The 117,529-nt window shown below is 50.6% G+C and overlaps 7 protein-coding genes across 12 annotated transcripts; 3 read left to right on the top strand and 4 right to left on the bottom strand.

The window, feature by feature from the left end:
- The first annotated feature begins 4,788 nt into the window (after positions 1-4,788).
- ZNF48 (zinc finger protein 48) lies at positions 4,789-8,933 on the top strand. Of its 3 annotated transcripts, none has more exons than XM_080830466.1 (3): positions 4,789-4,918; positions 5,086-5,179; positions 6,315-8,933. In XM_080830466.1, the coding sequence occupies exons 2-3, from the start codon at positions 5,101-5,103 to the stop codon at positions 8,114-8,116; spliced, it is 1,881 nt and encodes a 626-aa protein (XP_080686592.1). In that variant the 5' UTR covers positions 4,789-4,918; positions 5,086-5,100; the 3' UTR covers positions 8,117-8,933. The 3 variants fall into 3 exon arrangements, with proteins under 3 accessions (XP_080686592.1, XP_080686591.1, XP_080686593.1); XM_080830465.1 differs by having other exon boundaries at positions 5,086-5,212; XM_080830467.1 differs by lacking the exon at positions 4,789-4,918 and having other exon boundaries at positions 5,074-5,179.
- Positions 8,934-14,012: 5,079 nt separating this feature from the next.
- Positions 14,013-22,621, top strand: ZNF771 (zinc finger protein 771). Of its 2 annotated transcripts, none has more exons than XM_080831096.1 (3): positions 14,013-14,527; positions 14,869-15,018; positions 21,536-22,621. In XM_080831096.1, exons 1-3 carry the CDS (start codon positions 14,267-14,269, stop codon positions 22,349-22,351), a joined length of 1,227 nt encoding a protein of 408 aa, XP_080687222.1. In that variant the 5' UTR covers positions 14,013-14,266; the 3' UTR covers positions 22,352-22,621. The 2 variants fall into 2 exon arrangements, with proteins under 2 accessions (XP_080687222.1, XP_080687223.1); XM_080831097.1 differs by having other exon boundaries at positions 14,161-14,227; positions 14,856-15,018; positions 21,536-22,619.
- Positions 22,622-24,303: 1,682 nt separating this feature from the next.
- DCTPP1 (dCTP pyrophosphatase 1) lies at positions 24,304-28,360 on the bottom strand. Of its 2 annotated transcripts, none has more exons than XM_080830942.1 (3): positions 28,002-28,360; positions 27,367-27,477; positions 24,304-24,803 (listed from the first exon to the last, which is right to left on the bottom strand). In XM_080830942.1, the coding sequence occupies exons 1-3, from the start codon at positions 28,034-28,036 to the stop codon at positions 24,503-24,505; spliced, it is 447 nt and encodes a 148-aa protein (XP_080687068.1). In that variant the 5' UTR covers positions 28,037-28,360; the 3' UTR covers positions 24,304-24,502. The 2 variants fall into 2 exon arrangements, with proteins under 2 accessions (XP_080687068.1, XP_080687067.1); XM_080830941.1 differs by having other exon boundaries at positions 28,206-28,354.
- Positions 28,361-36,717: 8,357 nt separating this feature from the next.
- On the bottom strand, positions 36,718-38,965 carry SEPHS2 (selenophosphate synthetase 2). Its single transcript, XM_080829902.1, has one exon. It carries the CDS (start codon positions 38,814-38,816, stop codon positions 37,467-37,469), a length of 1,350 nt encoding a protein of 449 aa, XP_080686028.1. The 5' UTR covers positions 38,817-38,965; the 3' UTR covers positions 36,718-37,466.
- Positions 38,966-58,098: 19,133 nt separating this feature from the next.
- On the top strand, positions 58,099-96,176 carry ITGAL (integrin subunit alpha L). 2 transcript variants are annotated; one of them, XM_080831130.1, is made up of 31 exons: positions 58,099-58,225; positions 59,289-59,391; positions 60,262-60,356; positions 60,469-60,536; positions 61,751-61,868; positions 61,994-62,124; positions 63,039-63,184; positions 67,834-67,966; positions 68,125-68,275; positions 70,984-71,057; positions 71,144-71,276; positions 74,779-74,930; positions 75,053-75,190; positions 75,673-75,870; positions 76,016-76,146; positions 76,837-76,997; positions 77,090-77,241; positions 78,956-79,045; positions 81,658-81,711; positions 81,803-81,873; positions 82,216-82,357; positions 84,143-84,253; positions 84,594-84,673; positions 84,768-84,854; positions 86,310-86,385; positions 90,862-90,975; positions 91,242-91,298; positions 91,395-91,493; positions 91,897-91,992; positions 92,719-92,829; positions 94,771-96,176. In XM_080831130.1, the coding sequence occupies exons 1-31, from the start codon at positions 58,171-58,173 to the stop codon at positions 94,942-94,944; spliced, it is 3,501 nt and encodes a 1,166-aa protein (XP_080687256.1). In that variant the 5' UTR covers positions 58,099-58,170; the 3' UTR covers positions 94,945-96,176. The 2 variants fall into 2 exon arrangements, with proteins under 2 accessions (XP_080687256.1, XP_080687255.1); XM_080831129.1 differs by having other exon boundaries at positions 91,242-91,493.
- Positions 96,177-100,786: 4,610 nt separating this feature from the next.
- ZNF768 (zinc finger protein 768) lies at positions 100,787-103,432 on the bottom strand. The gene is made up of 2 exons (XM_080831019.1): positions 103,183-103,432; positions 100,787-102,885 (listed from the first exon to the last, which is right to left on the bottom strand). The coding sequence occupies exons 1-2, from the start codon at positions 103,268-103,270 to the stop codon at positions 101,309-101,311; spliced, it is 1,665 nt and encodes a 554-aa protein (XP_080687145.1). The 5' UTR covers positions 103,271-103,432; the 3' UTR covers positions 100,787-101,308.
- A 4,000-nt stretch (positions 103,433-107,432) lies between these two features.
- LOC308359730 (zinc finger protein 764-like) lies at positions 107,433-112,803 on the bottom strand. The gene is made up of 3 exons (XM_080831018.1): positions 111,633-112,803; positions 111,367-111,480; positions 107,433-110,560 (listed from the first exon to the last, which is right to left on the bottom strand). Exons 1-3 carry the CDS (start codon positions 111,946-111,948, stop codon positions 109,644-109,646), a joined length of 1,347 nt encoding a protein of 448 aa, XP_080687144.1. The 5' UTR covers positions 111,949-112,803; the 3' UTR covers positions 107,433-109,643.
- Between the last annotated feature and the right edge of the window lie 4,726 nt (positions 112,804-117,529).

The raw sequence follows: 117,529 nt of genomic DNA, 5'->3' as shown, positions 1-117,529 counted from the left end.
CTTGAGCGGAGGGCTATGACAGTGTCACCATCCCAAACCTAGTGACTGCTCCTTGCCGAGGATCCAAACAGGGACTCAGGGTATTGGCTTTCTGGGGAGACGGAGACAGCCACCCGTAAGTGTGCCACAAAGCACGGGTGCTAAAAATGTCGTGCAACAAGGAGATAAACAGAGGACTTGGAGAAGCCAAGGGAAGGGATAATTATAACCCTCCTCACTCCACCGCAGCCCTTCCTCCTGCATTTCTTATCAAGCTGAGTAGGCCTAAGGTCTTAATTAAAACTCAGAGCTCCTCCCCTTTGGGGGGCACAAGTATGATGGACCCTTGACCAGCACTGGTTTAAACTGTGCAGGCGGGGGCACTTATATGAAGATTTTTTTTCCCCATAAATATGTCCCTATAAAGATATTTTCTCTTACGGTTTTCTTTCTTTCTTCCTTTCTTTATTTAAAGAGCTTATTTATTTATTTGACAGAGAGACACAGTGAGAGAGGGAACACAAGCAGGGGGAGTGGGAGAGGGAGAAGCAGACTCCCCGGGGAGCAGGGAGCCAGACACGGGGCTCCATCCCAGAACCCCAGGACCATCACCCGAGCCAAAGTATAACCAACTGTACCACCCAGGTGCCCCATTATTAATTTATTTTTAAAGAGATTTCATTTACAGGGGCGCCTGGGTGGCTCAGTCATTAAGTATCTGCCTTTGGCTCAGGTTATGATCCCGGGATCCAGCTGGGACAGGGCTGCTTCCATAATTTAGCTATTGTAGATAATGCTGCTATGAAAGTCAGGGTGCATGTATCCCTTTGAACTAATGTTGTTGTATTCTTTGGGTAAATACCTGGTAATGCGATTGCTGGGTTGTAGGGTAGCTCTATTTTTAACCTCTTGAGGAACCTCCATACTGTTTTCCACAGTGGTGGCACCAGTTTGCCTTCCTACCAACAGTGCATGAGGGTTCCCTCTTCTCTACATCCTCGTCAAGACCTGTTTCTTGTATAGTTGATTTCAGCCATTCTGACAGGTGTGAGGGGAAATCTCGTTGTAGTCTGTTTGTTTTAGATTTTATTTATTTGACAGACAGATATCACAAGTAGGCAGAGAGAGAAAGGGGGAAGCAGGCTCCCTGCTGAGCAGAGAGCCTGATCAAGCCCTGGGGCTCGATCCCAGGACCCTGGGATCATGGACCTTAGATCCCAGGGTCCTGAGATCATGACCTGCGCTGAAGGCAGAGGCTTTAACCCACTGAGCCACCCAGGCACCCCTCATTGTAGTTTTGATTTGCATTTCCCTGATGATCAGGGATGTTGAGCATCTTTTCATGTATCTGTTGGTCACCTGCATTATCATTTCTATACGTGTTAGTACTTGGATTGACTCCGGTTTTTGTCAGTTGACAAACAATACTGGGCTGGGCTGGTCATGTTTGTGGAGCCATCATTGTGTACTTGTCCAACAGTTTCCTTAGGCCTTTCTGTAAGGGGAATTACTGAGTCAAAGGAAGTCATATATTTGAGGCATTTGTGCCTGTTAACAAATTGCCCTACAGAAAAGGCTCTTGGCGGCACCTGGGTGGCTCATTGGGTTAAAGCCTCTGCCTTCGGCTCAGGTCATGATCCCAGGGTCCTGGGATCGAGCCCCGAGTCGGGCTCTCTGCTCAGCGGGGAGCCTGTTTCCTCCTCTCTCTCTGCCTGCCTGTCTGCCTACTTGCAATCTCTGTCTGTCAAATAAATAAATTTTAAAAAATCTTAAAAAATCTTAAAAATCTTAAATCTTAAAATCTTAAATCTTAAAAAAAAAAAAGAAAAAGAAAAGTTTCTTGGCTTGTAGAGATAACATGAATTATGGGTGGCACAATATTCCATTTACACACTTATTACTCCAGTGAATTATGTCCATTCATTCATGCAGTAAGTTTTGGGGCCTGTTCAGAGAAAAATCCTACCTTGAGAGTCCTTTGGGGTAATATATAATAGATAGACATCTTCACATTTAATCATCTGGATTAGTTCTTTTTCATCTTGCCACTAACCTTATATTCCCAGCAGGCATCTCTAGAGGGGCTTCTTTCTGCACCTTTGGACCCAAATTCGGGTTCAGACCCAATAACTCCACGCTTTCTCTTCCCAAAGTCAAAGGTAGCTCTGTGATGAGAATGGCATGCCGGCTGGCCACCCTTCAGGGGAAGGGGCTAGCTCTCTTTCGTTTGGTACCCTCTTACCTCTGTTTTCCAGCTCAAGTGCCTGGCACCTGCTGGGGCTCCAGGAAATGTTTGTAGAACAAATGAATAAACGTACTGTTTTATCTTCAGTTTCCACTGCTTTCCAATTATGTGAACTCATGACACATTAAAACACAACTATTCTGTCTTCCTCTCGGAGAATAGGTCTTAATCATCTTTGGATCTCAAACTTCTAGCACATAGTAGGTTTTCAGTTAGTGTGAAGGCAGGTGTTCATTTCATTCCGTCTGCCTGGAGTTCTTCATTCATCCCCCACTTCAACATGCTCTGGACTTTGCAGAAATCTGAGCTGTTCTGAAAGGTTTAGCTCAAAAATGCCAGTTTCTTTCTTGGTTGCTCCAGCCAAAAGAGTAAAAGCTAATATTTTTGACTAAGCACTTTATACATATAACACATGTGAATTCTTAACCCCTCAAATTAGCTATTATCATCCCCATTTTACAGGTTAGGAAACAGAAGAAATCTCCCCAGGGTCAAACAATAGTAAAGGTCAGGAATCAGACTGCAGGAACGGCCTTAAAGACAGAGTCCAGGGCGCCTGCGTGGCTCAGTGGGTTAAGCCTCTGCCTTCAGCTCAGGTCATGATCTCAGGGTCCTGGGATAGAGCCCTGCATTGGGCTCTCTGCTCAGCAGGGAGCCTGCTTCCTCCCCACCCCTCTCCGCCTACTTGTGATCTCTCTGTCAAATAAATAAATAAAATCTTAAAAAAAAAAAAAAAGACAGAGTCCACAGCCACCAACTCGACAGATCTCTCTGTGCTCCACTCCCATCATATTTTTCTCATTAGGTTGGTAGAGAATCTGGCTCATCACCTGCACATCTCCATATTCTACTGGACCAAAAGCTTCCTGAGTTCCTTAGTATTTTCAGCGCTTAGACAGTGTCTAGATATTGGTTGGTGATCCCTAAGTATGTGCTGATTGATTTGTGGTCCTGGTTTCTGTCAGTGTCTAACATCCACGCACACCAGGCACCCAGAACCATGCAGACTCATTCCCACAGCTTAGAATTCTTCCTGCTCTCCCACACTATCTTGTACCAGTACATGGAACTCTCTCTCATGCCCTCACAATTCTTTTTTTTATTATTCATTTGAGAGAGATAGAGAGACACAGATGGAGAGAGAGAGAGCACAAGCAGGGGGAGAGGCAGAGGGAGAAGGAGAAGCAGACTCCCCACTGAGCTGGAAACCCAACATGAGGCTTGATCCCAGGACCTGGAGATCATGACCTGAGCCCAAGGCAGACGCTTCACCATCTGAGCCCCTCACAATTCTTTTTTTAATGATTGGTGTGCTTACCACACCCAACCATCCAAGGACAAATCTTACATGTGTTTCATCTCTTTATCCCAAACTCTTGGCTTAGCATTAAGGTGCTAATTAAATGTGAATTAATATACAAATCTCAGTCACCCCTCTCTATCATCAGATCAACAAGGGACACTTCCAGGCACTCCCCTCTTCCCCAAAGGCAAGCTTGCTCAGAGCACAGATACCTGGGAACACAGACCCAGCCATGGCAGCCGGCAACCGGCGGCTGCACCAAGCAGGGAATCAGGGTTTAATGTTTTTAGGTTCTCCCTGGGTTTGGCCTTTGTAGGTCTGTTGACCTGTCCCCTAGTCTCCCGGTGGGCTCTTTCTTTGTGTCTCTATCTCTTTGTCTCTGCCTGTTTCACTGTCTTTTGTTCCTCTGCCTCTTGGCCTGCTTCTCTCTGGATTCCCTTCCTTTTCTTACAGTTCCTCCGACTGGGCTTCATAACTATCTCTTATGTTTCTACATCTCTTTGTCTCTGGTGGCCAGTCTCTTGCTCCTGTATTTTTAGGCCGTCGCAGGCTCTCGGTCTCTCTCTCTCTCTGCCTTTGTGTCCTCTCTGACTCGGGGCTCTTAGGTTACGACTTTATGAGTCTCTGGCTCAGGGTCTCCGCTCGGCGACCCTCTCCCCATTATTTCTCTGGAGTCCGCCTCCATCCTCTAGCTGCTGCTCGGGCCTCGGTCTCCCCCAGCCCACCCCCCTCCCCACTCCACCCCCGGCCCTAGGCCTCTCGGACCGGCCCCGCTTTGTTTCCTGTGTCTCGGCGCCCCGCCCCCGCCCCGTCTGGGGTCTCCGCCGCCCTCCGCCGCCCTTTGTTTGGCGTGGTCTCTCCCCCACCCCTTTCCCTGGGTCAGTCTTCGGATCTCTCTTTGTCTCTCCGGGCCGGGGTGGCTGGCGCAGTCGGCGAGCCCCGGAGGTCGGCGCCGGTGGCCCGACACAGCGATAATTAGAAGCGTCTTCGGCCCTCAACACCCGGCTCCAGCCCAGGAGGTACACAGTTAATACCACCGAGTTCGGGGCACTGTCCTCGGCTTAGAGTAGCCCTGTCCGCGGCTCGCGGCCTCCCGCTGGCCACCGAGCTCCAGGAGGACGCGGGCGGCCCCCACAGGCGCGCAGCTCCTCCCAGGTCCTAGAGCGGCTCGGTGAGGACCAGCGCTTCCGCTTCCCGTCCCCGCCCCCGGCGGACGCCCCCGGGACGCCTGGGTCCGAGCCCCCTCCCCATTTGGCGCGGAGCCCGCATCCCGGGGCCGCGGGCGGCTCGGGCAGCGGAGCCCGGCCGGGGAATCCGCGAGGCTCCCGGGGTGACATAGCCGGAGGCGGCCAGGAGGAGAAGGGGGCGCTGCGGGCCGGAAGGAGCAGCAGGTGCAGGGGCGGCCGGCGGCGCGGGCGGGGGTCACTGGGAACCGCGCCCCGCACCTCGGACCCGGCCGCTGCCCGGTGCTCACGCTGGCCGGCAGAGGGCAGCGGCAGGGCGCCGCGGGCCGCACATGGCTGTGTGACCGTGGGATTGTGTCTGTCCCCTTGCTCAGGGCGGTGTGCGGGCGATGGAGCGCGCGGTGGAGCCCTGGGGCCCGGATCTCCAGGGCGCAGAGGAGAGGGAGCAGCTGAGAGGCGCCCGCACAGGTGAGGGCCGGGGCGGTGCGCCGACAGCGGCAGGTAAAGGCCGGGTGGGGACTCCGGTGCTGGGCTGTGTCTGGCCGAGACCCAGAAAAATCGGACTTGAACTGTGCTTCCAGGGGGAGGGGGAGGGGAGCAAAAACCGAGGTTAAGGAGCCAACGTTTCTGAGCACCTACTGTGCGTCAGACCGTGAGGGGCTCCATCTCAAGGACTCTCCCGGCTCCACGACAATCATCACCAGCCTCACTGCCTCTGCCCTACTTCAGGCCTCGTTTTATCTCATCCTGACAATTGCAACAGCCTCCCCACATCCCTGTTCTCTTCAGTGATGCACTCAGCGGCCACATTGATCCAAGTCCAGATTTAATCCTGTTTCCCTTCTCAAAAACCTTCCCTAGCTCCCTTCTGCCTACTAATCAAAAGCCTAGTGTTCGATCTAGGCCTTACATGCTTAATCTAGTCCCAACTTCCCTTTCCAGCTTTATCTTCCATTCCTCTCCATGGTTTACTCTTTTCTTTTGTTGTGAAAGCGCGGCCCTGTCTCCTTATTTCCTCTCTTTTCTGTGACAGCATTTATTCTGAGCCCACAATTATAATTATTTGTGCTTGATCGTCTCTCTCCTACAAACCCTATGCATTTTGAGGGACAGGTGTGTGTCTGGGTCCTCTCAGGTACACGCAAGATGATTGAAGTAATAAGTTACAGGATGGGCTAATATAAGAAGATATAATAGAAATAGCAAATACTAGGTTTTCCAAATAGAGACAGTATAACGTGGTTAATACAGGCTTGGAAATTAGACAGAACTGAGTTAGAAACGTGGCTTTGCTACTTTTTAACCTTTATAACCTTGAGCAAGTAACTTAAATTCTCTGAGTCTTCCTGTCTATAAAAACAGAGTAGTAACCATATTATCTCATAGCATTGTTTGCAAGGATTCAGTGATGCCTAGTTCGGTGACTGGCACACGTTAAGATTACCATTGTTAATGAGAGGCAGCAATAATGTTTCAGAAGTTCAGAGGAGAGAGAGGGAGAGCATCCTTGTGACTGCAGATTGTCATCAGATTGTTATCAAAGATAGGGGCTGAGCCAAAGGGCAGGGTCTATTGGGTCTATTGCTCCCTTTTCTTTCCCCAGGTATAGGGAGTGAGAATGTGGAGATTTCTCAGCCGGATGAGTTTGAACATACCCCACAGGAGGATGACTTGGGGTTCAAGGAAGAGGAAGATTTGGCCCCAGGTCATGAAGTAGGAAGTGCCTCTCTCAAACCTGAAGGCATCCAGACCTGGGATGACTTGTGGGTCCAGAGAGAGGGACCAGGAAAACCTCAGGCTCGGGACAGAGGTCCCCGGCTCCTGGGAGAGCCACGTTGGGGCCAGGCTAGTGATCGGGCTGCTGTGTGTGGTGAGTGTGGCAAGAGTTTTCGGCAGATGTCAGATCTGGTGAAACACCAGCGGACCCATACAGGGGAGAAGCCCTACAAGTGTGGGGTCTGTGGCAAGGGCTTTGGGGATAGCTCTGCCCGTATAAAACATCAGCGAACTCATAGTGGTGAGAAGTCCTACAGAGCCCGACCGCCAGCCCAAGGCCCCCCAAAGATTCCTCGGTCCAGGATCCCGGCTGGGGAACGCCCCACTATCTGCGGCGAGTGTGGCAAGAGCTTCCGGCAGAGTTCTGACCTGGTGAAACACCAGCGGACACATACGGGTGAGAAGCCCTACAAGTGTGGCATCTGTGGCAAGGGCTTTGGTGACAGTTCTGCTCGCATAAAGCACCAGCGGACACACCGGGGAGAGCAGCCTCCCCGGCCCGTGGTGCCCAGACGGCAGCCTTCTCGAGCAGCCACGGCAGCCACCCAGGGACCCAGGGCCCAGGACAAGCCATATATCTGCACCGATTGTGGCAAAAGATTTGTGCTCAGCTGCAGCCTTCTGAGCCACCAGCGCAGTCACTTGGGGCCCAAACCCTTTGGCTGTGACGTGTGTGGAAAGGAGTTTGCCCGGGGCTCAGACCTGGTGAAGCACCTGCGGGTGCACACAGGAGAGAAGCCCTACCTGTGCCCTGAGTGTGGCAAGGGCTTCGCTGACAGCTCTGCCCGGGTCAAACACCTCCGCACCCACAGTGGGGAGAGGCCTCACGCCTGCCCAGAATGTGACCGCACCTTCAGCCTCAGTTCCACCCTTCTCCGCCACCGCCTCACTCACATGGAGCCCCAGGAATTCAGCTTCCCGGGCTACCCCCTGGCCCCCCTGATCCCCAGCCCACCCCCCAGCTCAAGCCCACCCCCACCTCCCCTTGGCACGAGCCCCCCGCTGACACCTCGAAGCCCTTCACACTCAGGTGATGGGCCGTTTGGCCTGCCTGGCTTGGAGCCAGAGCCCGGGGGCCCCCAAGCCGGGGAGCCCCCCCCACCACTGGCAGGGGACAAGCCCCACAAGTGCCCTGAGTGTGGCAAGGGCTTCCGCCGAAGCTCGGACCTAGTGAAACACCATCGCGTGCACACAGGGGAGAAACCCTACCTCTGTCCCGAGTGCGGCAAGGGTTTTGCTGACAGCTCAGCCCGAGTCAAGCACCTCCGTACCCACCGTGGTGAACGGGCTCGGCCACACCCACCATCCACTCTCCTGAGGCCACATAACCCCCCTGGCCCGGCCCCCACAGCCCCTCGACCCCGAGCCCGAGCCCAGCCCTCCGGACCCAGCCAGCCCCATGTGTGTGGCTTCTGTGGGAAGGAATTCCCCCGGAGCTCAGATCTGGTCAAACACAGGCGAACACACACTGGGGAGAAGCCATATAAGTGCGCAGAGTGTGGCAAAGGTTTTGGGGACAGTTCTGCCCGCATCAAGCACCAGCGTGGGCACTTGGTTCTGAGGCCCTTTGGGACAGGGGATGGTCGGGCAAGGCCCCTCAAGGAGGAGCCACCAACAGGACTGGAATGATGGGGTCCAGGGAAGATGGAAGCCCAGGAGACCAAAGGGAGGGTGTCTGCTGCTTAAGCAGAGACTAAAGGGCCGGGGAGGTGGTGGGAGGGAGAAGGAGGGGAAGAAGTGGGAGAAAGGAGTGAATAGATAGAAATAGAGATTGGAGACAATGACCTTGAAGCTCAGGAAACTGTCCTGGCTGGGCTCAGTCAGGACCTTGACGGTATGGTCTATACCCCCAGCTTCTAGAACACTGCCTCATATTCTGAATAGTGTAGGCACTCAATACTTATTGAATGAATAAACTGGCCTTAGCCTGAGGGCCCTAAAAAACTCTAAATTCTGCTGCCTCTTAACCTGTTAAGAATTGATCCCACCCAACTTTGCCTCTAGGAGACCAGCACCCTGGCCAGCACCAAACAGGGTTGTTTTGACTTTATGAGCCACAGCAGTGAGACTTCAGGAGTTTGGGGGTGGTAGAGAGGCAGGGGGCATCTTGAACCTTCTGATGGGAAGAGGATTGCTATGTGGATTGCAGTATGCAGTTTCAGGCCATTAGACATGGTCTTAGCCAGGAAGGGTGCTGTTGGACAGCCCAGACCTTCCTGCCCTGGAGAACCCCAACCAGCCCTAACACCTGGACGCTGGCCGAATAAGACCAGAAACAGCAGGAGAAGCAGTCATATACTCCATGCCAAGCCCAGGTCCTGGTGGACGGCAGCAGAGACAAAGTGGCTGGGTGAGGACAGGACTGGAGTGAGGAGAGGCCAGGGAAGCTCCAAGGCAGGACAGCCACATCTCCGTGTGTCTCCTCACCAATAAACTTTCTTGTCTGAAGCTTGGACTCTGCTTATGTATGTGTACAGGGAGTGGGTAGGGGATGGTGTCAAAGCCTCACCACGCGTGAAGCCATGGGTAAACTTGTGAGGGTCCCCTGTCCTCTTCGAGCCGGTCAAATGAAGTTGGAATAGTCGGCCGCTTTCCAGCTGGTTGGAAAAAACGGCCATCAGGTCTGTCAGCTGATGCCCCAGACCTGAGTTCTGGCTGTCCACAGGCGCCACCTACGTCACAACGTCGAGCGCGACCCCTAAAAGGAAAAACACTCGGCGCCCCGGGGGTGGGGGTGGGGGGAGGAGTAGATCCGGGAGCGCCGTTGCTATGGCGACAGGTGGGGGAGGGAGAAATGTGGCCGTCTGTCTAGTTCAGGCGCGGAGGTCCCCCACACTAAGGCTCTGCCTATTGGAAAACCCCGCCTCCCTGAGACCCTTTTTTTTTTTTTTTTTTTTTGCGAGAAGCAGGTCGTTTGACTGCTTAGTCCAAAGGGAGGGCAAAGGGGATGCCTCTTTATCTCCCGGAAAAAGCAACCATATTTTCCCAGCGACCCATGCGTCATCAAGAGCAAGACTCCCAATTCCTAGCTTTTTCCGAGGAGGGCGCCGGTAGGGAAGAAGGGAAAGAGGAACCGACCTGATTGGCCAGTGACAAAAAAAAAGACAGGGCAGTTCACCCATCTAAGAAATGAAGTGCAAGACCGCTCCGCAACTTCGCGGGTTGGGCGTCTGGGCTGGTTTCCGTAGGGTATCGGTCCCTGGACAGAGGCTCTCGCGAGATCTTAACCACGGGCCCGGCTTCCCTAGAAACCAGTGGAAGCCGCCTACTGCGCCCTTCCTCCCGAGCTTCCCACCCCTGCCAGGTTGTTCTACACACTCGAAATGCTGCGCTCAGGCCTGGGGTCCCTGGCGGCTTCGGTCCTTAGGGGCACACGCACCCATAGGCCTGAACGGAGGCCTTTGGGGGCGTCTGGAAGATCGCCCCTGCTGGTTTCCGTGTTTCCCCACCCTACCAGTCTCCTGCAGTGATCTTTGTAAAATTACATCTGTTTGTGTCGCTCCCTATTAAAAACCCTGCCGTAGCTCCATATGTCTCCTCTGGAAAATGTAACTCCTTGGCATTCAGGTTGGCCAATTCAAGGTCTTCCATTTGTGTGGTTTCAGCCCTGTACTTGTTAAATATTGCTTCCTTTACTTGGAATGCTCATTCCCTCCGCCACCCCACCCCCGACCTGTTCAGCTCTCCAAGTCAGACCACTTCAAGCATTGCTTTCTCCCCGAAGCCTTCCCTGAACCTCCAGCCTGAGTTAGAATCTACTTCTGAGCTCTTGAAACATGGAGAACTTCTTGAGGATGATTACCAACTATGTGGTGGGTGTGAGGCCTCCGAGGATGAGTAACAGTCTCTGGCCTCAGTTTCTATGCAGAAGACAGACGTTGGCCAAATAATTACAAGTGTAGAAAGGACTATGCAGGAAAAACAGCTACGGAAGAGAGTCCTACCTGATTCCAAGGGCCTCTCCAAAGAAGTGGCAGCTATGTTTAGCCCTACGGATTGACTTGGAGTAAGCTAAGAAAGGAGGAATGAGGGATGGTATAGGAGCTGGAGTCTTCTAGGCAGAGAGAAGAGGTTGCTCCCAAGTCTCTGGGCATTCAAGAACTGAAGCAAAGTTCTAACGGATCTGAACTCAAACAGTGAAATGTCCCAGCAGGAGCCTGGAACACAATAGGCCTCACTAAATACTTTGGTATGCAGTGTCCTTGGAACATGATATGGTCTTCACAAGAGTTTACAGTCCCACAAGCTGCTACTTCCTTGTCAATATGGCAAACTCCCACTCATCTTTGAAGGTCCTTCACATTTATCTCCTCAGAGAAACCGCCCCCGATAACCACTCCCTCCCAAGGGGTTATTGTTACTCACTTATCTTAATATCTGCCAGAACATTTATAGACCTACTGCTTCTCCTTTCATACATATATATTTATATTTATTCATATAAAAATATATATTTTAATTACAGTCTTTTTTGCTAGACTATGAGATTCTCAAGAACAGAAACTGAATCTGAGTTCAGGTATATCCTTGTACATTTTTGTAGAACAAGTGGACAGAAGTCCTTTTCTTCTTTTCCAAGCATCTATTCCAAAGCCCTCCTCTGGCAGGACACCTTTCCAGGGGTGACTTTTCACTGTTCCCAGCTGTCTTCTCACTGATTGAATCAGGGCAAGCAGGTCTTGCCTTTTGCTAGAACTGGGGTTCCAGGCATAACCTGGCCCCTTCCCACATCTCCTCCATCTCTCATGTTACATTTCCCCTTGCTAACTCACTTGGCTCCAGCCACACAAACCTTCTTTCTGTTCCTCAAATACGCCAAGCTTATTCTCACCTTAGGCCTTTGCAGGTTTTATTTATTTATTTATTTATTTATTTATTTTTTAAACATTTCATTCATTTATTTGACAGACAGAGATCACAAATAGGCACAGAGGCAGGCAGAGAGAGAGAGGGAAGGAAGCAGGCTCCCTGCTGAGCAGAGAGCCCGATGTGGGACTGGATCCCAGGACCCTGGGATCATGACCTGAGCCGAAAGCAGAGGCTTTAACCCACTGAGCCACCCAGGCGCCCCTTATTTTTTATTTTTAAAGACTTTATTTATTTATTTGGCAGAGAGAGAGAGAGATCACAAGTAGGCAGAGAGGCAGGCAGAGAGAGAGGAGGAAGCAGGCTCCCCACTGAGCAGAGAGCTCAGTGTGGGGCTCGATCCCAGGACTCTGAGACCATCACCTGAGCGGAAGGCAGAGGCCTAACCCACTGAGCCACCCAGGCGCCCCATGGCCTTTGCAGTTTTGTCTAGAACACTTTTCCTCCAGATTTTCAAATGCCTAATCCTTTCTCATCATTCAAGATTCATCTCAAGTATTATTTCCTGAGATGCCTTCCCTACCCACATGAAAGAAGCCCCCAAGGGGAGCCTGGGTGGCTCAGTTGGTTAAGCGTCTGACTCCTGATTTCAGTTCAGATCATGATCTCACAGTCTTGAGATCAAGCCCAGCATCGGGCTCCACGCTCAGCAGAGGGTTTGCTTCAGCTTCTCTCCTTTTCCCTCTGTCCCTCCTTCCCCTGCCCCTCTCTCTCTCCTTCTCCTAAATAAATAAATAAATAAATAAGAAAGCCCGCAACCATACCCACTCTATCCTATCAACTTGCTCTATTAATTACATTATCTGCAATTATCTTGTTGATTTACTTGTTTACATTTTTACACTCTTAAAAGTGCTGTAGCAGCCAAGCTTTTTGTCTGTTTTGTTCACTACTCCTTCTAGGCATCTCCAATACCTAGGATGGTAGCAGGCACATAGCAGGGCCCACACAACCAGAGTGGAGATCTTGAGGGTGAGTATCCAAGCATCTGTCCCTTTTTCCTTGCTCTGAGGAAGAGCAAAAGTCTGACCAGATGTAATCCCAACATCCAAATTATGCCTTGGCCTCTGAAGACTGAGACTCAGGTTTGAGAACTTCTTCATGTAATTTCATGTCTGAAAGATAATTTGGTGCAATAGAAAGATCATGAGCTTTGGAATCTGCTACTTACCAGCTTTGTGACTTCAAGCAAATTACTTAAGTTCTCTAAGCTTTGGTTCATTTGTCAGAGGGAGACAATATTATTATTATTATTATTATTTTTTAAAGATTCCATTTAGGGGCACCTGGGCAGCTCAGTGGGTTAAGGCTTCTGCCTTCGGCTCAGGTCATGATCCCAGGGTCCTGGAATCAAGCCCCGCATCGGGATCTCTGCTCGGCGGGGAGCCTTCCTCTCTCTCTGCCTGCTTGTGATCTCTGTCTGTCAAATAAATAAATAAAATCTTAAAAAAAAAGATTCCATTTATTTACTTGACAGAGACAGAGAGAGCACAAGCAGGGGGAATAGCAGAGGGAGAGGGAGAAGCAGACTCCCCACTGAGCAGGGAGCCGGATGCAGGACTCTATCTCAGAACCCTGGGATCACGACCCGAGCTGAAGGCAGAGGCATAACCATCTGAGCCACCCAGGGGCCCCGGGAGACAATATTATTGATCTCCACAGGGCTGTTATAAATAGACATAAGGATCGCAAGCACTTACTGAATGTTATTCCTCTTTCCTTTCTGAATCTTAGGTGCCCCATTCATAAAATGGGAGAATTGGGTATCTTTTGCAAGAGAAGTGGAAAATACAGATCTTTATACAAAATATTCCAATTTTTAAGTGTGGGAAATTAAAAGGCGTAAAAGACCACTATGTTTTAAAAATGAAACTTAAAATATTTACAAAACTCCTGATTTTATTTGTTTATTTATTATTATTATTTTTTTTTTTTGTCAGAGATAGTGAGCACAGGCAGACATGGTGGCAGGCAGAGGCAGAGGGAGAAGCAGGCTCCCTGCTGAAAGGAGCCGGATGTGGGACTCGATCCTAGGACGCTGGGATCATGACCTGAGCCCAAGGCAGCCGCTTAACCAACTGAGCCACCCAGGCGTCCCTCCTGATCTCTTTTTTTTTTTTTTTAAGATTTTATTTATTTATCTGACATAGAGATCACAAGTAGGCAGAGAGGCAGGCAGAGAGAGAGGGAGAAGCAGGCTCCCTGCTGAGCAGAGAGCCTGATGCGGGGCTCGATCCCAGGACCCTGGGATCATGACCTGAGCGGAAGGCAGAGGCTTAACCCACTGAGCCACCTAGGCGCCCCTAAAACGAATTTTTAAAAGTAAAAATAACCTTAAGGCCAAACAAGATACGTCTGTGGACTGGATCTGAGCTACTGGATTTGGGCTAATTTTCCACTTTGCCTATCAGTTGTCAGGAATGCTATGACAACCCTTCCTGTGTAACTTAAGCAAATCCGTTTTATCTCCCTCAAGTTCTATTAGCTCACCTGTAAAATGGACCCACCCTTACGAGGATCAAAGATCAGGTGTGTAAAACGTTTATCATAATGCTGGCGCGTAGTAGGCACACCACCCAGTAAGTAGCAGCGGTACCTTGGGTGGCTGTTGATTTGGGAAGTACATATTCAAAAGGGGCAAAACATCCCATAGGCAAGGAGACTGGGAAAGCGACGCCGGGAAAGGAGAAAAAATGGGAGAGGAAAAAAGAGGGAAGGGAAGAGGTGAGCAGGCAACAGGGTCCGCCCTCCAGGCGGGGCGCCAGCGAGAGGCCCAGGCCGGGGCGGGAGCGCACGTGGCCTATTTTGGGCGGAGCAGAAGCTCCTGGCCGCAGCGGAGACCTCCGAGGCGGCCACAGGAGACGAGCCTTGAAGGTAGGTCACATCTGGTCTGCGAGGATCTTGGACGCCGGGATGGGGCGGCCCGGGGGTTCCTGGGAGTTGGGGTACAGCGGGGGACGCCAGATCTGGGCTCGCCACCCTCTTGGGGCAGTTCTGGCCGGACGCCTGGGTCCTCTGGGCCCCTCCCCCTGGGGGGCGGGGTTAGGCGACCTGGCCAATGAGTGGCCGTTCGCGAGGCCCCGCCCCGCCCCGCCCCCGGAGCCGCGGCCTCGCAGAGTGCCCAACCGCCCGGCGCCCTGGCCAGGGGCTGTGCGAGCGCGGAATCTGCGGCTGGTGAGTGCGCACCCCCCAGGGTCTCCGCCCCGATCCCGCCCCCAGCCCGTGCCCTGGAGCTCTGGACCGCTGGCCGGGGCGCCGGGGAGTGACTCAGCGCGGGGAGGGTGGCGACTTGCTGGGGCTGGAGATTCGAACTATTCAGGGCCTTGAATGCCGGGATGAGTGGGGAGAACGAGTGTCTTCGGAGCTGGTCCTGGGGTGGAGGGAAGAGGGCAGTGCAGGGCGGGCGAAGCCAAGGCTCCACCGCCTTGCTGGGGTCAGGGCCATGGGGCGGGGGGCAGGGTGGTGGTGAAGGGGGGGTGCAAGTCCTGAGCTTTTGACCCAGCGCCTCCCCCCAGGACGCCAAGATGCCTGGTGAACAGCAGACAGAGGAAGAGGAAGAGGAAGAGATGCAAGAGGAGATGGTGCTGCTGGTGAAGGGTGAGGAAGATGAGGGTGAGGAGAAGTATGAGGTGGTGAAACTCAAGATCCCCATGGACAACAAGGAGGTACGTGTCCCAGCTCTGGGGGCTTGGTCCCCCTTAAATCTGGTCAGGCGCAGCCTTCCTCAGAGAAACCAGCGATCCAGCCCCTACTTTCCTCTGAGTCTAAGACGAAGAATCTCAGGGTTGGTGGCCCATCCTTCTCCCCTACGGTCCATAATGCCATCATACAGATGTCACACGTACTGTGCTAGCTGGCCCTCGTTCCCCGTGGAGCTTGATTTGATGTCTAGCGGGATGGGACTGATGAATAACCACGCAGCTACAATCCCGTGTGATGGGTGCAGGCACAGCAGGCATGGAAGCCCAGAGCTGGGAACTGCACGCTTCGGGGTTGGGGGGAGTGGTGGTTAGGTAGGCAACAACAACAGTACCAAGTGGCCCTCAGTAGCATTTGCTGTGCACCAGACACTGTTCTAAGTACTGCAAATCTGGAACGTAGGTAGTATTTGTTCCCTTTTACAGGTGAGGAAACTGAGGCCCTGGAAACTGGACCGTTTGGTGACTGGCCCAAGGTCTCAAAGTCAGTAAAGGGGTGGCTTAGCTGAGACCAGTGGGGATCTGAGATTTAGAAGGAATGGCCCTATTCATCGCTCAGGGAAGTGGGTGGGGCACTGGGAGAAGTGAAGGTGGGTGGTTCAGTCATGCGGAGCATGGATGAGAGTAAGGTGGTTGGCAGGCTGGGTGGGACCTTTCCTCTGGGTTTTATCCTGAAGTTTAAAGAGAGTTTTAAGGAGATCTGAATATGAGTTAGATTTCCCTGTGGGAGATCCTAAATGCTACCAGGCACGTTTTCACCTCCCAGAACCTTGTAAGACTCACCCCCCTGCCGGAGGAGCCCTGTGTCCATCTGGAGGACTCCTGTTGGGCGGGGTATCTGGGCCCAGGCTCCCTCCGATTTCTTCCTGCAAGGGGCCAGTTCTCTGGGAAAGACGGTTCTGCTGCCCCCTAGTGGGTATGGTGGGCCCTAGGGGAAGGGGGCTGGCTGCTTTGGCAACCAGTTCCAGTCAATAACTGTTGAATTCCGTTTTCCTGAGGCCTCCTTGGCCTGTCATCCTAGCGCATCCTGCCTCTTCTGGCTCTGTGGATTCCCTGATCTCACCTTTGGCCTTTAAGTTAAGAACCCAGACTCCAGGGGCACGTGGCCGGCTCGGTCAGTAGAACATGTGACTTTTAATCTTGGGGTTGTGGGTTTGAGCCCCATGGTGGGTGTGAAGATTACTTAAAAAAATAAAATGTTAAAAAAAAAAAAAAAAAAAAGAACCCAGACTCCAGAGCTTAGGTAGACTTCCAACTCCATCACCTCCCAGCTGTGTGGCCTTGTATAAGTTTCTTCCCCTCTTTGTGGCTCAGTTTCCTCTTTGTAAAAGGGAAATCATGACAGCATCTACTCCTTGAGGTGGTGAGGACTAAATGAGTTAGTACTTGAGAAGAGTTAGAACCGTGTCTGGTGCATAATAAACTCTATGTAAAAATTTGCTGCTGATAGTCCTTCTCCCTGCGGTTCAGGACCTTGCACGAGGTCATCCTTCTGGAGATTTTTCAACTTGTTTTTATCAAAGAACCTTCTGGGCTGAACCCCAGGGCTGGCAGTGAACAGAGAAACCAGACTAAAGGCCTAGACAGAGGACTGGGGTCAGACAATGGGGGAGGCTTCATGGAGGTGACTTTTGACTTGGTGTTTGAAGACACCGTGGTGATCTGGCAAATGCAGAAGGAGAAAGGGCATTCCAGGAGAAGGAATAGCAAACGCAGAGGTTCAGCGGAGATGAGGCCAGAGAAGTCGGGGGGAGCCAGTGAGTAAAATGGCGTTGGAAGCCAGCATAGGAATTTAGAGCATCAAATCGGGGGAGGGACATGACTGGATTTTCTATTTAGAAGAATCACTGGCTGCTATGGGGAAGACCAGGCCAGGGAACGCTGACAGCCTGCTCTAAGGTTGTGATAGCAGTGGAGAAAAGATGGAGAGAAGGGGATATTTGGGAACCCTGACTGGACTGGCTGGAGGTGAGGAGGAGGATGTGGGGAGTAGGCATGTCTAGTCATCAAAGGTATGGAGGGCTAGACTCCAAAGGATATCATGTAGCAATGAAAAGCATTGGTTCAAATCCTAATTCTGTCATTTACCAGCTTGGCCTTAGCTTTCTCCTCTGTAAAGAGGGATAATGAAAGTTAAGGTCCTTGAATACCAGCCTGAGAAGTATCATCTGGGTTACTGGGTTTGGGGAAGGAGGTTGGAATTGAGGATGGCACACAGACATCCGACCAGTATTTAGCACTGTGCCCACAGCATAGCTCATTAACTTGCTGTGTGGTCTCCCTGAGACTCAGTTTCCAAAAATGGTGATCTCAAAAGCTCTTTCCAAGGCTGACATTCTGTGACTTCTTGCTATCATACAGTCCCGTGGCCACTCATTGTCCAAAATAGACCTTAATTATGCCGCACTCAGGGCCTGGAGAACCCTCTCGCTGCCTATCAAAATCTAGTCTATCTTTAATGAGTAGAAGAGATTTTCTCAGAGGGCCCTAAGCACATCCAATCCTGCCTCTTTTTGCTTAAACCCTTGAGTGGTTTCCGGTTTCCTTCAGGCTAAAGTCTCAGCTCCTAAGCCTGGCATTCAAAGCTCCTCACCCTTTGACCCCCCATCCTGGCTATCTCTAATCACTCAGTCCTCATCCCATGCCCTGACTTCAAACACACCCAACCCTTTCTCATCTCTAAGACTTTGCCCATGTGGTCTTTCAGCCTGTAAAGCCCTCTTCCCCTTTTCCACCTGCTTTCTCCAGCAGTAGCCCTTGTCTCTTCTAGATCAGGTTTCTTCACTTTTAACATGCATACAAATCACCTGGTGATTTTGTTAAAAATGAAGGTTTTGATTCTACAGGTTTGGGGTCGGCCTTGAGATTCTGCATTTCTAGCAAGTTCCTAGGTGATGCTGATGTTGCTGACCTGTGGACCACAATTCCTGTAGCTAGGAGCAAGAGAATAGGGTCATTATTTTATGCTTTGTACCAAGAAGGGGAGATGAGATCCTGACTGCTAAAAGAGCCTAGGGCAGGGAGACAAGCTGTGTAGGTGATCTCCAACTTGTCAGTGAGAGAGAACTGCATCATGGCTAAGAGAATAGGTATTTTGGACAAGGACAGACTCTCAGTGCCAACCCTGGCTCTGCCATTGATGAGTGGTAGGACCTTGGGTAATCGCTTATTGGTGGGTCTTATTTCCTTGTTCAAAAATGGAGCAGATAGTACCTAACCCAAAGGGTTGTGAGAGTTTAAAATGAGAACATGGATGAAAAGCCCTTAGCACAATTTGTGGCACATAGTGAATCATCAGTGATGGCAGCTGTTGTTCTTAATTTAGGAAAGTAATGGCAAGGGGAAACAGACATATTTGCCCTGATTTAAAGAACAAACAAACAAAAAAACCCTAAGCAAACAAACAAATAAAAACATAAGCAGGAAGACAAAATCACAAACTTCAAATACTTGGATTTTCCTATTATGATATAACATTGATTGTATACTCATAGTACCTCTCATTATAGTGCAAATACCATCCTAATGTTGAAGTCTACTAGCTGTAGAATTTAAGACACAGAAGGGCCTTTAATGATCCCCTAGCCAGATATTTGCCAAGCTTCAGTGACGTGTACATTGCCCACCTGTTGTGCTCCTTTATTTAATGCTTTTCGTCAGATAGATTCACATCGTTTTGTTAAATAAACCTGCCTTCGTCTACACAATAACATCGATGGCATATGTGGATTTCATGTGATCTATTGTTTTTCTAATGTCCATGAAAATAGACACATTATGATTATAAGAAGATAGTTTCCCTACGTAACATCTAGAGTCCTCTTGCCTCTTGAGGTTTGCATGCTTCAAGTTGGGAAATTTTTATCTCCCTTAGCCTACCTTGCCTTCCTTGGGACACTGAGGCAGGGGAAGGGAGTGACTTGCCTGGAGTCTTAATGAGCTCGACCCTGCCTGTCTCACCAAGATTCTTCCTGGAGGGTTCCTGGCTGGCTCAGTTGGTAGAGCATGTGACTCTTGATCTCATGTGTTTGAGGGTCATGTGTTAGAGCCCCACGTTGAGTGTAGAGATCACTTAAAAAAAAAAAAAAATCTCCCTGGAGGCATCCGAGGCCCCTCTTCTTGAAGCTAGAGATACAAAGGCTACTCATGTGAAGAATTCCTTTCTCATAAGGCGGTGAAGGAAGCCCAGCATAAGGAAGCCCGCAGGCTCGTCAAAGTCATCTTACGGAAGAGTGCCAAAGAAAAATGGGCCAGAAAAATGTAAATATAATAAGAAAAATCCTCGCCACAGTGGCTGATATGTTGAAATAAAGCCAATAGATGTCAAAACCAGGGCAAGATTGGAAAGTATGACCTTGAATTCAGACTGTGCCAAACCTGCTGTGGGGAGTTTCTTGATTTAAAGTATCAAGTTGTATTTTAACCTTGAATCCCTCTTGGAGAGCACCAGGGACTTGGAGTCCAGCCTCTGTCTCATCTTGGCTGTTCTAGGTGGGGAAGTAGTGTAGCCTACAGGGTAAGGGTGATTGCTCTAGAGTCAGGCAGGACTCCCCCTGGCTTTTGAATCTCACCTCAATGAGCCTTTGTTTTCTCAACTATCAGAAGATAACACCCTATTCAAGGGGGTGACAGGAAGCTCTAATACGATAATGTACATAAAATAGCATTGTCAAAGCCTTACGAGGTAATGTTATCACTGTTATCATTATGTATACTGTTTAAATGAGAGTTCCCATGGCTGGTCACTAATTTCCCAAACTGCCTTATTTTCCAGTTTCTGAGTTGGTTACAGAAAAGCTGCCTTTTTACAAAGGATCTTGAAAGACTTGAAGTTGCCCTCCTTGCAACTTCAGAAAGAAAAGAGCCTTACTGTTCCTTGTCACTCACCCTCTCTTAACAATTTCCTTATTTATAAAATGAGAACAGTACTAACTGCTTTGTGGAGACTGAATATGGGGAGAAGCGAACACTTTCTTGTCCTTAATCTGTGCCAGGCATTTCATTTGGTTTTGAATTAATGTGCCTGTCTGGTTCACGGTAGGTGTTCAGTATATCACTTTTGCTGGGACGAGCATTCTCTTTTCTGAGAAGGGAGCAACGTGCCCCCAATATTCCTCTTCACTCTGCTGTTGGTACACAATGTTTTCTCTTCCCCTGCCTCTTACAAAGCATTTCTTTTCTTTTTTTTGATTTTATCTCTGAAGGCTCAGACCTCATGAAACCGGCTCATTTTCAAAATTTTCCATTTCAGGCCTTGCTTTCTTCACCACTTAAAAAATGATAGGTGCTTGTTCTGAAAAGTTTATTAAAGAGCCTGGACTCTGTCCCGGCCTGGCTTCTAAGACACTATGCCCTCCTGGCTCTCCTGCCTCACTGACTGCTGGCTGCCCATCTTGTTCCCCGAGGTTCTCTCTGCCCATTCCTGGGGTGATCTCATCCAGACTCAGCTTTAAAGACTATTGATAGGTTGACAGCTTCTCAATTAACATCCCTAAGCACAGGCCTCTTTCAGTTCCAGATGTATCCAGAACTGCAGATATGCTCCGAAGTAAATTTCATCTACCACCTTGCTTCTCCCACTGCCCTCATCTCTGAAGGCGGCCATTTTATCTTTGCAGTGGCCAAACTCAAAATCCTTGGAGTCATTTTGACTCCTCTCATTACACTACCTACCCAATCTATTATCCAATTTGTTGTCTCAAACTGCGAAATATATCCAGAAGCAGACCACCTACCTTCACTTTCCACCTGTCACCTTGGTCTGAGCCACTGTCTTTTCTGCAGAGATGGCTGCCGTACAGGTAGCCTCCTCACTGGGCTCCTGCTTCTGCCCTCTCCCCTCTCTGTTCTCAACTCCAGCAACCTGAGGGTGACTTTTAAAATGAGTTTGGTGTGTTCAGATCCCTGTTCCAAACCACCTGACATCTCTATTGGCTCCCCATCTCATTCATATTACTTGGCCCTAAGCTAAGAGATCCCTTCCAAGACCACCTCTTCCATCACTCTCCCCCTCAAGCATTCTGCCTTAGGCACTTTTTCATGCCATTCCTGGAATTCGACAGGCAGACTCCCCGCAGGGCCTTGCTGGTCCCTCTGTACGGTAAAGTTTCTTAACAATCCTATTTAAATGTGCAGCACCCTCCTCTCTGCCCCAATACCAGCACTCTGTCCATTTTTCCTGAAGCAGATTTTTTAAATTTAATGTTGAATCCCCATTGCCTAAACAGAGCCTGGCACGTTGTACGCGGTCAATAAATATATGTCGAATTAATAACGAATTAGAATGACACTAGGCCTTGTGTACGTGTGTTAACGTACTGTCTCATTTAAAGTGCACAACCGCCCCGAGGCGGGCGCCGCCGCTTTTTCTATTTTACAAACGGGAACTGAGAGGCTGCAGCTCGCGGACACCCCGGCCTCCGGTTCCCGCGCCCGGAGCCCGGCAGTCGGGGCTGACATGTCCCCCCTCCCCTTCTCCCCGCAGGTCCGGACGAGCGAGGCGCCAGCGCCGTCGGCCGACCCGGCGCGCCCACACGCGTGCCCGGACTGCGGCCGCGCCTTCGCGCGCCGCTCCACGCTGGCCAAGCACGCACGCACGCACACGGGCGAGCGGCCCTTCGCGTGCACCGAGTGCGGCCGGCGCTTCTCGCAGAAGTCGGCGCTGACCAAACACGGCCGCACGCACACGGGCGAGCGGCCCTACGAGTGCCCCGAGTGCGACAAGCGCTTTTCGGCTGCCTCGAACCTGCGGCAGCACCGGCGGCGCCACACGGGCGAGAAGCCGTACGCATGCGCGCACTGCGGCCGCCGCTTCGCGCAGAGCTCCAACTACGCACAGCACCTGCGCGTGCACACGGGCGAGAAGCCGTACGCGTGCCCGGACTGCGGACGCGCCTTCGGTGGCAGCTCGTGCCTGGCGCGCCACCGACGCACGCACACGGGCGAGAGGCCGTACGCATGCGCCGACTGCGGCACGCGCTTCGCGCAGAGTTCCGCGCTGGCCAAGCACCGCCGCGTGCACACGGGCGAGAAGCCGCACCGCTGCGCCGTGTGCGGCCGCCGCTTCGGCCACCGCTCCAACCTGGCGGAGCATGCGCGCACGCATACGGGCGAGCGGCCCTACCCGTGCGCGGAGTGCGGCCGGCGCTTCCGTCTCAGTTCGCACTTCATCCGCCACCGTCGCGCGCACATGCGGCGCCGTCTCTATATCTGCGCCGGCTGCGGCCGGGACTTCAAGCTTCCCCCTGGCGCCACGGCCGCCACGGCCACCGAGCGCTGCCCAGAGTGCGAGGGCAGCTGAGCCGCCGTTCTTGTTGCCGCAGGGCTGCGAGCATCCGGCTTGGGGGAGGGGGCGGACACGCGGGGACCCCTACCTGGAGCTGCATTAAGCAGGACTTCCCCAGCTCACCACCCAGAAGCTGGGAAAGGGTGGGATGGCAGGCCTGGCTGCCTTGCAACTGGGAGGCAGGGAGAATCCCCTCACTGGGACCCCTGGAAACAGTGCCCACTCCCCGCTCACTACAACCCCTTGACCCTTGTTAGTGAATAAAGTATTATATCCTTGCCCCACCGTGCCTGTGAGTGAGGTGGGGGGTGAGGGAGGAGGAAAGCTGGCGTTTTACCCAGGCTTAAGTGACTTAGGGAGCTAAGTGGGGCTATAGGCCCAAAGGGGTTCCCTGACTTTATGTGGGGTGTCCTCATAACTTCAGATCTGGAAAGCTCCACAAATACAGCGCATTCTGGTCAAACAGCCGCTGCATTGTTTGGTGAGCAGTAATGAACTTCAGTCTAGGAGAGAGAGGACAGGAATAGAAGTCTGTGACAGAACAGCCAGAGCTAGAAAGACAACAGAAGTGTCCTGTCTGAGAAATCTGGAGGAAAGTGTTTCACTGAGGGAGTGGTCAGCTCTGTTACATGCTGTATCTATAGTTCAGGGAAAGTGGTGAGAGGAGGAGGAGGGGGTGAAAGCCATCTTTGAGTGGGCTAGAGTATAAATAGGAGAATGAGGAAGCCCGGTGGATGGGTGGAGACAACCCATTTCAAGAGGCTTGGCTGTGAAAAGCAAGAGGGAAATGGTTGGAGGTTTGTTGGGTTTGTTTTGTCAAGAGGGAGGAAACTCAAGTCTGCTTTACATATATGCTGTTGGCCAACCTGGTAGAAGGGACGAGAAGTTGGTTATATAGAAGAGAGGGGAAATAACTCATGGAAAGTATACACGATAAGAGACCAGTAAGGATAAGCTTCCTGCTGTCACTAGTAGGGAGAGGAAAGGTGGGTTTGGGAATACAGAACTGAAGCAGTTCTAATTCGGACTGTGTTTTACCTGGGAAATAAGAGGTCACTGGTTAAAAGGGAGTGAGGTCGTTAGTAATAGCAATGAGACCAGTAAAGAGGAATGCCTCATTTTACTGATGTGGAAATAGACTCATAGGGGTGGCAAAAGTAGTTTGAGGGTTTTTTTCCCAGCATCACTCCACAGTGGAGGGGAGGCCATGGGTATCCCCAAAAGGGAAGTGATGTGCCTGAGATCTCACATGGGGTAAATCATACACACCCCACACTATCTTTGTCCAAGTGGAAATTGGCCTTGAGAGGACAGGGGAGGAGGCAAGAGGCCCTTTCCAAGATGAGAGGAATCTCTTCTCCACATCAGACACCTGACCCCAATTTGTGATGAGGGCATTAGGCTCTCACAGCGTTGGGGTCCTGATAGACAAGGATGGGTTTTAGGCTCAGGCCCCTCTTAACTGTTGACATTTCCTGCTCAGGGCCCCTGAAAGTTTTGAGTTGAAAAAGCAAACAGAGAACCACAAACTTAGAAAGTCCCTCCTATGTGCCAGGCACTATCCTAAGCGCTACATTTAAAAATAACTTAGACCTTACAACCCTATAAGGAGATACCATGATTTCCATTTTAGATGAGGAAACCAAGGCGCAGAAAGATGAAGTAATTTGATGAACACCATCCAGCTCGTAAGTATCAAAGGACAGCATTTGAACCCAGACAGCCTGGCTCCAGAATCTGGGCCCTTACCCAACACTACACACAGATTCCAGTCCCCCGTAGAGGTCCAGAAGGGGTAAGGGAACTGCATGACACCACACCAGGATCTTGCTGGAAATCAGATCTCTCTGCCCTGTAGGTGGGAGGTACCCTAGAGAAACATGACAGCTGGGCTCAGAGGCATCCCTGGTGTCCCTCTCCGAGTACCTGCTGAGATAGAGCCTCCCCAGTCACGCCAGGAAGAATCTAGAAGTTGCTAACCAAAACTTTTAATGAGAGTGAAAAAAAATAACAGGAGGCTGTCTTCTGGAGGTTTTTGGGCTGCAGGCCTTAGGAAGTCCGCAGACCCCTGATCCATTAGGAAAGGACTAGAACAAAGTTCCATGGCCAGGCCACACTCTGCTTCTCAGATGCCATGCTGGGTTGCAAAGTCCTGTGCCCATGTTTCTAGGTTGAGGCCTGGCCTGTGGACTCACGGTCACGGTCTGCAGGCCCCACAGCTTGGTCTTCAGAGGTGGCCCCATGGGGCAAGTCTGTATACTTGAGGGCAGAGCCTCGGGACAGATGTGCTGGGTAGCGCCGGCGGTTGAGGTCCATCTTGGAGAGCACCGCTCGGGGCAGATCCACATGGCAGCGGGCTGCTAATGCTACCAGGTAGATGAGGACATCACTAAGCTCCTCCTGAAGGGCTGCCCGTTCCCTGGGGGGCCAGGCTTGGGGGCCAGGCTCTTCATCGGGCTTCCACTGACTGGGGGCAGAAAACAGAGATAGGCACAAACACAGATGCTAGCTAAGATGATGGGCTCCACCTCTCTTAGGAGCACCCCAGTCCTTGCAGCAATGCATTCCTACTTCTTAGGAAGTTCTTCCAACTCAACCCACCTGGGCCCTAGGCAGAGTCAGGGTGGGAAGAAGACCCCCGCAGGTAATTCATCCAGACCTCTGTGTCCCAACCTGAGCCAAGGACCGGCCAAGAGAACATTTCACTTGTTAAGACCCAATTCTCCTTCTCCCCAGCCCTAGCCACTGTGACTCCAGACTAAGCCCCAGACCTGGACCACTGTGAAAGCTGCCTAACTCACCTTCTACTCTTGCCCAGTACCACCTTTTAAACCCACAAATTACATTTTGTCCCTCCAGTGCTATAATTCCCCCAACCGTACTTAGAATAAAATCCAACCCCCCGACCATGCTGTACAGGTCCACATGAGCTATCTCTTCCAAAGTCATTATCTACTCCCTCCCCCTTTCTCCCCACCGAAAGCCACTCTGGCTTGTTCTGTCTGGCAAACGGGTCAAACTGTCACAGGGCCTTTGCATGTAACTGCTCCCTCTGCTTTAAATGCTCTTCTCCCTGCTCCCCCCAGATCCTTCCCATGGCTGTTACTTCCCGTTCTTCAGGTCTCAGCACAGATGTCCCCTCCTCAGAAGAGCCTTCTCCTTCTGTTACTTTCTTTCTCATCACCTTGTGTTATTTTCCTCATAGAATTTATCACAATTGTAATCTTTTAAAATTAGTTGAGGGGTGCCTGGGTGGCTTAGTCAGTTAAGTCTGGAGTCTTGATTTCAGCTCAGGTCACGATCTCAGGGTTGGGAGATCAAGCCCTGTGTTAAGCTCTGTATTGGTTGTGAAGCCTGCTTCAGATTCTCTCTCCCATGGGGCGCCTGGGTGGTTCAGTGGGTTAAAGCCTCTACCTTTGGCCCAGGTCATGATCCCAGGGTCCTGGGATCAAGCCCCACATCGGGCTCTCTGCTCAGTTGGGAGTCTGCTTCCCCCTCTCTCTGCCTGCCTCTCTGCCTACTTGTGATCTTTGTCTGTCAAATAAATAAATAAAATCTTTATAAAAAAAAGATTCTCTCTCCCCCTCTCCCTCTGCCCCTCCCCCGCTCGCTTTCTCTAACAAATAAATCTTAAAAAAAAAAAAAGCCAAAAATTAGTTTACTTATTGTTAGTCTCCTTGTACTGTGAAGGCAAGAACCATGCCTTTTTTTTCCCCCTGAAGATTTTATTTTTATTTATTTATTTATTTTTAGATTTTATTTATTTGACAGACAGAGATCACAAGTAGTCACAGAGGCAGGCACAGAGGGAGGGGGAAGCAGGCTCCCCACTGAGCAGAGAACCCGACATGGGGCTTGATCCCAGGACCCTGGTGGGATCACGACCCGAGCTGAAAGCAAAGGATTTAACCCACTGAGCCACTGAGGCGCCCCCGAAGATTTTATTTTATTTTATTTTTTTTAAGATTTTATTTATTCACTTGACAGAGAGAGATCACAAGTAGACAGAGAGGCAGGCAGAGAGAGAGAGAGGGGGAAGCAGGCTCCCTGCTGAGCAGAGAGCTCGATGCGGGACTCGATCCCAGGACCCTGAGACCATGACCTGAGCCGAAGGCAGCGGCTTAACCCACTGAGCCACCCAGGTGCCCCCTGAAATTTTATTTTTAAGTCATCTCTACACCCACAGTGGGGCTCGAACTCACAACCCTGGGATCAAGAGTTGCATATTCCACTGACTGGGCCAGCCACGTGCCCCAGGAACCATGTCCATCTTGTTCAGGGCTTCATTCTAGACGCCCTGACACATCGCTGATGCTCATTCATCTGTAACGAATGAATGGCTTGCCCTCACACATATCTCTGTGCTCTCATGTCTCCATCCCCAAAGCGAATGCCTTGGTTTAGGCCTGCCTTACCACCTCTTGCCTCCTCATGGGTTTCCCCTGCCCCAATTCTCTTGGTGACCCAATTCACCCTACAGAAAGGGATCTTTCTACCAGTCAAATCTGGTCAAATCTTCTGTCCAAACTCCATCACTTCCTAACTCCAGCTCTGTCACTCTGAGTTTGTATTGGCTCCCCTCTCTTCCACCGTCCCATCACTCGTTCCGTAGATATCTACTGTGGTACCCCAGGCATGTGGGACATCGCAGGCAACAAAACAGATACAATATCCTTGCCCTTCCTTGAAAAGCTTACCCCGAAGGACTTTCAGAATCTCCCTGAATTTAACTTGCCCTTTTCCACTTCACTACCTTTGCCAATGATTCTCAAGGCTGGAATGCACTGGGAGGTTTTCCAAAAAATACCCTCCTTTCCACCCCAGAGGCCGCCACCATCCTTTATGACCTGGACCTGCCTTGCTGTTTTCACACCTTTCTTTCCCAGAAGATTGGATGCCCCAAGAGGGCAGGGGCAGATGAGTCATCCCTATCCCCAGGTACAGAGCCCAGCATGGATATTTAAGGATCAGATAAATGCTCCCCTCCCCCATAACACACAGACTATTCCAAGAAGACTTCATCTACTCACAAGAGTTCTGCCAGCTCCCCCACTTCCCCGACCAAGGCCAGTAGGAGGTTCCGGGGCTGGTGGAACTGGCCCCAGTCTCGTTCAGCAGCAAACTCAGCATGGAGGCGGCGGCTGGAATAGAAGAAAGAAGTGGAAATCCTGGTCTTGGGTTAGAGAACCCAAGAGAAGACGCAGAGCCCAGGCGGGCATCTCAGTGATATGTAATGGGGGCATAAGTATCAGGGGTTCTGCAATGAATTCCTTGGATGGCCTTAAGCAATCATTCTTCTCTTTGGGACCTGGACTTCTCATCTATAAAGAGGGTGTGCACTACGCAGGCCCTCAACTCTACTGAAAACTAACAATACCCTCTCTTCCATTTTTCCACCTTCTACTGCTGCTTCTGCAGTTTTCTCCACCTGGAATACTCCTCTCCCTGCATATCGAAATCCTACCGATTTTACAAAGTGCAGCTCCAGGGACACTTCCCCTAAGAAGCCCTCCTTGACTTCCTCCAGCAAAAATAATATCACCCACCTTTCAGCACTGACATTTGCCCTCGTCCTACCACCCACTCCTGGAGGGCAGAGGCCAGGCAGAAGCAGCATCGGAAGCAGCAGCCCAATTTCCCCAGGGCTGGTTCTAATATTACTCACCGGGCGTCACCATTTCCCCTGCCTCTGGTGTGCATCACTATGTCCAATTTGCAGATAAGAAGGTTACATGACTCTCCAGAGATCAGCCGGCCGAGCCGGGACCCCAGCAGAGCCGCTAGCCTTCTTCCAGACCACGTGGAGAGACCCTCCCCAATAGGCGGGAGAAAAGGGGCGACCTCCCCAGGCTGGGTAGGGACAGCTTACATGTCCTCGAGCGTGGGCTCCGGACTGAAGCTGAAGGGGCAGGTACAAGCAGTACGGTCTCCCTCCGTGCCCCCACGCGCGTCCCCATTCGCCCGAGACATACCGCCCACCACGCAGCTCTCGGGATGCACACTGAACAACACCGCGCCAAGCTCGAACCCCGCCTCCAGGGCTCCTGACCAATCACAGGGGTTCACGACTGCTTCCGGGGCGGAGCCGCACTGAAGGCCAATTAATTAAGTGGACTTTACTCCAGCCCGCCCTTTACGCCCACGGCCTTGGATTCCTCGGTCTTGGCCGAGCATCTTAAAGGTATAGAGACCAGATTCGGCCACCAAGAGACAATGGACACAGGCGAAGACGGCGCGGGCGCGTCCCTTCTCTTGTGGGCGCCAGATGGCGCCAAAGAGAAATGACGGAGCAGGGAAGAGAGCGGGGGCACTCTGAAACCCCAGAAATGGAGAGTTCAAGCAAGAAAGGGAAATTTATTATAAGGATACAAAAATGTCTCCAGGGTTTGGGAGCTAGGGTGACCATTCTTTTTTTTTTTTTTTTATTTGACAGAGATCACAAGTAGAGAGGCAGGCGGAGAGAGAGGAGGAAGCAGGCTCCCTGCAGAGCAGAGAGCCCGATGCGGGGCTCGATATCAGGACTCTGGGATCATGACCAGATCGGAAGGCAGAGGCTTTAACCTACTGAGCCACCCAGGCACCCCTAGGGTGACCATTCTAACCATTTTACCTATTTAATTCTTACAACAGTGATGATAGGTAGTATCGTCGTCTTCCTCATTTTACAGGTAAGGAAACGGAGAGATTGACTAATTTAACTCAACGGCTAATAAGGCGGTAGCCAGGTTTCCATTCTAGGTAATTTGGTTTCAGAGTCTGTGTTACCCCTACATCATAATGCCTCAGATGATGATAAATACTATGGGAAAAAATTATTTAAACACTGAAAATTGGGGGCAACGTTAGATTGCATGGTACAGGGAAGATCAAGCATTGTTGGTTACCAGCTCAACTGCCTTTTCCCCTCCTGCATTCTTGCACAAGAGTGATTTTATTCTGGTGTTCACCCTCCTCTCCTTGATTGATCATGTGGCCCCATTGCCTGGCCTGATCAGTCTATGGGTGAGTATATGGCCTAGTTCTTGACAATGAGAAGTTGGGAAGTCTGTTGGAGACTTCTGGGAAAGATTTTAGCTCTTTTGTTAAAAAAGCACAGGATGTTTCTACCTTTCGCTATCAGTATGTGACGGAATCTTTGTGGGGAGGGCTAGCCCACAAACTGGGATTGGTTGATAGGAAGTTAGAAAGGACCTGGATCCTTGATAACATCGTTGGGACGCTTATTTTCCAGAAAGGTCCTAATTTAAGACTTTGGTTATGTAAGAAAATAAATCTCTTTATTGGTCAAACCACTTTTAGTTGGGTTTTCTGTTACTTGGCTTTGAGAAAGCGACATTTAATCTGAGCAAAAATCAAGGGGTATAGAGATCTAGGTAGAGGGAGCACCAGTGCTTAAAGCAGGAAAGTCTTGGCAGGTTCTAAAGACAAAAAGAATTCCAGTGTGTCGGGAATGTAGTGAGCAAGGGGGAGAGTGGTTGGATGTGATATTAGGGAAGTGACAAGAGGCAAGATCAGATTGATCAACCATGGATTTTATTTCATATTTTATTTTATTTTGGATTTATTTTGGATTTTAAGTATTATGGAAACCCTTTGGAGGGCTTTGGCAGGGGAGTTATATGATCATATTTTGTGTTTATGAGCCCTCTGGCTGATGTGTTAAGAATGAATTGGAGGAGGACCAGGGTAGAAGCAAGGAAAGGAGTTACTGCAGTTGTCCAAGGAAAAGATGATGTTGACTCTGGGCCAGACTGATGGTGAATGAAGATGGAGAGAAGTGGATGTATTGGGGAGATATTTTTGGAGGTAAATCTATAGGCTTTGTTGATTTTGAATTAGAGGTGTGGGAGAAAGGATAGAATCAAGTATGGCTTACAGGTTGGTTTTTTGTTTGTTTTTTGGCTTACAAGTTTTGAGTGTTGAGCAACATGGTGAATGGGGGTGACACATATGGGATGAGAAAAGTGAGGTTCAGGGTTGAACACACATGGCATCAGGAGTTTGGTTTAGTACAAAGCTAATTGAAGCTACATATCAATTTGGCAGGTGGATTTATGAGACGAAGGTTTAGAGGAAAGGTGAGAGCTAGAGATTCACAATGGGTAGTTTCAGTCATCAGACAGTACTTAAAGTCGTGGACTTGGAGAAGAATGACTACTACAAGAATCTAGATAGACAAGACTAAGACTAAGATTAGATTAATGTTTAGTAGTTGAGCAAAAGAGAAGAGGCAGGTGAGATGACACGAAAATTGAGAGTGTGGTTTCATAGAGGCTGAGAGGAAAGTGTTGCAAAATGAGTGGACATCTGATTTGGATGCTACTGAGCTGCAGGATAAGAAGAAGGCACAGAAGTTGCTGCTGGATTAGGCAACATGGAAGTTGGATATGGGAGTTTGGAGAAAAGAGGGAGTCCTGGGTAACTCCTGGGTTTCTGGCTTGAGTAAATGGATGGATAATTTTGTCATTTGGTGAAATGAAGACGCAGAAGACCAAAGAGTTGGGGTGGAAGGGAAGATAATGAATTCAGTTCAGGGTCTGTTGAGTCTAAGATGGCTCTATAACATCTAGATGATGTCTTGCAGGCAGATGGACATCCAGGTCTGAAGTTCACAACATTGAGCTGCCTTTCAATCTGGGAACTCAAAGTACTTTCCATAGTACCTACCCTGATGTTTGCTAAACTTCTCCAGACAAGAATCCAGGGTCTTTTATTAGAATGCAAAACACAGCTTTCTCAGGAGTCCTCTGCAACTCAGATTTTTGAAGTCAGGAACCAGGACTTGTAGAGCTCACAGGTCAGGTGGTCCTTGGTGATTGACAGGAAGGAGGAGACACACTCTGTGGGCCTGCCTCTGCCTTCCTCCTTGGGGCTCCTGACCGGTTTGTTAAGCTTTTGTCAAGCATCCCGCAGAACATCCCAGTTTTTTGCTCCATGGCATTGTCCTTGGAAGACCAAGCAAACCCAGCTCCAGCACAGCAAATTGTTGGAGGGGTGGGGAAGACCCTCATGTGGGAGAGGGAACAGACCTGAACTTACAATTGGCCCCATGATCTGGACCCTTCATGCAGTCTTTTTCTGTACCCTCATCCCCACATCCGTTCACTTTTCTGCATTCTCCTCAGACACATTTTAGCAACCCAACCTCCCTGCGTTAGTAAGGGCCTCAATGTGCTTGGTCTTGGCTTTTGGTTCACATTTGTGATTAGCCTTTACAAGCGTATCCCTTTAGGGACTGGGTGCCCTAGTCTTTTCAACCAAAGGTGCTTTCCTAGTTATTTCCCAACTATTATTCCCTAATAAATGTTTAATGACAGGATGGGCAGGCTGGGACAAGCAAACATAAGCATGTACACACTGTCCTTCTGCTACGCAAGAGTTTGGCTACCTTCACCACTGGAGCCAACCATGAGCAACTGATCCCAGGACAGCTTTTGAGAAACCCTAGAGTGGGGGAGGTTGCGGTGATTGGAGAACAAAGTAGCAGAGACCCAGCAGAGCTGGGTGGGTGGTGTTGGGGTAGGGGAACCTGGCAAACTAAAGGTCAGGTGATTGGGAACCCAAGCACAAATGTCCTTGGGAAGATTGTTTCTTTTCTCTGAGTCACAGTTTCCCTATCTATGTAATGGGGCTCTGGCCTAGGCTGCCTCCAACGACCCTTCAGGTGTGTGCTAGGAGGTCTGGGACCATGTGTATTTAGTTTGTATCACAGTGCTGTTCTTATTGGAGGTAGAGCCATTGACCTTGTTGGTTTTGAACTGGGGGATGGCAGAAATGATGTGCTGTAATTTAAAATATTTGTTCTTACTAAGTTTTTCAGGGGGAGTCATGACAGAGGCTTTGAGAAATCTCTAGATTAGCCCATTCAGGCTGGAGAGTCCCTAACACCTTTTAGGAGCCCTTCTTAGGGCACCTGGCTGGCTCAGTCAGTAGAGCATGTGACTCCCGATCTCAGGGTCGTAAGTTCAAGCCCCACTTTGTGTGTAGAGCTTACTTAAGAAAAAGAGAGAAAGAGAGAAGTTCTTCCCCAGTCTATGTATCCAGTCTTATTTTCCTAAACCCATGCTGAAATCCAACCAGATGATCCCCACTCTCCTCCCTAATTTTGCTCATATATGGAATGCCCACTCCCCCTTCTCTGCATATCCAAACCCAAATTCTACTCATTCTGCAGAGGCCTGCTTTGAAGCTACCTCCTCTGGGAAGCTTTCCTAAACTTCCTCCAAAAAGGAAATCTTTGACCTTCTATAGTACTTAATCCACTCTAGTCCATATGGCACTTACCATTCTTGGTCCTGATTTTGGGATGATGGGTGTTTCCTTTTAGACTGAGTCTCCTGAGGAACAGAAGCAGTGTCAGGCTTTTGTTTCTCCAGGGCCTGATACTTGAATTGATCTAATAAATACTGATTTATAACAGCGTGACTCATGGGATCCCCTCCAGGACTTCTCTGCGGTAGTTGGGTATGGCTGTGCCTATTTTACAGATGAAGAAACTGAAGCCCAGAGACTTATCTGAGATCACCCAGAAAGGTGAATGCTGAAGCTCACCAGCACCCCCAGTGCTCCTCAACAAGTGAAAGAAATCTCCCTACCCCCACAAGAGTGTAAAAGAGGCAGCTCAATATTTTGGGTATGTGCTTAGGTAACCTTGCTACTGCCTTTTCTTCTGTTCTTCTGTCCTGTCTCTTCATCTTCTTTCTCTTCCTTTATCTTCAATGTCCTCTCCTTTTTCTTTTCTGCCTTTGGCTTCCTTTTCCTTTTCTTTCTCTTTTCTTCCATCACCTTCCTTACTTCTATCTGTGATTCTGTTCTGATTTCTACCTGAGGTCCTGTCCCCTCCACCACCTGCTCCCTCTGTTTTGCTGCCCAGCTTCTCCCCAAGGAAAAGATGGATGCCTATCTTGCTGTCAACCCCTAACCCTTTCTAGGTTAACTAAGAGGACGCAGGCCAGGGAAGCTTCCCTCATTTTCCTCCCCTTTTGTACGGTCCACTCCAACAAGTTAGAGAGCTGTATATGTGGACAAACAGAACTGAGGCCTAAATTTCTTCTCCAAAGCCTTGAGAGATTGGTGATACCAGCCTCCACCGCTAGGAGACATCAAGAGCAAGTAAAGTGTGGACATTGAGGGTGCTAGGGTCCCCAATGTGTATCCTACTCACTCACTCTCTCACTCATTTATTCAATATATCCTGAGTACTAACTATGGACCAGATAGTGTTCTAGGTACTGGGGGTAGGGAACATCCCCTGCCATCTTGGAGGTTACATACTAGCAGAAAGGGACACTTAGAAAGTAAACTAACACATTCTCAAGGTAATTACAGATTAGGGTTAGAGCTGTGAAGCCAATAAATGATTTGAAGAGTTGGAGATTTGGTAGGTGTTGGCTGATGTCAGAGAAGGTTTTATGAGATTTAATTTTAGCTGAGACGGGATTGAGGGTGAGCCTGCCAGGTAGAGAGCCTGAGGTGAGACTCCAGATAAAGGGAACTGCCGAGTACAAAGGATATCTATTTGTTTGGCGCTCCACAGGAAGGCTAATGGGCTAGAGTTTAGTGAGAGAGGGAAGGCAAGTGCCATGAAATGAAGTTGGACATACGTAGCAGGGATTGTATGGAAAGTGATTTCAGAGCTTTGTAGGAGAAAAGCTGATTGAATTTTTAAAATTGATTTATTGTTGTAGTTAGATAGTATTTACAACTATGTCAATATTCATTGCTGAATACTATATATGATTACATTTCATTTGTCACACAAGGTTTTATTTTTTGTTGGAGTTGATAACTGCCTCATTTTTTTTTTCATTTGCTAGTTTTCTATTTAACTGTCACTAATTCTTTTTACATCTTCCATTAACCTTCCCATGTAATTTTTCACAAAATCAAAAGTATCAGTGCTCAAACAGGCCCATTTTCCTTTCCTGGGAGCCTTCAGGCTCCTCTTCCTGAGTGATGTGCCTGTTCCAGGCTGCTCGCTCTCTAGACATGCTGTAGAGCTGTTACCTTGAAACCTCCCTTCACCTTCTCCTGTTCCGGCTTGGGTTTCCTGAATCTCATTTTCTTCTTTCCCAGTTTGCCCCCTTCTTTTCCTAGAGCTCATTGTCTGGTAGTTTCTTGAGAAAGAGTGTGTGGGATGAAACCACTTATACTTTGCATGTCTAAAAATATCTTTATTCTGCTTATTTGTAAGATGTGGCTGGGTATGGAATTATACAGAGAAAATAATTTACCCTCAGGATTTTGAAGGGATTACCTCATTGTCTTTTAGCTTCCCTTTCCCTGTTGAGAAATCTGATACCATTCTTATTGCCAGACCTTTCTACATGCTCTTTTCCTCCCCCAGATGGTTTGAGGAGAGCATAATGGGGGCATCTGGCTGGCTCAGTCACTGGAGCATGCAACTCTTTTTTTTTTTTTTTTAAGATTTTATTTATTCATTTGAGAGAGAGATCACAAGTAGGCAGAGAGGCAGGCAGAGAGAGAGGAGGAAGCGAGCTCTCCGCTGAGAGCCCGATGCGGAGCTCGATCCCAGGACCCTGAGATCATGACCCGAGCTTAAGGCAGAGGCTTAACCCACTGAGCCACCCAGGCGCCCAAGGAGCATGCAACTCTTGATCTCGCCATTGTAAATATGAGTCCCACACTGGGTGTGGAGTTTATTTAAAAATAAAATCTTAAAAAAAAAGGAGAAGAAGAAGAATGGACTCTGGACTCACACTGCATAGCAGTTGGCCTGTGCAATTTTGGATAAATTTCTTAATCTCTTTGCACCTCAGCTTCCTCATTTGCAAAATGGGGTTGTTGGCAGTTCAAATGAATATATATATATATATATATATATATATATATATAAACACTTCTCTTTATCACTGGTATTTTATAATTTAATAAAAATTAATGTACATCATTTTTCATTCACTATGCTGGGAAGTCAGGAGATATGTGGTATTTACAACTTTTTAAATTTTAGAAATTTTTCTTGTATCATTTCATGTATTTTTTCCTTCCATTTCCTTTATTATCTCTTTGGAATTCCTCCTAGATGTTGAACCTCCGGGCTTTCCTCTAATTTCCATACATTTTTTTTCTTCTATTGCTCGTCTTTTTGTTGTTCTACTTTCTGATAAAATTCTTCAACTTTGTCTTCTAAGTATTGTATTGAAAACTTTAGCTAAGTTTTATATTCTAAATGCTTCGTTCTCATTATCTTTTTATGAACAGTTTATCTTCTTTACCTCTTTTTTTCTTCTTCTACTCCCTGTTTTATCTCTTTACTGAGTTTTTTTGTTTTCTTTGACTTCTTTTCAAGTTAGAGGCTTACCTCAAATGTCTGGTGATCCTTGACTGCTTATATTTAAGAATGGGGCATGGAGGGGTGCCTGGGTGGCTCAGTGGGTTGAAGCCTCTGCCTTTGGCTCAGGTCATGATCCCAGGGTCCTGGGATCGAGCCCTGCTTCGGGCTCTCTGCTCAGCAGGGAACCCACTTCCCCCTCTCTCTATCTGCTTGCCTCTCTGCCTACTTGTGATCTCTGTCAAATAAATATAATGTAAAAAAAAAAAAATGAGGCATTGAAAAGAATGTGCCTGAGTGAAACTTTTCAACTGGGAGGCTTCCTGGTACAGGGATTTTCGCTGGGGGATCACCAAATGTTTATATAGGTCTTTTTTTCTGTGCACATTCTTTTTCTCCAGAGGAGCAAAGGCAGTATAAGCTTCCTAGACAGTGTTTTTAAGGGGGGGAAGAGGGCTGGGGCCGGCTCTTTCAGCCTTTATTCTTATTTTTGGTCAGGCCCCCTGTCCTTTACTGTGGTGTCCCCAGCTTTGTAGTATTTTTAAAATTCATTTTCCAGAAAGTAAACCTTCCTTTACCTACAGAGGTAAGAGGCAGTCATCTGGTTATGTGACATGGGGGAGAGGTTTATAAACTTCAAAGATCTAATTATAATTACCCTGTATAGAAGCTTTCAAACAGTATCTGTCTTTATCCCCACCCTTGACCCGTTAGTACCTCCAAAGCACATCTCCTTGCTTCCTGTTAGTATTCCTCAACTCTGAAGGTATTTACTTTGGCTTCCCCTATTCTGCTAAGTCAGTTACCCTTCTTCCACCACTTTAAATCTTCCAGGAAGCGTTGGGCCCTTTCTTTTCCTCTCCCATCCGCTAGCCCTTGGGTTTTATGCCTGTTTTGAGTCCTTTGCTATCAACACAGGGAGAGGGGTGCAAACCTAAATCTAGGTGTTAAATCCTCTGGTCCAGAATCCAGGAAAACATTTGTGCTTTCCACTTGCCAGACTCTAAAGGTATCAAATGGTTCATTTTATAAGACTGTAAAAGAGTCAGAATTCCAAGAATCCAAACATTAGCCACAAGAATTTTTCCACAAAGTCCTTTTTATTTATTTCGCTAGAAATTACTTTATTGATTAAATCACCAGGAATTTTCAACACAAGATTGAACATCTTAATGACCACGAAGGTTTGGGCTCTGGGACTTGTTCTGCCTCTCCCAGTCCTTAAAGGGGTTTAGAGAGAGAGACGTCATTAACAGAGACCAAATGAGATGGTCGCAGGTCGTCCTTTCCCAGTCATTGGACAAGCTGCTCAATTCTTGTCCAGAGCAGGAAAGAGCCAGTACTTCAGAAAAATCTAATAAAGAATTTGACAATGCAACGTAAGATCTCTCTTAACAATTTAGATTTATCAACAGTATTGGTCCAAACTTATTTGCTTCTGATCTAAATCATTTTGCAATTTACCTTTTTTTTGGTGTGTATGTAATTCTAACAAATAACCTCACTCCCTGTGCAGACATGAATCAACCCAGTGCCAAGAAAAAAAATCCCTCAAACCAGAATAGCTTTATCTTGCTCTTGGAAAGAAGTAACAGAGGTTTTTCTGCTTTTCTTCCACATATGAGATGAACAAACCTCTCCCTGAAGTCCAAAATGTTACTTCTGGCCTTGGAATGTGCAGCTTATGATGGGCTGATTCAAATCACCTCGAAAGGGCCACTGGAACTACTACGCAGGCGGCCTTCTTTGGAAATTTCTTCTTAAAATAAAGTTCTGAGAATCGTTCATGATTGTGTACAAAGGCTCTAAGGTCCAAACAACTTCTGCTATTCCATCTCATGAACTAGGCTCAGAGGAGGCATTGGAATTGTCAGGAGCAAGAGCAGTAGCAGTGGCCCCACGAGGTAGGACCTCAATAACTCGAGGCTTGTCAATGATCCGGGCTGTCCGGTTTCCCTTTTCCACAATACCGACGATCCATGCTTGGTGACCCTCTCCATACTTGGAAGATTTGATTTCAGAACAAAAGCGAGCTGCCTGTTCTCTTGGCAGACAAATCAGTAATCCCCCAGAGGTTTCCGCTGAGGTTCCTTGAAGGAGCCCAAAGCGCCCACTGGCCTTGCTGATGGCGGCCATCTTGGCAATAATTGGCAGATTATGAATTACAAATGACACCTCATTTCTCTGTTGTTTTGCAAGGTTCTGAGAGTGTCCTAGAATGCCAAAGCCTGTGATATCTGTGGCTGCGTGTGCATTAAACGTATGCATTAAGCCAGCAGCAGTTCTGTTTAGGGTCGCCATATTGAACATGGCTTCCTGATAAGCCAGCTCTACCTCTTCTCTGGAGACCACCATATTTATTTTATTCCATCTCTCAGGATTATCTAGCCATTGGTGGGCATTGACAGCAACTTGGGTTCCTAAGGGTTTGGTTAACACCAGCACATCCCCCACAACTGCACTGTCGGGCATGATGAATTCATTGGGCTGACATACCACAGTGGCAACCCCACCGACGATAATCCAAGGGTTTACCACCGTTTGTCCACCAGTCACTGCAGTCCCTCCTTCCTCAGCAGCATCGCGAAAGCCTTTGATCATGAGTGGTGTTATCTTTTCTCGTTCCTCCTCGGTCATACTCTGGCTGACGCTGAGTAACATCAACATGTTGTCACATTCGGTGATGCCCATGGCGTAGAGGTCACTCAGCACATTGGCACACGCTATGCGCCCCATCATGTAGGGATCTTCCACCAAGGGGTAAAAGAAGTCCGTGGTCTGCACCAGCGACAGGCCCCCGTGCCTCAGCGGTATGACGCACGAGTCCATCCCAATGCCCAGGGCTGGAAAGGTGGGGTTGGGTTCGGCCCCGGCCGCCAGGCCGCCTTCCTGGGCCGGCTCTTCATGGCCTCCCACCAGGCCCAGGCCCAGCGCGGGCCGCACGTCGGGCCGCGTCAGTCCCGCCAGGAGTTTGAGCAGTGTCTCCTGGGGGACCTTGCAGCCTCAGCCCTTCATGCCGGAGAAGCCCGTCAGCCGCCAGCTCGGGCTGAGGCCCAGCGCCTGGGGCTCGAAGGGCCGGTAGCTCGAGAAGCCCCGGCCCAGGGACAAGCCCGCGGGGCCCGAGCCTTCCGCGGCCGCCGCCACCACCACCTCTCCGCCGGCTCCCGTCACCGCGGCTTCCGCCATTGCGCCTGCCGGTCAGGGAGGGAAAAGAGGAGAGGAGACCTCCCTTCTATTTTCTACTCCAGTTACCACCGACTAACAGATATTACCGCAGAGAGTCCCCCCGGCACGACTCGCGCCGCCGCACTCACGCCGCGCCGCGAGCTCCTGGCCTTCCTGAGGGAGGGGCCTCCGGCTCCCATACTTATAGTCCTAGTGATTGACAGCCGTGCCATCCAATGATGGCTCCGCTCCCGAGAGGCGGGCTTCCTTCCGTCTAGCAGATAAATTACAAATCAACCAGCCGCTTGCGAAATCGGTCCCGGTGACATTACCCGCCAGCGCTGCGGTTCGCTCCCCCAGTTGTAATTTAAACGCTCTCCTTGGAGTGGCTGACGGAACTTTGCTCCCCTAGAGACAGTTTACCAAGGGCAGCATTTTCGAAGATGGGGAAGATCGGTCACTTGGCAGATCTCACGCAGGTCGGAATGGTCCGAGGGTCATTTGACAGCGCTCGTGACCAGTCCAGGATAGGAAAACAGCCCAGGGAAAAATTCGGAAAGAATAATGAGAAATTAGATAGGAAGTTACTACCATTAAGCAAGCTAACACTAGCAACAAAATAATGAAATGTTAAAATGGGCTTCAAAGAATTTTGAGATTCAGGGGCGCCTGGCCGGTTCATTCGGAAGAACATGTGACTCTTGATCTCGGGGTCTGAGTTCCAGCCCCACATTGGGGGGTCGAAATTACACTTATTCAAAGAATAAGATCTTAAAGTCTTCTAAGACTCTTAAGTCCACCACTAACTGTGAGTCACTTTCCCTCTCTGGCATCAGTTGACTTCTGGACAACAAAGTAGCTTATCTTGTTCTGTTCTAAAGTTTCTATATATCTTTAAGTTAGTATATATGGTAATCTGTAATGTATCCATTAAGAGCAATTTGCCACAACTTTACATAATACCTTTGACTCAGCAGTTCCAATTCTAGGACTTTATCCTACAGATGTACTCAGGAGCTGTGAGTGGGAAATGATAGAGTTCTTTTATTTTGTTTTGTTATTTCTGTGCTGCTTGTAATATTAACATACTGGAAAGAACTTAAATGTTTATCAGTTGTGATTAAAATAAATCGTGGTACATTTGTATAATAGACTACCCAAGCAACTCTAAAACAGGATGAGAAAACATTGATGTAATTATATTGATAATAATTACAATTCTAAGAGGTATCTTTCTTAAATGCTTTAGTATATTAACTAACTTAGTTCTTACAAAAACCTTTGAGTTAGGATTCTTTCCACGTTTTACAAATAAGGAATATAATGCACAGAGAGATTAAATGACCCACTCAAGGTCATAGCCAGTTTAGAATGGAGCTGGATATGAATCCAAGCAAACCTGTTCCAAAGACCACCAGGTTATATTGTCTATGATGTTTGTTAAGAGAAACAAGCAAACTTCTGAGCAGTATTTATAGGATTCTATTATTTGTTGTAAAAGGGGGAAATGTATGCAATGGCATATTTCTGGGAGGAGAATCACCAGAAACTGGTGAATTGATTGCCTCTGGGGAGAGAATGAGGTGGTTTCGGATGGGAGATTCTTCACTAAATTATCTTCTTGTTCCTTTAACATTTGGACCTTAAATTTTTTTAAATTTTTTAAAAAAGATTTTACTTATGTATTTGTCAGAGAGAGAGCGAGAGAGCACAAGCAGGGGGAGCAGCAGGCAGAGGGAGATGCAGGCTCCCTGCTGAGCAAGGAGCCCGATGCGGGACTTGATCTTAGGACTCAGGGATTATGCCCTAAGCCAAAAACAGATGCTTAACCAATTTAGCCACCCAGACGTCCCTTAAAGTTGTTGTTGTTTTTTTTTAAATATTTAAGTGTATTACATACTTAAAACAACAACAACAACAACAACAACAAACTGCCTATGAGACTACAAATTCGTACAACCATTTTGTAGAAGAGTTTGGCTTTAACTGATTAAATCAGACATGTGCAAACCCACTCCCCGTCAGTTCTAGCCATAAAAAATGCCCTAGAGAAATTCCTGCAAAGGTGCCCCAGTAGACACGTGCAAGAATGTAGGAGCTCTGGAGATTGATTACACAACAATGTGAAGAATGAACACTACTGATCTATACACTTTAAAAAGATAAGACGGTAAATTTTACGTTATGTGTATTTTACCGCAATTAAAAATGTAAAAACATAGGAGATACTTATAGCTCTTCTCCTAAGTCATTACATTTAGCTTTTATTATTCTTCAGTACAGTGTGAAGGCATGGGTTAAACTGGAAGAAACTCAAACATTAAAATTAGACTGAGTTGCAGTCTTGGCTCTACTAATGACATTGGGCAAATTGTCTAACCTCTAGGAACCCCACTTTCACTACCTATAAAACAGTCCTTTCACCTGAAGATAATTATAGACACCAGATGGAGTGTTTATGAGAATTAAATTTTTAAAATATGTGTGAATCTCCTAACATGGTTCCTGGCTTAACATAAATGACAGAACCTAGTATTGTACACCACTGTTAATGTGGATGTAGTAGGGGCTGGAATTTAAGTTCACAAAACTTATAACATCTTGGAATTTTTTAAAAAATAAAAACAAGTCCCTTTGTCTTCCTAAAGGAAAAGAAGACTGGAAGACCAGAACACTGGAAGCAACCGTGTGTCTGTTAACAGGGAACGCATAAACAAATCGTCATATAACTACCCAATGGGATATTGTTTATCTGTGAAAATGAATGATAGGTCTAGACATCATCAATATGGATAATCTCAAAGATAAAATGTTGGGAGCAAGAAGCCCATTGCAGAAGAATCCATAAACTAAGATGCCGTTTATACAAAGTTTAACACCAGGCAAAGCAGTAATATATTGATAAGAGATGCAAAATGATTTAAGAAAAAATGTTTTTAAGAGTAAGAGAGTTGGGATCGGGAGGGAGACAAACCATAAGAGACTCTTAATCTCACAAAACAAACTGAGGGTTGCCGGGGTGGGTGGTAGGGAGAGGGTGGTTAGGTTATGGAAGGTATGTGCTATGGTGAATGCTGTGAAGTGTGTAAACCTGGCGATTCACAGACCTGTAGCCCTGGGGCTAATACTACATTATATGTTAAAAAAAATTAAAAATTAAAAAAAAAAGGAGTAAGAGAGTGGATGATTAACAAAATTTAGCATAGGGATTATCTCTGGGTAAGGGGGCCTAGGGTTCCGTTTTCTGTTCTTGGTCTGGGGTGGAGTTACATGATGTTCTTTAAACCATGCACATCTATTTTTCCCATGCTCTTTTTGTAAACTGCATGTCAACATTAAAAAAAAAAGGAAAAGGTGCTGTATTTCAGAATTAAAAATACTAAACGGAAAACGAAATAATGAAAAAACAAGATATATGGAAGCAAGAGACCTCTGGATTTTTTTTTTGAACACTGGATTAGCTGTCAGTGAGCTGCCTGCCCTTGAAGAAGAGATACAACCTTTGTACATCTTAGTTTCCCCTTCTGTAAAATGAGGGTCATCTCTGCTTAGGGTCCGATATAAGGATCATATGAAAATCTCCACTATGAAAACTTCTTTGTAAAATGTTCAGTATAGGGGACGCCTGTGTGGCTCAGTGAGTTAAAGCCTCTGCCTTCGGCTCAGGTCATGATCTCAGGGTCCTGGGATCAAGCCCCACATCGGGCTCTTTGCTTGGCGGGGAGCCTGCTTCCCCCTCTCTCTGCCTGCCTCTCTGCCTACTTGTGATCTCTCTCTCTGTGTCAAATAAATAAAATCTTTAAAAAAAAATAAAATGTGGGGCGCCTGGGTGGCTCAGTGGGTTAAAGCCTCTGCCTTCGGCTCAGGTCATGATCCCAGAGTCCTGGGATCGAGCCCCACATCGGGCTCTCTGCTCAGCAGGAAGCCTGCTTCCTCCTCTCTCTCTGCCTGCCTCTCTGCCTACTTGTGATCTCTCTCTGTCAAATAAATAAAATCTTTAAAAAAAAATAAAAATAAAATGTTCAGTATATTGTACCTGTGACGGATCTTCCTATCACTAAGGGAAAAATGAAAACGCTCTGCTTACATCTGCAGTCACCTCACCTGAGTTAAAAAGTGATTAGATCAGGTGCCCCTGTTTATATGCTCTCTTTGTTCTTTGGACTTTCTACTCTTGGCATTTATGACAGTTTGGAATTTTTTTTTCAAGATTTTATTTATTTATTTGACAGAGAGGAAGAGGGAGCAAGCAAGAGAGCACAAGCAGGGAGAGCTGCAGAGGGAGAAGGAGAAGCAGACTCCCTGCTAGCAGGGAGCCCGATTCTGGGCTCAGTCCCAGGACCCTGAGATCATGACCTGAGCCGAAGGCAGACACTTAACCAACTAAGCCACCCAGGTGCCCCTCTTTTTTTTTTTTTTTTTTAAGATTTATTTATTTATTTGAGAGAGAGAGAGAGAGCAGAAGTAGAGGGGAGGGGCTGAGGGAGAGAGAGAAGCAAACTCCCCACTGAGAGGGAGCCCTATGGGCTGGATCCCAGGACCCTGAGATCATGACCTAAGGCAGCCACTTAACTAACTGGGCCACCCAGGCGCCCCTGAAATTCTGTATTCATGTGATTACACCACGACTGTCTGCCCCACTGGTCTGCAAGCTGCATGGGGCTGGGGCTGCCCTGTTGCATCCACCCTGGCTGCCTTGGCACTTTACATGGCAATGACATTTGATGAACAAATACATCATTTCATGCAACACAATGTGCTGAGCTCATATGAAGAGCTTGCACTTCATCTCCTCATTAATGCTCATAGCAGCCCCAGGGAACTGGCATTATTAGCTCCATTTTAGAGATGAGGAAACTGAGGTTTCCTCATAGGTCAGGAGTCTTGCCCAGGGTCACCTAGTGAAAATACAAACCTAGGTCTGTTTGACCTGAAGGCTTGTGCACTATCCCTCGTCCTGGGCACTCCCCACCTTGAGAATACTAACAGTCCCCATCTGTGCACCTCAAGGAACCAGGACTCTTTGGAGGGAAGGTGTCTTTTCTTTTCTTTTTAAGATTTTATTTATTTATCAGAGAGCGAGTGAGCACAAGCAGGGAGAGCAGCAGGCAGAGGGAGAAGCAGGCTCCCCGCAGAGCAAGGAGCCTGATTCAGGGCTCAAGCCCAGAACCCTGGGATCATGACCTGAGCTGCAGGCAGATGCTTAACTAACTGAGCCACCCAGGCGCCCCTGGAGGGAAGGTTTCATCCCTATAGTTCCCTAATGCTTCTATTTGGAAGCAATGTTCACTCAGGCCAAGAAAGTTAGGAATCTGCCTTGGTCAGGGACCAACCCACTAGGCTCAGAACAAGTTCATGTGCCATTGTGCAAGTGATCCACATGAGGCCTCTCAAGGTTGATCCTTGTGACTGTATCATGAGCATTTGAAAGCATTCCTTTTATCTTGTTCTTGTTTTTCACTGAGAGAGCCACTGAACCACGTTTATGGCTTGGGTTAAAACTTATGGGTCAGAGATTGCAAGAGTACAAACCTGGAGGTGGGAAAGCAGACAAAGGAGAGAGAGGTTTTAAAGAATAAGAGGGTTTGAATACGAGCCTTTCGTTTGGTTTTCACATACAACAAAAGCAATGGGGCTAATGCTAGTTAGTTTTTTTTCTCATTATAATTTCCAGTTATAACACTACACTTTAAGGTTCAGTACACTTTAGTTTTTATTTTTTTAAGATTTTATTTTTAAGTCATCTCTACATCCAATGTGGAGCTCAAACTCACAACCCCAAGGTCAGGAGCTGTATGCTCTATTGACTGAGCCAATCAGGTGCCCCAGGTTCAGCACACTTTAAAGAATTTTTAAACTGTGGTAAACTATACACTCAGTGTTTTTCTAGTATACCTAAAATACTTCAATGGGTTTAGTAGACTTTTTCTTTCTTCTTCTTCTTCTTCTTCTTCTTCTTCTTCTTCTTCTTCTTCTTCTTCTTTTTTGGTTTAGTGCACTTAAAAAACATTTTATTTTATTTTTATTTTTTAATTTTTCTAAAGTCTTTATTTTTAAGTAATCTCTACATTCAAGGTGGGGCTCGAACTTACAATCCTGAAATCAAGAGTAGCATACTCTGTTGACTAAGCCAAAAAACTTATTACACAATCATTATGCTGTCATTGGAGAAAAATCACAAAATGCAGCTTAGTAAAAAGGAATTAAGTTAAATAACTCGAAATTCCTCCTCTCAGAGAGAAGTGTTCGCAACACTTAGTAGAGTGAATTTTAGACATTTTCCTTCAAGGTGTGAGGGGCCTCACACTGAACTCCAGGGGGCGCCCTGTCACCCCTCCAGATCAAGTGGAGCTGTGTGCTGTCTTCTTGCTTATACTTCTTAACTTTTAAAACAAAAACGGGATCATTCCTAGTATTTCTAGTAAGAAATAATATAATGGATGAAAATAATCCGTCATTAATAGATATCAACACTCCTGCTGGGATCACTCATAAATACTTATTGAAAACTTTTTTAAAAAAGATTTTAGGGGCGCCTGGGTGGCTCAGTGGGTTAAAGCCTCTGCCTTCGGCTCAGGTCATGATCCCAGGGTCATGATCCTGGGATCGAGCCCGGCATCGGGCTCTTGGCTCCGTGGAGAGCCTGCTTTCTCCTCTCTCTCTGCCTGCCTCTCTGCCTACTTGCAATCTCTGTCTGTCAAATAAATAAATAAAATCTTAAAAAAAAAAAAAGATTTTATGTATTTGACAAAGAGCACAGCAGGGAGGGGCAGAGGAGGAGGGAGAAAGAATCTGAAGCAGACTCTGTGCTGAATGTGGAGCCTGACGTGGGGATTGATCGCATGACCCTGAGATCATGACCTGAGCTGAAACCAGGAGTTGGACATTTTATGGACTGAACCACCCAGGTGCCCCCTATTTATTGAAAACTTTGGTGCACTAGATATTGAAGCTATAACAGTGAATTCCAGGCAGAAGTCCATAAGAAAGATCAATTATTAGTTAGGAATAGATATTGAGGAGGGAAAAATGAAGTCTGAAGAGAGGGAGGATAGGAAATCTGGCATGTGAATGTGACTTTGAAGTAAAGATCTGAATAAAGGGAAGAATAGCATGCAGATATCTGGGAAAGAGTGTTTCAGGCAGAGAATGGCAAGTGCAAAGGCCCTGAGGCAGGAATATACCTTGGGGCATTCTAGGAGCAACAAGGCAGCCAGGATGACTGGTACACATTGAGTGGAGAGAGCTGAAGGGAATGAGGTCATACAGGTGTGTCACAAGATTGGTGAAGATGGCATAGGACATAGCACCTTACATGTCTTTGTAGGACTGATGTAATCTGACTTTTACTCTGCAGTAAAACCCCAGAGGTCAAAATATTCCCCATTGGTCTCAGCCCCCACCACCCTGGCCCAACATCCAGGTCAGTGTGCCCATCACCGGCCCCTGACCCTGAGCCTGACCCAGGCCAGGCACAGCCTCAGTCCCCAATCCCACCTTCCCTGGGCTTGTCCTTTGGGGCTGCCAGCAATAGGCTGTACCTTGGGAAACTTCAGAACTGACACCTATGTTCACAGCCCCTCACACTATTAACCATCTTCCATCACCTTATGGGGCAGGAAGTTTCATCTTTGCCTTTGGGGTAAATGTGAGAAGCCATACTAAGTTACTGCTTGCCATAATAACAAGAGAGACGCAGGACAGAAAGAGACTCAGAGTGATGGCAGAACTCAGAGAAGGGAAGGTTTGGAGAGGGAGATAAAGAGCGAGAAGGTGATTTGGAAGGTGCTGAGGAAGGGACTCATGGGATAACCTGGCAAAACAGCATTCTTGGCAGAAAAGCACCCATGGCAAAGGCCCCAAGATGAGCAAGCCTCGTGCATTGGGTGGAGGCCAAGTGTGGCTGGTGACAAGTGGGTGAGGGAGAGAGGAGGAGGAGGTGATGTCACAGTGGCAAAGAAGGGCCGGATGTGCAGGGCCCCCGGACTATGGTATGGCCTTTGGCTTTGGCTCTGGGTAAGATGGGAGCCATGGGATGGTTTAGACCAGAAGGGTGACATGGTCACTCTGGCTGGGGTGAGAGTGGACTGGGTTGGCAAAGTGGATGCAGAGAGACAGTGAGGAGGCTCCTGCAAAAACCCAGGGGAGAGACGATGGTGACTTGGTTACATCAGAGATAATGATAAGTGGTCGTATTTTGGGAATTCTGGAACCAACAGATTTCCTGAAGGATTAGATGGAAGGTCTGATCCCCCAAGGTTGGGATGCCTGGGTGGCTCAGTCAGTAAAGCATCTGCCTTCAGCTCAGGTCATGATCCCAGAGTCCTAGGCTCGAGCCCCCCATTGGGCTCCCTGCCTAGCAGGGAACCTGCTTCTCCTCTGCCTCCCCTGCTTGTCTACACACACACACAAACACACACACACACACTCTCTCTCTCTCTCTCTTTCTCTCTCTTGCATGTACTCGTTCTCTCAAATAAGTAAAGTATTTTTTTAAAAAGATCCAATGGGCCATGTGAAGGAATTTTGTAACTTTTTTCCTAAGAGAAAGGGGAAGTCACAGGATTGGTTTTAAACAGGGAGGTGGCATGGTTGTATTTGTGATTTTGAAAGATCACTCTGGCTGCTACATCAAGAACAGGCAGGAAGGGAATGCTGTGGCAGAGGATGGTGCGACTTGGACTAGGGTAGAGTAGGGTATGGGATGGACAGAACACAGCACAGTTCTCTCTGCCTCAGGGCCTTTGCACTAGTCACTGTTAATTACCCAACAACAATTCATGCCCAACAAACCCTATTATCTTCAAGACTTCAGGAAATCCCTCCCCTGTGACCCCATAACCCTGAAATTTCCTTGTTTTAGCCATTATCACACCAGATTTTCTCTGACATCTGTGAGGTCCTCATACCTAGGACCAGACCTCACTGGATTCCAGGAGCTCAATGCCCAGCATGGGCTCTGGTGCAGAGAAGGCCTTATGGAACTTTGTTGAATGAATAAATGGAAAGAATGTGAATAAAGTGAGAGATTGACGCCCCGATATTTGGAGCTCACCTCTGTGCTCTCTCTCTCAAATAAATAAATAAAATCTTAATAAAAAAAAAAAAGATGTAACACACACCAGTAATTTGCTTTTCTTTTCCTTACATCAGCATGACAATCTTTCTGTGCTAGTACATGTCAATCTACCATATTTTGCTAAAGGCTGAGTAGTGTTTCATAAAACGGGTTTACTTAACTGGTATAACCAACTTCTTATTATTGTTAGATATTCAATTTATTTTTTCCTCTTCTATTCTTTAAGAGATTTTATTTGGGCCTCTGGGTGGCTCAGCTGTTGGGCGTCTGCCTTTGGCTCAGGTCATGATCCCAGGGTCCTGGGTTCCAGCCCCACGTTGGGCTCCCTGCTCAGCGGGAAGCCTGCTTCTCCCACTCCCCCGCTTCTGTTCCCTCTCTCGCTGTGTCTCTCTGTGTCAAAATAAATAAAACCTTTAAAAAAAAGATTTTATGTATTTATTTGACACCGAGAGAGACAGAACAAGCAGGGGGAGTAGCAGGCAGAGGGAGAGGGAGAAGCAGGCTCTCCAGTGAGCAGGGAGCCCTATGTGGCGCTCAATCCCAGGATCCTGGGATCATAACTTGAGCCGAAGGTAGACGCTTAACCGACTGAGCCACCCACATGTCCCTATTTTTCCCTTTTTTAATTAAAGTATTTCCTTGAAGGGCGCCTGGGTGGCTCAGTGGGTTAAGCTTCTGCCTTCAACTCAAGTCATGATCTCAGGGTCCTGGGATCGACCTCCACATCGGGCATTCTGCTCAGCAGGGAGTCTACTTCCCCCTCTCTGTCTGCCTGCTTCTCTGCCTAGTTGTGGTCTCTGTCTGTCAAATAAATAAATAAAATCTTTTTTAAAAAAGTATTTCCTTGAATATCCTTGTTGCACTTATTTCAAGGCACCAGATTTTAGGAAGATCGCTTTAACAGGTGTTCCTCCTGGGGTGGTCAGAGGACTTGAGACTTTGTCTTAAGGGGAATATTAGATATAATTGTTCAGCCTGGAAGAGAGACTGATAAGTCGTGTCCACACTTCTGAAGGGGCTTCCAGATGGGAAAGAGAATGGATTTGTCCCGGGCATTTCAGCCAGAGAGAACCAGGTCTAAAGCATGGAAGTCACAGAGAGGCAAGCTCACATGTAATACAAGAAAGCATTTTCCTATGAGCAGAGCCACAGGAGATGCAGTGGACCTCCTTGGGAAGTCGTGAGCATCCTGTCTCTGGAGGGCTGGCAGGAGAACCTGGTTGAAGATTTACTAGGAAGTATGATATAAGGGACTTTTGTCCAGTAGGCCAAAGTTGAATTAGGTGATATTTGAGAGTCTTTCAAATCTGAAATTTTGTTACTATTTTTTTCAAAAGATTTTTACTTATTTATTTATTTATTTACGAGAGAGAGAGAGAGAGAGAGAGAGAGAGAGAAAGAAAGAAAGGAGGGAGGGAAGAGGGAGGGGGAGAGAGAGATTCCCAAGCAGACTCCCTGCTCAGTGCGGAGCCTGACACAAGGCTCCATCTCACGACCCCAAGATCACCAATCCCAAGATCATGACTCCAAAATCATGACCGGGGCTGAAACCGAGAGTCGGAACTTACCTGACTGAGCCCCCCAGGTCCCCTATTACAACACTTCTAACCCTAGGTATCCTAAAGGATGGCACAAAGAAGTTGGCAGGATGCCTCAGGGCTGGGAAGGTTTCGATAAGAGCTGATGGGGATGCGCATTCCAGGCAAAGGCTGATGAAAGATTGAGGGGAGAAAAGTAGGGCATGAAGCTAAAGAAAGTTATGGAGTAAGATTTGAGCTTACCCCAGGTAACAAAGAACTTCAAAGGTTGGGGGTGAGGTGGCCAGATGCTGGTTTGTGTTTAGGACCCTGTTTCCTTGGCAGTAGCTGGTTCCCGTAGGGTGAACATTTCACCCCAGCTCGGCCAGGTTCTCTTTGCTGAGAAATTCAGAGTATGTGGAAAGTTGGGCTGAGGTTGGCACTGAAGGACAACCTTCTTCTGCCTTTGTTGAAGAGGTGGAGAAGGGGGCCCTCTTCTAGCCACCTGGAAGACCTGGTGGTATTTGGGTTTTTCTAAGGGCTTTGCAATACCCTTTAGACAAATGTATTCTTTGGCTTTCCGTCAGCTCAGATGGGTTCCTGGGACTTGCCACAACGTGACAATTGGCCAAGACCCTCCAAATTAAGAGGGAGTCATCCACCACCTTGAAGGAGCTTCGGGAACATTCAGCTGGAGCAGCAGTGGAAGAAAGGGTTGAGAAGAGTCTGATAGGTGGCGAGACCAGGGAGGAGGCCTTCCTAATCACTTAGATAATCAAAGGAGCCGCTGCTTCCCCCTCTAAACACTCCACCTCATTATACAGTACAAACACGTTCCGCCATGACAAGTCTTCTGGGTTCTGTCTGACTTGTTTTCTAGATGGACTCAAGCTACCTAGTCAGAAGACAGGGAAGGTTTTCCTTTTTTCCCCACAGAAGTGGCGTGATGGCAGGGAGTTCACTTTCCTTGACGTAGCAAATAAGATAGGCTGGGGTTACCAGTATCCCCACTGTAGGCCAAATGTGAAGCTTGGTCATTTTGGAAGTTCAAGAACAACGGGGCACGTCTGGAGAACTAGAAGGGTGACCCAGCAGAAGACCTATTCGAGAGGGAGCCTTGATAGACGTGTCCTGAGGTTGGGGAGGCTCCGACTACTAGAATGACCTTGAGCCTGGAGTGACATTCTGGTTGGCCGCAGGTCAGAAGGGAGGCTCTTCCTGACTTCACCACAGCTCTGGTGTTTTAAGGTCTTGGGGCAAATAGCCAAGAACTGTTTTATCTACGGTTTTGGTTATAGAACTACAGCCAAGATGTGAAGCCTAGAGCAGCTCACATACAAGGGAGTGAAGCACAAGGGAAATATCTCTGAAGATTTTCTGAACTAGCAGAGGATCTGCAGGAAGCTGGAGATCTTGAACTAGCCCCTGGGGATAATGAGGCACAATGGCGGGTGTATTCACATTCATAGGATTCTACTGGAACTCACAGTCCTCCAGAAGCCTGAATTGTAGAGGGAGGAGGGAACCAAGGCCCGGAGGGTGAAGAGGGCAGTGGCACCACAGAGCAAGACAGTACTGCTTGGAACTAGCTCCCAGGCTTCTGGCCCAGAACAATAGGCTCTTTCGGACACCATCAACCATGTGCCGAGAGGCTGGAAAGTGAAGCCCCCGGAGTGAGGTCACCCAGTGACAATGGGGCTCCATGGCCTGCCCATGAATACTCAAGAGAGCCATCTGCAGAAAATCCCTACCTGTGGTGCATTCAGCTCAGCCCTCCCTCAGAAAATCCCAAGTAGAGTTTCTAGAACTTTAGAATGCCCTGGTGCCCCTAGCCATGAGATCATAAGAGCCATGGAATAGGGGGGTGGCCTCCCAGCCCCACCCACTCTGGGGCCCTCCGGGCCTTTGTGACCTCCCCTCCCCCACGAGGCCCAGCCTCCTTCCCCAGGTAGTTTTTCCGTCTAACTTCCTGGCAGGTGGGAAGCAGGGGAAAGGGCACTGTGATGAGCCAGATGTTTCTGCTAGAACCATCCTGACCAAAGTGGCCTATATTATTCTACCCAGGAGGAAGTGGTGGGTGGGGAGCCCCGGCTAGCAGGCAGCTGTGGACGGCAACCAGCTGCCTTTGCACCAGCAAATCTTCGGGGTGAATCTGAAAAGAGAACTTTGTCTTGGTTTGTCCTGGGTTTGTAGGCAGTCAGGCCTGGTGGATTGGGGGGAGAGGTGGTGGGGGAGGGGTGGCGGAGAAGGCCCCGGCTTGCTTTTCCTGCTGCCATCTACATCAGCCAGGAGCCCACTGGTCCCCAAACAAGCTCAGAGGCTCCCCGCTGCCACGCCCTTACTTAATGCAACCTTGTATTCATTTAAGCACCACAAGGAAAAGGGCTCAGCATGGCCGTACTGGAACTAAGGAGGCCATCAGGAATGGAGGCAGCCCTCCAAGCCGTCACCACTCCTTGTTCATAGACCTCACGATTAGCTCTCATGACATCCATTTCTCTGTATGTCTGCACCATTCTCCCCTCCCTTGTGAACTGGCCCGTCCCCTCTGCGTCCTCCAGGTTCTGTTCTGAAGGGAGCTAACTGATTGCTAACCTGCCACCAACTTATTATTTAATTTCATATATTAAGTTAAATCTATTATTTAATTTGGGCCTCCACTTTCAAATCCCCAACCTCTCTTTCTTGGACTGTACAGCTTTTTGCTCCTAAGAGCTCCCTGGAAAGCAAAAGCCTCTTCATTATCCTTAGAAGCAAGAGGAGCCCCAAGCATTCACTCATCAGTAAATATTTGCTGACTACATATTTATCTACTAGGCTCCATGCACTGTTTTAGGTACTGGGGATACAGCAGTGAATAGCGACGATAAATAATAAAGCTGTCCTGGAGGAGTTTATATTGTAATAGGGAAGATGGACAATAACCCGGGAGGATAAGTAAATTGGATAGTATAAGTAGAAGCCCACAAGTGCTAAGGAGCAAAATTCAAAGGAGATGATGCAGGAATGAGCCATGAGGCTTTCTTGGGAAAGCCAAGCAAAAGAATGGCAAGTGCAAAGGCCCTGAGGCAGAGGTATGCTGGAATGAGCAAAGAGCCAGGACAGCAGTGTAGTTGAAAAGGAGTGAGCAAGATGGGGACTGGGTTTCAGAGAGATAGTGAGATGACTGATAAATTAAAGCTTTTTGGGCTACAGTGAGAACTCTGGCTTGTATTTTGAGTGAAATGGAGAAGCACTGGAGGGTTTTGAGCAAGAGAATAAAATGATCTGATCTATATTTTTAAAGGATCTCTCTGGCTGCTGTGTGGAGAACAGACTATAGAAGAGACAAGGTTAGAAGCAGAGGGACCATTTAGGAGACTGCCACAAAGTCTAGGCACAAGGGGATGGTAGCTCGGGTCAGGAAATGAGTAGTGATGAAGATGAGAAATGGCTGGACACAAAGTCTTGTTTACTGTCTTGAATGGAGCAAGAGAAAATTCTCATTGTTTTCAGATGAACCCTTAGGAAAATAAGACATAACTGAAATCATTTTACCTGACAAAGGACACAGAAGACCTGAGCCATCCAGGCTGCTGAGAGCATCTTAGATGCACAGATTCTGGGTACCCCAGAACTTCCCAGTTGAGAGTCTCATTTGTCACTCCCCCATGAGATGATATGTTTGAGTCCACTTCCATGGAACACTGGAACAATTAGGTAATTGGAACAACCAAGCCATCCCGGAGAGAGCTGGCATCTGTTGGGTTAAGTCTATCTGAGGCGACCTTCACTCTGAGTACTGACCTTGGGTATGGCCAACCGTCACCATGCCAAGCACCATCAGTTTCTTTTCTTTTCTTTTTTTTTTTTTTTAAGATTTTATTTTTAAGTAATCTCTACACCCAACATGGGTCTCAAACTCACAACCCCAAGGTCAAAAGTCGCACACACTCCACCAACTGAGCCAGCCAGGCGCCCCAGCACGATCAGTTTCGTACTGTTCCTTTGATGCAGGCAAGATAACATCAAGCAGAAAGCACCTAATGAAGCCCATTTCCTCAGGACGGGGTGGCAATATGGCCGACACTCTGAGTTTCATAGACTCCTCTCTAGATACTTGGTCTGTTTAAACCCTGATGAGTCATTAGCTAGCTAAGTTAGAGCACAGAGTATGGAGAGACAACGAGGCCCTTGAAAGCCATGCCGTTAAACTTGGATGTGATCTTGTGTATGCAAAAGGGGGACTCCTCAGAGTTTTGAAAGCCTAAGAGAGACATGCTCAGGTTTCTTGAGGTTAATTTGGAATTCCCCAGGAGGTAGAACCTTCTCTAGAGGCAGGAGAGTGAAGGAAGAAAGAGCCATAGTGGTTGTATACTGTTCCCATGGGAACTGGTGGGGATTTGAACAAATGAAATGGAATAGAGAGACCCGAGTGGGTCCTCAGAGAAGTGAGAGATGATGAAGGCCCAGGACTAATGAAGTGTGTGTGTGTGTGTGTGTGTGTGTGTGTGTGTGTGTGTAAGGAAAATCGTGCCTCAGCACTTCCCCACCTGGTCCCAGACTGAGATCTCTGCACCCCAGCTCTTCGAGGAAGTCACCTTCTCTCTCCAACATGGAGCCGTGATACCCTAGAATCCTTGGGGCCTCCTTATGCTTTTATAGCTTCCTCAACCTTACAGTCCTCAAGCAGAAGGGGAAAAAAACCATTCTTTTGTCCTTTTAAACCGAAAACCAGAATCTGATAAATATGTAAATGAGTACGTTTGCCTACTGAAGCATAAGCTAAGCTACAACCCAAGCAGTGGTGACCTTGAGATCATTTCCTGAATCCCCTCTTTTTTAAAAATATTTTTTATATTTTTAAAAGATTTCTTTTTATTTATTTGACAAGAGATCACAAGTAGGCAGAGAGGCAGGCAGAGAGACAGAGGGGGAAGCAGGTTCCCAGAGAGCCTGATGCAGGGCTCCATCCCAGGACCCCGGGATCATGACCTGAGCCGAAGGCAGAGGCTTTAACCCATTGAGCCACCCAGGCGCCCCTAAATAAAAATCTTAAAAAAAAAAAAAAAGAATTTAAATTTTGAAGGTGGTCCAAACGAAAACCTTCACTTTAGAAGGGGCCAATTTGACTATTAATTCTGGTTAGATGTTCTGTGGCGAGATAATTAACAGTTTTTCCAAACAGGTCCAACCTGTATGGTTGATTACTAGGACTAACCATTTTTTTCTGTCACGAAGAAGGTGCAGCTCTAAATTGTTGCCAATGGTTATTTTTGAGATTTAGGTGTATGTGTGTGTGTGGGGGGGGGTGGATATTAAAAGAGAGTGTTCATCCTTTTACTTTACACGCTCCTGTGGTGTCTGAATTTTTTTTTTTAAGATTTTATTTATTTATTTGACAGACAAGGATCACAAATAGGCAGAGAGGCAGGCAGAGAGAGAGAAGCAGGCTCCCCACTGAGCAGAGAGCCTGATGTGGGGCTCGATCCCAGGACCCTGGGATCACAACCTGAGCCAAAGGCAGAGGCTTTAACCCACTGAGCCACCCAGGCGCCCCTGTGTCTGAATTTTTAAATGTGTATTCTTTTTTTGTAATTTCAGAAGGGCACAAGAGAATTTGATTAGATACAAACCGTAACTGCCATACAGAGGATCAAAGGAGTCAGCCTGAATTATCTGATTTTAGCTGAATTTGAAAAAGACTACCTGATACTATCTAAGTATCAGGAGGCAACTTCTCACATTGCAGCTGCCTACCAGCAGATGAAAGATAATGTGTCTGCAAAAACAGCCCATGGGCCATGACACGGGAAGGGGCCTTGCAAGCTAGACAGGATTTCCTCACAACATGGGGAGAATCTGAAGGGCCTTCCCACTTTCCCAGAAACAAATACAAGTTCCTCTATTCTGTTGTGTTTTTAATTATTTCTATTTTCTAAAATTACATAAGTTATACATCCTCATTGTAAAAAAAATTTCAGACAATACAGAAACATGAAAACCTTATTCTTTTAGAAGTAACCACTGTTCGGAGTTGGGTTGTGTGTCCTTTCGGATTTTACACACACAAGCACACACACACACACACACACACACACACACACACACACAATTTCAACTCCTATTATTCTTTTCTTTTTTTTTCTTTCTTTTTTTTAAGTAGGTTCCATACCCAGTGTGGAGGCCAGCGTGGGGCTTGAACTCACAACCTTGAGATCAAGACCTGAGCCCAGACCAAGCTTCGGATGCCTAAGGGACTGAGCCACTTCCTTTTTGATTTTTTTTCTTTCTTTCTTTTTTTTTCAAAGATTTTATTTATTTATTTAACAGACAGCCTAAAAGTAGGCAGAGAGGCAGGCAGAGAGAGAGGGAGGAAGCAGGCTCCCCACTGAGCAGAGAGCCTGATGCGGAGCTTGATCCCAGGACACTGAGATCATGACCTGAGTCGAAGGCGGAGGCTTAACCCACTGAGCCACCCAGGCTCCCCTTAAGATAGAATTCACATACCATAAACTTTGCCATTTTAAAGATTTTATTTATTTATTTATTAGAGAGAGCGAAAGCAAGAGAGATCACAGAGGCAGAGGAAGAAGCGGACTCACCACTGAGTGGAGAGCCTGATGCGGGGCTCAATCCCAGGACCCTGAGATCATGACCTGAGCTGAAGGCAGCCGCTCAACTGACTGAGCCACCCAGGTGCCCCAAACTTTGCCATTTTAAAATAAGTGTACCATTCAGTGGTTTTTAAAGATTTTTTAAAAAAAATTTTAAGTAATCTCTACCCCCCACATGGGGCTCAAAATCACAAACCCAAGATCAAGAGTCATATGCTCTTCCGACTGAGCCAGCCAGGCGCCCCATTCAGTGGTTTTTAATATATTCATAAAGTTGCACAATCATCACCACTAATTACAGAACATTTCACCGCCCCAAAAAGGAACCTTATACCCATTAGCAGTCATTCCTCATTCCCCACTCCCCCCACCCATCTTGGCAACCATTAATCTATTTTTTTTAAAGATTTTATTTATTTATTTGACAGACAGAGATCACAAGTAGGCAGAGAGGCAGACAAAGAGAGAGGGGGAAGGAGGCTCCCAGCTGAGCAGGGAGCCGGATTCGGGGCTCGATCCCAGGACTCTGGGATCATGACCTGCCAAAGGCAGAGGCCTAACCCACTGATCTCAGATCTCAGGGCTTTAACCCACTGAGCCACCCAGGTGCCCCTAGAGCCCGTTTTCTTGATCTGTTCATCGGTTGATAGACATTTGCATTGTTTCCAATTTGGGGCTAATAGGAATAAGGCTGCTATGAGTATTCACGGATACATTTTTGTACGAACATCCATTTTCCATTCTTTTAGAATTGCTAGGTTGTACGGTAACTCTATGTTTAACTTTTTTTGAGAAACTGTCAGACCATTTCCCACAGCAGCAGCACCATTTTACATCCCTCCGGCAACGTACAGGGGCTCCAATTTCTCTACACCCTCATCGATCTGTGTTCTTTTCTTTCTTTCTTATTCTAGCTATGTAGTATCTTATTTTGGTTTTAATTTGCATTTCCCTAAGGACTGATGATACAGAACATCTTTTCTCTGTGAGTGGCTGTTTATCTTTTCATCCTGTTTACCTACCTATCACCACCCAGGGGCACCTGGGCAGCTCAGTCAGCTAAGCATCCGACTCTTGGTTTTTGCTTAGGTCATGATCTCAGTGTCCCTGGGATAGAGGAGCTCTGTGCTGAGCCCCATGTCAGGCTCCGCACTCAGTGGAGAGTCTGCTTGTCCCTCAGCCCCTCCCCCAACTTGCGGGCTCGCTCTCTCTCTAAAATAAATAAAATAAAATCTTATATATCATCCTCGGGGAAAATGTGTATTTAAATTCTTTGCCCATTTGAAACGCTGGGTCATTTGTCTTTTTACTATTGAGTTACGAGAGTTCTTTGTATATTCTAGATACAAGTCCCATAGCAGATATAGGATTTGCAAATATTTTCTCCCTTTCTGTGGATATTCTTTTTCTTTTTTTTCGAATAGAAATAAGTTAGTAAATGTACCATCTGTAACTTGCTCTTTTTCCTTTGTCGGTGTATTACGGGCATCCTTCAATGTCAAAAGAAAACTATGTCATTCTTCCCTTTTCCTACCTTATATATTTTTTCTTCCTTTCACTCTCATTTTTTTAAAAGATTTTATTTATTTATTTGACACACAAAGAAAGATCACAAGTAGGCAGAGAGGCAGGCAGAGAGAGAGGAGGAAGCAGGCTCCCCACTGAGCAGAGAGCCCAGTGCGGGACTCGATCCCAGGACCCTGAGATCACGACCTGAGCCAAAGGCAGAGGCCTTAACCCACTGAGCCACCCAGGCGCCCCCCCCCCTTTTTTGGTGGCATTCATTTATGATTGTACCACAGCTTCTTCGACGAGTCTTCTGCTGAGCTTTATAGAGTCTTCAGTTTGTGTGGTGGTGAAAGACAAGGCATCAGCAGCTCCTGGGCAGGACAAGCAGACATCTACCTACTGTGTTGTCTGCTCCTGGATGCTGTGAAAACTCAGGCGGGCACAGGAAGTGTCTCTAACCTGCTTATACTTCCTCTCAACCCATGTGGTTTCACAACCCCTGCAGGCTCACCCCCACCCAGTGTCACCAGCCTGTGGCCTGTGTGAGAAAGTCCCACTGTAAGAGGCCCTGGGGCATTATCATTTCCTTCTTTCACCCTGTCTGGGTTGCCAGCAAATCCCCAGGACTCTCTGAAACTGGAGTGTTGGATTAGGTCCCTTCAGCCGCTGGAAAGATGGACTCCCGCGCCACCGTCATGAGGCTACTGCTGTGCGGACCTTTTCTCTTTGGTAGGCAAGGGGAAAGGGGCCGGGAAGGGAAGGGACATGTATATGTGGCCAGAAACAGCAGGGCTTTGTGGAACTGGAGTAAATGAGCAGCTGCGGTGGGGTGGGATGGGCCATAGGTGACGGTGAGACTCAGGAATCTTGGAGGGATGGGGGAAAGGAAAGAAAGTCAAGAGTCCAAAGTTGAGGCACATTCTGGGGGGAGACAGAGAAGGGAGACACAGGTGGCAACAGAGAAGCGGAGTGGTGTCTTAAAAGGAGGCAGATGGCTAATGGGTACCTGCAGCTGTCGCTGGGGTCTGGTCCTGCTCGGGGTACGACGGTGGACCACCATCTCAGCCCTTTCCCCTTTCTGCGCCTCAGTCTGTTTGATGGAACAAATGGCGGGGCAGCTTCTCTGCCATCCCAGGATGCCGCGGAAAGAAGCCCGATGCCTGGAAGGAAAGCAGAGCCCAAAGGGACAGTTGGGGACCTGTAGAGGATGCTTAGGCTGCTTCAGGTGGGGTCTGACATGGGGGAATCTGAGAGCTGATGGAAGGAAGAGACTGGTGCATGGTGGCGTGGGCAGTAAGGGAGCATTAGATGAGAAGCAGTTCCACAGAGATTGGGGATCCTGAAACCGCGAGTCTGTGGCAGAAGCCTGAGGCTAATATCTCGGGTCTCAGGCCCAAAGGAGAAGTGGGTGTGTAGGGAGATGCACCCTGCCAGGGGGCAACCCCATCGCCTGAGGGGCCCCTTCCATCTGCCTCTGTCTCACGGACCTCCGCCTCCTCATCCTTCCTTCTTTGCTGGGAGGTCAAGCGGGCTCTGGGTGGTAAAGGCGTCGCTGCTTCCAGATTTCTCCCCCGGAGTCAAGTTCCTGAAAGGGGAAGCCCAAGGGGGAAGGTCCGGCTCTGCCTCCAGAGCTCGTGGCTTGAGCACCCGGGAGGAAGGAGCCGGGTCTTCATGGGTGGGCCGCCCCCTGGCGGCACGTGGGCGACGGCCAATCAGCGCTCGCGGCTCTGGGGGCACGTGCGGGGGACTGACCAGCCGGAAGTGGCTGACCGCACCCCCTGGTCTCCCTCAGCCAGGGCCTCCGGCTACAACCTGGAAGTGCGGCACGTGCAAAACTTCTCCTTCCCACACGCCGGGAGGCATTTCGGGTACCGAGTCCTGCAGGTTGGAGACGGGTGAGCTGTGGCCCCAGGCCCTCCCTGGCCCCGCAGAGCCAGGACAGGGGACCAGGACACCAGCACCCGGGGTGGGCCAGATCCGGGGAACTGGTAGGGCCCCAGGGTCTTCCTGTGTGGAAGAGTCACGGTGGGATTTCTCAGAAACAGGAGCGAGGCCCTCCGATACAAGGACGAGGACCGTCTGTCGTTAAATTCCCACACAAGTGCCTGATAAAAGGGGAGATATAACAGCCCCTAAAAGGCTTCGCAACACTTCCAGATTCCCCATGGGGGCTCTGACTAGACAGAGAGCGCCTTGATGGCGGGGATTTTGTGTCTTTCTTTTTCTCCCTCATCCCTAGTACATGCCCCAGCCTAGCAAGTAGTAGATACGACATAAATGATTTTTTAGAAAGATTTTACGTATTTATTTGAGAGAGACAGTGAGATCACTGGCGAGAGGAGGGGCAGAGGGAGAGGGAGAAGCAGACTCCCCAATGAGCAAGGAGCCCAACGCAGGGCTTGACCCAGGACCCTGGGACCATGACCTGAGCTGAAGGCAAATGCTTAACCACTTAACGGGCTAAGCCACCCAGGCGCCCCCCATAAATGACTTTTGAATTGATGACTCATTGAATGAACTCATAATTTGACCTTCTGGCACATCAGGCTCCAGACCTCAGTTTTTCTAGACTATGAATGGAAAAGAGTCTTAACTTTCTAGAAGTTTGATGTATTCAATAGGGAAGAGGTAGGGGCTGAGGAGCCTCCCTGAAAGGTACTGGCTGCATTGTTCTGAGATATTTGTGGATCTGAAACCCCTAATGGGTAGGAGTGGGTGGGTGAAGACGGGACAATTCCCATCTCACCAGTGAGATTTCTCATCAGGGTTGTCGTGGGAGCTCCAGGTGAGGGGAACAGCACAGGAAACCTCTATCAGTGCCATCCAGACCCTGGCCACTGCCTACCAGTAAGCCTGAGTGGTGAGTAACTGGTGAGGGGCCTGGGAGGAATGGTGTCCCAGTGAAGTTGAGGCTGATCCCACCACACCTGGATTACCTAAGCTCCTCCAGACCCATCTCCCACTGCCTACAGGTTCCAGCTATACCTCCAAGTACTTGGGAATGACCTTGGCAACAGACTTCACAAGCGGAAAGCTTTTGGTAAGAATTTTGTGTAGTATGATACCAGTCAATGCTAAGAAAGACAGATGAAAAGAAGGAAGGAAAAGTTGAGTAAAGATCCTATAGAAGATTATAGGCATCAGAGAAATACTGATTCAATCAGCATCTATTAAAAACCCAAGTATGAGCCAGCTATTTTTGAGATCTTATGTATGTCGTTTTTTTTTTTCCAAATATGAACGGTGGCCATTGACATACAGAGATGAATTTTGGTGGCACACAGACTTTTCACATTTTATAATTATATTTTTATTTAATAGTTTGTTGGGAAAAATATACAACACATCAAATAAATGATGTCTTGGATCGTATTTCTTGAGATAAGGCTAAGATTTAAATAAAAAATAAATTTGAAGTAAATAAAACATTAAATAAACACTAGTCTGCATAATATGCCCAGAAATTGGGAAGTGATGCACAAATGCCTGAAGTTCTCTTTTTTAACCTTCAGTACACTCGGGAAGGATCAGGGATCCTTATACACATTTTACACAAAAGGAAACAAGACCCAAGGGCTTAAGAGGCTTGACCAAGATCACATGGTTTTAAAGAGGTAGAGCCAGGATGTGAATCAAATTCCCCTTTGGTTCCAAGCCCGCTGGTCTTTACAGTTCATCCCAACAGCATCTTCTGACACAGGTGTATGTGGCTGAGTGAAGCATTTAGCTAGTATTGACTGAGACTTGTTTACTTAGCTACTTTTACATGCCAGCCAACGTGCTAGGCTCCTACGGGGTCAGACAAGTGAGTGATAAAGATAACATGAGCCCGGACTTTTGAGAAATTGCAGTCTGGAAGGAAAGATGGTCATAAATGAAAGAAATAATATTGTATATTCTGGGAATAGTGGGTGATTTGCCTTAAAAACAAGATGTGATTGGGAATGGAAGGGGATAGGCCTGGAAATGTAGGAGAGGGCCCAACTGTAAACAGCATGAATGCCCAGCTCAGGAGCTTAGACTCTATCCTGTAGGCAGTGAGCCTCCCCTGGCACACACCTTTGGTAGTAGGGATGGAGAGGCAGCTATAAGACCTGGAGGCAGAATTACCTTGCCTTGGTCACTAGTTGGTTGTAGGGAGTGAGGTCAGAGGATGGTGACTCTGAAGGTTCTTGTTCTTGGCTGAGGGGGCCCCAAAGACACAGAGGAGGAAGACCCACCCCACCCCCCTTTTTGAAACTTTGCTTCCTTCAGGCATGTGATCCTGGGCTATCTCGGACGTGCGACCAGAATGTCTACCTAAGTGGCTTGTGTTACATTTTCCACCAGAATCTGAAGGGTCCTGTGCTGCAAGGGCGCCCTGGTTATCAGGGTAAGGAGCTGGGGATCCAGTGGATAAAAATCTCTCCCACGTAGCTGCCCATATAAGGGAAACATCATGGGCCCGTCAACCCATGGAGACACTTCACCAAGTCCCTTTGTGTCTGGCTTCTCTAGAATGTATAAAGGGCAACGTGGACTTGGTATTCCTGTTTGATGGTTCAATGAGCTTGCAGACAGATGAATTTCAGAAAATTGTGGACTTCATGAAGGATGTGATGAAGAAACTCAGCAACTCTTCCTACCAGGTAAATATATTAATTAGTTCTCCTGATCATAGGCAATAGATGCCTGCTTGAGCTAACGTAAGGCATAAAAGAAAAAATTTACTGTGAGGTGTCTTCAGAACCTAAAGGCGTAGCTGGACTGGACCTCTGGAAGAGACAAGAAACTAGGAAGTAGAAAGCGTCTGGGATTCTCGTTAGTTCTCATTTCTGTTTCTTTTTGGCTTTTGCTTCCCTCTTTTCTCTCCACACACTGACTCCCTCAGCTTCTTTGGATCACATGGGCCTGTGGAAAGCTCCTAAGCTCACAAGTTAAAGTTTCGGGAGGGTTTCTCGTCCTCTCCACCAAGCCCTCCCTTTGCAGATTTCAAACTCTTGGAGAATAGATCCTCACTGGCCTAGCCTCAGCTGAGCGGCATGTGTGGCCCGACCAGCTGTATCCAGCTTAGCGGGGTCCCTCAGCAGAACCATCCCCAGAGGATAGGAGTTCAGCAGATGGCACTGCTGAACATAAGGGATCAGGGGTTTATTTAACTTTATTTCTGTGTTTGTATATATATCACTTCATTTTCAAAAGAATGCTCTGAGGCAGGGATGTGGGTTGGTTTGCGTTGGGTTGGGTTACCCAGGTCCTAAAGAGATTACTTAAAAATAAAGTGAGGGGCTCCTGGGTGGCTCAGTGGGTTAAGCCTCTGCCTTTGGCTCAGGTCATGATCTCCGGGTCCTGGGATTGAGCCCCCTGTCGGGCTGTCTGCTCAGCAGGCAGCCTGCTTCCCTCTCTCTCTGTTTCTGCCTGCCTCTCTGCCTACTTGTGATCTCTGCCTGTCAAATAAATAAATAAAATCTTTTTAAGAAGTTAAAAAAAAAAAGAAATAGACTGGAGCAGACAAATAGGAAGGGATATGAAGTGATATTTCATTTCTTCATTCTTTTTCTAGTTTGCTGCCGTTCAGTTTTCCACGGACCACAAAACAGAATTTAATTTCTTGGATTATGTTAAGACAAAGAACCCTGATGTTCTGCTGGGTAAAGTAGAACACATGCGCCAACTGACCAACACCTTTGGTGCCATCAACTATGTCGCGTGAGTCCCCATTTGTGGGAGACAGCCCACATGTCAGTTGCACTGACCCCTTCAGGTTGCAGGGTACAGGAACTCAACAGATGGGCTTAGCAAGGGGCAGGCTATTGTAGGAATTCAAGTGGAGCAATTTTAGTCCAGGTTCTTTCATTTTTTAAAAGGATTTTATTTATTTACTTAAGAGAGGGAGAAAGCATGAGCAGGGGGATGGGCAGGGGGCGTGGGGAGAAGCAGGCTTCCCACTGGGCAGGGAGCCTGATTGTGGGACTCAATCCCAGAACCCTGGGATCATGACCTGATGCTTAACTGACTGAGTCTCCCAGGATCCCCTAGTCCAGGAATCTACTTCATACTAACTAAATCCCCAAGGGCAATTCTTGGGAGGATGCAGGGGTAGATCATGAGCCTTTGGGACAGGGAGTAATGCCAAACCTCACGAGGATCTAGTGCTAAGAACTTGGAAAGTGATCGTGAACATGACAGCCATGGTTGGGTCACATATGAGTTGGGGATCAGCTTTGGAAGTCATCGGGTGAACAAAAATCTCTGCTAGTGAAAATTCTCCTTGAGGAATTCCTTGAATTATTCATAAAATTCTATATACTCGAGTCCCTCATTGGAAGTTAGCATATCCTGATTTCCTAAATCTACTCTAGAAGGTCTCCCCCCGCCGGAGGTAGACCAGGTGGCTGTGTTTCAATTGAGGCCTGGATGAATGCAGTTGGACTGTGCTGAAGGGCCATTTTGTATATTTTATTTGATTTTTTTTTTTTTTTGGTTAATGATTATAAACAAGACATTTACTTTTCATACTCATTTGGGGGAAAGGAGAAAAATCAGTTTGCCCAACTCAAGGATGGTCTTTCTGAAAGAGTCTCCATTCATTCTGTAGAATTGGATAGGTTGCTTGATCTGAGGATTTTGTACTTTTCATTCTTAAAGAGAACCTCCTTTGAAGAGAGTGGTCGAAGAGTGAGTCTTTTGAGCAGCTTTGCTGGTGCATAGCCAAACTCCCTCTCTGAGTGAAGCTTTTCCCACATGGGACACACCGCTGGGGTGTCTCTCTTGTGTGGATTTTGCCTCGCAGGAGACAGATGCTCCCTGGTGTGGAAACTCTCTTTATGCTTCGTACAGGCATAGAGTTTCAGGCCTGTGTGGACTCTGATGTGACCAATTCACCTTCCTTTCTGACTGAAGGCTTTTCCACCCTGGCCATATCTATAGGGCTTTTCACCACTATGGACTCTTCTATGAACAGCACGGTTTGATTCCTGAAGCTTCTCTGACAAATAGCCTACTCATAGGGTTTCTGTCCAGCGTGGGTTCTCTCACTAATGGCCAGACTTCCTCGTTGACTAGAGTTTTTCTAGCACTCCTTGCACTGCTTGGCTTCTCTCCTGTGTGTATTCGCTGATGTGTAACAAGATTGCCCTTGGCCCTGAAGCTGTTTCCCCATACACTCAAAAGGCTTCAGACTAGTGTGGATTCTCTTGTGCAAGGTTAGACTGCCTTTTTGCCCTGAAGGATTTTGCACATTCCTGACACTCATAGACCCTCTGTCTCCAGGTGAATCTTCCTGTAGTGTCTTAGAATCTGGGGATTTTTTTTTAAAGATTTTATTTATTTATTTGTCAGAGAGAGTGAACACAGGCAGACAGAGAGGCAGACAGAGGCAGAGGGAGAAGCAGGCTTCCTGCTGAGCAAGGCGCCCGATGTGGGACTCAATCCCAGGACACTGGGATCATGACCTGAGCCGAAGGCAGCCGCTTAACCAACTGAGCCACCCAGGCATCTGGGTGGATGCCAGGAATCTGGGGATTTTTGTTCCAGTTTCTCCCTTCAAAGGAATTCTGGAAATCCCAGCTGGAGGATCCCATGGCCTCAGAGTGATCATATTTGCAGTGGGCTTCTGTCATCACGGTCACTGAAAAATACTACACTCTGGGCCTATCTTCCATGAGAGTCCAGCAGAGTGGCTGTTGGAAATCCAAACACGGTCACACCTGCCGTATGACCCTAATCCCCACCTCTTCATAGGATTTGTCCATGGGCTGTTCTTGAGCCCCACAGTGGCATGTGTCACAGACGGAGGCCAGCGTCAAGCTACAGCAGTGCCAGTGGTCTGAACTACAACTTCCAGGAGCCCGTATTATATATTTTTTAAAAATACCTATGGGGCAGGGCGCCTGGGTGACTCAGTGGGTTGGGCCACTGCCTTCGGCTCGGGTCATGATCTCAGGGTCCTGGGATCGGGTTCCACATCGGGCTCTCTGCTCAGTGGGGAGCCTGCTTCCCTCTCACTCTCTCTGCCTGCCTCTCTGCCTACTTGTGATCTCTCTCTGTCAAATAAATAAATAAAATCTTTAAAAAAAAAAAAAAAAAACCTATGGGGCACCTGGGTGGCTCAGTAGGTTAAGTGTCTGACTCTTGATCTCAGCTCAGGTCTCCAAGCCCCACTCTGGGCTCCGTGCTGGGCAAGGAGCCTACTTAAAATAATAATAATAATAATAATAATAGTAACAACAATTTTAAAAATAGAAATACCTATCTTTACACATTAAAGTGGCGAGGGAACCTGAAAACGATTTGGGAAATAAGAGAAGTGTATCTTTCCTTCTCATACTGCCCCTGGGCATACATGAAAATTGAGTCAAAGAGCAGGAAGGATTTCCCGGGCCATGACACTTATTTTTCTGATTCTTATTTCTTCGCCAAGCATGTACAGCTGGATTTGCATAAGTTCAATATGCATGGGATGAATCTTTTCAAGGCTCTACAGAAGTATTCCCAGCCTTTTTCTTCTGAGGCTCACTTGACCTGCCATGTCCACTTCATTCTTCTCTCTGTAGACAGCTTTGGTGGGTACATAGCAAGCCATGTCCACCGGAAAAAAAAAAATGACGGCCTCGGCTCCTTGGTCCAGGTGAACAACCTGAATTCCAGCTTCCAGGAGAGAAAATCTGATTGGCCGAGGCTGGGTGTCTACAGGTCCACTCAGCTCTGCCTTAGGCATCAAGTCACATGGCAGAGACATGGATTCTGGGATCCCAGAAATGTAAATACCATTTTTAGCTCATGGGCCATACACAGAAGCAAGCTGTGGGCTGGCTTTGGCCTGTGGGTTGTTGTTTGCCATGTTCTGGGTTCTGGGAATATAGCAGAGAATGAAACAAAAATCTCTACTCTCTTGACGGTTTAACATTATATTAGGGGAGAGAAATGCAATAGATAGGATCAGTGTGTAAATTAGATAATATAGTAGAAGATGGAAGTTTTTTTTTAATATATATATATTATATTTTTATTTATTTATTTGACAGAGAGAGATCACAAGTAGGCAGAGAGGCAGGCAGAGAGAGAGAGGAGGAAGCAGGCTCCCCGCTGAGCAGAGAGCCTGATGGCAGGGTTCGATGCCAGGATCCTGAGATCATGACCTGAGCCGAAGGCAGAGGCTTAACCCACTGAGCCACCCAGGCGCCCCTAAAATATGTATTTTTAAAGAAGTATCCCTCTGGTTGCAGGGCTGTTAAGCTGTGGAGGGGGCGGGGGTGGAGCAGGAAGGCCAGGCAGCAGGCTATTGAAAAATAGAGAGGAGAGGTGATGGCGGTTTAAACCAGGGTGGAAATCCATGAGCAGGAGCCATGAGAGGCCGTATCCGTGTGGACGGAGGCTGGGGAAACCATTTGCCCCCAAGATGGAACAGAGGCCTTGGCTCTGCCCCATCAGAGCTTCTCCACCTGCCACTCCCCACCCCCCAACCCCCCGCTGTGTGACTTTCAGCTTCTGCTCCCAAGTCAGGTCATGTCATAAGTCAAGGGCTGTAGTCTGTGTAGACTGGCTGCTCTTGGATTAATTGTCCATCTCTAGTGAGCTGTGGGGTGGGGAAGGAAGGATCAGATGGCACAGGGAGAGCTGCTATCCCAACAGAAACTGTGAGCACCTTGTCTTGCTCCAGAAGGAAGCCGTGGGCAGGTGCGACTTTGGATCATGGGCCTGTCCTGTGTTCAGGACTCCCTTCTCCTTTTTATGTCATATGCCCTGAGCACCTGCCCTGTGTCAGGACCCAGAGACACAGGAGCAAATCAGACATGTTCCTCCCCTGGGGGAACTCATGATCTGGGGAAAACTGAAACGAAGCAGGTGACTTCCATTCCCTGGGAGACTTGCTGTAGCAGAGACACCTACAGGGAGCCTGGCCATCGATGGTGGGGCGTTGCCAGATGAGCTCATTCTGGAAGCATGACTTCCCAGTTTTCTCTAGCCGTGGAGCCCGTTTTCCGTATTGAAATTGCACCTGGATCCCCAACATGTCTACCCAATAAAAGGGTAGTTGTTGTGTGGTTGAACTGGAGAGTAGGAAGCCCAGGGTCTCTCCTTACAAAGCCTCCCAGTCACTGCCCATGGGCTCCAGGACAACCTCTGGCAACCCAGAGTTCCATCGAAGACTACTGGTCTGGAAGGAGGGGGGTGGTAGCCGGGGTGAGGTAGGAAGTTCAAAAGAGAACTTGGAAGTCTGGGAACACCTGCCTGCCTGGGGGATGGGAGAAGGGCTTTTGCATAACCAACAGGACAGTGACTTAATGAGCTGAGTGAGTGGGGGGAGCCCTCATGATGTGGGGGAGTCTTTCACATATACCTCTTCCGGGACACAGGACAGAGGTGTTCCGGCAAGACCTGGGGGCCCGGCCAGATGCCACCAAAGTGCTTATCATCATCACTGATGGGGAAGCCACTGACCACGCCAACATTGACTCAGCCAAAGACATCACCCGCTATATCATCGGGGTATGGCCGGGTGCTGGCCGCTTCCCAAGTCCTATCCTGCCTCTCCTGTTCCCGATCCCCACTCCCCTTTCTCCTGGGGGCGGGGGTGGGGGGGTGGGGGGCAGGGCCTTATTAGCGAATCTGGGGACACCAACTCTCCAGTCTTCACTCTCTCACAGATCGGGAAGCATTTTGCCACCAAGGAAAGTCAGGAAAGGCTCCATGAATTTGCCTCAAAACCGGCAAAGGATTTTGTAAAGATCCTTGACAAGTTTGAGAAGCTTAAAGATCTGTTCACTGAGCTGCAAAAGAAGATCTATGTCATTGAGGGTGAGTGGCAAACTCAGGGGGAGAGAGAGCAGGGAAGTCCCTTACGGAAGTTATTCTGGGACAATCAGACTAGCGACAGGCTGGGAGATGGTAATGGGAGCTTACAGAGTGTCTGAGGCTGTGAGAAGGGCTCTCCTGGAAAAGGGCCTCAGGGGGCAATATGGGGGAGGGCCCCTTGAGGAGCAGTCTCTGTTTCCCCCTGAAATTCCATCTTCCTCATAAAACTCAGCTGGGGCCCTGGTGAGGCCCAGAACTGACCTCTAGCTTGCTGTTGGAAGAAGTAGAATTTCCCACCCTTCCCACCCCGACTCGGCTCCCTCATTTTCCCTTGTCTCCGCTTACTTAAGGCGGACTAGTGGGCTGGGGACCAAGTGCAGGGAGCCCACAGGCCCTCTTGGTCTGCAATAAGAGAAGGTTTGGACTGCAGTCGCGGTCTGCTGAAAGCTACGGGATTCCCTCTGGGAAGGCCCCTGTACTAGGACACGGGCTTTGTGTTTGGTTCAGTTGAAGAAGCAAGTGGTGTATATAGTGGGACTGGGCAGACCGCTCAGGAAGCCACTCTGCCTGTGCTGTGTGACCTCAGCCAGGTTACTTTCTCTCTCTGAGGCTTGCTGAGTTCTCCACTAACTGGGGCTAATAATACCAATCTCACAGCTTTGGGAGGTTTGACTCTTGTATTAGTTTCCTAGGGCTGCTGTAACAAAGTGCCAAAAACCTAGCAGCTTAAAGCAATAGGAATTTATTGTCTTGTACTTCGGGAGGCCAGAAGTTGGAGGTCAGGGGGTGGGCGGGGGCAGGCTCTTTCTGACGGGTCTCGGAGGGGGAACACTTCTTGCCTCTTCTAACTTCTGGCGTCCGCAGCAGTCCCTGGCATCCCTTGGCTTGTGGCTGCATCACTTCTGTCATCTGCGTGTCTACAAGTCCCTGCATGTCTGTCCTCACGTCCTCTTCTCTCTGTGGGTGTCTGTCTCTCTGTGTCCACACTTCCCTCTTTCATAGGGACACTATAAAATATTGGATCCTGTTGGATCGAGGCCTACCCCAGTGACCTCATTTTAACTCGACTGCACTGTAAAGACCCTATTTCCAAACAAGGTCATATTCTCAAGTACTAGGGCTTAGGTCGTGAAAATAACTTTTTTTTTTTTAGACAACACAATTCAAGCCCCAACCCCCGCTTAGCAGAGTGCTTGGCACCTGGCAGGCCCTCTGTAAATCGCAGAGCTGGTTATCTCTGGCTCTGATCGTCTATCCTGACCTGCCCTGACTCATGCTTCAGATTGTATCTTCGATGCCACTTCCTCTGATAAGTTCTCTGTGGAACCCAAGTCTAGGTTGGGGGCTTCTTTCCGGGTGCCTCTGTTAAGGGCTGTATGTTCCCTCTCAGAGCCCCTGAAGCTTACATTGCATTAAATATGTGCAGTATTATTTATGCAGTGAACGAACAACGAACAAAATCATGGTAATTGCTGTGTTTCTTGAAAGCTTTGTAAGGTAACAGGCATTTTTTCTATATCATTTAATTCCTTGCTCTCAGAAGCCTTCCAAGGCTGGTGGGATGATTTGCATTTTATTAATTCAGGCTTGTACTAACCAGGCACTGTGAATAAGACATTCAGGGGCACCTGGGCAGCTCAGTCAGTTGGGCGGCTGCCTTCAGCTCAGGTCATGATCCCTGGGATGGAGCCCCGCATCGGGTTCCCTGCTCAGTGGAGAGCCTGCTTCTCCCTCTCCCTCTGTCTGATGCTCTGCTTACTTGTGCTATCTCTCCATCAAATAAATAAATAAAATCAAAAAAAAACCCCACTCAGGGATATTGTCAACATGGGGCTCATATTCAGGTTGGACAAAGAAAGGCAGAAAACAAAAGAACAGGGTAATTAGAGATGATGATAGGTGCTGTAAAGGAAATTAATAAACTGGATAGAAAGATTTCGCTGGGGGAAGCCACGTTAGATGGGCTTTTCAAAGAAGGCCTTTCTAGATGCTTTATTTTTTAACGGAGGTAGAATTCACTCTGAGATGACATTTGAGCTGAGACACGAAAGATGAGACTCGAACAGCCACGTGAGGAATGTGAGCAAAGAGCGCTGAAGTCGGGGAAGAGCCAGAGTGGGGCCCAGAGGCGGGGAAGGGCAGGCAAGCCAGGGGAACAGAAAAAGGTCAGCGTGACAGGAGCTGGTGAGCCAGGGAGAGAGCGTGGGAGAGATAGGCCAGGCCTTCCAGTTCCGTATAAGCAGCTGGGGTTTTGATCTAATGAGCGACGGCAGGGGATGAAGGGTTTTTGAGAAACGGAAACATGTGGTCTGACAGATATTTTTTCAAAAGATTACTCCAGCTTGCTCTGCAGAAAAAAGACACGACGAGAGGAAGAACGAAGTCAGGGACTGAAGGGGTAAGCGAGGACAGTTGTCAGGCGAAAGGCGAGGATGGCTGGGCCGTGTGTGGTGGCCTGCGTGCTCTTCAGAGAAGGCCGCAGATGCATTGTGAGCGTAGAACCATCCCGATCTGGTGACGTGGTGGGGAAGCCCGAGTGGGAGCAGAACCACAGAGCTACTTGTTTGCCCGGGTTCACACTGAACTCAGCCCACGTCACTGCCCAGTCCGACGGTCGTGCGGGCGGTTTCTACCTGGCCCAAAGGCCAGTGCCGTGCTTCTCTCTCGGTCCTTCCTCGAGGGTCCACCCACTCTCTTTACCTCATCCCTAGGCACCAGCAAACAGGACCTGACATCCTTCAACATGGAGCTGTCCTCCAGCGGGATCAGCGCTGACCTCAGCCACGTGAGTGGCGGGCCTGAAGCAAGGGCAGGTGGGCTGAAGGATGTTGTGGGCACGAGGCTAAGCCTGCTCGTCTCCTCCCTGGGCAGGGCCATGGCGTCGTGGGGGCGGTTGGAGCCAAGGACTGGGCCGGGGGCTTCCTAGACCTGAAGGCAGACCTGCAGGATGATAGTTTTGTTGGGAATGAGCCACTGACGCCGGAAGCGAGATCAGGCTATTTGGGTGAGTACTTTTCTGCTGCTTTCTTTTGGTCTGAGGGGCCAGGGTCACTCAGAACAACTTTCAAAACCATAATGAATGCAGTTAGGCAACCAGCATGAACAAACTCAGAGTTTAAATAGGGCTGTAATGTTCTTTTTTTTTTTTTTTAAGATTTTATTTATCACAAGTAGGCAGAGACAGAGAGAGGAGGAAGCAGGCTCCCCGCTGAGCAGGGAGCCCGATGTGGGGCTCGATCCCAGGACCCTGAGATCATGACCTGAGCCAAAGGCAGAGGCTTAACCCACTGAGCCACCCAGGTGCCCCAGGGCTATAATGTTCTTACTTTTCCCCTTAATATCTCCTCTGCTGTGTAGTAGTCACGTTTTTGTTTTCTGCATTTTATGATGCTTGGACATCTTGAGGCCTTGCGAATCCCAGAGACACTGCCCCTCCCAGAGCTAGCTAATTCCTACAGAGAGTGAACAAGGGGCCTGTGAGCAGTTTGCCAGCCAGCCAACCCTGAGCCCGTATCCCCAGCCACCTTCTTTACCCAACTTTCACACACCAAGCCAGTATTCCCCCCGACCTGAACCTCTAGTTAGCTAAGGACCACACTTTGTAGACCAGTGCCAGCCAGCATTGTTCAAACCGTCCCATCCAAAGCTTGTTCAAGCTTGCCTACTTAGCGACCTCTCTGTGTCTTACCCATAAATTAAATTCTGGGTCCATTTTTACAGCAGCCTGCCTCATTAGTAGGGGGACCAGAAGGTCCTCCTTGAGGCTTCCTCCTCTAGAATTGCCCACGAACTCCAAGGTTGATTCACCTCAAGAGTTCTTCAGATGCCAAGGGCAGAGCAAAGGCACCTGGTCAGTCCACAGTTGCAGTTGCTTCTCTCTGCCTCATGGTGTCCCCGTTGTGAGCTTGTCCTGCACAGTTCTGGGGCTGCTGGTCAACCCAAGGGGTTGCCAGTCTCGGGCACAGAGAGGCCTCACTTGTGCACAGAGGTTATAGCTCTTCTGGTTCATGCTCCTGTAGTCAGCCTGTGTCAAGGCAGAGACTGGCTTCAAGAGCCCCGGGATAGGACTGCTTCCAGGCTCTACCTAGGAACCCTCTCACCTGCCTCATCCATGACCAGTGTATAGGGGTGGGCCACATCTTTATTAAAGTCACAGAACAGAGACGCCTGGGTGGTTCAGTCGGTTGGGCATCTGCGTTCAGCTCAGGTCATGATCCCAGGGTCCTGGGATCGAGCCCCGCATCAGGCTCCCTGCTGGGCAGGGAGCCCACTTCCTCTGCCTGCCATTCCCCCTGCTTGTGCTCACTCTCTCTCTCTCTGTCCCTCTGACAAATAAATAAATAAAATCTTAAAAATATATCTATGATTTATAAAAAATTAAAAAAATAAACTCTCAGAAGCAAAGACTTTATTACATAATTTCCTTGGGAAAACTAGTGCCATTCATCTTGCATCTACTCTTCTAAGGAAAGCTGCCCTCCATGACTCTCTCTCTCTCTCCCTTTGACATTCTTTACTGAGTATTATGTGTCAGGCACTGGTCTAAGCGCATGACATGTATTGACAAATTTTATCTCATTTTATTCTTACTATAACCCTGCTAGTAGGAATCTTTATTACGTACTCTATTTATTTTTAAGATTTTTTTTTAAGATTTTATTTATTTGACAGAGAGAGAGAGAGATCACAAGTAGGCAGAGAGGCAGGCAGGGTGGGGGCGGGGGGAAGCAGGCTCCCCGCTGAGCAGAGAGACCGATGCAGGGCTCAATCCCAGGACCCTGAGATCATGACCTGAGCTGAAGGCAGAGGCTTAACCCACTGAGCCACCCAGGCGCCCCAAGATTTTATTTTTTTGTTAGAGATAAAGAGCACGTACATTCCAGAGCGAACACGCCAGGGGGGAGGGGCAGAGGGAGAGAGAGAATCCCAGAGGTGACTCCCCATTGAGCACGGAGCCTGACGCGGGGCTCGATCCCAGGACCCCAAGATCATGATCTGAGCTGAAATCAAAAGTTGGTTGTTCAACCGACCGACCCTCCCCAGGCGGCCCTATTACACTTAGCTCCTACAACATCACCTTCAAGGAGCTTTGCGTCCCCTAGTGTCCTGGGAGCCGGCCAGCAACGTTGTTCGTTCAAGAAAAAATAACCCATATTTTACTCTCTAGTTAGGCACCAGTCCCACTAGACACACACACACACACACACACACACACACACGCTGCATATATTGTGTATATATGGACATGATTAAAGAAAAAAAGAAAAAAAAATTTCAATTCCTGCTAACATAAATAAATAAATAAATAGATAAAAATATGATCTTGGGCTCCCTGGTGCTACCCTCCTCCAGATCTTTGTTTAGATGTCGCCAGCATAGCGCTAAGCATTTTCTATATGTGGTCGTCTTGAATCCTCAAAACCACCCTGTTGGAGGGTGGTCCTATCCCGTGTTTCGGATGAGAAAATTGAGCCTCAGGGCGCTGCAATAATTGTGCAAGATCACACACTGGGAGGCTTCGGCACTGAGAAGACAACCTCGCCCCTGATTTCCACCGGCAAGTTCCCAACGCCCGCGCTCCAAGAACATGCACAAACGGAGGGGAAAGGGGCTCAGCCTCTCTGCCCTTCTTCTCCTGCGCGGTGGTGTCTCGGATGGCTGTGTTTGTGTCGCTCCTTTGCACTACTCTAAGCAGAGAAGATGAAATTGGGTCAGTTAGTCGTCTTCCTGAATCAGAGCGTCCCTAATGGATGGGTGCTGGCTCGAGTGCGATCCCTGGTCCAGTTTCAGGCAGCATTTCCTCAGCTGTCCCAGCAACGTGCTCACGGGGAGAAACCTCGCTGCCCATACAAGCTGTGGACTAGGAGGGTAGCCTGAAGAGATAACTCCAAACAAAATGTGTTCAAGTCTCCTGCCTTATTTTTAATATTCATGCAGATTTTTCATTCTTCTTATGACTATATCTCACTTTATTTTTTAAAAGATTTTATTTATGTATTTGAGAGAGAGAGAGAGAGAGAGAGAACACAGGGGGCAGAGGGAGAAGGAGAAGTAGACTCCCCACTGAGTAGGGAGCCCAACCGGGGGTCATGACCTGAGCTGAAGGCAGATGCCCAACCGACTGAGCCACCCAGGGGCCCCGTTATGTGATTATTTTAAAATAGTGTAGTCTCCTTTCCCAACCTTCAGGTCAGCTGAGGCTTGGGAAGAGGCTCCAGGTTTCCTGGCTGCTTTTTCCTGGGCCTGTGCGTTGGCCACAGTTTGAGAAATGCAGTTTCGGACCAAGATGGCGGGATGTGTGCCCCTCGGAGCACGTGGCTGCTTTTCTCTGGGGAAGGTCCTCTTACTGTTTCAGAGCATCTTTGCTTCTAACCCAGTTTCCCAGAGTCTCCGCTCTTTTTTGTCCCTGGGTTTTACCTTCTTCCAGCCGCCACTGCTTCTGATTCCAAGCCCCTGTCCTCCCTCTTGCCCATTCTTTCTCTCTCTCTCCCCCTCACCCCCCTCAGGTTACACAGTGACCTTGCTGCCCTCCCAAAGTCTCACTTTGCTGCTGGCCACTGGAGCCCCCCGCTACCAGCACGTGGGGCGGGTGCTGCTGTTCCAGGAGTCAGAGGACAGAGGACACTGGAACCAAATCCAGAAAATAGATGGCAGCCAGGTGAGCATGGCCCCGGGGTCTTCTGCAGGTCAGGGACTGGTAGGGCGCCAGTCACGCTCCCTGCTGTCTGCAAGCATGTACCCACTCACAGGGCTTCCTCGGTCCTCTTCCTCTCCCTACAGATTGGCTCTTACTTCGGTGGCGAACTGTGTGGCGTTGACATGGACCAAGATGGGGAGACAGAGCTGCTGCTGATCGGAGCCCCCTTGTTCTATGGGGAGCAGAGAGGAGGCCGGGTGTTTATCTACCAGAAAAAACAGGTGGGGACCAGGATATGGAACAGAGGTGGGAGGAGAAACAGATTCCCGGACGACCCAGGTCCCAGTTATCCCTAAAGGCTTTCCTTGTTGGGTCACGGTGGATCGGACCTTTAGAACCACGGGAGCTGAGCCTCCGTGCCCAGGGAAGGTAGGCTGTGTGCCAGGCCCCGGGCCAAACCTTTTATTTGCAGGACACCTTGGGTGGTCCTCACAGAGTCACCTTCTGGGAAATTCTGAGCTTTTCCTTCATAAACAGGATCACTGTGGCTCAGCAAGGCTGGGTCACCTTCCAAAGCCCCAAGGTCACCCAGACAACCAGGGGTGGAGCTGGGACCTGAGCCCAGGTCAGCCTGCGGCACAGGGCCCGGTCTGTGAGAGACCACACCCGACCCTCCTTCAGTGTTCTCCATGCACACAGGGCCGCCCCCTGCAAACGCCGGCCAAGTGACTGAGGTGGGGCCTGTCACTTTGCTCCTTCCTAGCTGGGGTTTGAAGTGGTCTCGGAGCTGCAGGGGGACCCTGGCTACCCGCTTGGGCGGTTTGGAGCAGCCATCACAGCCCTGACGGACATCAACGGGGATGGGCTGGTGGACGTGGCCGTAGGGGCCCCTCTGGAGGAGCAGGGGGCTGTGTACATCTTCAACGGGCAGCATGGGGCGCTGAGCCCCCGGCCAAGCCAGGTGAGAAGAGCCCTGCCTGGTCCTCCAAACCCATTCCCAGGCACCCAGAAGCCTCCAAGCCCAGACCCGGTTCCCCAGCCCCACTCGTCCCACCCTCCGGCCCATCCTCTCCCTAGCTTAACAGGAATTTTTCTCTTGGTCTCAGCGGATCAAAGGGACCCAGGTGTCCTCGGGAATTCGATGGTTTGGACGCTCCATCCATGGGGTGAAAGACCTTGGAGGAGATGGACTGACGGATGTGGCTGTGGGAGCCGAGGGGCTGGTGGTTGTGCTCAGGTAAGACAGGACTGAGGATGACCACAGCTCTCATCCTTCGAACAGCTCCCCATGTAGTAGGACTCCTCTGGTCTTCCCCAGCCCCAGCAGAGAGGTTGTCTTCCCGCTCAGCCCTCATGTCTTACTCTGCTTTAAACGGCTGCAATTCAGTGACGGACTGGGATTTGAACCCAGGCCGGTCTGACATTACAACCTCCTAGAGAAGCAGCAGCCTGGGATGGCTCTAGAACCTGGTCACCCAGATGCAGGTCAAAGCTCTGCCATTTACTTCTTGGGTAGTCTTACCCCAGTCACTTAGCTGGGTGGCTCAGACCGTTGAGCGTCTGACTCTTGGTTTGCATTCGGGTCCTGAGCTCAGAGTCGGGAGATGGAGCCCTGTGGTGGGCTCCACCCTGGGCGTGGAGCCTGCTTGGGATTCTCTGTCTCTTTCTCCTTGTTCCCCTCACTTCCCCAAAGCTCATTCTTCCATACGGAAAATGGGTCAGAGGGCGTCTAGAAGGAAATGGGAAGCCCTAATGAATTAACATTATTATTACTGTTTCGAGGAGACAGGGCTATTGAGGTCTGCTTTCGGAGTCCTGCATCCAGGAGGTCTGCATCCAGAGTCCTCTGGATGCTTGTAGAAGGAGCCCCGGGTCTGACTGGGAGTACAGTTGAGGCCCAGGGAGAGCGTTGCTTTCCACTCCGCAGCTCCCGGCCCGTGGTGGACATCCTCACTCAGATAACCTTCTCCCCGGCGGAGATCCCGGTACATGAAGTGGAATGCTCCTATTCACCCAGTAACAAGAAGAAAGAAGGAGTTAACGTCACAGTCTGCTTCCAGGTCAAGCCTCTCACCCTCCAATTTCAAGGTCAGTGCCGTTTCCCAGAGTAGCTGCTTATGGCCCCCGGGCAGCCGCCCCCCACCCTGCCCCTTCAACTTCTGACTTTTCTCCCTGCCCAGGACTCCTGGTTGCCAACCTCACTTACACTCTGCAGCTGGATGGCCATCGGACCAGAAGCCGGGGGATGTTCCCGGGAGGGAGACATGAACTCAGCGGGCACACAGTGGTCACTGGACACCTGTCCTGCACCAAGTTCTGGTTCCACTTCCCGGTAAGGGAGCCATGGGGGCTGCCCTAGGAAGTGCGGGTGTGGCGGAGCTGACCGCGGTGACGGGCAGCAGCGGTGCAAGGCTCAGCTCGGTCACCGTCCGGCTGGGCCACAAGGCCCTTGGGTCTCTTGACACCACCATTTCCTCGTGTAATAGTGGTAATAATACCGTTAGCATATTTCCTCTAGTTCTTAATCTATGGACATAGGCGTTTTAACATCGTTACCATTAGAAAGTACTTCCCATTTTTTCCCCTAATTTTTCCACACATCATATTTTTATGCTGCTGCCCAACTTTTTATAAGTTTTTGTATAGCTACAGAATATTCAGTCACGGCACGCATCCTGGTTTGCCAGGTACCCATAGTCATTTATTATTAACATCCATCCCAGAAAAAGATTTTCTTTTCTTTTTTTTTAATATTTTATTTATTTGACAGAGAGAAATCACAACTAGGCAGAGAGAGAGGAGGAAGCAGGCTCCCTGCGGAGCAGAGAGCCCGATGCGGGGCTCTATCCCAGGACCCTGAGATCATGACCTGAACCGAAGGCAGAGGCTTTAACCCACTGAGCCACCCAGGCGCCCCAGAAAAAGATTTTCTTAATATCAATTTGGGCAACTGCTGAGACGCCCAAATTCAGTCTGCTTCTAACAGTCCTGTGTAAAATAGGGTTGATGGTAAATTATTCTGATCCCTTAAATATTTAATAAGAGATTGGTATGGGATTGGTGTATAAGATTTTAAAGTTTGGGGGCACCTGGATGGCTCAGTTGGTTAAGCGTCCAACTCTTAATTTCAGCTCAGGTCATGATCTTGGGGTTGTGAGATCAAGCCCCGGGTCAGGCTCCACACTCAGCATGGAGTCTGCTTGAGATTCTCTCTCTCCCTCTCCCTCTGTCCCTCATCCCCCGGACAAAAACAAAAAGATTCTGAGGTTCGTTTTAATTTTTTTGTTATGGGGAAATTTCAAACATATAAAAGCAGAAAAAATAGCTCAGTGAACCCCCAAATAGCCATCACCCAGTGTTAACAGTTCTGAGCTCACTCTCCTAGTTCATTCATACCTGCACTCCGTGCCCCTCTGCTACCTTGCACTCATTCCTACCCCGCACAAAATTTGGAGATTTTCAACATAAATTTGCCAGAGAAGAGGTAGTGTATCATGATGGGAAGACCTTGGACTTGGGAATTGGATGGATTTGGGCTCACCTCCTAGCTCTAAGCCTTAGGAAACTTGGATTACCTTTGTTGACCTTATGTTCCTCCTCTCTAATGTGGGAATGATAATGCCTGCCTCTTCGGGTTGGTGAAGGAGTTCAGGGGAAGAAGATTTGGGTGCTTACAAAGTGCCAGTTTTGTATTCCCAGGGACTGGGAATAACATAAAAGGCCTAGACCCATCCCTGTTCTCAAGGAACTAGGATATTCTAGTTATTCTAGAATATTCTTGTGCGAACCTCGGTAATGGCTGCCTAGAGCAGTTTGACAGAGATTCAGGGGTTTTGGTAAGGACTCGGTGGGAAAGGTGGGGTGGTTGATCAGCAATGTCTACCATGGGAGTAGGGTCTGAGGGAGCTGACTCGTGCTGAGAAGGGACCCCGGGCATATTATAAACACCTGATGCTAGAAACTCACCATTTGTAAAGTACAAGCCAGGTGAGCATTTAACTGAAAGATTAAACTCACAACACAAGTGGCATTCCTGTCACTCTCAGGTATGCATTCAAGACCTCATCTCTCCCATCAACATCTCCCTAAATTTCTCTCTCCTGGAGGAAGAAGGGACACCGAGGGACCAACAGGCGGTAAGAAGGGCTCACCTGGGGGAATTGATAGGAAACGGGAGAGTAGAATTTCAGTTTAGCAGGACTGTATTATTGAGGAGTCTTTGGTTTTAAGCAATAGAAACCAAATACAGTAGAAAAGGAACGTATGGGAGCTTGTATTTGGCAAAGCAGGAGTGGGAAGAAGGAGAATCAGAGTGGAGGCGCTGGGGGCTCTTGAGGGGCGGGAATAATGGGTGGACTCTTCGGGACGCAGCCCTTCAGTGAATGTCCCTGCCTCGCACCAGCTTCAGACCTCCCCAGGAGCCCAGCACTGCTCAGGCTGCAAGTTCCAGGGAGGCCGGGGCACCCTGGTCAGCCTTCTCACTGAAGTGTATTTAGTTGTGAACAGGTAGTTTCCTCAAAGCCGAATTGGGGGACCATCATGATGTAAAACAAGAGAAAAATATACCTTTCCTCAACTGCTAGACCACACACTCCCCACCCGGGGCCAAGGCCAGATTTCCTCTCCTCAAGTCCTTGATGCTCAGCTAGCGGTTTGGCTTCAAGGCAGCAGAATCTGGTGGAAAGAGCCTGAGCCTTCCCGCCCAAAGATGTGGATTTCCTTTTTCCTGGCATGAACGTCTGAGCAGGTTCCATCCATCTCTGGGACTGTGTCCCCGTCCATAAAATGCATCACGACATCATGAGGCCTCTCCCAGAGGTGGAGCACAGGACTGCTAAGTGCACTCTTTCTCATGGCTTCTGGCAGCACCCGCTGAGCGCTCCCCCATGCATGCGCACTCTCCTGGGGTCTGCAGGGAACAGTGGCGCCACTCACCAGAAATTCAAGCCCCCGCCCACCAGAAGCTCATCAAGGGAAGTTGATTGAGCCCCTTCCTGTGCTAAGCCCTATTCTGGGCACTGGCTCCACTGAGGCAAATAAAACATGGTCCCTACCCAGAAGGGGTTCCCAGCCTGCTCTGGGGGTCAGACAAGTCAACAGACAGTTACGACAGGCTGTGGACAGGCACGGGAAGATGTGACCCTTGAAGTGCCCAGGTAGAGCAGAGAAGGCGGACATTCAGAAAGGAGGCAGAGTGTGAACACAGGCAACGAAGATGGCAGAACCCAACACAGCTGGCGTTGGGAGCGCAGCAGGCGTGGGAAAGAGGTTGGAAGAGCACCCCCTTCCCTTTGAGACGGGAACCCCACCTGATGCGTACCCTTACATCTCATTGGCCAGATAAAAAGGGGAGGGTCTGTTTTAAAGGCAGGTGGCGAGGGAGGATATCTGTGACAACCAGCAGTCTCTGCCATCGGCACTATTTTTTTTCTTTTTTCTTTTTTTTTAAGCCAGGCAGTGTGGAGTAGAGACTCAGGGTAAAAAAAGAGACTTGGGCTCACAGTTGTCGAGAAAGTCTTCCTGGGGGAAGTGGCTCTGGTTCCGGGTCTTACAGAATGAGTCGACTTTGGGTAGGTGGATTGAGGAGAGGCAAAAGGAAAAGCATAAGGAAAGCTATGGTGGTACATTCAAGGGAAATGAGGAGGTGGGCTTAGCTTCTGGGAGAAGGACAACTGAGCAAGACAGAGACCCTGGATGTCCACTGGGGGGCTGGCTGTGGTCTAGTGAGTGGCAGGAATCCGTGTTGAGGGTGGGTGGGAGCAGTCAGCAGAGGCCCCCAGAAACCCTGCCCTGGGGAGAAGGGTCTGGACGTTGTTTGGCAGGTGGCCTGGAAGTGGAGAAGGTTGGAGCCTTTCTAGAACATTCAGCTAATAACTCACAGGACACTTCTATGATGCCATTACCCTCAGGATTAAGTCCCAACTGCCTAATGTGGCTTCAGGGCCCAGGGGAACCTGGACACTGCTGCGGTCTCCTGCCCCCCCACCGCGTCCCCTCCCCCACATGAGCTCTGCAGGGGGTCTGAGCATCTTCCTGCTGCTCCTCGCACAGATGCCATCTCTCCTGCCTCATGTCCTTTCTTCCTCCCTCTCCATTCTCTTCGCCGGGCTCTCTCCTGCTCATTGTTTAGAATTCAGTTGAGATCCATTCCTTCTGGAAGCCTCCCTGGTCCCCAGGTGGGGGATAGGATTCCCTTCTGCAGGCTCTGAATATACCCCGTACTGTCCCATCAAACTCTAGAAGATACCGGTCATTTCTCCCCCCAGGTCGGGGCATGGGCTGTGTGTTTCTTTTGTTCTCTTGTGTGCACCCAGCACTCATCACAGGGCCTGGTCTGGAGCAGAACCCCCGGAAATGTTGGGAAAACTGGCCTTGATCTGAGGAGGGAAGGAGAGCTGCTCTGGGGGCACGGGGAGCTGGGGTTTGCGGAGGACCACAGTGAAAGCTAGTCCAGGCGGGTGAGCCCAAGGAAGGAGATGGGCTGGGAGGAGCTTTGGAGCTCCTTTGTCAAGGCCAGGTTCTCCTGTCCAGTGGACACCCTGAGCTTCAGCCTCCCTTAAGGAGCTGCACAGGTGGCCTTGGGGCCGAGTCAGGAGTGTGAGGTGCCACCTGGAGCTCCTGAGGGGCCTCCCAAGCCGGCCCAGCCGAGCCCCAAGCTCTGAGCTCCTCAGCCCTCCTTCGAGAGTTCCGCTGCCTCAACTTAACCATCTTGTTTCCTGCCCCCCCCCCACCATTCTGTGCTCAGCAGGGCAAGAACGTACAGCCCATCCTGAGGCCCTCACTGCACGCAGAGACCAAGGAGGTAAGGGGGAAGGGGGCAGCTGGAGAGGCCAGGGTCCGTCCCTCGTGCTTCTGGGGCCTGGGCCTCCTAGTCTTTCTCCTTGGCCTTTCAGATCCCTTTTGAGAAGAACTGCGGAGAGGACAAGGAGTGTGAGGCAGACCTGGGGCTGTCGTTCTCTCCAGGGTGAGGCCTCTAATCCCGTGGGCCCTTCTGTCCCACTTGGTGTTTTCCTGAGGCAGCTCCTGGGTGTGGGAGAGAACAGGGGGCTTCGAGACAGAACACCCGCATCTGTACTCACTCCATCTGTCCTGCGGGCCTTAGTTTCCCTCTCTGAGAAATTCCAGTCCCGTGGACGCTCCTGTCAGGATCAGATGAGGTCGAATCCCTCAAAGCCTGTGCACGGGAGCTGATTTCGGTGTATTTATTTCTTCTAACCTGGCCGATCCCTCAGTCCTGACAGCCCCCACCTCTGAGCCTGCTTCCTACACCCGGGCCCTTGTGACTTTTGCCGGGTCTTGCCCGCAGATCCGGAGTCCTGCGTCTGACCCCCTCTGCCAGCCTCTCCGTGTCGCTGATACTGAGTAACTTAGAAGAAGACGCGTACTGGGTCCGCCTCAACCTGAGCTTCCCCCAGGGACTCTCCTTCCGCAAAGTGGAAATGCGCAAGGTGAGCGCCAAGGCATGGCCTGCCTGAGGCCACCCTTGTCCCCACAGCTTCTGCTCCCCTCGCAGAACCTTGGGCAGACAGGACAGCCTGAAGGTGTGGGCAGCGACTGGCGTCCTGAAGCCTTAGGTCCACATCCGGGTTCTTAGCCGGATGGCCACCCCCTCCCTCCACGGGCCGCGGATCCCGCCACCTGTGAGGCTGGGGACACCTGCAGGGCTACTGAGAGGGCCCCATGGAGTGGAGACTGTGACACAGATTTCGTGAGCTCCAGCTCCCTCCCTCTGAAAGGTGACCAACGTGTTTTTGCGGAGTGGCCTAGGTTGTTTTAGATACAACTTTTACTCTGTTAATTATTAGCCCAGAAGTAATGCATGATCGCCCCAGAAAGTTGGAAATCCCAGAGAAGCTTAGAGAAGACTATCGCCCCATATTCTTAAAACCAGCAGTTACTGCTTTTAAGGTTTTGGTGTTTATCCTGCTGTGCGTCTGCGCGTGTGCATGTAAATTACATTGCATCTTCGTTCATTCTATACCTGTTTTAACTGATTGGCATTTTGTTCTCATTTGGTTATTTTTCCTCCTTGTTTTTAAAACAAATGGTTATTGTGGTAAAATATACAAAATAGAAAATTTACCATTTTAACCCTTTTCAAGCACACAATTCGGTGGCATTGAGAACATTTCCAGTGTTGTGCCACCGGCATCTGTCTGTGGAATTTTTCCATCGTCTCAAACAGAAACTTTCCATCCATTAAAAGTGATAACTCCCTCAGCCCCCGGTCATCTCTCATCTACTTTCTGTCTCTATGAATTTGCCTGCTCTAGATTTTTCACAGAAGTGGAATCATATGATATTGTCCTCTGGTGTGTGTCTTCTCCAATTAGTGTGGGGCTTGTGAGGTGGTTTGGGCAAGTTTGCTTCCTTTTTTAAGGCTAAATAATATATCCATTGTATGGATAGACCCCATTTTGTTTATCTAGTCATCTGTCTGCGGACATTTGAATTATTCTCGTCCAGCAGCATTAAACGCTTCCTCACAGGGCATCTAGTAGAGTGACGAAAAACTGGAGATCTGGAGTCAGACAGACCTCTGTTCCCATTCCTACCAGATCCCTGCCAGGTGACCCAGAGGTGGGACCTGGAGAAGTCACCCAACTTCCCCAAGCCTCTGTCTCCTTATCCAATTCCCTCCCCAATTTGAGACCGAGATCTGTTCTCACAGATGATGATGAAGATGAATGGTTCTGTGCTGCTTAGCCCAGGATCAGGGCTCAAGCTCTTTTTAAAAAAAAAAATTTTATTTATTTATTTGACGGAGAGAAACAGCCAGAGAGGGAACACAAGGAAGGGGAGTGGGAGAGGGAGAAGCAGACTTCCCACCAAGCAGGGGGCCCAATGTGGGACTGGATCCCAGGACCCTGGGATCACGACCTGAGCTGAAGGCAGACGCTTAATGACTGAGCCACCCAGGTGCCCCTCGAGCTCATTTTTAAAACAGTTGCTGACTGTGTAGATCTCACTGCGTCCTCGCCTGGTGCCGAACCATTCCTACCTCTTTGAACTGTTTGATCACTTCTGGATTTTCACAATGATACACAGCACTGCAGTGGACATCTTTGAATGAAGCCTCTGGCTGTGGCCCTGATTCTCTGCCCCACCCCCACCCCCAAGAATGTGCCCCGCCAGGGACAGAGCAGGGGGGTGTGGGCCCTGAGGATTGGTGGCCTCCGGGAACCTTGGCCTTGCCCACTAAGAAGTGTGTTCCTTCTCTTCTCACCCCCCAGCCCCACAGCCACATACCCGTGAGCTGTGAGGAGCTCCCTGAGGTATCCAGGCTTCTGACCAGGATCCTTTCTTGCAATGTGAGCTCTCCCATCTTTAAAGCAGGCAGTTTGGTGAGTGTCTCAAGCTCTGAGGAGCCAAGCCTCCGAGGGGCCCGGGCTGAGTTGGGGAGGGAAGGGAGTAGGTAACCGGTAAAAAGCCCCCCGCCCCCGCCACCTCCTACCCCAAAGGGAATGACAGCTTGGACTTTGGAATCAGACAACCTGGGGTTGGCTTATTCATTTTGTGACCTTACACACCACTTAACTGTTTGGAGCTTTATATCCTCATCTGTACAATGGGGATGAAACACCTGTTTATGGGGCTGAGTAACAGTGATCCTTGGTCTCATGGCAGCTGGGCATGGGCACCCTGAGATGCCTCCTTCCTCATTCCCCTCTTCTCCCCTGCCAGGTTGCCATCCAAGTGATGTTTCATACGCTGTTGAACAGCTCCTGGGGGGACTTTGTCGAGCTGCACGCCAATGTGAGCTGGTGAGCAGGTCCCCAGGCAGGCCCCCACGGGCCCCGCTGACAGCCACACGGTCCTGGCCACATGCTTCTCCTAACACTGCCCTCTCCTTTGCAGTGACAATGAGGACTCAAAAGTCTTGGAGAACAACTTGGCCACCACCAGCATCCCCATCCTGTACCCCATCAACATCCTCACCGAGGAGTAAGTTAAGGGCTGAGCAGCCCGCCACCCTTTCCTCCCACCTCCGCCTCCCCACCCAGGGCTCAGCCTCGCCTCCCGGGGCTCTCCTTCAGAGCATCCCCCTTTCCTCGGCTCCCCCAGGTGTAATCAGAACTGCTTCCAGCCACAAGCCCAAGTTTTCAACACCCAGAAGAGCAGAGGCCCTTTAAGAGTTCTGGAATCAGCGGTTTGCTGATGGAGGAAAAAGCACATGGAGGGTTGACCTTATCAGCCCCTTGTGGGGCAGCTGTGCCTCCCTCCATGTTACCGGGGAACAGGCAGGCTCAGAGAAGGGGGGACCTCCCCTAGAGGCGTACAGCTAAGCAGCACAGCTGCTGGTATCCGAATTTGGGTCTAAATGACCCCAAAACCCCATGCTAGATGCAGCCCCTTCCTGGGGGCTGGGGCACTGGAAGGGAGAAGGAGAAACTCTTCACAATGACTCTTGCCAACAGAGAGCTCCTAGTCAGGTAGGAGAAGCCAGGGTCACATGTACACAGACTAAGAGAGTCTCACAAAATTACGGTGGGAAGGACCCATGGGGATCACCAGTTGGATTTTCTCATTTACAGAAAAGGGGATGAAGCCTGAAAAGCAGAGTAGCTTTCTCCAGTTGGCTCAGGGAGAGGAGGACAGGGACAGTGACTGAACCAAGGTCTCTGGTACTTTTGAACGCAAATGCCAGACACAATGATATTGTCTGAAGTGTGGTATGAAATTAGAGCCAGGAGAGGTGATTTGAGTTGGAAGAGAGATGGATTCACGGAAACATAGGGGCTTGAAGTGGGGTCTGGAGAATGAAGGGGTTCAGATAAGGGCCAGGGAAGAGGAAGGACGTTGTCGCAAGAGAGAAGAGCATAGGCGAAAGGAGGCAGCAGATAGTGGGGTGGGTTTGGGGAACAGGGAGTGTGCAGGCACAGGGGACAATGGGTGTGGGGTGTGCAGCGGGCAGGTCTGGACATGGGGGGTGCTGTGGGCCTGACCCTTGTGGGCAGCAGGGGGCCATCAGCAGATTCCGAGTAGGTAGATGGCAGGATCAGACAGTAACATTAGGAAGGTCATTGGAAGGATGAGATGGAGAGGAAGCTAGAGGCTGGTGCCGTTGTGCAGGAGATAAAGGACCCAGAGGACAGTGGAGACCCTCATGGGGCGGGGGGGTGGGGGACCTTGTGTGGTGGGGAGCACACAGCTCCAAAGCACATCGGCCTGGGTTCCAGCCCTGGCCCTCCACGGCAGGATGCTGGGCAGCAGACAGACCCCCTTCCACAAGCCTTACTTTCCAGAGGGAAACAGCAGAGTGATGAGTAACAGGACAGCATGCCTGCGTGATCCCTGGGGAGGTCCCTCGTAGGCTTCCCCTGGCCCCCGTCCCTGCTCTGCTGGAGATCCGGTCCTTGTCTTCTCCTTTTCTACCTCTGCTCTTCCCTCTCTCCACAGCAAGGAAAACTCCACACTGTATGTCAGCTTCACTCCCAAGGGTCCCAGGAGCCACTCTGTCAACCACTTCTACCAGGTATGGGCCTCTACGTGACAAGGCCCTTGGTGGTCCCACAATTTTCAGCCCCATCCTGAGGACCGAGGCTGCGGAGACCCAGCCCTGTCCTTGGCGAATCCAGCGGCCTCCACCTCACCCTGCGATCCTTCCTAGAGCACCTCAGCCTCTGCTGACTTTCCCCAGCCCCTTTCTCCAGCATCGGATACTTCATCTGTGGGTGAGAGAGAAGCCAGATTTTCATGCCCACGTTTAATGAGCCACTGCTCTAGTCTGGGTACTTGGCAAGTCGCTGGGGCAGCAGTTACATAAGTCAGGGACCCTGACCCCTCACCCGACCCAAGTTTTGTGCCTGGCGCTTTATCTGTGTGACCCCCCCACACTTGTGATTCTCCCCCCAACCCGTGAGAGCCCCAGAATGGCTTAGCCATTCCCAGCGTACAGATGAGACATGCACAGCACAGAGAGGTCAAGCGACTTGCCAGGTTACACAGCTACTAAAGGGGAAAGGTCAGATTCCAGCACTTACTGAAATACCAGAATTCATGTGTTTAGCCTCTGAGTTAATGATCTGTCACTTCTCAATGCCATATGCTCGGGGCTATAATAGCAATCTTCGTTATGGGAAGGAAGAAGAGGGAGGCCAGCCTCTGAGTCCAAAGCTGGAGTGGTCTAAGGCTTTTTTAGAGGTAACCTCTGAGAGAGAAGTAGGTACTGACTCCCCCAAGGACATTCTCATTCTCATTTTCCTGTGGAAGAAACTGAGACCCCACAGAGAAACTCTCTTTGCCCAAGGTCGCACTGGCATCAGGGCAGACTGGGGCAGGAGCCCAGCAAGAAAGGGACCCCAGCCAGGTAGCCCCTTTAGAACAGAGGCAGGAGCCATCTCACTTGGATACGATGACCTCCCCCCTGGGGAGGTCAGGTGCCCATTTGCATAGAGAATGGCCACTAGGCTTGGTTTCTAGTGCTGTTCACTGGGATGCCTCCGCATTCCCCAAGGAGGTTGGCAGACTAGTCCTTTTACCAGCGGAACAGTGGGGAAGATTTGGGCAGGCGTGGATCCAAGCCCCAACTCTACCCTTCGATCTCTGTGTGATCTTGGGCCAAGGGCTTAACTGTCCATGCCTCGGGTCCCTGCTGTGACACATGGCGTTTGGAAGAACTTGCTGGGGTCGGTCATGAGGGTGAAGTGGCTTACTTACTCCCCGTGGGGTGCTTGGTCCAGTGCCTGGGAAGTGGTGGTGGTTAATGGCTGGGGCAGGTGTTGGGCACCACCTGCAGATTCCCCAGCGACTGTGGAAGCCTGCTTCCCTTCTTGTCCCACTCCTCTGGGAACCGACGCAAACCCTCTGCGCTCCCCCCCACCCCATTTCTCTCTCTCTCTCTCTCTCTCTTTCTCTCTCAAGTCAGCCTGACCAGTTGCCTCCAGCCTCCTCCAGCCACCTCAGCACCCTCCAGCATCTCGAGCTCTGCCTTTGGCCACTTGGCCCACCACTTGGCCACTCCTGCTAAAGGCCCTAATGATCTCTGTTTTAACTAAACCCAGCTCAGTGTGTGACACTGGTGATCTTTCCCTCTCGCCATAAGTTCTCCTGTTAGGCTTTTTTTTTTTTTTTTTTTTTTTGCCACAGGGAAGTCACCTGGGATCTCTTGTAAGCTCGACAGGCCGGGTAGTCCAGTGCGAGCGGGGGTCCTCTTCCTCCCTTTCCTCCTTTTCCTCCTCCCCTGGCTGGTTAGGACACATAAGCTTCAGCCAGACCTGAAAGCTTTTTGAAGCTCTGCCATTTCAAGCTGTGTGGCCTTGTGCGGTTTGCTTAGCCTCTCTGAGCATCAGTTTTTCAGTCAGTAAAATGGGGATAATAATCGCACCTACTTTATGGGGTTGTTAAGAGGAAAAAACAGGACGATGCATGTGAAGTGTTCTGCATAGCGCTCGACACATCAGCCAGCAAAGCAGTGGGTGCTTTGAGCCTTGTTCTTGCCCTCATCCGAGGAAGGTGATGGAACACCGTCATCCCAGTCTCGGGAGGCCCAGCCGGGGCTCAGATGCTAGCTCTACTCCCCAATCACTTCAGACAAACCAGTCTCCCTGAACCTCAGCCATCCCCTCTGATGCAGGGATGACAGCGCTGCCCGGGCCTAGATCCAGCATTCAGCGGCCACCGCGGGGGCCGGCACGCTCGAACCACTGCCCACCCCGCAGTCTGAGTCCCCCTGCAGCTCCCAAGTCCACACTGTGACCCTCCGGCTCCTCTGTCCCCCGCAGCCTGTCACTGCTCTCTACCAGGATGTCTTCGAACATCTTTTTTTTCGTCATGATAGAATGAGATACAAGTCACAGTCCCTATGATTTACCTGCTTTTTAAGGAAAGATTTTATTTATTTATTTCAGAGAGAGAGAGAGACACCACACAAATGGGGAGGAGGGGCAGAGGGAGAGGGAGAAGTAGACGCCCTGCTGAGCAGGGAGCGGGATGCGGTGCTCGATCCTAGGACCCTGAGATCATGACCTGAGCAGGAAGGCAGAGCCTTCATTGACTGAACCATCCAGGCGCCCCTGATTTATCTGCTTTTAAAGTGTACGGATCCAGGGCACCTGGGTGGCTCTGTCCCTTAAGGGTCTGACTTCAGTTCAGGTACTGATCTCACGGTCTGGGTTCAGTATTGGGGTCCCCTGCTCAGTGGGGAGTCTGCTTGTCCCTCCCCTCTCCCTCTGCCCGTCCTCCGGCTTGTGCTCTCTTTGTCTCTCAAATAAGTAGATAAAATCTTAAAAAAAAAATAGTGTGTGGTTCAGTGACTCTTGTATTTGCAAAGCTGTACGACTACCACCACAATCTAATTTTAGAAGATTTTCATTATTCCAGAAAGAACCTTCACGTAGGGGAGGAATCCTACAGTACCGGGTCTTTTGTGACGGGCTTCTGTGGGTTCCCAGGGTGTTTTCGGGGTCATCCGCGCTGTAGCCCAGGCCCGTGCTATGCTCTTTTTTTCTTGCCAGGTAATAAACCACTGTGAGGTAGGCCGCGCTAGATGTGTCCACTCGTCCGCTGGCGGACATCTCGGTGGTTTCAACTTTCTGGCTTTTGTAGACCCTGTTGCTTGAATGTTCCTGCCCAAACTTCGGTGTTGACAGGTTTTCTTTCTCTTGGGTATATACCTAGGAGTACAATTTTTCTCCTGAGGCTTTGTCTCAATGTGTTCTAAACCAAGTGTGTCGCTTTCCCCTAAGCTAACACCACCTCAGGGGTGCTCAAAACCACCCTTTTCCTCAAGTCAAACTTCTAAGTCTGGGTGAGTTTGTCCTTCCTCCATGCGTGGCCCCCTGCCTCAACTTCTAGTCCGTGTTCTCTTGTCTCCTTGGCCCCCACGACCGCTCAGACTCGGGCCCCTCATCTTCTTGCTGCTGTCGGCACAGGCTGCCGGCTTGGACCTCGGCCTGCTGTCTCCTCTTCTTTCTGTTCTGGGCCTGCTGTGAGGGAGGCCCCCGGAGCCTGCCCTCCTCAGCTAACTTCCATGACTCACCATTGCCTAGCTGAGGGTCCCCTGATTTCTGGCCTTAGGCCTTCTGGACACACAATCTCAGCTCAAGCTTCCTTTCCAGACGTGTGTCCGACCTCTCTGTCCCAGGCCCCCTACCTCCCTCCGTGTCTCACTCGGCTGGTGCTGTCCTGACTCCCTGCATTTTCGCTTCCTGGGGGCTCCCCCCATCTTTGTCTGTTCCACTCCTCTCAGTCTTCTATGGTTAAATTCAAAAGCCACTCTGACGTAGGCCTTTTTAATTTAATGGACCTGATATTTTTCAAGCGTCCACAAATGTTTGTCAAGTGACCCATGGTAAAACCTTTCAGACTGGCTCTGAGATTCCCTGCTCGGCCTCCCTGAGCCGTTCCGTGGTGCTGCTCCTGAGTTACTCCTTCCCGGCTTCTGGATCTTCCAGCCCTCGCACAAGCTGGCCCTCTCATCTAAAGGGCACTCAGGCCTTGTTTCTTAAATCAGTTCAATGCCCTCACCAAAGCAAGTCCTTCCCAACCTGCATTGTGCAAACAATTTTCGCATCTATGCTTGTTAAATGCCCTGCCTTCTTTCTTTCACGCATTCGAACATTGACTTTTCTGGAGGCCCGCTGTGTGCTAAATAGTGTGTCAGGCAGCAGGGAGTCGTCGGCAAAAGGAGCCACAGCTGCTGCCCTCACGGAGCATGTAGCCCCTGGACAGACAGACGCATGTCCTGCTGGGGACCCAGAGCGCTGTGGGAACATGCAGTGGGGATGAGGGGGGCACTGCCCTCTCCTTGGGGAGTCAGCCGATCGCCTCGACGGTTTGCCCTCGGAGAAGGCAGAGAGGCACATGTAGCCCCCAGGGGCAAGCTTCGAGGACGAGCTGTCCCTGCCCGCCGCCTGGCAAAGAGCAGGCCCTCAGGCCTCAGCCGGTGAGCGTTGGTTCTGGAGGGGCGGCCGGCATTTAGGGCTCTGCCATCCCATGTCCTCTGTCCTAGGTGAGGATTCAGCCCTCTGTCTACGACCACAACGTGCCCGCCCTGGAGGCCGTGGTTGGGGTGCCGGGGCCTCACAGCGAGGGGCCCATCACACATGAGTGGAATGTGCAGATGGTAAGTAGCCGGGGCCCAGGGGAAGGAGGGACACTCGGGTTGGTGGGAGTGAGCTCATAAGAGGGGTACAGACGTGTGGGAAGGGAGTGAGGAGGGATGCGTCCTATTGGGCTCAGTGATTTCTGAACCTGCCAAGAGCCAGTGGGAGTGAACTGGGATGCCCCTGAACTGAGGAACGGAGAGGGAGGCCACGTTCTGGCCTTAAGGGGCCAGCGTCCTCCCTCTCTGCTCTGGACTAAGCGAGGACCCCATCTCATCATTCCTAGGACCCTCCCGTGACCTGCTATCGTGAGGATCTGGAGAGGCTGCCCAGCGAGGCTGAGGTCTGGGCCCGTGGGCTCAGAAGTTGGGGTGGGGGCCGGCAGAGTGCAGGTGGGAAGGCAGGCCTCTCTGACCCCCGCTCTCTTCCGTCTCGGCAGCCTTGTTTGCCCAGAGCCAAGTTCCACTGTCCACTTGACTTCAAGGAGGAGATCCTCGTCCAAGTGACCGGGACTGTGGAGCTGGTGGGGGAGATCAAGGTTAGCAGCTGCTGGCAACAGGTGCAGTGGGTCGGGGGCGCTTGAGGGACAAGCAGCGGGCACCCCACAAGATGGGCTTCCTACGTTTTTCTTTATGACCTGGATGCAAAGCCCTGATCCTTTCACAACAGCCGATCAAAGACATCCGTGATTTGCTTAAAATTTGCCAGGCAGTTTTCCTGGGCCTACGGATGGTTCTTCTGGGTTCTTTGTAGGGAAAATTTCCTTCCAGCAGTGGGGCGTGGCACCTTAGGACGCTCCAGAGGAGAACTCAGTAGCCGTGGCGCTCCCCACCAGGGCCCGTTCTCCTCAGCTTCTCCCCCTGAGTCAAGGTGGGGTGCAGAAGTCAGCAGGTTCTGGTCCTTGTTTTCCTCGGCCTGACGTCCCCCACTCCCCTCCACAGGCCCCCTCCATGTTCAGCCTCTGCAGCTCCCTCTCCGTCTCCTTCAACAGCAGCAAGCATTTCCACCTCTACGGCAGCAATGCCTCCCTGGCCCAGGTAGGGCTCTGGCTTCTCAGAAGCCCCAGGAACCGAGGTTGGTGGAGGGCTCTGCAGAGCCCCGGAGGGCGGAGCTGGAGGAGCTAGAGCCAGAAGGAGAGGGCCCCCGGCTGGGCCCAGAAGGAAGAGCTTCCAGGCAGTCAGAGCAGTTGGTCTTGGCGAGGGCCGTGGAGGGCGGTGCCATGGGCTCCCTGCCACCACCGGTGGGCAAGCGGTCAGGCTATGAGGTCACCCATCTGATGAGATGCGTCAGGCAGAGATCAGTGTGATGGCAGCTCAGCAAAGGGTACCCACCCCGTGCCCACTCAGAGTGTGACAGGAAAGCACTCGAAGCAGAACGAGCAGTGAGCGTGGGGGCTCAGGCCGCCCAGGCGAGAGGGTGGCAAGGCGGTTTGCAGAGCAGGAAGCTCGGAGCAGGGGAAGGGAAGCTGCCCCTCATTAGGTAAGCCTCAGCCAGGTTCTGGAAGGTTTGGCATGCTGTGCCGAGATTCTGACATTTCATTCTGGCCTCGAGGCAGCCACATCAGGGCTGCCACTGGGTCATGTGTGTGTCTGCTCGCCGGCTCCGGGGGCTGCATGGGGTGGGGGTTCCCTGGAGGGAGGCATCCAGGCCAGCCTGGCAGTGTGGGGCAGCAGTCCCGACCAGAGCCGCGAAGACCTAGCCATTCGCAAGCATGTCAGAGGTGGGAGAGGCTTCTCCTTACGCCCCCAGCTCTCCGCCTGCAGGTCCTCATGAAGGTGGACATCGTCTATGAGAAGGAAATGCTCTACGTCTACGTGCTGAGCGGCATCGGAGGGCTCTTGGTGCTGCTGGTGATTTTCGCCGTCCTGTATAAGGTGGGAGCTTCTGGGAGCCTCGGGCCTGCCTTAGACAGCCAGTCTGGGGAGCGGGGTTTCGCAGGAGTCAGGGCAGAGACTGTCAAGATCCAGGACCGTTAAAGATCAAGGCAGCCCACTCCCTCCTTCCACAGATAAGGCTCGTGAGGCCCCAAGAGCAAACAAGACTTCCCCCCATCCCTCCACCAGGTGCTGGCAGAACCAGGACTGGGTACCTAGGGAAGGAGGGGGTGCCCACGACTCAAGGGCCGGGCCCTGGGACACATATAGACATACCACAGACATGGTCCCTGCCTTTGGGGGACTCACACTCTAATGGTGGAGACAGGCGTACTGGGGGGGCTCACAGTCTAATGGTGGAGACAGGTGCACTGTGGGGGCTCACAGTCTAATGGTGGAGACAGGCGCACTGGGGGGGCTCACAGTCTAATGGTGGAGATAGGAGCACTGAGGGGGGGGCTCACAGTCTAATGGCAGAGACAGGCGCACACGTGATAAGGGCTCCACTCAAAGGCCTGTATGCTGGAACTTCACTTAAGCTGGGGGAGTCCGGGAAGGCCTCCCAGGAAAGAAGGCGTTTGAGTTGGGATTTGAAGGAATCGCCAGTTGAAGAATGCCGGAGGACAGATGTTCCATATGAAACCCTCAAATCCTCCAGAAAAGCGCAGAAAATCAGTTTCTTCTTGTTGCACTCCCCCGGGGTCGTCATTAACAACCGTTTGGTTTCTGTTCTTCCGGGTTCTAATTTTGTTTTTTAACTATGTGTATACGTGTGAGCATGAGAGAGGCAGAGGGAAAAAGTCAGCGTCTGTGTATATAGGTAGAAAACATTAAAAGGGGGTGCCTGGGTGGCTCAGTCGGTTAAGCGTCTGCCTCTGGCTCAAGTCATGATCCCAGGGTCCTGGGATCGAGTCCTGCATTGGACTATGTGCTCAGCGGGGAGTCTGCTTCTCCCTCTCCCTCTGCTATTGCTCCCCCTGCTTGTGCACTCTCTCTCTGTCTCAAATAAATAAATAAATTAGAAAAAAAAAAGAAAGAAAGAAAAGAAAACATAAATGGAAGGATGCCATATAAACTGCTCGGGAGCTTGGGTTTCCCGCTGAGTATTCTATGCTGCTGTCTCTCTGCGAGAGCACAGTCACGTCCACCTCTTGCTCTGTAACCTGCACTGGTTTGCCGCTGTCCGGATGCCCCGCCTTTTCTTTAATGAGATCCCCACTGATCAACATTTAGATTATTTGTAATTTCTACCTATTTTTTTAAAGATCATTTTTTTATTTACTTGAGAGCGAGCCGGGCGAGGGAGAGCACAAGTGGGGGCCAGGGGGTAGAGGGAAAGGGAGAAGCAGACACCCGCTGAGCAGGGACACCCCCCGCCCCAACTTGGGGCTTCATCCCACGACCCTAGGATCATGCCCCGAGCCAGACGCTTCATGGACTGAGCCAGGCAGGCGCCCCTAATATCTACCTATTTTAAACAGTGACCGAAAAAAGCTCTTGGCTCCCACATCTTTGCACACTTGTCCAAAAGCTCTTAGAATTAGTTGCTGGATCTGGAATGGCTGAGCCAAAGAACATACATGTTTTGGGGAAAAAAGAAGAATATGTATGTTCTGAGCTTTCAACAGAGAGTACGGGGCCCTCACTAAGCGCTACGGGAGCTCAGGCCCTTGCTGTTAGTGTTACTGGATATTGTCAACCCGCCCGCCCCCAATATTGGCCCAGGACACTTTGATGAGCCTGAAGAATGAACTGTTGAGCGTTCAGCTTTTCAGCATGTTGCCAGGAAGCTGGTGTGGCAGACGCCTCGCCCCAGCCCTGGAGCGGGTACCACATGTGATTCACCATGAGGGGCCTTTTCATGTCTCATGTTTTGCCGAGGCCGATGGGTCCAGAGAGTTCCATGGACTTTGTGCTCACTCCGGTTTTGTCTTCCTGCAGTTTGGCTTCTTCAAACGGAACCTGAAGGAGAAGATGGAGGCTACTGCGGAAGCTTCCAACGGAATCCCTAGAGAAGCCTCTGACCAGCCAGAGTCCATGGAAGAGGCTGGGGACCCGGGCTGCCTGGAGCCCCTCCACGAGGAGGAAGCACAGGACGGAGGTGGCAAAGACTGAGGCCCAGGCCCGACGCAGAGCGCCCAGGACTGGACTCGGGAAGCCTGGGGTCCCTCTGCCTCGACCTGTGTCTCGCTGTGTGTCTTCAGGCAAGTCACTGCCCCCACCCAGGCCTTGGTGTCGCTGTCTTGAACACAGAGCTCCCTCCTGGCTGCCTGCTCTGCGGGCTCCTGGTCAGGGTCCATGAGCGATGGCCGGGCAGGCCACAGAGGGCAGGCCTTGTCCTGAGCAGCTGGCTCTGGCTTCCCCCGGTCCCTCTTAGTACCCTCCCCCGGAAGAGGATCTCCGATCTAAATCTGGAAGAACTGTCATCTCAGGACCTAGCGACCGGGCCCTCACACCCACCTGCTCTTGGATGTCCCCAGAGGCCTCAGACTCCTAGAATCTTCAGTTTCCTGCCCAGACTCCAGTCAGCTTTCCGTCTGCTGTCAGAGAGCAAACCTGATCCGTGTCATACGGTGCTTCTACAAACCCCTGGCTCTGGGGCTAGACACCAGCTTCCTTACCACGCCTTCCGGAACCTGCAGAATATCCCTAACACGCCAGGGTTGCCTTCCTGGCCTCCTCGGGAGACTCCCCACCTCCCTTCCTGAGCTCCGGTCACACCTGCCTTCCTCAGGAGCCAAGCTCCTTCCTGTCTCACTTGCCTTCACCCAGACTGCTCCTTCTGCCTGGAACATTCCTCCCTAGCCCTTCCCCTGGCTCTCAGTCAGCCTTCGGCTCTCAGCTCGGGGAGAATGGCCTCAGGGCAGCCCCCGGCCCCCCACCCCACAAGGGGGTTCTCCTTTCCCCTATTACACAAGCTTCCTTTCGCCTGCCCTCTCCCTCATAGCGCAGCTCTTGTTTGCTACTTAATGTTCCTCTCTCAAATCCAGCCATGGACTCCATGGGGGTAAGGACCATACCAGTCATGTTCACCTTGGAGATGTCACAGAGCCAGACACAGTAGGCGGCTGCCACAATTTCAGCGACCTAGTGAGGGTGCCTGTGAGAGGATTGAGAAAACGTTTGGGTGAGCTCGTGACATCTCCCCCCACTTCAAGGCTCGGTCTTCCCCGGGCTCCTGTCCCCTCGCTCCAACCCCCCCACCCCCACCACGGATGCCTCATGACCCATCTCGGCCACCACTGGGAGGCTATGAGCTCAAGGCGCAGGCAGAGTCTGTCCATCCGGCTCCCGGCACCAAGCACAGTGCCTGCCTGTGTTTACCCAATAAATGTGAAAATCCATCCAATTTTGTGATGTTTTTATGCTGGTGCCCCATTTCAGCCTGGCTCAAGGAAATGAACATTTCCTTCTCAACCTTTTCTCTAAGTGGGACCCAAACAGCTCTTTTTTCCTCTCTCTTTTTTTTTCTTTTCTTGTTATGACAACGCTCAGAGACTAATCTGCAGGAGGCACTGACAACTCATTAAGGTGTGAGAGCACACCCTTCCTGGTCTTTTAAAAAACAACAACAATAACAATTGGTGGGGCTTGATCCTGAGGCCCCCACCTTTAGGAGGGAGTGGGGTCCCGCTCCTCGATGCTGCCCTCTTGTGGTCAGTAGGACCCCCGGGAAGGGGGTGGTTTTAGGGGTAGAAATGGGGTAATTCTCAGCCCAGCTCTCTGGGTCCAGCACTGGACGCTGAGAAGCAACCTATGGTCTCCCAAGCAGTGACCTTTGATGACTGCCTTCTGCCTACAGGGGAGTAAACAAACGTTCTGAAGCCTGGCACACAAGGCCCAGAACAGTATTTCAAAGCCTGCTGGCCTCTTCAACCTCATCAACCCCCTTCTGGTCCAGCACCCAGGGAACCATGGGGCTGGTTCATAAGGAAGACCTCAGGAACGAAGAAGTGAGGCCCGTTTTCCCAGAGAGAAGGGAAAAGAATGTTCTAAAGGTCAGGAATATCACAGAAATGCTAAAAGTACGCAGTTATCTGTAGGTTTCTGAATTCTGTTGGCTCCTATGGATTCATGCAGTATTTCTTGAGAGATCTGTGTCAGGGCCTGTTCTGTGTCCCAAGGGCACGGTAATGAATATGACAGACAAGTCCCTGCCTCCAGAAACTTTCCCAGTGGGAAAGGAGAGTGAAAAAGTAGAAATGTGATTCCAGATGGCAAGGAGGCTGTGAAGAGGATAAAGCAAGATAGCAGGTTGGAGAGGAATTGGGAGGGTCCTCTCACATCGGTGATGCTCTGTGACACACACACAAAGTGTGAATATTTTCATCAGGGATGGAAGCAAAATAGCACAGAAAATCTGGGAGGTTCGTTTCAGGAACAGACCTGCCCTTGTCCTGGCCAGGAGTCTATATCCAGACTCACTTAACACCCCCGTCCTCAAATATCTATGTGTCCTTCCCCACCTGTGTCTTTGCAAATGCTCTACCCCTTTCCAGCCTGTCCAGTTCCACTACCCCCTTCTATCCTTTAAAATCTTCCTACTTCAAAGCACTTCCAAGCTTTTCTCATCCCCTCGGCTCCTAGACAAAATGACCCATTTCATCTTCACTTTATACCCCATCAGAACACAGGACACTGACTGTGTGGGCTCCTCTCTCAAGACTGGGAGGTTCTAGAAGGCAGGATTCAGTCTTTGTTCACTTGTGTTATCAACACTGGCCCCTCATCAGGGCTGGCAACAATGAAGATGTCCAAATAAGTGTTTGATTCGGTGGCCTTCACATGTTTTGGGTTTAGGACCCCTTTATACTCTGAAAAATTAAAGATCTCCAGAGTTTTTGTTTATGTGGGTTATACCTCCTGGTGTTTATCCAATTCAAAATTAAAATGGAGAAAAATGTAAAACATATGGACACCCAAACCCGCATGACCCACAAGCAGTCAGAATGATGACATATGTTCTCACAGGCCATGTAGCCTCTAGAAAACACCGTCCCCGTGGCACAAAGTGAAAAAGGAACACCTTAGTATCGCTGGGAAATAGTCAAAACTAGTCAGCCGGCTGGAGTCCAGGCTCTGCTGCTTTGAAGCTGTGCCCTGTGGGGCTGTTACTTACCCTCTCTGGGACTCGTTTCTTTATCTGTAAGATGGGAATAATAATTGTATATCACTCAGAGCTGTCCTGAACATGATGTAACACTTGTGAAAGGTCTAGAACTTTTGGAAGCACACCTGTGCTTGATAAAGGTGAGGAATAGAAGTGGTTTATTGTGGGGATGCCTAGGTGGCTCAGTTGGTTGAGCATCTGCCTTTGGTTCAGGGTCCTGGGATCGAGCCTGGCATCGGGCTCCTTGCTCAGTGGGGTGCCTGCTTCTCCCTCTGCCTGCCGCTCCCCCTGCTTGTGATATCTCTCTCTCTCTCTAACAAATAAACAAAATTATTTATTTATAATTTATTTATGTATTTAATTTATTTAACTTATTTTTTATTATTTATATATTTATATTTTATTTATTAATTTTTCGAAAAAATAGTTGGGCAGGACGGTGTTGTCAAAGCAGCACGTTAGACTGCAAGTCAAAAGACCTGACACTGGTTTTTCACCGTGACCTTGAGAAAGATGTGTGCCCTTCTTGGGCTTGACCTTGAGAAAGATGCATGCCCTTCTTGGGCTTGCTCCACCTGGGATCTGGAGGACCTCAGGAGCTGTTATGTGTAAGAGGGGTGTGTCAGCTGAGCAGCTGAGCACGCCCCCCCACCCCCCACAACCTGCTTTAAATACCAAGGTTCGTAAGTAGCAAACAGGCAACTTCATCAATGAAGCACTCTAGGCTATGCCTCCCGGCTTTCAGTGGCCTTCAAACAAGTTTGGGAGCTGGGGAAAAAAAAAATCACCTCCAAACTATGAAAATTAAATTGTATAATTGAAATAAATGTTAAAGTAAATGTAATATGTCGGTAGTGAAATGCATTTCTATTTAACATTTGTAGTTCCATACATGAACTATATTAAATGTGGAGTATTTTAGTATTTGAAATTACATGCAGTAGGGTACCTATACAAGAATGTACATAAAGTTTACACAGATCTTTAAAAGACAAAGATATTTTACTTGAAAAATAATGTTCTACTTCCAAAAATAATTAAAACTTTAAAAAAAAAACACCAAACACAGGGCACCTGGGTGGCTCAGTGGTTTAAGCCTCTGCCTTCAGCTCAGGCCATGATCTCAGAGTCCTGGGATCGATCCCCGAGTGGGGCTCTCTGCTCAGCAGGGAGCCTGCTTCCCTCTCTCTCTGCCTGCCTCTCTGCCTGCTTGTGATCTCTCTCTCTTTGTCAAATAAATAAATAAAATCTTAAAAAAAAAAAAAAAACCACCAAACACAACCAAACTGTGTTGAACTGCGTGATTTTTTTTTCTCAAGATTTTATTTATTTGTCAAAGAGAGTGCACACAGGCAGGGGGAGTGGCAGGCAGAGGGAGAAGCAGACTCCCAGCTGAGCAGAGAGCCCGATTCAGGACTTGATCCCAGGACCCTGAGATCATGACCTAAGCAGAAGGCAGACCCTTAACTGACAGAGCCACCCAGGCACCCCAAACTATGTGATTTCTAAGGCTCCTTTCAGAGCTTGCAGAACATACGAGGCTGGATAGAAACATCCTTAGAGGGGTTCCTGGGTGGCTCAGTGGGTTAAAGCCTCTGCCTTCGGCTCAGGTCATGATCCCAGGGTCCTAGGATCAAGCCTCACATTGGGCTGTCTGCTCAGCAGGGAGCCTGCTTCCCCCTCTCTCTCTACCTGCCTCTCTGCCTACTTGTGATCTCTGTCAAAAAAATAAATAAAATCTTAAAAACAAACAAACAAACAAACAAACATCCTTAGAGAAGTTATTTGCTCTTGGCAAGTTATAAGGCCCTGAGGATGGGTGTGGGCCTGGGGGTGACTTGAGGATTTGAGGCCCAAGAGCCCTTGTAGAGCCCTGATTCGCCTCTGCCTGTGTGGCCGAGTCGCTGGGACTGATGGAGCCAGGCAGATGTGGTTGGAACGTCTCACCTGCCTTCTGTCCACAGAGTGACTTTAAGCAGGTCAGTTATCCCTGAAATGGAATGAAAAAATCTTTGCAGGGCCGTTGGGCCCTTGCAGGCACTCATCTCAAGATGCTCCCGGCAGCTGGGTGATTCCCCAAGGTGTGGCCTGTCCTACTCAGCCAAGGTCAAGGCAGGCCACACCCCAGGATCCCACAGATTCACTGCAGGTTCCAACTCTTCTCCGTTCCTTCCTGAGGGCCACGTATTAGGAGGGATGAGGCTCATATAGGAAAGAAAATTAGGATAAAGGTGGGGTGGGAGCAGGGTGATACCAATAGGCCCAGGGGTCCTAAAACAGAGGCAGAGGTGTGGCTAATCAGGCCCAGCCTGGTGGGTGGATCTTAAAGGCTAGAGTCCTCTGATCCTCTCACTGGGTCCCCTGTGTGCCCCCTACAGGTGGGGCCGGGACTCCAGGCACTCTCTGTGGTTCTGGTCATTCAGGGTCTGCGTGACGGGAGGACTAGAGGTTCTGGCTGGGGAGGCGAGAGGAGTATGGCACAGCTAGGTGCTGGGAGCCAAAGAAACGGAGCACAGGCTCTATGCCTGGCTATGAGAACAGGGTCTATTCTCTGGACCAAGGACACACCCTCCGTCATGTTTGGTAAAAGGGATATCCCACAAAGTCAAAGGCTTTCTCACACCTCCTACACTGACCTCCCTCTGTGTTTGTGCCAGCTTCAAAGCAGGAGACAAAACTCGGGGATGTATGGACAGGCCGTGTCTCCTGAGCATCAGATTTTAAGATTCCAGGGAAACTTGGAACATAAAAGCACTTCCCAGACAGGTCCCTATGGCTTCACCAGCTCTGTGTAGTTATCACTGTCTCCCACTGCCCACGTACGCATTTTAAGGACAAGTCTCTTTTATCACATAAAGGTTTTTATTGAACTCAAATTCAGGGGCTCCAAAGCCTGAGGAAGACATGGGAGGCTGGGGTTTGCACTGAGGCCGGAGCCCCCACGAGGGCCCCACTCCCCACCCCACCTACCCTCACCCCTTCCTGACTCAATGAGGGTCTCAGTAGCTACCAATCTAAGCTACCCCACTCTAATTAAGTAACCCTCCCCCCTCCCCTCCCACCCCCGCCTAGCGCTTTGCCAAGCCAGGCACCTACCAAGGGCCATGCTGCTGCCGAAGGCCAGATCTCTGCTGACCTCTTTTCTGGATCTCTCCCAGAACCTCCCACTGCCTGCTTGGCCTCTCTCCAACCCCTCTTCAGAGCCCATTTGCCAGAAGTCTCCAGGGCACGTACCTTCCTCCACCCTGGCCCTCAGTTCCTCCATCCTCCCCCAGCGTTTCCACTATTCCCTCTAAAGATTTCTCTAGCTCCCCGGCCCCTTCTCCTCGGCCCACCGCCTCCCTACCCCACCCCAGGCAGGGCCCCAGGTCAGCGGCGGCCGGCTGCGTGGGTCCGCTGGTGGCGGATGAGGTCGGAGCTCTGCGAGAAGGCCTTTCCACAGTCATCGCACTTGTAGGGCCGCTCCCCGCTGTGGACCCGGTGATGCTGGAGGAGCGTGGAGGAGCGGCAAAAGCCCTTGCCGCACACGGCGCACCTGTAGGGCCGCTCGCCCGTGTGGGAACGCTGGTGCTGAATCAGCGTGGAGGAGCGGTTGAAGGTCTTGCCGCAGTCGGGGCAGCTGTAGGTGCGGCCCGGCAGGTGGGTGCGGGCATGGATGGCCAGCACCGAGCTCTGGCCAAAGCGCTTACCGCACTCCGGGCACTTGAAGGGCTTCTCACGGGCGTGGCTGCGGGCGTGGGGGATGAGAGCCGAGCGCTGGGAGAAGCTCTTGCCACAGATGCCACAGCTGAAGGGCCTTTGCCCCGTGTGCACCCTCTGGTGACTACGCAGGGAAGAGTTCTGGCTGTAGCACTTGCCGCACTCGGGGCAGCTGTAGGGCCGCTCGTGGCTGTGGGTGCGCTGGTGCCGCAGGAGGTAGGAGCTGTCGCCGAAGGCCTTGCCACAGTGCGGGCACTTGTAGGGCTTCTGACCAGAGTGGGTGCGCTGGTGGCGAAGCAGGTAAGAGCTGTCGGCGAAGGCCTTGCCACAACGGGGACACTTGTAGGGCCGCTCGCCCGTGTGGGTGCGCTGGTGTTTAATGAGGTCAGAGCTCTGGGAGAAGGCCTTGCTACAGACCTCACATTTATAGGGCTTCTCACCCGTATGGATGCGCTGGTGTTGGATCAGGGTGGAGCCCCGCCCGAAGCTCTTCCCGCAGATGCCGCAGATATTGGGCCGAGGGCCCTGCCCACCCCTGGCCCGGCCACCCCGCCGGCCTGGGCCCCGAAGGGACCCTGTCAGGCCCAGGGGATTCTGGAGCATCTCAAACTGTGGTGTGGCCAGCAGGGTCCCTGTGGGCATCTCAAAAGGTGGCCCTAGGGGTAGGCCCCCTGTGGGCTGCTCCCCAAACCCCTGGGTGAAGGAGTCCAAGGGGTGGACTCCCAAGGGGATGCTCAAGGGGTTCTTTTCCTCGGGATTCAGAAGCACCTCTGCACCTTCCTGGAATTTGGAACTTTGAGCTTCAAATTCAGGGCTTTGGGTTTTGAACTCGGGATTCTGGGGCTCAAATCCCGGGCTCTGGGATTCATACCCGGGGCTCTGGGGTTCATACCCAGGGCTCTTGGGTTCATACCCAGGGCTCCGGGGTTCATATCCAGGGCTTTTGGGGTCATACCCAGGGCTTTGGGGCTCATACCTAGGACTTTGGGTTTCAAACTCAGGGCTCTGAGAACCTGACTCAGGGCTTCTGGGTGCAAATTCAGGGCTTGGGGGCACAAACCCAGGGCTTCGGGACTCAAAACCTGGGCTTTCAGGCTCAAACCTGGGGCTCTGGGGTTCAAACTCAGGGCTTTGTGGCTCAAACCCAGGGCTCTGGGGTTCAAGCCCAAAGGGTATCTCTTCGACCTCATAGTCCCCACTGCCTTCTTGTTGAGACATTTCTTCCTCCTCATTCTCACTCATGTTGCCTGCAGGATCAGAGAATTACAGAAAATCCAGATAGTGTGGGGCCTGGAAGGTCATTTGGTCCCACCACTAGTTGCCACAAACGTCTCCCTCCTCCTCCAGCAGGGTCGCTGGCCCTTGAGCAGGTGCTGAAATTCCCACCTCCCCCTCCGCGGACCCAGGACGGCCAGTCCCCGCCCCCGCTTCCTCCAAGTCCCAGGTGTCCAAGCCCCCTCCCTCCCCCGCCCCCGACGGCCCACAGCCCCCTCTCCCGCTCCCGCTCCCAGGCACGCTCCTCGGAGAGGCGCTCCCTCCCTCACCTTTGAGGGACCCTTCGGGGCGCCCCAGTTCGTCGGGGCTTTGCACATCCCCGGGCTCGAGGCCCCACGGCGACGCTTCCCGTTCCATCCCCGCCGGCTCCCAGTGCGGCGGCGGCGGCGGCGATGGCGGACGATCCTGCGATCAGGCCTGAGTCCCCTGAGACCCGGGCCCTCGCCGCTCGCCTGCTCAGCGCCGCCCAGGGGACCCGGCTGCCCAGCCCCGGCCCCTGAGGCCGGACGTCTTGACCCTGGGCCTCTCTGGCCGGCCGGGCCCCTCCCCTACCCGCGGCCCCGCCCCCACCCCCAAGGTCTCGCCTTGCCCTGGGGCCCTCCAAGGCCCCCGTGCGTCGTGGCCTCGGTGGTGAGGGTCTTCACGACTCGCCCTGCCGCCCCCGAATGCCGCTCCCCGCCCGCGACCCCGCCGTCTGGCCCCCCAGCCCCGGCTGGGCTGCGGCTGTCCGACCCCCTCCCCCCTTCCCCCCCGCACAGGAAGTGTCCGTCCGAGGCCAGTTTCCCCCGCTGGCTCGCGCCACGGCCTCTCTAGGAGCGGCTGGAGGTGGAAACTCGTTGGCATTAACCCTGGGCTGGATGGCCCCGGCTTTGAGGTGGGGGATGACGAAGAGCCCTGGAGCCGGCGGGAAAGGCTGGGGTGGTTAGTGTGCTCTGTCCTAGGTCTCCGTCCGTCCAGGAGCCTATCTATCCGTCACCCGGGCCCTGCGTCCGTCAGTGCCTATGGCCAAGGGCGAGGCGACAAGCGAGACCAAGGTCAGCAAGAAGGAGCGACGCTTCCCGGCGCCAGCGGGGGCGGTGTCTAGCTCCGCTCCCCTCCCGGGCCTTGGGGTCAGCTCCGGCCGCGCCTTGGGAACCTGGACGTACCCCCCAGCCTTGAGCTCCTGAATCTGGGACTCCCACCCCCCCAACCTGAACTCTACTCCTCCTCACCGGCGCGCCCACCCCCCACTCCTCCTGGCCCCCTCCCTCTCCGCTCCTCCTAATCTCCACCCTACCCCCTCTGGGAGGGCTAGGATCGTTGCCAAGGAAACAGCTCCGCCTCCGGTTTCCGGAGGCACCGCCCCTACCTCCCAGTGAGTACAGCGATTGGCCGGGGGAGCTCGTCCTCTCGTCGTCCCGCCTCCTCCCCCTACACCAAACTGCTAGGCGTTACTGGTCGCCAGGGAACGCGAGGCGCCTCTCTGATTGGACGGGGGGAGAGGGCGGGCCGGTTCCACCTACCCAGCGGTCAGAAAGGCCTGCGGGAAGGCTGAGAGGGAGGTTCCGGGCGTCTCCCTTCCAGCGGTCTGCCTGGTGTTTTCAGAACTTTTCCCGCCCCCATTTACCTTTCCTTACGTCTTATCTCCCTGAAGAGAGCCAGGGGATCTGGAGAGGGACAACGTTCCTCCCCTGGTCTCCCGCATACTTCCTTTCCCAGCACTTTCCTTTCTCGCACAGGTTCCTGGTGCCGAAGGGGCCGGTTGGCGGATCCTCCCGCAGAGGAGGCTGCTTTCTCTTCTATTTCTTGCCTATCCCTTCCACCTTTCCCCGAAGTGAGAGCCTTAGTCCCTGGTTCCTGGATTTTCTCCCAGAGAGGCAGGATCCTATGGGACTTACTTCCAGGTGAGGGGGGTGAAGTTCAGGAGAAGCAGAGAAACTCCCGGCCTTGGAGGGAGCTAAGCACTCTCCAGTCCTGGCTTGAACAGAAGCTTGTAGAAGGAAACCTAAGAAACACTGCCCTTGGTGCAGCTTTGAATCAAGGGAAAAGTGATTCTGGAAAGACAATTCTTATCCCCGTTTTTTACCCTTGCTGCTGAAAGTATTTTGGTAGCGTTCTTGACAATTGATGAGCCAAATTGTCGCTGTGTGAGTGATGCAGAGGCCAAGATTGTTTTCTCGTTGCCTTCTCAGACAAATGAAGGAAAGAAACTGGTTTAGGAGGAAAGATGGCACCTTCCATTCTCCTGAAAAGAGATGAGAACAAGAATCTGGAGAATTGCCAAGTAGTACAAGCTTAGAGAAAACAGAGGCTTACACATAGAATCACAATTACCTTCCTACAAATAAAGCAGGAGCACTTTCCTCCCCTGCAGAGGAACAGCTTCCAGCTCCAGACCTGTTTCCCACCCTCTGTCTGTCTGTCCTAAAGCCTTCTGTGAAGAATGGTTCACACCATCCAGCACTAGAGGCCCCACAGGGGCAGGACACCCCACAAGGGCACGGACTATGGAAGGAGCAGGGCCTGGAGCACCCTTTGGTCGTTCCCAAAGCACTCACACAAATGAGAAGCAAAAATCTCATGAGACTCTTTACTCTGACCTCCAACCTGCTAACCCACTAGAAGATTTATACAGGAGAGCAGCTGTTCCCTGCACAGTGTGTGGCGAGGCCTCCAGCCACAGCTCTGACCCCCGTCCCATTGCCTGCAGCCCTCTCCACGAGGCCCACATGTAGTGGAAGTCAGGCCAAGGCTGCAGGCTGTTTTGGCACCCACATTGCCATGTGGAAAACCAGTCTTCCCAGTGCCTAGAGCAGAAGAGTCGCTGACTTCGGGCAGCCTCCTCCAGCACCAGTCCTATCCATGCAGTGGGTTGGAGAAACAACCGGCCTGTCTGCCACTCACCCATTACAATGAGAGGCTCAAGCACAGGGAATCCTCTGATGTAGGTCCCAGCTTGAGCCGGCACCAGCTAATTCGAGGCGAGAGTCCACTGACCTTATTCTACCACGTGTCCTGGTGAGGAAAAGCTCAGTTGGGCAGCCACTTTGTCCACAGGATTGTTCCTGGTGTGCGGCGGTGATGAGGCCGAGGTGTTCAGTGTGCAGCCAAGACTTCTGGTCTGGCCAAATTGGCTGACACTTGAATGAAGGTCCTCAGTGTGCGGGGGACTCCTGCATGAACTGCTCTTTCCCTGTATGCGGACAAGCCCTCTAAGGGACCTTCTGTCAGATGCTACAAGAGACACCCCAGTATATTCAAGAAGATTTGAGGTACCCAGCAAGAGCTCAGCCATGGCACAGGCCCCTTTGAGAAGAACAAAGAAAATGGGAGTCTTCGTATATGGCTAGCTCATCTTCCGACCTCAAGCATTTGCAAAACTAAAAGCAGCTGGAGTGTAATATTTTGTTCAGAGCATCATTACGAGGTATGAGAGTCCATCCCTGGAGATTCTGATTTAATAGTCCAGAGATAGACCCCAGGGAGCTGGCTATGTTTTAAAGTTACTGAATGGAATTCTGTGGCAGAGAGGCCTTACTTTGAAAAACACTTGCCTAAGGGCACCTGGGTGGCTCAGTCAGTTAAGCACATGCTTTCAGCTCAGGTCATGATCTGGGGTCCCAGGATCAAGCCCAACATTGGTCTCCCCGCTCAGTAGGGAGTCTGCTTCTCCCTCTCCCTCTGCCCCTTCCCACACTGCTTGTGCTCCCTTTCTCTCTTATAAAATCTTTAAAAAAGAAAAATACTGGCCTAGAGCAGGCTTTTGCTTCTTTGGGTCATAAACATCTTTATACATTCTGTTCTTGGAGAGACACACATAAATATTAAAAAATGTTTAGGAGTCTTGGGGCGCTTGGATGGCTCAGCCGGTTAAGCATCTGCCTTTGGCTCGGGTCATGATCTCAGGTCCTGGGATGGAGCCCCACATCCCGCATCAAGCTTCCTGCCCAGTGGGGAGCCTGGTTCTCCCTACTCCCCTGCCACCCCAACCCCCGCCTTGTGCTTTCTCTCAAATAAATAAAATCCTTTAAAAAAAAAGTTTAGGGGTCTTTAAAAGCTCAAATCAACACTTGCCCTTATTTTACATGGCTTAGACTAGTTAGGAATGGGTCAGGTGGTCGTGACTTTGACCTTTCCCTCTGGCCATGTGGATGGGGCTCATTTGTTATCGTTCAGACAAGCATGTCTCTTGATGCACCAAGGGAACAGTAGGAAAACCCTCTCCTGGCTTAAAGTGCTTCGGGGTCTTAGCCTTTAAAGACCTATGGTAGCAGAGAGAAGAGGGAGCCCCATCTCTGGTGGGAGTGTATCCATGCCAAGAAATGAGGAGCTGAGAATGGAGTGAGGCTGAGGCTTAATCATTTCGCTTAATTTCATGATCAAGTGAATTTCATGAAGCATTTCATGATTTTGACACTCAAATATCAATTAAATGGCAGAAAGATGGGTCACAAGGACAGGAAGCAGAGGAGCTCGGTCTGGTTTGGGGGCCCTAAACGAGCCTTGAAAACTTCAAAGAACTTGGAGAAAAGTAGTAATTATGGTACCTTTAATTGGCAAGCGGAGGGCAGGATCCAGATATGGCTTTGAATCTGACAACTGGTGTTGCAGGCTGGGCTTTCCCCGGGCAGTGCTGAGGGTGAGGCAAGGGAAGGGTTGCACCCTGGCTTCTCTTTAGGGAGTTAAAAGCTGGTACGAAGCTAGTTCCTGTTGCCAAGGTGCTTCTTTTCACTGCATGTCTCCCTTGTGACAAGATGGCACCTGAGCCAACCCTCCCAGTAAATGTTAGGGTAAGCCGGGTCCTGGTGGGGTCAGATTTGAAGATTAAATTGATATCAGTTCAGTTGATTATTTGACCTGAACAGTGTCTTTTCCCCCAAAGTTTCTACCTCTTCCTTTAGAAGCTTCTCTGAGTTGACCAATCTGGTTTCTTCCTAAGGTAGGCCAGACAGGATATGGGGCAGAGCTGGGTGAAGGCAGGTGCGCACAGACCAGCAGAAGACATAAGCCCCTCCTTGAGGGGGTGAGGGAGGCAGGAACGAGTGTGCCTGTGGCTTGCTGCTTCGTCACTGGGTCAAGGCTGGACTCTGACCACAGTGGAACTGGGTGGCTGATGAATAATGGAGTCACAAGGGACCCGGCTTGGGAATACAGATGAGCCGTTCCCTTGGATACTAACCCCAAGTGTTCCTGGCCTTGTCCCTCTTTGTTCACGATGAGATACGTAAAAAGAGAAGAGGGAAGCTCTGCTTCTTTTTGCCCTGGAACTCTCATCTCAGGCTGGTTGCTGCCCTGCCTTGCTTTACTATGTGGCTGTTCTGTCATCTTGGAACTGGGCTTCACCGGCATTGGGTTGCTCTGTCCCTAGTCCAGGTTCATTGCTTGGGAGCCATTATAGGGAGGGAGCAGAGGCCTCCAGAACCAACCCTGGCTGAGACATGGGCAAGGAACTCAGGAATAGCGTGGCAAAGACAGCAGTAAACCAAGAACCCTGGAGTTTCACTCTGCATGTGACCTTGAACGAGTTGTTTGCCTTCCCCAGTCTCAGAGTCCTCAGATGCAAAAGGATAGAAAAGCTAAGATCTCTTCCAGTTCCAAAATGAGATGAGTCCCTTCTGGCTGGGTGGAGGGTGGCTAAGGCCTGAGCGGTAGGGCTGCCCCGGGGAGGCCCAAGGAGGACTGGAGGGCATACTGAGAGCCTTCGTCTTCAAAACAAGGAACTCCCGGTCAGCCCAGAGTCCTACCGTGGGGTGGCAGACACACCTCTCGGTTTGGCACTGAACAAGGGAGCCCTGAGAGCCTCTTCCTGACTGGGCTGTCCTTTCCCAGCTACACGGTTCCCTCCTCGTGTGGTTACAAGGGCAAAATGAATTGATGGACAAGACTTTGTAAACCAGAGAAGGTGATACAAGCAAACATCTGAAATAAAGCCTGCTTTTCTTTCTCTCTGACTGTGCTTTCACACAGGTGCCGTCGCCCAGAATCCCTGGGTCAGGGGAACATGAATGCTGTCCACCAGTTTGCAAACTCAAATGACTACAGGAGCCCAACGGGTCAGGAAAACAAGGGGAAAATGGCAGCCAGCGGAGAGGGCCTGCGGTACCGGGGACAAGGACAAGCGGGGACAAGGGCCAGCTGACGCCAGCTGCAAGCTGGGAAGGGCTAGTGGGCAAGGCCAAGCAGCTGCCCTGTACCTCCTGCCAACTGTGCTTTTGTGGGAGCTCGGGTCGAGTTGCCAAATCCTTGGCTTTTTCAAAAGAGGCCAGAAACCTGAATTTTTGTGTGAAATATCCTTTTAAGTCTTAGCCATGATCTGTAACATTTTTAAATGTTGGTTGGACCAAAAAGAATTTGTGAAAGGTTGCTACAAGCCAGATTCATGGCCATCAGTTTTTAACTCCGGCAGTAAGACAATGGATACAGCAAACTTCCCTTCTGCCTCGATCCTCTTAATGTGTCTAAGTGGGAAACCAGCTTTTTCTTCCCCACAGCAGAGGTCTTGTGCATGTGCTTAGCTCAGCCCTCACGGAATAGAGGGGTGTCTAGGGTCTGGGACCACAGGGAGCAAGGTGGCAGCGGATCAAGCTTGTGAAGGCCTAAGAGAAAAGGGTCCTCATTCCCCAGGTCCACCTTTTGCCTGGAATTCTGGGACCTCCTTAGAGCTGCCACAGAAGGTTCAGGCCCCTGAGCCCAACCTGGGCCTCAGGCAATGTCTAGATCGTCACCCTCTGCCTGGACATCTTTGAGACCATCACCCACACTCCTGGAATATTTCTGGGTAGTGCTGGAAGCCCACAGGTGGGTCCAGGTCCTCTTGGCTGGAAGCCAGAGGCACAGGCAACACACTGGCACCCCGGCCCCTGTGCCCCCCGGCGCCGGGCCTGTGGACCCATTGGTGCTTGGCCATGGCTGACTTCTGGCCGAAGCACCTTCCGCACTGGGGACAGGGGTAGGGGCGTTCACCGCTGTGGGTACGCCGATGGGCTGCCATTTCAGAGCTCTGCCGGAAACAGCGCCCACAGTCTGGGCACGGGTAAGGCTTCTCGCCTGTGTGGGTGCGAATGTGGCGCCGAAGGTCTGACGCATGGGCAAAGGCGCGGCCACAGTCCGGGCAAGGGAAGGGAGTCTCGCCACTGTGGACCCGCTGGTGCTGGTAGAGGGCAGAGCTCTGGCTAAAGCAGCGGCCGCAGTCGGCACAGCGGTAGGGCTTCTCGCCCGTGTGGACCCGAAGGTGAGTGGTGAGGGCAGAGCGCTGGGTGAAGGCCCGGCCACAGTCCGGGCAGCGGTGGGGCCGCTCCCCGCGGTGGATGGCCCGGTGCTTGCTCAGAGAGGAGGCCTGGCTGAAGCCCTTGCCACAGTCCGGGCAGCGGAAGGGCTTCTCACCCGTGTGCGTGTACTGGTGCTCCACCAGCGTAGAGCGCCAGGCAAAACTCTTCCCGCACATGTAGCAGCCATGACGCTGGTCGGCTCTTGGGACAGGGGGGTGGGCACAGAGTCGGGGGCGACCCCGGCGAGGTGCCTTGGACGGCTGCTCCAAGCTATAAGGGAGCCCAGCAGAAGAACTTTGCATTAGAGCCTTCAGTCCAGGAGGCCCAGCTTCCACAGAAAGGCTCTTCTCCAGGGCCTCAGTCCCTTCTCCTTGTCTTTTCTCTTCCTTGTTTCTGGAATCTGCTGGGAGGTAAGGGAAGAGCTCAGACCCTGGCTTATCCCGGTCCTTAAGGCCAAACCTCAAATGGTGACAGAAAAGCCTTCTAGACACAGCCACCTTCTGGACCCACTGCAGCCTCTGGGACTCAGCTGGGGACAGGCCGGGAAGCTCGAAGTTACACCTTTTCCTGGGCTGCAGAGGACAGAAAAGATCCGGAGACAAAGGAAGGAAGGAAGGAAGGAACCGGGCACCATACATTCTACCTCAGAGCTGGGGAAATGGGGGCAGAGGGGACATTTTTGCTGGATCATGGAGGATGAGTGGAGGTCTCAGGGCACTCCGGACAGCAGGAACAGTGGAGGAGAGGCAGGAAGGTGGACAGCATTGACAAGTTCACAGGGAGGGGTTACAGTGCAAGGACAAACAGGAGGAAGTAAACAGTGGAACCCAAGAGAAAGGAGACGCCCACAAAAATACAGCAGAAAGAAAGGATACGGAAACACAAGAGGTGGCAGAGTAGCTGAAGTGTAGGGAAGCTGCAGGACGATGGGGCGCCCCACGGAGCTTCCGGGCCGACAAGAAGTGAGAGGCACAGATTCGCTGGAGAGGCAGGTACTCTGGGTCCTGCGCGCTAGCAGAGGCGGGGGCCACACTCCCAGCCCCTTTCTGGGCTGAACCCTGCAGCGAGGCAGGGGCCGGCATGGAAACCTCAGCGGGGAAAGCAATTCAGGGAAGAAAATGAGGAGCAGGGAGGGTGTTGGCCGAGGGCAGCTGGATGGCTCTGGCCCAGAGGCGGTCCCAGGAGACGCAGTCCCCAATACTTCACCTGCGTCTGCTTCTGGCAGACACTCTCCCACCTCCGGATCCCGGGCAGCCGGGCCCCACAGGTCGGCCTCTTCCTCCACCCAGGAGATGAGAGCTGGCTTGGTGCCTCGGAACCCTGGGGGAGGAGAACGCAAACCCCACGCTGCCGGGAGGACGCCCCCCGCGCTCCCGGATCCCGGGCCCTCGGGCCTCCCACTGCCGGCGCCTGCCCGGGAGGCTGGGCGGGGTGGGCGGGGATGTGGCCCGGGCGAGCAGGCGGGGCCTCACCGAGCGCGCCCAGGTGGCCGTAGGTCTCCCGCATCACGTCCCGGTACAGGGCCCTCTGCGCGGGCCGCAGACAGCCCCACTCCTCCGGGGAGAAGTACACGGCCACGTCCGCGAAGCTCACGGCGCCCGGCCTCCTCCGCTCGCGCGCGGCGCCGACCGGTTCCCACGCGGGGAGCGGGGTCCGCAGCGGCGACATGGCAAGGGCCGGGCCGGGGTCCGCGGAGCCAGCCGGGCCGAAGCCGCAGCAGCCGACCCCTCGAGGGCCCACCAGGGTGGCCAAAGACTGAGAGCCGCTGGCGGAAGGGACACAGAGCATCGGACAGAAATGGCGGCAACGCGCCGCGCGAACGTTGCTCCTACGCAACCGAGTCCCGATGACGCCTCCCCCGGGGTCTCCAGGTGGCTTTGTCCTCGAGCCCTCAGCCAAAATGGCCGCGACGGCTACCAGTGCGGGAGAGGGCGGCCTTGGGCCACCCTTGCCCCGCGAGGGGCCCGCACCTCCCGCCGCGCTGGGAGGTGCAGCCTCAGCCCCGCGGGGGTCTGGAGGCGGGACGAGCGCGGCGGGAGGTGCGGGCGGACTCCGCCCGCTCTGCCCTAGTGAATTTCACGCGACTTGTTGTCGCCGGGAGGTTCCTAAGTGGGTTTCCGGCTTTGGGCCTGTCCTTGGGCGACAGCGCACTTTTCCCAATGTTGAGAGGAGAAAAACGGAGTGGGTAAAAGAGAACCTTCTCTATTGGAAGCTTCTTCGAGCCTGAGGTTTTGGGAACTTCTATTTCAGGAGACCGTGGGGGCGGCTGGGAGGAGGGTAGGGTAAGGTCTGTAAAAAGTCAGAAAGACCCACTTTCTGCAGGCTTATTTTCTCCCCACATGCCCTGCAGGAGGCCTCTCAAACATCTGTTTACTTCTAGCTCAAGCCTCGCTCCTAAGCTCTGATCACAGAGCCACCTGCCCCCTTGCCCCCCCGCACGAATTCCCACTATCACCTCGCACTAGGCAGGGCTCCAGCTGAACTCATCATCTCTTTCTTCTCCCCGCCTGCTCCTCCTGGGGTCCTTATAAACAAATGGCAACGCTCCCTACATTTTCTACCTCCCATCTCCCTGTCTCACTCCACACATTTATGGATGGTGTTCTCTGTGTCCCACATGTCTTCATAAATACTCTACGTTTTTTTCTTAAATTTTTTTTTCTTTATTTATTTGACAGAGATCACAAGTAGGCAGAGAGGCAGGCAGAGAGAGAGGGGGGAAGCTGACTCCCTGCTGAGCAGGGAGCCTGTTGGGCTCCATTGCAGGACCCTGAGATCATGACCTGAGCGGAAGGCAGAGGCTTAACCCACTGAGCCACCCAGGTGCCCCATAAATACTCTAACTTAAGAAGACTTGATAATTTTCCTTTGGCTGCCTAAATCACTGCGTTTCACATACCTCTTGGAAATGCACCTCCCCTCACCAGGTCTGGGGTCTAGTCTGGAGCTTCTCTCTGCTTGCCTCCTTCCAGAGGTCTTCCTGAGACTTCTGCCTAATGCGTTGTATCTGGTGGATGCTTCTCCCCACACTAGAGGAGCTGGGCAAGTAGAGGTGATCAAAGCAGAACGGGGAGAAGGAAAAGACAAAAAGCTTGGGAAAAGGTAAGGATGCAGATTTGCCCAGGGACTTGACTGAGCCCTAGTTACCCCTAGCCTCAGGTCCCTGAAGGACACAAGGAGAAAACAAAACAAAACAAAAACACAAAATTTCAGTAAGAGTAATGGCATTTTATCATGTCAGTGCCCACCCTTCACGGTGATGCCTCTCACACGCAGGCCTGGAAGAGGTCTGGGTGGTGTTGGAAACTCACAGATGGTCCGGACGCTCCTGAGGAAGAGCCCAGGGCAGAGTTCACACCCGTGTGTCAGCCCTTGAGGTCCATGGCACCAGGCTGGCACTGGGGTCTACTGGTGGTCCTCTGCCTGAAGCGCCTTCCACACTGGGGGACAGGAATAAGATAGCTTGCCTGTGTGAGTCAGCAGGTAGCATGAGAGGTACTAGCTGTGGCAGAAACAGGTGCCACACTAGGCACAGACAAAGGCTTGTCTCCAGAATGCACTGAGTCAGGTGAAAGGTCATAGCAAAGTGTGCCTGCTCTCGAGCAGGTGCTGTGTGAGTGCAAGGCACTGAGGCTGGGTCTAGAGCTGGGGCTTGGGAAAGGACTGTCTACCTGGAATGCTTTGACCCCAGGCTCAGAGACCAAGCTAGAGTCCCCGGAGGCTCATGACAACTTCCCAGTAGACTCCTTCTGCTGGTTTCTTCCAAAGATATCATTTTTTTCTGAGTGGCCCTTTGAAACACAGCAGATTCAAAACTTAATGTTTGTCCAGTTCAGTCAAACTCTACTAAATGTTCAGGTGACAGAATCAACTTTCACAAGTGCAGATGGGTGCTTAGCCCCTGGAAGCACCCACCTAGATTGTGTTGACCAATTGAGGGGGTCACAGCAAGTCAGGGACATTCCCACTTCAGGACCAATCCAAAGAGATACCCTCAACCAGAGGAACAGCTGTTACAAGGCACAGGCACTTAGAGACAGAAAGGTGAACTGCTTCCAACCTAAACTTTAATTCATACACTGCCGCTGACCTAGAGATTGAATAATTTGTGCAGTGTGACCTGACCTTGGGAATCCTGGATGCCTCAGTCAATTAGTGAAAAAGAGAAGGTCAAGATTCTAGTCTCCGGTGGGTAGCATAAATTCAAGCCAGCAGAACATCGTAAGGAACATATAGATGGTCTTTCTTTTTTTTTTTTCTTTTGTTCTTTTCTCTCTCTCTTTTTTAAGATTTTATTTATTTATTTGACAGACAGAGATCACAAGTAGGCAGAGATGCAGGCAGAGAGAGAGGAAGGGAAGTGGGCTCCCTGCTGAGCAGAGAGATGTGGGGCTTGATCCCAGGACCCTGAGATCATGAGTGAACCGAAGACAGAGGTTTTAACCCGCTGAACCACCCAGGTGCCCCTCTCTCTTTCTTTCTTAAGATTTTATTTGTTTATGTGAGAGAGAGAGAGAGACAGAGAGCATGAGCGGAGGGTGAGGGGGGAAGCAGATGGAGAGGGAGAACCAGACTTCCCCCTGAGCAGGGAGCCCAATGCGGGGCTCAATCTCAGGACCTGGAGATCATGACCCAAGCCAAAAGGAGACGCATAAGTGGCTGAGCCACCCAGGCCCTCCTAGATGATATTTCTTGTTCAATAAAACATCTTCCCTTCCAGCTGGACCTGGAACATTACCCCCAGTTCTCATCTTTCTTTATCCACCTGGGGATCCTGAGCAGCTACACTCCACAGTTGGGCCATCTGCTCTGCCCAGGAGATGAGGGCTGGTTTGGGGTCTGGGAATCGTGGAGAAGAACGCTAATCACTCAAGAAACAATTCATCCATCTAATAAAAACATATTGGGCATCATTTGTGTGGCAGGCATCGTTCCAGATGTTCTCGGTGCTGGGAGGCATTGGTGAACCAAGATAATGTTCCTGCTCTAAGTTTATACTAACCTCTAAATTTACACTAACGGAGAGAGATGCCGCCTATGAGTTCTGGGGGCAAAGGTAAGAGACCTTCAGGCAGTTAGAGAACTAGGCAAAGAGCTGCAGTTGAGACTCCCTGCTTGGGGCAGAAGGGCTCCAGGAGGAATTTCTTAGAGACCGCATTTGAAAAGGGCACCGATAGATGTTAGATTATGCTCCTTAAGCCAGATGTGTGTCCAAACCCCCCCCAAAATTCCTTGTAGCTAGAGCCAATAGAATCATTCGGCTGTAGGGAGAGACTGGGTTTGATCTGGAGGTTAGCAAGCTACGCACGGGCTTTCACACTGTGGTACACAGGTTCTGAAGTTTTTGCAGAAGTCCTGGAAAACCACGGAAGAGCCTGCCAAAGCCGCTCAATTGTAAATTTCAGTTGGGCAGATCTGGTGGGGGTCACGGGAAACGAAGTCATCCGAGAGGAGGAGTGGGGCCGAGTCTGGCACTCAGAATTGTTCATCCCATCCGACCCTCTCCCTTTTCAGAGACCCGGGATGGCCGGACCTCACCGAGCGCACCCAGGTGGCTATCGGTCTCCCGCATCACGTCTAGGCACGTAGGCCTCAGCGCGGGCCGGAGACACCCCCATTCCTCGGGAAAGAAATCTGTGGCTACCTCCGCGAAGTTCACGGCCCTGGGTATTCTCCCCCTCCTCCTTCCGGCCCGGCCTTCGCGGGCACCTCAGCAGGAGCCGGGAGCAAGGCCAGGGACCCAAACGCCCCTCCCCAACAGCTGCCCCGCACCGGGCAGGGGACGCCCAGGATCCGGCCTCCAGCGAGCTAGGAGACCGGAAGTAACCTGGGATGGGGCCGCTCTAGGACAGCTAGAAACGGTCGGTTCCGCGAACTCGGTGGTTCCACGACAGACAAAATGAAGTCGCCCTCAGAAAAGAGGGTGGCATTCCGGTGCTTTTTCAATTTTAGAGAAGCATTTAGCAGAGTCACTGTGGGTCTGGTATTGATGACCTGGTTAATTCCGCTCTCGAGCTGTCTTCTGCTGTTTCGCAAGACGCCTTGGGAGCGCCTCTTGCCCACAGTTAAGATGGCCGCGGCCACTTCGGCGTCCGTGCTCGGGTCCTCCCGGGGAGAGGGGAGGAGGCTCCGGAGTGTGACGGCAGCCGGCGGCTAGGGGTCCGAAAGAGGGCAAAAGGGGCCGGGATTCAGGGGGCCCTCGGCCTGGCGACTCTCTCCCAGCCCCCTTCAGAAAGCCCATTCAGTGACCTGGTCTTAAAAGAAAATTTATTTTGGCAAGCTAGTTCATTTCTCAACTTTTTTTCATTTACAAGGTACATCGTAATATTCTGTGACGTCTCCCCCCACCCTTTTCTTCTATTATCACTTTCTTGAACATCCCTCCAGATATAGCCTATCTATTTCCATACATTTGCTAGCTCTTTAACCGAGGACACTGGGCCGAAGGCCTCCGAGCCTTGGAGTTCAGCTGTTTGACAGAAAAGGAAACTGAAGCCTGGTGGTTACCAAGGTCGGGCTGCCCGTTAGCGGCATCAGACTCCTCAATTTGAGCCTTTTCCACCATCTCGGGCTGCCTCCTCCAGGCCTGTTCCAGGAAAGCAACTGAAGACTTTGAATGTACTGACCCCTACTGAACTCCATTCTCCGTTGAAGTGATGATTGTGTAGAAAGTAGAGGAGTTACTGAATCACCTGGCTCATTTGTTTCAACACTCTGTGAAGGTGCCCCCAGACTTCCCAAGTCCAAGCTCCTCTAACAATGGCCGACCATGCAAGGCTGCAGTTGGTTCTGTGCTAGGACTAAGACATCAATCACGTTAGTTTACTTCACTCCATCCCTTAGTATATGCCAGGCTGTTCTGCTAAGTGCTCGTGCCTGTTAACTCATTGAACCCTCACCATCCCTCAGCGATAACTGCCCTTCTGGATCAGGAAACTGGAGCACAGAGGGGTGACCTTGCCCCAGGCCACCCAGCTAGTAAGTCAAGAAGCCAGAATTCAAACCCAGACAGCCTAACTCCAAAACCCCACGCTGTAATGCTTCGAATAATTCAAGGTACAGTCTCAGCAACCACAGAGCGAGGTAGGATTGAAGCCAGGTTACCAAGATGCAGTTGAAATGTGAAGTAGTGTGTGGAGCAGCAACCTGGGAGGTCAGAAGAGTGGCTTCTGGTCGCCTCTACAATTCCATGCTGTTACGTAAATGTAAAGAGAAAAAAAAAACTTAAATGTTGGGCTGTGGTAAGTATCAAAAGTAAGTAAAAGCGTTGTATTAAAGGGTCATGTCATGGGGAAAAAAAAATGTCATTCAGTTGTTCAGGAGGTATGTGAAATTGCGCCGGGGGGAGGGTGGCGACTTGTTTCACAAA

Source organism: Martes martes (assembly GCF_963455335.1).
Source record: "Martes martes genome assembly, chromosome: 18".
Classification (NCBI taxonomy): Eukaryota; Metazoa; Chordata; class Mammalia; order Carnivora; family Mustelidae; genus Martes; species Martes martes.
Note: the sequence above shows the minus strand (reverse complement) of the source record. Positions and strands in the feature narration are given on the sequence as shown.

Excerpts from the sequence above, each read along its gene's own strand:
- ZNF48 (XM_080830465.1), top strand. The coding sequence starts at position 5,101 with ATGGAGCGCGCGGTGGAGCCCTGGGGCCCGGATCTCCAGGGCGCAGAG. Across the intron at positions 5,213-6,314 it reads CGGTGCGCCGACAGCGGCAG|GTATAGGGAGTGAGAATGTG; the intron begins GTAAAGGCCGGG and ends TTCTTTCCCCAG.
- ZNF771 (XM_080831096.1), top strand. The coding sequence starts at position 14,267 with ATGGGGCGGCCCGGGGGTTCCTGGGAGTTGGGGTACAGCGGGGGACGC. Across the intron at positions 14,528-14,868 it reads GAGCGCGGAATCTGCGGCTG|GACGCCAAGATGCCTGGTGA; the intron begins GTGAGTGCGCAC and ends GCCTCCCCCCAG. Across the intron at positions 15,019-21,535 it reads TCCCCATGGACAACAAGGAG|GTCCGGACGAGCGAGGCGCC; the intron begins GTACGTGTCCCA and ends TTCTCCCCGCAG.
- DCTPP1 (XM_080830941.1), bottom strand. The coding sequence starts at position 28,306 with ATGTCTCGGGCGAATGGGGACGCGCGTGGGGGCACGGAGGGAGACCGT. Across the intron at positions 27,478-28,205 it reads GAGCCCACGCTCGAGGACAT|CCGCCGCCTCCATGCTGAGT; the intron begins GTAAGCTGTCCC and ends CTTCTATTCCAG. Across the intron at positions 24,804-27,366 it reads GGGGAGCTGGCAGAACTCTT|TCAGTGGAAGCCCGATGAAG; the intron begins GTGAGTAGATGA and ends TTCTGCCCCCAG.
- ITGAL (XM_080831129.1), top strand. The coding sequence starts at position 58,171 with ATGGACTCCCGCGCCACCGTCATGAGGCTACTGCTGTGCGGACCTTTT. Across the intron at positions 62,125-63,038 it reads TCAGCAACTCTTCCTACCAG|TTTGCTGCCGTTCAGTTTTC; the intron begins GTAAATATATTA and ends TTCTTTTTCTAG. Across the intron at positions 75,871-76,015 it reads TGAGCCCCCGGCCAAGCCAG|CGGATCAAAGGGACCCAGGT; the intron begins GTGAGAAGAGCC and ends TCTTGGTCTCAG.
- ZNF768 (XM_080831019.1), bottom strand. The coding sequence starts at position 103,270 with ATGGAACGGGAAGCGTCGCCGTGGGGCCTCGAGCCCGGGGATGTGCAA. Across the intron at positions 102,886-103,182 it reads CCCCGAAGGGTCCCTCAAAG|GCAACATGAGTGAGAATGAG; the intron begins GTGAGGGAGGGA and ends CTGATCCTGCAG.
- LOC308359730 (XM_080831018.1), bottom strand. The coding sequence starts at position 111,948 with ATGCTCTGTGTCCCTTCCGCCAGCGGCTCTCAGTCTTTGGCCACCCTG. Across the intron at positions 111,481-111,632 it reads CGGCCACCTGGGCGCGCTCG|GGTTCCGAGGCACCAAGCCA; the intron begins GTGAGGCCCCGC and ends CTCCTCCCCCAG. Across the intron at positions 110,561-111,366 it reads TCTGCCAGAAGCAGACGCAG|ATTCCAGAAACAAGGAAGAG; the intron begins GTGAAGTATTGG and ends ACCTCCCAGCAG.